Source organism: Homo sapiens, chromosome 15, assembly GCF_000001405.40.
Source record: "Homo sapiens chromosome 15, GRCh38.p14 Primary Assembly".
NCBI lineage: Eukaryota > Metazoa > Chordata > Mammalia > Primates > Hominidae > Homo > Homo sapiens.
In genome coordinates, this window is record NC_000015.10 from 59,600,550 (window position 1) to 59,744,728 (window position 144,179).

The 144,179-nt window shown below is 40.9% G+C and overlaps 3 protein-coding genes and 1 pseudogene across 12 annotated transcripts, besides 4 other annotated features; 2 read left to right on the forward strand and 2 right to left on the reverse strand.

Annotated features, from left to right (window-relative positions):
- The first annotated feature begins 11,233 nt into the window (after positions 1 to 11,233).
- Positions 11,234 to 22,174, forward strand: GCNT3 (glucosaminyl (N-acetyl) transferase 3, mucin type). Its single transcript, NM_004751.3, has 3 exons — positions 11,234 to 11,432; positions 16,143 to 16,332; positions 17,630 to 22,174. The coding sequence occupies exon 3, from the start codon at positions 17,690 to 17,692 to the stop codon at positions 19,004 to 19,006; it is 1,317 nt and encodes a 438-aa protein (NP_004742.1). The 5' UTR covers positions 11,234 to 11,432; positions 16,143 to 16,332; positions 17,630 to 17,689; the 3' UTR covers positions 19,007 to 22,174.
- Positions 16,027 to 16,262: a silencer, noted in NCBI's record as "fragment chr15:59908775-59909010 (GRCh37/hg19 assembly coordinates)". NCBI's record gives its function as "represses an EF-1alpha promoter that drives an FKBP-Casp9 reporter gene in an ReSE screen in phorbol 12-myristate 13-acetate-treated (for megakaryocytic differentiation) K562 erythroleukemia cells {active_cell/tissue: K562(+PMA)}" and the evidence as "EXISTENCE:reporter gene assay evidence [ECO:0000049][PMID:32094911]".
- Positions 22,175 to 37,512: 15,338 nt separating the features above from the next.
- GTF2A2 (general transcription factor IIA subunit 2) lies at positions 37,513 to 56,966 on the reverse strand. 3 transcript variants are annotated; one of them, NM_001320930.2, is made up of 6 exons: positions 56,857 to 56,966; positions 56,266 to 56,484; positions 51,657 to 51,777; positions 50,120 to 50,224; positions 41,587 to 41,713; positions 37,513 to 38,608 (listed from the first exon to the last, which is right to left on the reverse strand). In NM_001320930.2, exons 3-6 carry the CDS (start codon positions 51,726 to 51,728, stop codon positions 38,583 to 38,585), a joined length of 330 nt encoding a protein of 109 aa, NP_001307859.1. In that variant the 5' UTR covers positions 51,729 to 51,777; positions 56,266 to 56,484; positions 56,857 to 56,966; the 3' UTR covers positions 37,513 to 38,582. The 3 variants fall into 3 exon arrangements, with proteins under 3 accessions (NP_001307859.1, NP_004483.1, NP_001307858.1); NM_004492.3 differs by lacking the exon at positions 56,266 to 56,484; NM_001320929.2 differs by lacking the exons at positions 56,266 to 56,484; positions 56,857 to 56,966 and adding an exon at positions 56,575 to 56,756.
- Positions 56,773 to 57,002: an enhancer, noted in NCBI's record as "active region_9499". NCBI's record gives its function as "activates an Ori minimal core promoter by ATAC-STARR-seq in GM12878 lymphoblastoid cells {active_cell/tissue: GM12878}" and the evidence as "EXISTENCE:reporter gene assay evidence [ECO:0000049][PMID:35858748]".
- On the reverse strand, positions 58,597 to 88,771 carry BNIP2 (BCL2 interacting protein 2). 8 transcript variants are annotated; one of them, NM_001320674.2, is made up of 11 exons: positions 88,586 to 88,771; positions 81,859 to 81,965; positions 79,692 to 79,759; positions 79,043 to 79,219; positions 77,362 to 77,538; positions 72,088 to 72,190; positions 70,634 to 70,765; positions 68,727 to 68,813; positions 68,343 to 68,441; positions 67,554 to 67,589; positions 58,597 to 63,571 (listed from the first exon to the last, which is right to left on the reverse strand). In NM_001320674.2, exons 2-11 carry the CDS (start codon positions 81,906 to 81,908, stop codon positions 63,520 to 63,522), a joined length of 981 nt encoding a protein of 326 aa, NP_001307603.2. In that variant the 5' UTR covers positions 81,909 to 81,965; positions 88,586 to 88,771; the 3' UTR covers positions 58,597 to 63,519. The 8 variants fall into 8 exon arrangements, with proteins under 8 accessions (NP_001307603.2, NP_001354987.1, NP_001354986.1 ...); NM_001368058.1 differs by lacking the exon at positions 81,859 to 81,965; NM_001368057.1 differs by lacking the exon at positions 70,634 to 70,765.
- PIGHP1 (phosphatidylinositol glycan anchor biosynthesis class H pseudogene 1) lies at positions 76,138 to 76,969 on the forward strand (annotated as a pseudogene).
- Positions 88,477 to 89,125: an enhancer, noted in NCBI's record as "H3K27ac hESC enhancer chr15:59981225-59981873 (GRCh37/hg19 assembly coordinates)". NCBI's record gives its function as "activates a minimal SCP1, AML or CMV promoter by ChIP-STARR-seq in naive H9 embryonic stem cells {active_cell/tissue: H9 hESC(naive)}" and the evidence as "EXISTENCE:reporter gene assay evidence [ECO:0000049][PMID:30033119]".
- Positions 88,539 to 89,048: a silencer, noted in NCBI's record as "silent region_6492". NCBI's record gives its function as "represses an Ori minimal core promoter by ATAC-STARR-seq in GM12878 lymphoblastoid cells {active_cell/tissue: GM12878}" and the evidence as "EXISTENCE:reporter gene assay evidence [ECO:0000049][PMID:35858748]".

Below are 144,179 nucleotides of genomic sequence, written 5' to 3' on the forward strand. Positions count from 1 at the left end.
AAATACAAAAAATTAGCTAGGCGTGGTAACAGGGACCTGTAATCCCAGCTACTTGGGAGGCTGAGGCAGGAAAATTGCCTCAACCCAGATGGCGATTGCAGTGAGCCAAGATCACACCATTGCACTCCAGCCTGGGTAACAAGAGCAAAACTCTGTCTGAAAAAAAAACAAAAAACAACAAAAAAGTTTTTCTTGGAATTTAAATGATCCTTGGATACAGTCTTTATACTTTTTATATTTTATTTTATTTTATTTTATTTTATTTTATTTTATTTTATTTATTTTATTATTTTATTATTTTATTTATTTATTTTATTTTATTTAATTTTATTTATTTTATTATTTTATTTATTTTATTTTATTTTATTTATTTTATTTTATTTTATTTATTTTTATTTTATTTTATTTTTATTTTATTTTAATTTTTCTGAGATGGAGTCTCACTCTGTTGCCCAGGCTGGAGTGCAGTGGTGCGATCTTGGCTCACTGCAAGCTCCACCTACCGGGTTCATGCCGTTCTCCTGGCTCAGCCTCCCGAGTAGCTGGGACTACAGGCACCTGCCACCAGGCCCGGCTAATTTTTTTGTATTTTTTAGTGGAGATGGGTTTCACCATGTTAGCCAGGATGGTCTCAATCTCCTGACCTCTTGATCTGCCCACCTCAGCCTCCCAAAGTGCTAGGTTACAGGCGTGAGGCACCATGCCTGGTCTCATCATACTTTTTAAAGGGTATGCTCATTTTTGGTCACATTTAGAGAAAAAAAAAAAGTATGTACATTCTAGATAAGTTGTCGAATGGATTTATTTTTACCTGCTGCCCAGATACAGCAAATTTATCAAGACAGGGGAATTGCAATAGAGAAAAAGTAAACAGTGTGAGGCACATAGAGCCAGCTAAAAAGGAGACTGGTGTTTTATTACTCAAATTAGCCTCTCTGAAAATTCAGAGGGTGGGGTTTTTCAAGGATGGTTTGCAGGGCAGGGAGGTTAGGGGAATGGGTGCTGCTGATTGATTGAGGATGCAGTCATAGGGGTGTGGAGAATGGTACTTGTGGCTGAGTCTACTGCTGGGTATGGGCCAGAGGAGCAGTTAAATCAAAATTCTTGGGTCTTGGGTCATCAGAAATGCAAAAGCCTCAAAGGACATTATCTTACAAAAGCCATCTCATTGGGTTTTGTAAAACCAAAAGCCAGTCTTTGATTTTATAATAGTGATGTTATCTGCAGGAGTAACTGGGGCAGTTGCAAATCTTGTGACCTCTTGAATAATGGCTGGCAATCATTTACGCCTACATCTTAGCAGAATTCAGGCTCCTCTCATCCTGCTAATGTGGTGTCTTTCATTAGTTTTACAAAGCTGGTTTAGTTTTGGGGAAGGGCTGTTATAACTTAAACTATAATCCAAATTTCTTTGAAAGTTAGCTTGGTCCAAGCCCAGGAATGACCAAGGGCAGTTTGCAGAGTAAAGGAAAGATGGGGGTTGGTTAGATCAGAGCTTTTTCACTGTCGTCATTTTCTCATTGTTACAATTTTTGCAAAGGCAGTTTCAAAAATATTTTGGGGGTATTGGTTTCTGAGGTCCAACACACACACACATCTACTCACACACAATTCTTTCCTTAATAAAGACTAGATGTGTTTGCATAGGCCTGTGAAGAGGTTTAAGAAAAAAACATTGACTCCTGTAATCAAAGAGAGTACTATTTTGTATTTTCTAAAATGATTTTAAAATAATTTAAACATAATGCTAAATTATGATGTAGAGCTAGAGAACAAAAAGCATGTGTATTCTAGATAAGTTACAAAACTGATGAAACAAACCGGCAGTAATCACAGAATCCAGTGATTAATGTTTTGACGCATTACTTCCTGGACATTTTCCTGAAACGTGCTCTTAAGAAACAGAAGATGGTTGTAGTGAAACTGCCTTTGCAAAAATTATAAATAGTAAGGGAAATCAAACATAATTGACTCCATCTTGCTTCTACCAGGCTAAATTGCTTTTGCTCATTTTTTGTGGAGGCCATAATAGTCCTTTTCTTAAACTTATCCCCTCCTGGTTTAAAGATTGAAACCATGTTAGTAAAGACTAATAAAAGGCCACAAGATGAGAATTACGGTGTTACAGGAAAGAGGTCCCAATCCAGACCCCAAGAGAGGGTTCTTGGATCTCATGGAAGAAAGAATTCAGGCTGAGTCCACAGTGCAGAGCAAAAGCAAATTTATTAAGAAAGTAAAGAAATGAAAGCATGGCTACTCCATAGACAGAGCAGCCCTGAGGGCTTCTAGTTCCCCATTTTGATGGTCATTTTGTGATGATATGCTAAACAAGGGGTGGATTATTGATGCCTCCCCCTTTTAGACCATATAGAGTAACTTCCTGATGTAGCCATGGCATTTGTAAACTGTCAGCACTGGTGGGATTGTAGCAGTGAGGATGACCAGAGATCACTGTCATTGCCATCTTGGTTTTGGTGGGTTTTGGCTGGCTTCTTAACTGCAAACTATTTTATCAGCTAGGTCTTGTTGACCTGTATCTTGTGCTGACCTCCTGTCTCATCTGGTGACTTAGAATGCCTTAACCATCTGGGAATGCAGCCCAGTAGGTTTCAGACTCATTTTACTGTGCTCCTATTCAAGATGGAGTTGCTCTGGTTCACATGCCTCTGACAATGGGAGGGCTTGAACTTTGCTAAAAAATAGGCATGGTTAAACAATAGCCATTAATTGCTTGCTTAGCTTGCTTTTCTATAGCTGCCTGCTGTCCCAGAGTCATAAACCAGAGATCAAAAGATTGTGACTTCCCAAACTGCTCCTATAGATAACATTACTATTTTGAGACCTTAAAGGGCTGGTCTTTGAGATATTTTTCAGATTTAGTATTTTGGCAGACCAAGAGATACCACCTGGACCTGTGACCAAGAAACTAACTCAGCTGGTTCTGTTACCTACAGCTGGGAATTGACTCAGCTGTAGCTTTGATACCCCTATAATTTCATCCTTAGCCAATCAATTGTTTCAGTTCCCTATCCCCCTACCCACCAAAATACCTTTAAAAATGCTATGATATGGTTTGGCTGTGTCCCCACCCAAATCTCATCTTGAATACTCACGTGCTTTGGAGGGACCCAGTGGGAGGTGATTGAATTATGTGGATGGGTTTTTCCTGCACTGTTCTCATGATATTGAATGAGTCTCTCAAGATCTGATGGGTTAAAAAGGGGAGTTTCCCTGCACAAGCTCTCTTCTTTTATCTGCCACCATGTGAGACATGCCCTTCATCTTCTGCCATGATTTTGAGGCCTCCCCAGCCACGTGGAACTGTAAGTCCAGTAAACCTCTTTGTTTCATAAATTGCCTGGTCTTGGGTATGTCTTTATCAGCAGCATGAAAACAGACTAATACATCCTACCTCTGAATTCTTGGGGAGATGGGCTTGAGAAACATCTCCTGTCCCTCTTGTGTGGCTGCCCTGCAATTATTAAACTCTTTCTCTTTCTCAATACTTGCTGTTTTTGGTGTGTTGGCTTTTTCAGAGTAGTAGGCAAAAGTAACCCTTTGGGCTGTAATGGTGGGGTAGAGTACAGGAAGTAGTAGTAGAGAGAATGAGAACTAGAGTCCATATTCTACACCTCATAGGCCTCAGTCAAGCTACTCTTTACTCCTCTGCAATGGAATCACCCAGTGGCTTCTTCCTGCCTACTGTACAGACAAAACCAATTCACTGTGAGACCATGGCATTGCAGTAAGGGAAGCATTTAATTGACACAAGGCTGGCCATACCATGCAGGAGACACAGTTATTACTCAAATCAACCTCCCTGAAGGCTTGGAGGTTGGGGTTTTTCAAGGATAGTTTGGTAGGCAGGGGGCTAGGGAGTGGGGAATGTTGATAGGTTGAGGATACCATTATAGGGGTGTGGAAAGTGGTCCTCATGCGCTGAGTCATGAGTTGTGGGTCAAGGTGGAGTCAGCCAGTCATCAGAAATGCAAAAGTCTAAAAAGACATTTCAAAAGGCCAATCTTGGGTTCTGTGATAGTCAAGTTATCTATAGGCATAATTGGAGAATTCACAGATCTTGTGACCTTCAAACATTGGCTTGCTAAGTATACCTACTTTTTAGCAGAATTCAGGCCCCTTTCATAATCCTAACCTTGTGGCCTTTCATTAGTTTTACAAACGCGGTTTAGTTTTTGTAAGGGCTATTATCCTTACTTTAAGGTTAAACTATAAACCAAATTACTCCCATGATTAGCTTGGGCGACACCCAGGAATGAGTGAAGACAGCTTGTGAGGCTAGGTGCAAGATGGAGTCAGCCATATTTGATTTTTCTGCAAAAGTAGTTTCAGAAACAAGTGCTTTTTTTTTTTCCTTTTTAATGTGATTCTAAATGTCCCTGCATTAGGACATGGCATCTCTATGATTTAGGCACTTATGAATGAGTGCTCATGTCAGAGACCTGAAGATGTAATGGTTCCATCAGTTAGTGTTAAGTTTAGCCTAAAACTGCCTTCTTACATGGTTAAGTTTACCCTAAAGTTTCTTGGTACATAGTGAACTGTAACCTAACTGAATGTGTAAACAGACTGTAACGACTACAACCTACTGTTGTAGCAATCACTGAGTTTTTACCAATCAAAGGAGGACAACTGTTTAAACCGTATTCCAATAAAACAAATGCCAAGCTGTAACCAATCTGACTATTTCTGTAGCTCACTTCCATTTTCTGTAAGTCACTTTTTTTTCACTGTCCATAAGTTATCTTCAATGATAGAACAGGGCTGGAGTCTCTTGGAGCCTGCTCTGGTTCAGGAAGCTGCCTGATTCATGAATTGTTCTTTGCTTGGTTAAACTGTTAAATTTGTCTAAGGTTTTTATTTTAACAATAAGAATTATTTCTCTCTTACCCAAATACAGCCCAGGAGGAGGCAGTTCAGAACTGGTGAAGTGGCTTCATGGTATTACTATCTTTTAGCTCATGGCTTCTATTCTTTATTTTTTTGAGATGGAGTCTTACTCTGTTGCCCAGGCTGGAGTGCAGTGGCATGATCTCAGCTCACTGCAACCTCTACCTTCCAGGTTCAAGCAATTCTCCCTTTCTCAGCCTCCTGAGTAGGTGGGATTACAGGCACCCGCCACCATGCCTGGCTTTTTTTTTTTTTTTTTTGTATTTCTAGTAGACATAGGGTTTCACCATATTGGCCAGCCTGGTCTCGAACTCTTGACCTCAGGTGATCCACCCACCCAGCTCGGCCTCCCAAAGTGCTGGGATTACAGGTGGGAGCGACCATGCCCGGCCTATTCTATACATTTTCTAGAAATTTTAGAACTGTCTTTTTAGATTTAAATCTGAAACTTACTTATGTTTATAGTGTGGGGTAAGGATACAACCTTCTTTTTCCTGATGATTGCCCCAAGCGGGTATTTTCTTTAACCTCTTCTAGCTACTAGCCAGAACTTTCCCTAGAAAATGCAGGAGGCGCCAAGACACATTCTTATTCTTTCTAGACTTCACAAAGACCTACACTCATTTGTTTGCACTATTTTTTAATGATTCTCTCTGGGCTTCCAGTATATTCAATGCATCTCTCTTTGCACTTTTAAGTGGCATCATAAATATGGGTGGCAGCTGGGCGTGGTAGCTCACACTTGTAATCCCAGAACTTTGGGAGGCTGAGGTGGGTGGATCACTTGAGGTCAGGAGTCCTAGACCAGCCTGGGCAATATGGCAAAACCCCGTCTCCACTAAAAATTCAAAAACTAGCTGGGCGTGGTCGTGCTTACCTGTAATCCCAGCTACTGGGGAGGCTGAGGCAGGAGAATTGCTTGAACCTGGGAGGCAGAGGTTGCAGTGAGCTGAGATCTTGCCATTGCACTCCAGCCTGGGCAACAGAGCGCGAGACTCTGTCTCAAAAAATAAAAATAAATAAATAAATAAATAAATAAATATAGGTGGCATCATAATGATCTTTTCGCAAATATTTTTCCCACACAGTGCTGTGAACTGCTTGAGAGTAGGAACTGCCTTTATTAACTTTGTATCTCTGGTACTTACTATTTATAGTTTCCTCAGTAAACAATTGTGTGTTTTGTTTGTTTTTGAGATGGAGTGTTACTCTGTTGCCCAGGCTGGAGTGCAGTGGTGTAATTTCAGCTCACTGCAACCTCTGCCTCCCAGGTTCAAGTAGCTGGGACTACAGAATCCCGTCACCATGCCCAGCTAATTTTTGTATTTTTAGTAGAGATGGGGTTTCACCACGTTGGCCGGACTGGTCTCAAATTCCTGACCTCAGGTGATCCACCAGCCTTGGCCTCCCAAAGTGCTGGGATTACAGGCATGAGCCTACGCACCTGGCTAATAAACAATGGTTAAATGGAATTTATAAATTAATAAAACATGGCCATATCTTACATACCCTTCGTTACTGGTTCCATTTAGAAGTTGATTCCTAATGACACAATAGGAGGCATCTTTTTTTAAAAAAAGTTGTTTTATTTTAAAAGATAGGGGTCTTGCTATGTTGCCCTGGCTGGTGTGAAACTCCTGGCCTCAAGTAATCCTCCCAACTCAGCCTCCCAAAGTGCTGGGATTACAGGGGTGGGCCTCCACACCCAGTCATTATGAGGCATCTTAATCTCATTAGCCTGTCTCCAAATCCCATCTCAAACTGAGAATGTTTCCTAAACAAAGTTAATCCCTTTAAAAATGTTGTCTGGGGGCTGGGCGCCGTAGCTCACGCCTGTAATCCCAGCACTTAGGGAGTCCGAGGCGGGCAGATCACCTGAAGTCGGGAGTTTGAAAGCAGCCTGACCAGCATGGAGAAACCCCGTCTCTACTAAAAATACAAAATTAGCTGGGCATGGTGGTGCATGCCTGTAATCCCAGCTACTAGGCAGGCTGAGGCAGGACAGTCACTTGAACCCGGGAGGCTGAGGTTGCCGTGAGCCGAGATCGTGCCATTGCACTCCAGCCTGGGCGACAAGAGTGAAAGTCCATCTCAAAAAAAAAAAAAAATGTTGTTTGGGTTTCTATTAGCTTCAGCCCTGTAGCATCACATTTTTGCATATAGTTTACTTTAGGGAGCTTCTATCCATTAATTCTAGTAGCTACTATGAAGGCCAAGGGAAAGTTCCCTATCCTTTGAAGGTTCACTGAAAAGTCAACTCACAACTCACAAAAGGCAGGTTAATTGGGGCATGCAAGTTGTATTAATTCACACCTGGGGAGAATCACAGATGGGGTTAGCCGCCCTGCAAGGAGGTTCTGAAGATTATATGCCACCCTGGCAACATAGGTTATGGGAGGAGAGAGGAGAAGAGGAATTCTGTTGAGGGGTTTACTAGGGGGAATGAATGGATCAGGGAACAGAGATTAATTTGAGCATTATCTTGTGAACATGTCTGTCCAGGTGTGGTTACACTCTTGGTCTTCAGGGAGGGGAAGAAAAAACAATTGTTCTTGGTGGGTCTGGATTTTTGGCAGATAATAGAAATTAAGCTTCAGAGACAGTGGGTGGGAGGGTTAGAACTTGAGGCTTCTTCAGTAGGTCAAGGTGTCATTTTTGGAACATCAGCTACTGACCCCCAACACCACCAACAAGCTGTATTTCCACGATTCCAGCACAGTAGTCCCCCCTTATTCTATTTCACTTACCATGGTTTCAGTTATCTGCAGTCAACAATGGTCCAACAATATTTGCGTTTTGAGAGAAGAGAGAGAGAGACCACATACACACAACTTTAACTACAATATACTGTTACAATGGTTTTATTAGTTGTTGTTAATCTCTTGCTGTGCATAATTTGCAAAACTTTATGACAAGTATGTGTGTGTGTCAGGCTGTTCTTGCATTGCTATAAAGAAATACCAGAGACTGGGTCATTTGTAAAGAAAAGAGGTTTAATTGGCTCGTGGTTCTGCAGGTTGTACAAGGATGGAGCCCGCATCTGCTCAGCTTCTGAGGAGGTCTTAGGGAGCTTTTACTTATGGCATTCTAACATGGCGAGAACAGGAGCTTGCACATCACTTGGCAAAAGCAGGAGTGAGTGAGACAGAGAGGTAGAGAGGTGGGGTAGGTGCCCTGCACTTTTTAACAACCAGATCCAATGAGAACTCACTCTTTATTGAGAGGACAGCGCCAAGCCATCAAGGATTCACCCCCCTGACCCAAACATCTCCCATCAGGCCCCAACTTCAATGCTGGGGATTGCAATTCAACAAGAATTTGGCAGAAACATGTGTTCAAACTATATCAGTATGTGTAGGAAAAAATCAGTATACGTAGGGTTTGGTACTACCTGCTGTTCCAGGTATCCAACTGGGCATCTTGCAATGTACCCCCATGGATAAGGGGGACTTCTGACTTAGACGACCTTCCCAGGGACAGTGAGGTAGCTGTTCATTCGGGAAATATTCACAGCAAGTCTACTGAGGACTAAACTCTGATTTTTTATCTTGCCCAAATTCCTATCTAAGGGGACTGGGGAGTCATGCCCTACAAATCCAGTTCTCATCAGATGGGCTTTATTTAACTGTATATATCATGATTTACTTTCCAACCTGACTCTGGCATCACATTATGAGACAAGGAAGAAAAACAAAGTATTTTACCCCAAAAACATGTTTCTTTGCCATTATTTTGAAATGGCCCTGCAAAGCTGTCCTTCATGGGGGAAAATTTACATCTGTAAAGACTCTCTGTTAACATAGCTGGATCTTTTTCTTCCAGACCCTCCCAATCTTAAAGTGATTAAGAGTCTAGAACCTTTTAAAGATACGAATAGGAAATATTTTTCTATTGTCTCTAATGGCAGCCACTATAAGATTTCAAAAGAACCTTGGTCTTCACAATCTTTTATCTTAACCTGAACATTCCCTTTCTGTGGATCCCAGGTCTTTAGACAAACTCAACCAATTGTCAACCAGAAAATATTTTAATTCACCTATAGCCTGGAAATACCCCCCTACCATCCCCCACCCCCTTTGAGTTGTCCCGTCTTTCTGGACCAAACCAATTATTTCTTAAATGTATTTGATTGATGTCTCATGCCTCTCTAAAATGTATAAAATCAAGCTGTGCCCCAACCACCTTGGGTACATGTTCTCTGGACCTCCTGAGGGCTGTGTCACGGGCCATGGTTGCTCATATTTGGCTCAGAATAAATCTCTTCAAATATTTTACAGAGTTTGACTCTTTGCTTCGACACTACCGTCTGCAAGTTCTTGTGCTAGCCGCTGTGGGAAAGACACAGCTGAGTCAGACATGATCCCTGCCCTCAAGGAGCTTGTGACACCACAGTGAAGACAAGTCTATTTTGGTGAGTTTGTGGAGACAGGAGATAGAACAAGCATGGCCGTGGCTGCCCTTTGCTTCCGTGGTGCTGAGCAGCAGCAGGGGCAGCTGTGAGCAGGCAGCTGGTCTTGGCAGGAAGCAGAGCACCACCCAAAGACTGGAGTGAGGAAATAAGGCCGCCTTTACAATTTGGCAAATGACTGGCCTTGGGAATGTGAGTAGAGAGAGAGTAGCAAATTAAGATTATCTCACCTGAGAAGATTCAGAAGTTTCCTCTGCATTTTGTGAATAAGCAGTGTGGGCCTGCCTGCCTGCCTGCCTGCCTGCCTGCCTGCCTGCCTGCCTGCCTGCCTGCCTTCCTTCCTTCCTTCCTTCCTTCCTTCCTTCCTTCCTTCCTTCCTTCCTTCCTTCCTTCCCTCCCTCCCTCCCTCCTTCCTTCACTCCTTCCTTCCTTCCTGTGAATAAGCAGTGTGGGGCTTGCTTGCTTGCTTTGAGTAAGTAGTGTGGGCTTTCTTTCTTTCCTTCTTTCTCTTTCTTTTTCTCTTTCTCTCTCCCTCCTCCCTCCCTCCTCCCTCCCTCCTCCCTCCCTCCTTCATTCCCTCCATCCATCCCTCCCTCCTTCCTTCCCTCCCTCCTTCCTTCCCTCCCTCCTTCCTTCTCTCCCTCCCTCCTTCCGTCCCTCCTTCCTTCCCTCCTTCCTTCCCTCCTTCCTTCCCTCCTTCCTTCCCTCCCTCCTTCCCTCCCTCCTTCCCTCCCTCCTTCCTTCCCTCCCTCCATCCCTCCCTCCTTCCCTCTCTCCATCCCTCCCTCCTTCCTTCCTTCCCTCCCTCTTTCCTTCCCTCCTTCCCTCTTTCCCTCCTTCCTTCCTTCCCTCTCTCCCTCCTTCTTTCCTTCCCTCTCTCCCTCCTTCCCTCCTTACCTCCCTCCTTCCTTCCTTTCCTCCTTTCTTTTCTTCCTTTTCTCTTCTTCTCTTTCTCTCTCCCCCTCCCTCCTTCCCTCCCCCTCCCTCCTTCCCTCCCCCTTCCTCCTTCCCTCCCCTTCTCTCCCTCCCCCTCCCCTCTGCCTCCCCCTCCCCTCTGCCTCCCCCTCCCCTCTGCCTCCCCCTCCCCCTCCCCCTCCCCTCCCCTCCCCCTCCCCTCCCCCTCCCCTCCCCTCCCCCTCCCCTCCCCCTCCCCTCCCCCTCCCCTCCCCCTCCCCCTCCCCTCACCCTCCCCCTCCCCTCGCCCTCCCCCTCCCCTCGCCCTCCCCCTCCCCTTCTCCTCCCCCTCCCCTTCTCCTCCCCCTCCCCTTCTCCTCCCCCTCCCCTTCTCCTCCCCCTCCCCTTCTCCTCCCCTCCCCCTCCCCTCCCCTCCCCCTTTCTTCTTTCCCTCCCCTCCCCCTTTCTTCTTTCCCTCCCCTTCCCCTTTCCTCTTTCCCTCCCCTTCCCCTTTCCTCTTTCCTTCCTTTCTTTTCTCTCCTCTCTCTTTCTCTTTCTCTCTCTCTCTCTTTCTTTTCCTCTTTAATCTCTTTTCTCTTTTCTTCTTTAATCTCTTTTCTCTTCCACTCCAGGCCATGTGAAGTGCATCCAGGAGGGCTGTCTAGAGCAAGGGGGAACTTTGAGTGCAGAGAGGATGTGGAGCTCTAAGGAGGAACCTACAGGCTGTCCCTGTCTTTCAGCAAATTGCATCCAGTCTGAGCTTCACTTTGCAACCCTGATTAGAAACCAGTTTGATCACACTGGGTCTTTCAACCGTTTGTCTGTGGCTAGAGTTCATAACTTCATCTTTGTTAAGAGCCCACTACCTAGAACATTTATTTAATGTTAGAGCTCAAAACACCCTACCTCCCCTCTCCTCATCTTCTTTAGTGCCTTCAGTCTTTTTCAAACCCTAGCTCCAGCCTAATAAGTAACACATTAACTGGGTTTTCCTATTTATCTATCCTCTCGCATTACTTCTCTGAGTCAGAGCCTCTTCTCTCTAAGTCACGGGAACTGCCCTTGCTACTTGTGACCTGCCCTTTACTCAGCAGTTTTTGTTCTGGGAAGCCCTGGGATTCTGCTAATACCTATCACTGTAGGTGCTGAAGGGAAACAGATGAAGAACATGACCTCAAGGAGCTTCCTGTCAATGAGAAGACCAAGCTGACGCCTGGCAAAGGTAAATGCCACCATAACAAATTAAGTAAAAGTGTGCATTAGCTAATTTGTAAATTCAGCTTAAGATGAATCCTGCTTCTTGGGCCCTTCTCTGACGCTGGTGTTGGGACTGTAGGATTCCTCGAGCCTCCGTCAAGGTTAACATCAAATCCCACTGGCTTCTCTCAGCACCACCTTGATGACCCTAGCTTAGTTTCTCTGTTTCCCATGACTGGAACTCTTAGACCTTTCCACAAACATACAAGGATTTATAATTCAAAGCTCAAGCGATGAAGTTGAAGCTTTTGGCCCATAGGAAGCCTGAACTAGTGATTAGGAGAAAAAGATTGAGGAGTCTGAGTGGGAAGAGTTAGCTATTTGAAAGACAGCATTATAGTAGTAGTCATTGTAGGAAAACTCAGGACTGGGTTGGACTTACTTATATTATGTTGCTTTATATTTTGGTTACTGAGGGAGGTGAAGGTCATCCTTTCAGTTCTTGGGATGTCTAAATAGCTTCATGACTCCTGGGCTGTTGGATAAATTTGCTTTCAGCATCATCTGGCTGTACCTTTTGTCCTTAGCAGGGGTAAAAGGAACCCTGTGAAAAGCATCATACCCCAGGTTTCAGTTTTTGCCTTGAAATGTGCCCGGGATCCCAGGCAGTCTGGGACTGCGCCCTTTCTCCCTCTTGCCAAGTGTCCTGTATGTTCTTCAGGGCTAGCATGGAATTAAGGTGAGGAAGCTGCTGGCCATCTTTCTGAATGCTTGCCTGATCTCTGCAGGTTGCCTCACCCCCGATCTTCCTGTGCCCTTCCGCAGCCATTCTGTCCCCTCTCCTGTACCTCCCTGGGGTCAGTTGCAGCTCATCCCTGGTCTTATTCTGCCTGAGGTGCTGAGGGTGACAACTTACAATAGAGTCTCTCCACAGAACACAGAGATGGAGGGCAATTCTTAGTCCTTTCCCTCACTACATCATAAACATTAACACTTCTGCTTGGTCCAGAGTTCAGGAATGCTACTTGTAACCACCTTGAGTTATTTTGTCAGTAAAATAGGTCTTTGTGGGCTAGCACTGGATCTATTTCATGATAACCTTCACTGAGGGGCTGTAAGTACCAGGCTATATTTGCCTGGTCCTTCATATGTATCTTGTTTAATCTTCTCAATAGTAGTAGAAAACAAATATTAGCATTAGCTTCTATTATGCAAAAGAATTCACTAAAATACAGACTGATGAATGAATTTGTTGCAGATCATTCAGCTTGAATGTGGCAGAGCCAGGATTCAGACCTAGCTTTTTTGGGCTGAGTCCCACGCTGGGCTTTATTACTAGGTACTTGACGTTACTATAATGTAGACCATCTCAACAAAATAGAGCCACGATTTCTTAATGTGTTATTAACAAATACTTAACACATAACCAACTTACTTTGGTTACCTTAAAAATAAAATATTTGGCTGGGCATGGTGGCTCATACCTGTAATCCTAGCATTTTGGGAGGCTGAGGCGGGGAGATTGCTTGAGCTCCTGAGTTCAAGACCAGCCAGGGGAACAGCAAACTCCATCTCTACAATAAATAAATAAATAAATAAATAAATAAATAAATAAATAAATAAAAATAAAAATAAATCAGCTGAGTGTAATCTCAGCTACTCAGGAGGCTGAGGTAGGAGGATCGCTTGAGCCCAGGAGGCAGAGGTTGCAGTGAGCTGAGATGGCGCCACTGCACTCCAATCTGGGCTGTACAGCCAGACCTTGTCTCAAATGACAACAACAAAAATATTCAGGCCCGGCACAGTGGCTCACATTTTTAATCCCAGCACTTTGGAAGCCCAGGAGCTTGAGACCAGCCTGGGCAACACAGTGAAACCGCATCTCTACAAAAAAAATACAAATAATAAAAATTAGCTGGGCATGGTGGCTTGTGCCTGTAGTCCCAGCTACTTGGGAAGCTAAGGTGGAAGGATGGCTTGAACCCAGGAGTTCGAGGCTGCAGTGAGCTATGATCTGCCACTGCACTCCAGCCTGGGTGACAGCGAGACCCTGTCTCTGAAAAACACATACACAAACAAAAGCCCTCAACTATTCAAGGTGTTGTCTCTTACTGAGGGAATCTATAATGCAGTTTTTATGGGAATGAAGGTGAGACTTGAGGGGGGCACCAAAGAAAAGTAAGATACTAATAAAGTGGAGGAGTTTTTCTAGATTAGAATACTGAAGCAAGTGCTTATCCCATAATCATTCTTGTCCCAGAGATTTTATACTCAACAATGGAAAGTCACTGAGAATCCCAGTACCGCAGAAAACAGCCTGTGGAGCAGGGCCCACGTAGGGGTGCAGATGACCCTGTTACCAGAAAGGGGTCCCGATCCAGACCCCAACAGAGGGTTCTTGGATCTTGCGCAAGAAAGAATTCAGGGCGAGTCCGTAAAGTGAAAGCAAGTTCATTAAGAAAGTAAAGGAATAAGAGAATAGCTACTCCATAGACATAGCAGCCCTGAGGGGACTACTGGTTGCCCATTTTAATGGTTATTTCTTGATGATACGCTAAACAAGGGGTGGGTTATTCATGCCTCCCCCTTTTAGATCAAATAGGGTATCTTCCTGTTGTTGCCATGGTATTTGTAAATTGTCATGGCACTGGGGGCAGTGTAGCAGTGAGGAGGACAGGAGGTCACTCTCGTCACCATCTTGGTTTTGGTGGGTTTTAGCTGGCTTCTTTACTACAATCTGTTTTATCAGCAAGATTGTTATGACCTGTATCTTGGGCCTATCTCCTCTATCTCATCCTGTGATTTAGAATGCCTTAACCATCTGCTAATGCAGCCCAGTAGGTCTCAGCCTCATTTTACCCAGCCCTTATTCAAGATGGAGTTGCTCTGGTTCAAGCACCTCTGACAACCCTACATGACTTTCTTGTCTTTGCTGTGGCTTCATCTAAGTCAGAGGCCGGTGGGCAGAGGACCAAAAAATAAAATACCTAAATTCTCTGCGCTGAAAATCTTGGAGGTGTGTGCATGTAAACAATTTGTGCACCAAGAAGGCAACTCTGACTCATCTCCATTATTGCCTCATTATCTTCAGGAGAAATCCACCCTTCTCAACTCTACTTTGTAATGCTGGAGGTTATTCATGCCTCTTGCAAACCACGTTTCTGCTTAAACTCTGCCAATAAAGGGCACTGGAGGGAGACAGCCGGCTGGAGGAGGGACTTCCTGTTTGCTTCCTATCTGCTTCCTGGTTCTGTGAGCATCACCATGTCAACGCCTATTTATGTCTCAGTGGCTGTTCCTTTGTGTAGCTGCACTAAATTCAGTTTACAGTAGCTATCGGCAAAGATTTCATTTGCCTCCTGAGAGGTCTGGATCTCAGCCCAGAGGGCCCTCCTGTGAGCTCAGAGACCTCAGCATTTGTTGAGTGGTCACCACTCTTCAGAGCCATGAGTTTCAGCTTCTTCGGTGTCTCTCCACCCAAAATTTCAATTTAATAATTTTCAGTTCCTCCCTTAATTCCCTCAATCTAGGAGTGGTAGCTATGTCCAACAATTGCTAGTGCCTTAATAGTGACTCCTTCCCCAACACTTTATATCTTAACTTTATACCTAGTTGAGTTCTTTATATTAAATTTGCCCTGTTCAGGCTGGGCGTGGTGGCTCACTCCTGTAATCCCAGCACTTTGGGAGGCCGAGGTGGGAGGATCACTTGAGCCCAGGAATTTGAGATGAGCGTGGGCAACATAGCAAGACCTCATCTCTACTTTAAAAAAAAAAAAAAAATTATCTCCGCATGGTGGTGTGTGCCTGTGGTCCCAGCTACTCAGGATGCTGGGGCAGGAGGATGGCTTGAGCCCAGGAGGACAAGGCTGCATTGAGCCGTAATCACACCACTGCACTCCAGCCTGGGCGACAGAGCCAGATACTTTGTAAAAACAACAAAAAACTTGCTCTGTTCAGATATTTGGTTAGGAGTGTTGCTTTTTAGGAGGAGCAGTTGGGGGCCGGGTTGGGGAGAAGCTAACAATGTCAGCAGCTTTGAAGAAGGCATTTTGTAATCTATACCATGGCCAAAACCACCCCATGGGGCTCTCACTGAAGTCCAACAGCCCATAGTGTAATCCATTCCTTAGACTGCCAACAGCTCTAGACTCATAGACATTAGTGAGGGAGCTCTACAAACTGGAACCCTGTGGGTATTTCTACAACTTACAGATTATTAATAGTCGTGCAAAGACAGGCAAATGGATGTTTTCTGGTGGGGTACCGGGAGGGAGCAGTTGCATTTGAAGAATGAACTATGGATTTCATTGATGTGCTTTTTTTAAAGAAAAGTAAAATAACAAAAGAAAAATCCTTGAAGAGTATTTTTATTCCCACCTCTTGTAATGTTCAGGGAACATGAGTGACATTTGGACTCCCAAACAAAAGAAGGGAGGGGCATATCTCTCTGTTTCTATGGTTCCTCGTTGAGGGAAAAAGGCTTTCAAGTTCTTGCGTGAGCACTGACAGGCTTTTATGAATAGTTGGTGACACAGGTACAAACTGGGCTGTTCTGGCTGAAATATCTGTTTGCCTTGTCGGATATTGCCAGCATTCTTCCTGCCTCACTGACCTCCCTGAATGACTTGGGCTTGAGAATGTTTCTGCATGATTTCTCTGAGCTTGCTGTCTTACCTGAGAGCAGGAAGTCAAAAGGAGAGTGATGGAGCCACCTGCTGCCCTCTACTTTGCAGATATTAAAGAGGAGCCTGAAACTGTTCCTTGGACATCTTATGAATGTCAGAAAATACCTTTTGGAGGGTTAGAAGATCAGGGGACATGGTTGTTCACATTTGCTGCCACGGAACACCGCCAGTCTTCACTTGGAAACAGAATCACGCCTTGTGAAGAGATCATCCCTAAGCAGGAGAGAAGCTACTAAAGGTGAGAATTTTCTTCATTTTTCATTTTCCTTCCTCTTAGATTCCCATAAAAGCTATTACTAAAGAGAATACATTCTTGTGTTTAGGAAGAGCTACAACAAGGGAAAATAATCATTGCTTGAAGGATGTGGCACATTTTGTCCCTCTCCTTATAGGGATTATTTTCTATAATATCTGGTTTTCTTTACTGATATTCAGTACCCTTTATTGTATTTATTTTTTCTTTTTTTTCCATATTCATCTTAGGATTTCAATGTACAATGTTTTTTCTTTATTTTTCTTTTGTTTTCTTTCTTTCTTTTTTTTTTTTTAAAGGGGCTTCCTGGTCTTCATCGGACAGTGAAATTTGTTTGGGAGTCCAAACAAAATATAAAAGAGCTATAATACTTCCTGTATTGTATTTCAAAGGTAGCTGTGGTTTGTTGGAACAAGCATTAGGCTTGTAGACAAAAACACTGGGGGAGAAGAGAGAGTGGAGAGGAGTCCTGGATTTGCTTCTTAAAACATGTGTATTTGGCAAGTTATTTAGCTTCTGTTTTCCTATCTATAAAAGAGGCTTAATAATACATTTCAGATTGGTTGTGAAGGTTATTAAATGGGACAGTGTAAATAAATATTTCTCACCCACAAAAGGTACTCATTAAATATTGTATATACACAGCTTGTGTGCAAGTATATTTTAAACTTGGATGGATACTCTGAATGATTTCAATGCATTTTTGGATAATATCCAGTTATTTTTACTTCTTTAAGAACATTTTTTAAAAAGTGTGGCTAGATGTCACATCTGACCAATGAATTATATATGGTGAAAAGCATTCTAATGCTATATAAATTGCCAAAATAGAAGCAAGAAATGTTTTGAAAGGACCTTTAGGTTTCTAGAACCGATGCCAAGAGTCTGAATTTTATGGATTTTTCTCTCCAGATCTATCAGAAATTCCAGACCCCAGATAAGAGTTATATTCTAGGGTGGTAAGGCATGAGAAGAAGAATGAGGAATGAAGGGTGGGTGGGGACGTGCTCTTACTAATGACGCTCCATGGCAGCAGGTGCTCAGTTGTTCCTTTTCTCCTGGGGTGGAGGTGGATCCAGATCCAGACTTGAGTGTGGTCGGCTAGTTTGTAGGGTCAGATTACAGATCTCCATCAACAAACCAGATGTAAGGGGCTTCTAGGCAGGTCTTTACTAAGGATTTTTGTCCAGGTAAGAAATATTTTTTGCCATCAGTTTGGAATTGAACTTGATGTTTCTGGGAATGATTGGTTTGTAACTGGAGGCATTTTGTTCTGTCCAAGGATTGTGTCCTCCTCCACCTTCCCTGTGCTCGGTCTCCACCTGTCTCCCATTCTGTGACGATGGTTCAATGGAAGAGACTCTGCCAGCTGCATTACTTGTGGGCTCTGGGCTGCTATATGCTGCTGGCCACTGTGGCTCTGAAACTTTCTTTCAGGTTGAAGTGTGACTCTGACCACTTGGGTCTGGAGTCCAGGGAATCTCAAAGCCAGTACTGTAGGAATATCTTGTATAATTTCCTGAAACTTCCAGCAAAGAGGTCTATCAACTGTTCAGGGGTCACCCGAGGGGACCAAGAGGCAGTGCTTCAGGCTATTCTGAATAACCTGGAGGTCAAGAAGAAGCGAGAGCCTTTCACAGACACCCACTACCTCTCCCTCACCAGAGACTGTGAGCACTTCAAGGCTGAAAGGAAGTTCATACAGTTCCCACTGAGCAAAGAAGAGGTGGAGTTCCCTATTGCATACTCTATGGTGATTCATGAGAAGATTGAAAACTTTGAAAGGCTACTGCGAGCTGTGTATGCCCCTCAGAACATATACTGTGTCCATGTGGATGAGAAGTCCCCAGAAACTTTCAAAGAGGCGGTCAAAGCAATTATTTCTTGCTTCCCAAATGTCTTCATAGCCAGTAAGCTGGTTCGGGTGGTTTATGCCTCCTGGTCCAGGGTGCAAGCTGACCTCAACTGCATGGAAGACTTGCTCCAGAGCTCAGTGCCGTGGAAATACTTCCTGAATACATGTGGGACGGACTTTCCTATAAAGAGCAATGCAGAGATGGTCCAGGCTCTCAAGATGTTGAATGGGAGGAATAGCATGGAGTCAGAGGTACCTCCTAAGCACAAAGAAACCCGCTGGAAATATCACTTTGAGGTAGTGAGAGACACATTACACCTAACCAACAAGAAGAAGGATCCTCCCCCTTATAATTTAACTATGTTTACAGGGAATGCGTACATTGTGGCTTCCCGAGATTTCGTCCAACATGTTTTGAAGAACCCTAAATCCCAACAACTGATTGAATGGGTAAAAGACACTTATAGCCCAGATGAACACCTCTGGGCCACCCTTCAGCGTGCACGGTGGATGCCTGGCTCTGTTCCCAACCACCCCAAGTACGACATCTCAGACATGACTTCTATTGCCAGGCTGGTCAAGTGGCAGGGTCATGAGGGAGACATCGATAAGGGTGCTCCTTATGCTCCCTGCTCTGGAATCCACCAGCGGGCTATCTGCGTTTATGGGGCTGGGGACTTGAATTGGATGCTTCAAAACCATCACCTGTTGGCCAACAAGTTTGACCCAAAGGTAGATGATAATGCTCTTCAGTGCTTAGAAGAATACCTACGTTATAAGGCCATCTATGGGACTGAACTTTGAGACACACTATGAGAGCGTTGCTACCTGTGGGGCAAGAGCATGTACAAACATGCTCAGAACTTGCTGGGACAGTGTGGGTGGGAGACCAGGGCTTTGCAATTCGTGGCATCCTTTAGGATAAGAGGGCTGCTATTAGAGTGTGGGTAAGTAGATCTTTTGCCTTGCAAATTGCTGCCTGGGTGAATGCTGCTTGTTCTCTCACCCCTAACCCTAGTAGTTCCTCCACTAACTTTCTCACTAAGTGAGAATGAGAACTGCTGTGATAGGGAGAGTGAAGGAGGGATATGTGGTAGAGCACTTGATTTCAGTTGAATGCCTGCTGGTAGCTTTTCCATTCTGTGGAGCTGCCGTTCCTAATAATTCCAGGTTTGGTAGCGTGGAGGAGAACTTTGATGGAAAGAGAACCTTCCCTTCTGTACTGTTAACTTAAAAATAAATAGCTCCTGATTCAAAGTATTACCTCTACTTTTTGCCTAGTATGCCAGAAATAATATAAATATAAACAGATAAAGTGTGTGAGACTTTTTCTCATAACTATTCATGACATTTAAAATCCCTAGGGGCTGGCAAGAGAGTTCTCATTATTCTGAAATGGTCCTGACAAGCTGCATGAATAGCAATTTTTTTTTTGAGACAGAGTCTTGCTCTGTCACCCAGGCTGGACTGCAGTAGTGCAATCTCAGTTCACTGCAACCTCCGCCTCCCAGGTTCAAGCGATACTCCCACCTCAGCCTCCTGAGTAGCTGGGACTACAGGCATGCAGCACCATGTCTGGCTAATTTTTGTATTTTTAGTAGAGGCCGGGTTTCACCATATTCGCCAGGCTGGTCTTGAACTCCTGACCTTGTGATCTGCCCGCCTCGGCCTTCCGAAATGCTGGGATTACAGGTGGGAACTACTGCGCCTGGCCTACAAATAGCAAATTCTAACGAAGACAGGGGAACAGGGATGGTTCTTCCATTGTTAAAAGCCATCCTCATTTTGTTTATATTGCCAGGTTTGTGATTTTTCTGTAAAGGAAAAGGCAGGGTGATTTAACCAGTTTGACCACCTTTCCTGTACTCTTACAGGAAAATCGCAGCACTAATTCTAATTTTGTCCACTTTACAGCCAAAGCTTAGCTAATGTTCCATAAAGGAGATAATAGCCAATCAGGTAAGGTAATGTGTAATTCATTATTCAAAGTGGAACATGTTTTTGTAGGGGGAGAGTCTGCACTATTAATAATTGTATTGAGAAATAAAAATAAACTAGGACTATTCAGTTAAACCAGGATGTCTTATTATTCCATGTTTAGGCCTCTTGAGTCAAAACTCTTTTTTTTTTTTTTTTTTTTTTTTTTTTTGGAGACAGGTTCTCACTCTGTTGCCCAGGCTGGAGTGCAGTGGCATGATCTTGGCTCACTGAAGCCTCTGCCTCCCAGGTTCAAGTGATTCTCCCCCCAAACCTTGCAAGTAGCTGGGATTACAGATGTGAGCCACCATGCCCAGCTGATTTTTGTGTATTTTTAGTAAAGATGGGGTTTCACCATGTTGGCCAGGTTGGTCTCAAACTCCTGGCCTCAAGTGATCCACCTGCCCCAGCCTCCCAAAGTGCTGGGATTACAGGTGTGAGCCACCATGCCTGGTCCCCTCTTGAGTCAAAACTCTTATTTCAGAATGCGAATGGAAGGATCGCTATTAGTGATTCTGCAGATTACACATTTCCTTGCGGGGAGACAATAAGGTATGTGTAAATACATATATGTGTGTGTATGTATACACACATACAGCACGCTACCTCCCAAGTGTTACCTAGTGAAACAGTTTCCTTTCCGAAGCTCCAGAGATGGTTGTTGGCTAAGTTATACTCTTCTGTGATGGGCAAGGGATACTATAAAAACATAGGCAGTGCCCTTTGAATATAGTACAGCTCATCTTCTGCATACGATATGCCCTGGAAAGGTGATTTATATGCAAGTTAATTGGTGTAATCTGAAGGATGCTCCCATTAATACGTCATGATGTCATTAATATGTTTCTTCCTTTCTGATTTTTGTTTTTTTTTTTTTTTTTGAGACAGAGTCTCACTCTGTCACCCAGGTTGGAGTGCAACGAATGGCGCAATCTTGGCTCATTACAACCTCCGCCTCCTGGGTCCAAGCGATTCTCCTGCCTCAGCCTCCTGAGTAACTGGGATTACAGGTGTGTGCCACCTTGCCTGGCTAATTTTTTTGTATTTTTTTAGTAGAAACAGGGTTTCACCATGTTGGTCAGGCTGGTCTGAACTCCTGACCTCAAGTGATCCACTTGCCTTGGCTTCCCAAAGTGCTGGGATTACAGGCGTGAGCTACCGCACCCAGCCCTTTCTGAGTGTTGTCATTCAATTCATCAAGTTTTCTGTCATGATCAACTTTCTCTATGCAAACCCTGTAACTCTGACAGTTATCACTGTGTCTGACACAGTGAATTTTTTATTTATAAGGTAGTTACTTTTGGCCAGGTGTGGTGGCTGACGCCTGTAATCCCAGCACTTTGGGAGGCCAAGGTAGGCAGATCACTTGAGGTCAGGAGTTCAAGATCAGCCTGGCCAACATGGTGAATCCCCATCTCTACTAAAAATATAAAAATTAGCCAGACATGGTGGTGGGTACCTGTAATCCCAGCTACTTGGGAGGCTGAGGCAGGAGAATCGCTTGAACATGGGAGGCAGAGGTTGCAGTGAGCTGAGATCGTACCACTGCACTCCAGCCTGGGCGATAGAGCCAGACTGAGTCTCAAAAAAAAAAAAAAAGTTACCTTTTTTTGGTAAGGTTGTACTTCTTAGATAATGGTCATTGTCACTACCAACTTGCCTGCATTGTAATAGAGTCCTATTCACTTTGCTCCCAACCCCACTACGGAGATGACTGATGACTAGTTGTATACACAGTGGGTGTGCCCTGAGAGGTCTGTTGCCAGCAGTGGTGATCGATCACGGCCTCCCCCTGCTGGCTGATGTGATGGTCCTTGGTCCTCCTCTGAAGGAGGTAGAAGGGGCACACGGCCACCGTGGGAAGTAGGCAGAAAAGCCTCCCTGGGTGCAGATTCTCTGAGAAAAGAACTTTGGCCTCATAGTTAACTTACTCCAAAAGCTTTCATGTGAAATAATTTATAATTTTTTATATAAATAAAAAGATTAAAATGTGAACTTGTCATTTTTTTGGGGATAAGTTACTGAAATTTTTCAACCATTGAAATTTTCTCTAGAAATATATTCAGGTGCGTAGGAAGTGCTGTTTATTTAATAACACAGGGTCTTCATATCAGAGGGGTCGAATTTAGCCCTCATTTGTTTAGTGTATTATAGAAATCATACACCAACACATCTGCTGATTTTTCTCTTCCCTCTGAGTCATATCTGTGTCTTTAACCGTTCTCTGGTAAGGAAAAATCTCACAAATTAATTGAACAACTGTGTTTGTATTACCTCTCAGGGTTTGGATTTCCTCCTTATTTTTTATCTGTGGGCTATTGGTAAGCATTGTTTTAATAACTGCATTTTTGTTGTACACTCTGCTCATTGTAGTTTTTGTCTTTCTCTTGGTTGAGTGGAAAAAATGTTTTTTTTTTTTTTTTTGGAAACGGGGGACTCACTCTGTTGCCCGGGCTGGAGTGCAGTGCTGCAGTGATGGCTCACCACAGCCTCGACCTCCTGGGCTCAAGCAATCCTTCCACCTCGGCCACCTGAGTAGCTGGAACTGCAGGCGTGCTCAGGGAGTCTGAGGCTGCAGTGAACTATGATCATTGTGCCACTGCATTCCAGCTTCAGTGACAGAGTGAGACCCTGTCTCAAAAAGCAAAAACAAAAAACCCACAAAAGCGTTGACAGGGAATCCCTCAATAAAAAGGTGATGTTCAAGTAAAGGTCTGAAAGAAGGCCAGGCACAGTGGCTCATACCTGTAATGCCAGCACTTTGGGAGGCCGAGGCGGGAGGATTGCCTGAACCCAGGTCAACCTCCTGGGCTCTAGCGATCCTCCTGCCTCAGCCTCCTGAGTAGCTGGGACTACAGGCATATGCTACCATGCCCAGCTTGAAAATTTCTCAAGAAAGAAGGAGAAGGCCGTTGATAACCTTGCTTGGGAACATATGACATACATCAGTTGAGGAGGTCAAATACTTTGATTAAAACTGGAAAAAACATTGGGGCTAGGTGTGGTGGTTCACACCTGTAATCCCAGCACTTCAGGAGGCTGAGGTGGGAGGATTACTTGAGCTCAGAAATTTGAGGATGCAGTGAGCCATGATCGTGCTACTGCACTGCAAACTGGCATGAGAGCAAGATTCTGACTCTTAAAAAAAAAAAAAAAAAAGAATAATTAAATACCCTGCCTGCTTGTCTGCTTTAAGTACCTTACTTGAGCCAAAGATCAGTTTTTCTATTTTTTTAAGATTCTTCTTACTTTTTAAAGATGAGATCTCACTACGTTGCCTAGCCTGGTTTTGAACTCATGGGCTCAAGCAATCCTCTTTCCTCAGCCTCCTGAGTAGCTGGGATTACAGGCAGGTGCCACTGCACCTGTCCCCAAGAATCTGATCTTACTGCTTCCATTTAGTCTTTTTTTTGAGACAAGTTTTGCTCTTCTTGCCCAGGCTGGAGTGCAGTGGCATGGTCTTGGCTCACTGCAACCTCCACCTCTGGGGTTCAAGTGATTCTCCTGTCTCAGTCTCCCAAGTAGCTGGGGTTACAGGTGCCCGCCACCATGCCCAGCTAATTTTTGTATTTTTAGTATAGACAGGGTTTCTCCATCTTGGCCAGGCTGGTCTCGAACTCCTGACCTCAGGCCATCCACCCCCTTGGCTTCCTAAAGTGCTGGGATTACAGGTGTGAGCCACCACACTGGGCCCATTTAATTTTTTATTACAAAGATGAATAAGATATGGTTTCTGCCTCTATGAAGCTTGAATGTACTGGCAATCAATGAGATAACGTCTTCATCCCACAACTATTGTGCTCTTACTGTTTACCAGGAATTGTTCTTGGCACTGGGGATACATCAGTCAAAACACAGACAAAAATTCCAACACTTGTGTTGTTTGCATACTAGTGGGAAACAGACTGTAAATTATTATAAGGAAACAAATGATAGAGATCAAAGGAAGTGATGGAGAACTTGGGAGGATGGAGTAGAAAGGGAAGATATTTAAAATTTTAAATAGGGTGGCCTGGGCTGGGTGTGGAGGCTCACATCTGTAATCCCAGCACTTTGGAAGGCTGAGGCAGGAGGAAAGCTTGAGCCTGTGGAGTTAGAGGCTGTAGTGAACTATAATCATTGTGCCACTGCATTCCAGCTTCAGCGACAGGGTGAGACCTTGTCTCAAAACAAAAAAACAAAACAAAAACACACAAAACCAAAACCAAAACACACACACACACACACACCCACACACCCACCCATGGGTGGACAGGAAATCCCTCGATGAAAAGGTGATGTTCAAGTAATGATCTGAAGGAAGGTCAGGCATGGTGGCTGACGCCTGTAATCCCAGCACTTCAGGAAGCCAAGGAGGAAAGATTGCTTGAGCCCAGGTGTTCGAGACCAGCCTAGGCAACATGGCAAAACGCTGTCTCTACAAAAAATAGAAATATTAGCCAGGTGTGGTGCACACCTGTAATTCCAGCTACTTGGTAGACTGAGGCAGGAGGATTACTTGGGCTCAGGAGTCGAGGATGCAGTGAGCAATGATTGTACCACTCAGTATACTTCAGCCTGGGTGACACAGCAAGACCCCATCTCAAGGAAAAATAAAAACATCTGAGGAGACGAGGAAATGATCCATGAGGATTAAGGGGGAAGATCACATTCTAGAGGAAAGACTTGCAAGGCCCTGAAGCAGGAACCCACCTGTCATGTTTCAGGAACAGCGAGGAAGCTATTGTAAGTGGATTAAAGGAGGAGAAGAAGAGGAGTTAAGAGGGGCATACAGAGGAGGCCAGTAGAGGCTTTTTTAAGCTATTGTATGGAGTTTGTCTTCTCCTTTGAGTGAAATAGGCCATTGTAGGGGTTTCTGAGCAGAGAACTCACATTTTAATAGGATGACTCTAGCCTGCTGCATTGAGAACAGACTGGCTTGGGGGCGAGGGTAGAGCAGGGAGGCCAGTTAGGAGACTATAGCAATAATCCAGGCACTATGCAATAGTGGCTTGAACCAAAGCCGTAGTAGTAGAAGTGGTGAAAGTGGCCAGATTCTGGAATTTTTTTTTTTTTTTGTACAGGCTAGAGTGCAGTGGCATGATCTCAGCTCACCACAGCCTCGACCTCCTGGGCTCAAGTGATCCTCCTGCCTCAGCCCCCCAAGTGGCTCGGACTACAGGTGCATGCCACCATGTCCAGCTAACTTTGGTATGTTTTGTAAAGATGGGGTTTCACCATGTTGCCCAGGCTGGCCTTGAACTCCTGAGATAGGAGGCGATCCCCCCATCTCAGCCTCCTAAAGTGCCGGGATTACAGACGTGAGCCATCGCATCCAGCCTGGAAGTATTTTGAAGGTTCAGTGTGAGGATTTGCTGACAGATTGAGTTGGAGAGAAATAGAGGAGTAAATAACTCCAAGGGTTTTATCTTGTTAGAAGGATGGTGTTGCCACTAACTAAGATGGGAAGCCTGTGGAAGACTGGTTTTTCAGGGAAGGTCAGGACTTTGTGAACATATAAAACTGCAGATGGCTATTAGATATCCAAGTAGAGATGCTGAAGAGATGAATGTATATAGAAGTCTGAATTTGGGAGAGAGATCTGGATTGGAGATACTTACCTGGTGTTTAACAGCTTACAGATTGTGTAAAGTCATGAAACGGATAAGAACCTTAAAAGAGAGAAAAGGGAATAGAGGTTACCAAATGAATTGCAGTTTCCAAATTGCAGAGGGCAGAGAGACAAGGAGAAACCAGCAAAAGAGAGTAGGAAAGAAGCAACTAGAGTGGTAGAAGGAAAACAGGGTGAGTGTGATGTTCTGGAAGCAAACAGGAAAAAGTGTTTCAGGAAAGAGAGAGCTGATGATTGCATCAAAAGCTGCTGAGACTTGCATATGATGAGGATGAAGAAGTGACTATTGGATTTAACAACATGTAGGTAAGTAAGCTTGATAAGATCGGTTTTTGTGAAGTGCGGAGGTGAGCACTTGATTGGAGGTGGTTCAGGGAGAACAAAAGTGGATTCAGCAAGTATAGAAAATCTTTTGAGGAGTTTTACTTTAAGCCAAAAGAAGCAGAAAAAAAGTAAAGTAACTGGTTAAGAGAAGGTTATCTTGAAAATGTATAAAGTGGTAACCTGTTGGTATATTGATGGGAAAGATCTAGTCAAGAGGAAAAGATGTAGGAATGAGTTGGGAGGCTTGCCAGAATGATGACATCTTTGGAAAGAAAAGAGAGATGATTATTTAAGGGCCCAAGAAGAAAGGCTTGTCTTTCATGGAAGTATGAACAGTTCACCTACAGTAACAGGAGTGAAGGCAGCGTGGATGGACTCAGCTGTAGTAGATGGGTGGATGTTGTGGGATCTGTGGGGTTCTCTCATTGTGTCGCCTAGACTGGAGTACAGTGGCACGATCATGGCTCACTGCAGCCTCAATCTCCTGGGCTGAAGCGATCCTCCCATCTCAGCCTCTCAAGTAGCTGGGATTACAGACATGCACTATGACGCCTTGCTAATTTAAAAAATTGTAGAGACGGGGTTTTGCCATGTTGCCCAGGCTAGTCTTGAACTGTTGGCCTCAAGCAATCCTCCTGCCTCAGCCTCCTAAAGTGCTGGTATTACAGGTGTGAACCGCTGTATCCAGCCTCTTTTTCAACTAACATCTTATCTGAGGTATAATATCCGTATGCAAAAATACAAAAATTCCAAATATCTAACTCAAGAATTTTTACAAAGTGAGCACACCTGTGTAACTAGAACACTGGTCAAGAAAGAGAACATTCCCAGCAACCCAGAGTATCTCTTGTGTTCCTTTCCGATGGCTTTCCAAAAATAACCATTGTTCTCACTTCTAACATCACAGATTATTTTGCCTGTTTTTGAATTTTATGTAAGTACTATGTTCTCCTTTGTTTATGGCTCCTTAAACTCTACATTATGTTTACAAGATTCATCTATGTTGTATGTAGCAGTTCAGTGATTCAGGAAACTCAACAATATGTTTACAAGATTCATCTGTTTTTTGTAGCAGTTCAGTGATTCTCACTGCTGTGTAATAATCCATTGTATGAATATACCATAGTCGATCCATTCTGTTGACGGACATTTGGGTTGTTTCCAAGTTTTGTCCATTATAAATTGTGTTCCTAAGGACGTTCTTGAACATGTTTTGTAGTAAACATATATATACAGGCATATCTCAGAGTTATTGTGAATTTGGTTCCAGGACACTGAGTAAAGCAAATTTTGCAATACAGCAAGTCAGACAAAGTTTTAGATTTCCCAGTGTATATAAAAGTTATGTTTACACCGTATCTGTGTAATGGCATTATGTCTAAAAACACAATGTATATGCATTATTTTAAAAACACTATTGGGTAACCAGTGCAAAAAAATACTTTATTGCTAAAAAAATATTAATAATCTGAGCCTTCAGTGAGTCATGATCTTTTTGCTGATGTAGGTCTTGTCTCAATGTTGATGGCTGCTGACTGGTCAAGGGTGGTGGTTGCTGAAGGTGGGGGCACTGTGGCAATTTAAAAAAATAAGACAGCATTGAAGTTTGTCACATTGTTTGACTGTTCCTTTCATGAAAGATTTCTCTGTAGCATGCCATGCTGTTTGATAACATTTTACTCACAGGAGAACTTCCAAAATTAGAGTCAATTCTCTCATACCCTAGTGCTGCTTTATCAACTAAGTTTATGTAATATTCTAAATGCTTTGTTGTCATTTCAACAATGTTCATAGCATCTTCGCCGTTAGTGGATTTCATCTCAAGAAACCACTTTACTTTTTTTTTTTTTCTTGTGAGACAAAGTCTTGATCTGTCACCCAAGCTGGAGGGCAGTGGCGTGATCTTGGCTCACTGCAACCTCGGCCTCCCATGTTCAACTGATTCTTCCAACTCAGCATCCTGAGTAGCTGGAATTACACGCGTGCGCCACCACACGTGGCTAATTTTTATATTTTTAGTAGAGATGGGGTTTCACCATGTTGGCCAGTCTGGTCTCCAACTCCTAACCTCAAGTGCTCCAGCTGCCTTGGCCTCCCAAAGTGCTGGGATTACAGGTGTGAGTCACCATGCCTGGCCAAGAAACCACTTTCTTTGTTCATCTATAAGAAGCAACTCCTCATTTGTTCCAATTTATCATGAGATAAGATTCTAGTTCTCTTGCTCTTTCTACAACATCTGCAGTTACTTCCTCCATTGAAGTTTTTTTTTTTTTGTTTTGTTTTTTTGAGATTGAGTCTCACTCTAACAGCCAGGCTGGAGTGCAGTGGCATGATCTTGGCCCACTGTAACCTCCACCTCCAGGGTTCAAGCAATTCTGTCTCAGCCTCCCGAGTAGATGGGACTACAGGTGCAAGCCAGCATGCCCAGCTAACTTTTGTATTTTCAGTAGAGATGGGGTTTCACCATATTGGTCAGGCTGGTCTTGAACTCCTGACCTCAGGCAATCCACCTGCCTCGGCCTCCCAAAGTGCTGGGATTATAGGTGTGAGTCATGTGCCTGGCCTCCACTGGAGTCTTGAACCCCAAAAAGTCATCTATGAGAGTTGGAATCAACTTTCTCCAAACTCCTGTTAATGTTGATATTTTGGCCTCCACACCATGAATCACGAATGTTCTCAAAGGCATTTAAAATAGTGAATCCTTTCCAGAAGGTTTTTCTTTTTTTTCTTTTCTTTTCTTTTCTTTTTCTTTTTTTTTTTTTTTGAGACAGAGTCTCTGTCACCTAGGCTGGAGTGCAGTGGCACGATCTCGGGTCACTGCAACCTCTGCCTCCCGGGCTCAAGCAATTCTCCTGTTTCAGCCTCCCAAGTAGCTGAGACTACAGACACATGCTACTATGCCTGGCTAATTTTTGTGTTTTCAGTAGAGACAGGGTTTCACCATATTGGTCAGGCTGGTCTGGAACTCCACACCTCAGGTGATCCACCTGCCTCGGCCTCCCAAAGTGCTGGGATTACAGGCGTGAGCCCCCATGGCTGGCCTCCAGAAGGTTTTTCTTTTTCCTTTGAGACAGAGTCTCGCTCTGTCACCCAGGCTGGAGTGCACTGGCACAATCTTGGCTCACTGCAACATCTGCCTCTTGGGTTCAAGCATTTCTCCTGCCTCAGCCTCCTGAGTAGCTGGGATTACAGGCATGCGCTATCATGCACAGCTAATTTTTGTATTTTTAGTAGAGACAGGGTTTCACCATGTTGGCCAGGCTGGTCTTGAACTCTTCAGCTCAGGAGATCCACCTGCCTTGGCCTCCCAAAGTGCTGGAGTTACATGTGTGAGCCACCATGCCTGACCCAGAAGATTTTTCAATGGACTTTGCTCAGATTCATCAGAGGAATCACTATCTGTGATAGTTATAGCCTTACGAAATGTTTTTCCTAAATAAGACTTGAAAGTTCAACTTACTACTTGATACATGGGCTGCAGAATGGATGTTGTCTTAGCAACCGTGAAAACAACATGAATTTCCTTGTATGTCTCTATCAGAGCTTGAGTGACTAGGTATGTTTTCAACAAGCATTAATTTTTTTTTTTTTCCTGAGCAGTTGTTCTCAACAGTGGGTTTAAAATGTTTAGTTATCCATGCTATGAGCAGATGTGCTGTCATCCAGGCTTAATTCTTAAGGGTCCTAGGATTTTCAGCATGGTAAATGAACACTGGCTTCAACTTAAAGTCACTCGCTGCATTAGCCCCTAACAAGAGAGTCAGCCTGTGCTTTGAAGCCAGGCATTGACTTGTCCTCTGTAGTTACAAAAGTCCTAGAAGGCATCTTCCAATGGAAGAATGTTTGGTCTACAAGGAAAATCTGTTGAGTGTAGGCTTCTCCACCAATGATCTTAGCTAGATCTTCTGGATAACTTGCTGGAGCTTCTACATTAGCACTTACTGCTCCATCTTGCATTTTTATGTTCTGAAGACGGCATCTTTCCTTAAACCTCACAAATAAACCTCTCCTAACTCCAGACTTTTCTTCTGCAGCTTCCTCACCTCTCTCAGCCTTCACAGAATTGAAGAACATTAGGACCTTGCCTGGATTAGGCTTTGATTTAAGGGAATGTTGTGGCTGGTTGGATTAGGCTTTGGTTTAAGGGAATGTTGTGGCTGGTTTGCTCTTCTGTCTAGAGCATTCAAACTTTCTCCATATCGGCAAAAAGACTGTTTCACTTTCTTACTCATGCGTTCACTGAAGTAGCACTTTTTTAATTTTTTTTTAGGGGTTCTGCAAATGGAGTAAGAACTAGCACTTTTACTTTTCTTCAGGAATTTTTCCATTGTGTTTATGACTTGGCTGACTTTGACACAAGAGGCTCAGCTTTTGACATGTCTTCCTTTGTAAGCTTGATCATTTCTAGCTTTTTTTTTTTTTTTTTTTTAAGACGTTAGTTTTAATCTGTCACCCAGGCTGGAGTGCACTGGCGCCGTCACGGCTTACTGCAGCCTTGACCTCCAGAGCTCGGATTATCTTCCCACCTTAGCTTCCCAAGTAGCTAGGACTACAGGTGCCTGCCACCATGCCCACCTAATTTCTTGTACTATTATTTTTTAATAGAGATAGGGTTTTGCCATGTTGCCCAGGCTGGTCTTGAACTCTTGGGCTCAAGGGATCCTCCTGCCTCGGCCTTCCAAAGTGTTGGAATTACAGGTATGAGCCATTGCACCTGGCCAATGCTTTCAATTCTTTTGGGTATATACCCATAACTGGAATTGCTGGATTATTTGGTAAATTTATATATATACACACACACACACACACACACACACACACACACACACACATATATACATATATATACACATATATACACACACATATATATACATATATATATATTTTTTGAGATGGAGTCTTGCTCCATTGCCCAGGCTAGAGTGCAGTGGCGCAGGTATAGCTCACTATAGCCTCGAACTCCTGAGCTCAAGCAATTCTCCTGCCTTGGCCACCCAAGTAGATGGGACTACAGGTGCATGCCACCACACCTGGCTAATTTTTTTTTTTTTTTTGGTGGAGATGGGAGTCTCTATGTTGCCCAGGCTGGTCTCTAACTAGTGGCCTCAAGCAATCCCTCCCGCCTCAGCCTCCCAAAGTGCTGGGATTACAAGTGTGACCCGACATGCCTGGTTGGTAATTCTATTTTTAATTTTTTGAGGAACCATCATACTGTTTTCCTTAGTTGTGCCAGTTTTATATTCTCACCAATACTGTAAAAGAATTCCACTATGTCTATATTCTCACCAACACTTATTAATTTTTTTTTCTCTGCTAGTAGCCATCCTTATGGGTGTGAGGTGGTCTTCAGTATTTTTAAGATTTTATTTCATTGTCTTCTAGCTGCATAGCTGTTAACAAGTAGTCTTTGGAAATCATTATCTTTGTTTTTGTGGGTATAAAGTGTCTCTTACCTCTGCTTTTAAATTTTCTCTTTATCACTATTTTTCAGCAATTAGATTTTGATGTACTGTGGTTATCCTGCTTGGAGTTAAGCTTCTTCGTTGTTGGTTTATAGTTTTCGTCAAATTTGGAAAAATTTGGCCACTGTCTCCTTAATTTCATCTTTCTGTTCTCCCTTCCATATATAGCCACTCGATATTATTCCAAAAATCTCTGAGGTTTGATTCCTTTTTTCCCTAGTTATATTCTCTTTGTGCTGTATTTTAGATAAAATTTGTTTTTCAATTTCACTGATCTTCTTTAGTATCTAGTCTGCTATTCAGTTAATTGTTTTCATATATTGTATCTTTCATCTCTAGAAGTTCTGCTTTTTAAAAAAATCTTTGATTTTTCTCATTAAGTATTTGTATTAATACAAAAATGGCAGTTTTAACATCCTTGTCTGCTAGCTGTATCACCCCTGTCATTTCTGTGTCTGTTCCTGTTCATTATGTTTTGTCCTCATTATGGTCACATTTTCCTGCTGCTTAGCATGTCTAGTCATTTTTCTGTTAGATGGAGTACATTGTAACTCTTAAGTTATTGAGGATCTGGACTTCGTTTACTTGTGTTGGGCTTCATTTTGGCAATATTTGTGGAACAGTGTGATCTCCCTTGAGTCTGCTTTTCCGCTTTGCTAGGGTGAGTTTAAGTCAAGCAGCCTTCATTCAAGGGATATTTGATGCCTGCTACCAAGGCATGACCTTGGGGTTTCTAATGTCTTGGGTGATTACAGAGGACTCTTCCCTCTGGCATCCCCCAGTGTGAGCTTTGGGAATTGCTGTTTCCAACTCCCCACTCTTAGCTTGGCCTAGCGGAGTGTCACTGCTTCTATGCAGCCAGGCACTCAGTAAGGACTCGAGGGGACCACGGTATAGATTCCTGGAGGTTTTTTTTTCCCTCCATAGTGTTCTCCTTTCTGGAAATCTGCTTGCAGCTTCAACTATCTCACCTTTCCTCAACTCCGCAAGACTGCCAGGTTCTGTTTCTATTTCCTTTCCCTGTGCCTGCAGCTTGGATATTGCCTCCATGAAGAGAGCTGGGATGATTACAGGGTTCATCCTATTTTTTTCCTTTCTTAGGGATTACAGTCCTGTCACAGCTGCCTGTGGTCCAATATGTGGAAAACGTTTGTTTCATATACTTAATTTACTTTTCTAGTTGTTTATAGAAGGAAGTTAAGTCCCATCCTTCTTACTCTGGCATGACTAAATGTGGAAGTCTGCAGATAGAGTATTCCTATCAGGGAATAGAGGGAGTAGAAGCAGGAAAGAGAAATGCACAAAGCTTCTGTGTCCATCCCTTAACTTGGCCAAAGAATCAGTGCTGCCCATGTGTCTCCAGAAGTGGAAAGTATACCTTCACATCTCTGCCTACAGGCAAAAGAACCAGTTTTGAAGCCTATTTCTCTTGAATAGAATTTCAGGAAGTTCACAGAATCAGATAATAAGAGTTGGGATATTCAAGAGAAAGTTCCGTTGAGCATATTTCTACACAATGCTCTTTTGAGCTAATTCCCACTAAATACTTTGCTGTGTGTTGCCAAGTTCCTGTACCTCTTATTAGGTAAAATGCTTTGCCCTAAACTCCTTGCAGATTGTGCCTCCCTATGTACTAGAAAAATAAGATTACATTCTTACTACAGCATGCAAAAAATAGATGAATATTCATCAAATTAGAGAAGATTTTAGGATGGACTGACAAAAGCTACAAATTAATTCTGGAGGCTCCCTAAGGAGATGGCAAATAATCATCCAGAGCAGCTGAAACTGTTATGAGACCTTACTATCCATGTTGTGTTACTATCATGGCTTGTACAGGACCAACATGCCATGATAGTAAGACAACATGGACAAAGAAAACAAGCCTCAAATATAATATTTTAGGCTAAGTGCTGCACATTGCAGGCATTGATTTAAAAAAATCTTAGAATTGGCCGGGGATGGTGGCTCATGCCTGTAATTCCAGCACTTTGGGAGGCCGAGGCGGGCGGATCATCTAAGGTCAGGAGTTCAAGACCAGCCTGACCAACATGGTGAAACCTTGTCTCTACTAAAAACAACAAAATTAGCCAGGCGTGGTGGCACATGCCTGTAATCCCAGCTACTTGGGAGGCTGAGGCAGGCGAATTGCTTGAACTCGGGAGGCAGAGGTTGCAGTGAGTTGAGATCACACCATTGCATTCCAGCCTGGGTGACAGAGAGAAACCCCTGTCTGAAAAAAAAAAAAAAAAATCTTATAATTTTATTTTTTTGAGATGGGATTCTCGCTCTGTCACCCAGGCTGAAGTGCAGTGGTGCCATCTTGGCTCACTGGAACCTCTTGGGTTGAAGCGATTTTTGTGCCTCAGCCTCCCAAGTAGCTGGGATTACAGGTGCCCACCCAGCTAATTTTTCGTATTTTTAGTAGAGACAGGGTTTCACCATGTTGGCCAGGCTGGTCTTGAACTCCTGACCTCAAGTGATCCACCCGCGTTGGCCTCCCAAAGTGCTGAGATTACAGACGTGAGCCACCGTGCCCGGCTGAAAATTTTAAACATATATTCAAATAACAAGATGGGTATAATGAATTTCATTTACCTATTAACTGAGCTTCAACAACTATCAATGCATGGTCCATTCTGTGTTACTGAAATCCATCGCCCTGCCCAATTATTTTTGAAGTGCTAAATGCCATTTCATTAAAAATTTTAGTAGTAAGCATTGATTTTTAATCCATTGAGTTCTCATTTAACTGCATATAGTGTGCATGTAGGTGAGTAGTAGTAGCGACTTATTTATTTTATTATTTTTTGAGACGGAGTCTTGCTCTGTCACCCAGACTGGAGTACAGTGGCGCGATCTCAGCTCACTGCAAACTCCGCCTCTTGGGTTCAAGCGATTTGCTTGCCTCAGCCTCCTGAATAGCTGGGATTACAGGTGCATGCCACCACGCCTAGTTAATTTTTGTATTTTTAGTAGAGACGGGGTTTCACCATGTTGGTCAGGCTGGTCTCGATCTCCTGACCTCGTGATCCACCCACCTCAGCCTCCCAAAGTGCTGGGATTACAGGAGTGAGCCACTGTGCTGGGCTAGCAGGGACTTATTTAAAGGTGCTTAAATAACTAACAATGCTATAAATGGCAGCTTTTATTTTCATGTAGTCTAGTTTTATAATTTGGGGGGTTTTACACTCAGCTTTCCTCCTGATTGGATTTTTGGTCCTGGAAAGGTGAATCCGTGTCTGGGTGTTAATTTTCCTGTGCACTGAAAGAGGAGGTTGAAGTCATTAGATCATCGTTGAGGTTCCATTCAGCTTTGAAAGGTTCTGATCTGTGAACCTCATCATGTGACCATGGGTTGGCATCTTGGCCAGTAAGTTCTGACAAATATTCATATGTATGTTAACCTGAACTCCAGGCTCTGAGTTTTCATTGGAATTTGAATTTCCCTGATCTGGGATTTGTCATTCCCATAATTACATCCCTAAACCAGTCTGATTTTAACTTCTGCCTGGATACTCTTATTTTCCTGCATATTGCAGCTTTGTTTCATGTATCTCCCATCCTCAAAGACCACTAAAGGCCTTTTGAGAATTTCCCTGCCCAGCTTTCAAGGCCTCCTGTAATCTGCTCTCATGCTACAAAATCAACTGTATTTTCCACTTGAATCCAAATTTCATAACTAATGCTACAAATTGCTACCCCAGTTGATCCATATATATCATTTTAAATATAAGTAACTTAAAAATTTTCAGAATTTTACAATTAGTGTAAATTTGTGACCCATTCAAAACTGAAGGCAACAAATCAGTGTGTTGCGAGTGACTGATAACCTACTGAAACACTTTTTTTCTCCCCAGTTGGCTGAATGTAAATCATAATAAGCCAATCAGTCACCAGTCTGGCATTAAGCCCAAGGAAGAGGCTATTCTTTGTCCACTCCTTGGGTGTTAAAATAGCAAATAGCTGTGAATCTAGAGGACTGACTCTACACTATCACAAAAAGCCCAGCTTTCTTTTCACTCAATCTTGACAGTAGGTGAATTAATGGATTTCTTCTTCTTCCACGTTAATAGGCAACTAAGATTCTTTAAGTTCCAGGGTACGTGTGCAGGATGTACAGATTTGTTACATAGGTAAACATAAGTCATGGTGGTTTGCTGCACCTATCAACCTATCACCTAGGAATTCAGCCCAGCATGCATTAGCTGTTTTTCCTAATGTGCTCCCTCCTGCTACCCCACCCCGTGACATGCCCCAGTGTGTTGTTCCCCTTTCTTTGTCCATGTGTTCATTGTTAAGTTCCCACTTATGAGAACATGTGATGTTTGGTTTTCTGTACCTGTTTGCTGAGGATAATGGCTTCCAGGTCCATCCATGTCCCTTCAAAGGATATAATCTTGTTCCTTTTTATGGTTGCATGATATTCCATGGTGGGTATGTGCCACATTTTCTTTATCCAGTCTATCATTGATGGGCATTTGGGTTGATTCCATGTCTTTGCTATTGTGAATTATGCTGCAGTGAACATACGTGCATGTGTCTGTGTAATAAAATGATTTATATTCCTTTGGGTATATACGCAGTAATGGGATTGCTGGGTCAAATGGTATTTCTGGTTCTAGATCTTTGAGGAATCAGCAGGGAACTAAGACTCTTATCACTGAAACCTGTGGCCAGCTGGGAGGGCACAAAGTGATACATGCACTTGCTGTGACCCTTTTAATTCCAGTGGTTTGAGTAACACTATGGTAATATTGGAAGACACGCCACAGTGCAAGTGTCAGTCATGTGATGTGTATGCGATCATTAGAAGTGACAGGAGGAAATGCCAGGCTTTGACTTCTGCACCTCCGCCCAGGCAAATGCAGAGGTATGTATGGTGTATTTACGGTGGCTAAGCTAAATATGAAAACTGGTTTTAATGGATGAAATGTAAAAACTCTAGGTGTATTCCATACTGGTTACCTAAATGAGTACTCTAGCATCTATTATAACTGACTCAACTTCAGTCAGCCTGAAATACCTGTCCCATCACAGAAATGGTCTCCCACTAAATAATGCTGAGCAAAGCTCTAGGTACAGAGCACTTCACAGTACAGAGCTATGTTTGAAGTTTGGGCTGGGCGCGGTGGCTCATGCCTGTAATCCCAGCACTTTGGGAGGCCGAGGCGGGTGGATTACCTGAGCTCAGGAGTTCTAGACCAGCCTGGGCAACACGGTGAAAACCCGTCTCTACTAAAATACAATAAACCAGTCAGTCATGGTGGCATGTGCCTGTAATCCCAGCTACTCGGGAGGCTGAGACAGGAGAATCTCTTGAACCTGGGAGGCGGAGGTTGCAGTGAGCCAAGATCGTGCCACTGCACTCCAGCCTGGGTGACAGAACAAGACTCCATCTCAAAAAGGGAAAAGTCCGGGTTGAAGTGCATATTCTACTCCAATAGCAGTTTTCTAGTCTGTGCGCCTGGCATACTTGAGTTTAGTAAGCATTTGTGAAAATACTATTCAAATGTTAGCTGTAATACAAAATAAACATACCTGAATGATTATCCTGCCCTCTTTTGGGAGGAAACATGTATTACTGCCTCTGTTCTCAAAAAGGTTTATATTCTGTCCTTGATTGTTTTTTCATGTACCTAGAGCTTTGCTCAGCATTATTTAGTGGGAGACCATTTCTGTGATGGGACAGGTATTTCAGGCTGACTGAAGTTGAGTCAGTTATAATAGATGCTAGAGTACTCATTTAGGTAACCAGTATGGAATACACCTAGAGTTTTTACATTTCATCCATTAAAACCAGTTTTCATATTTAGCTTAGCCACCATAAATACACCATACATACCTCTGCATTTGCCTGGTATGCATTTGACTATGTAATAGGTAGTAGTGGAGGTTAGGAAGGGAACATGGAAATACATGCATAGAATGAATTGGAAGATGAAACAATTTTATTTTCTTTGTAGGGACAGTCTATATTGGCCAGGCTGGTCTCCAACTCCTGGACTCAAGTAATCCTCCAGTCTCAGCCTCCTAAAGTACTGGGATTACTTACAGGTGTGAGCCACCAGTACCTAGCCAAAGTTAGTTTTAATGTGAGAGTCAAGGACTACAGTGGCATGCTGAGGTAACAACTGCAGGAGCATCGAGGTAACAGCAAAAATCTTTTACTCCAATTGGGTCAATCCAGTTAACCATGTAAGAAACTCCTCACCTAGGGTCAGTATGTTACTTCTGTATTTCTGCAAGCACAATCCACTGACATAAAAGTCTAATAATTAGACTTTATTGTAAGTCTAATGTATCTTGTACATGATAAAATGTATGAACTTTGGATCAATATGGCAAGCTGAAGACACCTGTCATGTGGGGGGACTATTTTGTTTGGGTTTTTTTCCCCCTTCCTCATGTTACCTGGTCTAAGAAGGAAAGTTTTTTGGTTTTGTTTTTGCTATGATTGTCTAACTTTTCCTAATCAAGTTGTACTTGGGTTTTTTTATACCAATGATTAACTTTGGTTTTGTATTTTAAAAAGCAAGGGATTTTCTTAAAAAATTCCATCCAGAGTTTGGTTTTGCCCCTGCTGATGCTTTCATCAGGTAAAGTTACAACTGACAAAACATGACTTTATTGAAATAAGCATTCTGAAAGGGCATCATGTTCCTTGCAAAGGAAATGGGAAAATGCATTATCTAATATCTTCATATTGCTACCTTAATAGCTTCACCAGTTATTACTCAGAGTTTTAAAATGAGTTTATTAAAGAAGGTTCTTAGGAAGGCAACAACTTTTGTCCTTAAAAAAAAGTTATGGTTTTTCATGCTGTATAATAAAGGTGATGTAAGAGGCTACAGAGTTACAAGTTTCTTTCTACTGGAATTCTCTGGTATAGCACAGTGTAGTCATTTCTGCAATTCTAGAATAAATAAAAAGTCTCTTCTATGCTTCTCTTCAAAAGCAATGAATAACAGAAGATGGTGTAAAAAAGTCATATTTTTTCTATTCATTCTGTAGTATTGGAGCCAGTATCTAGGAAACAAAAGAGAAAGTAAAGTAAAGTAAATTCAAGGAGCAATTTAATTTTACAATTAACTATTTTAAGACTATCAAAAATGAGAACACAGGACTAATAGTGGTGGTGGCTTGCAGGGTGGGGAAGAACAGGAGGAAAGGTGACACTGTAAATATGTTGAACTTCAGTAAGTTTCCTTTTAAGCAGAGATACAAAGATGCTTAGCTCCTCATATTCATACTAGAGTAAAACTAAGTTGAACTACATTTGGTTCACATAATTGTTACATAACCTTTCTTCCCCCAGGTCCTTTACTGTCCCAAATTTTTTTTTTTTTTTTGAGATGGAGTCTAGCTGTTGCCCAGGCTGGAGTGCAGTGGCGTGATCTTGGCTCACTGCAGGCTCTGCCCCCCGGGGGTTCACGCCATTCTCCTGCCTCAGCCTCCCGAGTAGCTGGGACTACAGGTGCCCGCCACCTCGCCCAGCTAATTTTTTGTACTTTAGAGACGGGGTTTCACCATGTTAGCCAGGATGGTCTCGATCTCCTGACCTCGTGATCTGCCCGCCTCGGCATCCCAAAGTGCTGGCATTAGAGGTGTGAGCCACCGTGCCTGGCAATTTTTTTTTAAAGACAGAGTCACACTGTGTTGCCCAGGCTGGAGTGCAGTAGCGCAATCTCAGCTCACTGCAATCTCCACCTCTCGGGTTTAAGCAATTGTCCTGCCTCAGCCTCCGCAGCAGCTGGGATTACAGGCGGGTACCACCATGCCTGGCTAATTTTTGTATTTTTAGTAGAGATGGAGTTTCACCATGTTGGCCAGGCTGCTCTCAAACTCCTGGCCTCAAGTGATCTACCCAACTTGGCCTCCCAAAGTGCTGGGATTACAGGCGTGAGCCACTGCACCTGGCCTACTGTCCCAAACTTCTAACACTGCATTCTTTTCTGCAGATATAAAGTAAATGGAATACAATTTAAGCTTTCCTTGAGTCAACAATCTTCTCACTAAAGATCAATTACTACACCGTGCTGAAGTGTGAGGGAAAATCCTCAAAAACTACTGCAATAAACAAGGCCAATCTGCTACTTCTCATCCACTGAAGTTTGGAAAACAATCTTGTATAGTAAAGAGAAACACACTCTAAGGACTACCAGACAGGAGCTCCTATCAGTAAAATACGTATCTTTACATGGATTCTTTGATATTATACACCAGTATTTATTCTGTTCAGAGGCTTTATTTACTGATTTTCTGGTTCTCAGCTATGGTTCAAATGTATGGTTCAAATGACTGAAACTGACACTCTACTAGTCTACATCTGTTCTGTCCAATATGGTAACCACTGGCTAGCCATATGTGGCTAAATTCAAATTAATAAAATTAAAACATTGAGTTAAGTTCCTCAGCTGCCCATACCCACATTTCAAGTACAACAGCCATGAGTGGCTATTGGAAAATGCAACAGAACATGTCCGTGCTAAAAAAAAGTTCTAAGCAGTACTGGTGTATGTCATTAATTCATTTTGATAGAGATCTAGGTATTATAAATTAATCCCTGAATTCTACAGACTAATAAAAATAAATATAACAAGGGTTACGAGGATGCTGTTACCTTAAATATGAAAAAAATTGTACACAATTTCAAATATAGAAATGTTATCTTGTGATTCAGGAAACAGCACCACCTTCACAGGAATTTAAAAAAGACCCAAATATTGTTCCTTGCTGTAATGACAAAGATGTATCTAATGACTATAATAAAAAGTTAACTATGCCCAAAGTTCTTAGAATGATTATTCCTAGGTAACCTTCTGAACTATAACAAGTCCCCAACAATAACGCTGCTAGGTTCAGAGACTTTCTGATATCTGGAAGAGACTATTTCTTTAAAAAGGGCTTAAGGTGTAATTTTATATAGCTACTAAAAATCAGGCTTAAGTGCAGGGGCTCACGCCTGTAATCCCAGCACTCTGGGAGAAGGAGGTGGGAAGGTCACCTGAGCCCAGGAGTTTAAGACCAGCCTGGGCAATACAGCAAGACTCTTTTTTTTTTTTTTTTTTTAAGGCTTAAGAGTAGTAAACTCAAAAATACATTTACTAATGTCTACATATACATACATTTTTGCAAAAAAAAGTTATAACACCATCAGGTAGTGTTACAGAGAACGTTTTTCTTCCATGTGCTTTTTTGTATTCTCTACATTTTTTCAGTGATTGATTGATTAGCTATTTCTTTGGAAATGCAAAATATATAAAACAAATCCGACTCAAACAGGGAAATGGAGGGGGTTACTTTCTACATATCTTTCTCTTGCTTTTCAAAACTCCCTGTGTCAAAGAGCAGCAGTCTTTTCTATTTACTTTCTGGAATAGCTGCTCTTAACACAAATGGTTCAGATTATGAAGTATATTTAAAATAATATAATTAGCAAAAAGGAAATAAACTAATCATGAAACAGAAATTAGGTGTATAGTTTTTGAAACATTTAAGGACCTGAAGAAGTTCCTAGGTCTGGTGTGAAAAGTTCACTTGCACATGTCATATTTAACAGATTAGATGAATATTTACCATCATGACTCCAAAGTTCTTATGGCTAATTAAAATCCTGTTTAAAATAACTCTTTAAATATATGGGTCTCCAGCAACATAGAAACCATAGGATTGTAAAAATTATTCCTTAAAGTAAAAGGTGTCTGAAAAGCCTGATAAACACTTAAAATTTGTAATGGAAATAGGGAACAAATGCTTATTAATTTGCTTATTTTACCCACACAAATCCAACCTGTGTAAGCAGTCTATATGTTATTAAGTCACAAAGTAAGAGCACTGTTTGAGATATGTAATCAGAATTTAGTGGAGATAAAAGCCTGGGCTTATCTGGGAATTGATCATAGGGCCATTTTACCCGTTAGGCTTTTCATATGGATGCAGATCTTCTAAAGGCTCATAAAAACAAGGTTTCAAGTAGCTTTCACAGAAATAAGGCAAGCACTTACTTTTACCATCACAGGCTACAATTTTCACTTTATCCACTTTAATAAGTTCTGTCACCTCTCTGAATTCAACATCATTCAGTACAAAAGTCCACACATTATCGCAGAATCTGTACGTATTTAGAGAGCCCTTTAAAACAAAACATTTAGAAATACCGTGAAACGTTTTTTCCCCTCACATTTTTCTCCAAAGCAATTTAAGAGATCTTAGCTACCAAGAACATAATAAGTTTAATGCTTAGCTTAAGATTTTCCTTAACTTTAATCCTAGCTATTAAAAAAACAACCACCAGACAAATTTGCTAAGGGAAGATTTCAAAAATATTTTAGTTGGCAGACTGTATTTTTAGTCTGCATTGCAAATTACTTACCTGAAATATGAAGAAAAAATAAAAACTTGCGTTTGTATTTCTATTGCCCTCATGTGGCTAAGTTATGAAAGTTCATTCAAATTATGGAAATATTTGTTAAAAGTTACATATTTTATTGTGTATGTTAATTCTCCAAATGTACAAAAGCAGGGATTTCTTAGAAACACTAAATTTTAATCCTGTGACTTGGCTCAGATGCATTACTGCATCGGTCACTAAGACTACAACATTCATTGTCTTGTGCAACTTATAATTTTTTATACGTTTTCATTTTATTTTTTTGAGATGGAGTCTTGCTCTGTTGCCACGCTGGAGTGCAGTGGTGCGATCTTGGCTCACTGCAACCTCCACCTCCCAGGTTCAAGAGATTCTCCTACCTCAGCCTCCCAAGTAGCTGGGACTACAGGTGCCTGCCACCACGCCCAGCTAGTTTTTTTATTTTTAGCAGAGATGGTGTTTCACCATGTTGGCCAGGATGGTCTCGAACTCTGACCTCAGGTGATCCACCCACCTCAGCCTCCCAAAGTGCTGGGATTACCAGTGTGAACCACCGCGCCTGGCCTATATAATTTTTTTTTTTTTTTTTTTTTTTTTGAGACAGAGTCTCACTCTGTTGCCCAGGCTGCAGTGCAGTGGTGAGATCTTGGATCACTGCAACCTCCGCCACCCAAGTTCAAGCTATTCTCCTGCCTCAGCCTCCTGAGTAGCTGGGATTGCAGGTGTATGCCACCACGCCTAGCTAACTTTTGTATTTTTAGTAGAGACAGGGTTTCACCACGTTAGCCAGGCTGGTCTCAAACTCCTGACCTCAGATGATCTGCCCGCCGTGGCCTCCCAAAGTGCTGGGATTACAGGCATGAATCACTGCACCAGCCTATTTTAATATTTAAAAAGAAATAGAGACAGGGTCTTGTTATGTTGGCCGGGCTAGTCAAACTTTTGGCCTCAAGCAATCCTCCCGCCTCAGCCTCCCAAAGTGCTGAGATTACAGGCGTGAGCCACCATGCCCAGGACACATTCTTATAATTAAGAAAAAAAAATTGTTTAAAGTAGGAATATATATATACTTGAGCATCAAAAGGAAATTTTTACTTTTTTTTTTTTTTTTTTTGGAGATGGAGTCTCACTCTGTGGCCCAGGCTGGAGGGCAGGGGTGTAATCTCAGCTCACTGCAACCTCCACTTCCTGGGTTCTAGCTATTCTCCTGTCTCAGCCTCCAGAGTAGCTGGGACTACAGGGCGTAGGCCACCATGCCTGTCTAATTTTTATATTTTTAGTAGAGATGGGTTTCACCATGTTGTCCAGGCTGGTCTCAAACTCCTGACCTCAGGTGATCTGCCCACCTTGGCCTCCCAAAGTTTTGGAATTACAGGCGTGAGCCATAGCACCCAGCCTATTTTTATTTTTTTGAGATAGAGTCTCACTCTGTTGCCCAGGCTGGAGTGCAGTGCTGTGATCTTGACCAACTGCAACCTCTGTCTCCCAGGTTCAAGTGATTCTCCTGCCTCAGCCTCCCAAGTAGCTGGGATTACAGGCGTCTGCCACCATGTCAGACTTATTTTTGTATTTTTAGTAGAGGCGGGGTTTTGCCATGTTGGCCAGGCTCGTCTTAAACTTCTGACCTCAGGTGATCTGCCCACCTCGGCCTCCCAAAGTGCTGGGATTACATGTGTGAGCCACCGTGCCCGGCCGGAAATTTTTAAAAAGAATGTGATGAAAGTCGTGCATAGACACCAACAGAATACAATTAAAACCTGAGATATACACATGCACACATATAGTCACATAGGAAATTTAGTAGGCAACACTTAAATGCCTAAAATCTTCAACTCAGAAACCACCAAGCATGAAAATGCTGCTTGCAATATTATTGTAATAGCAAAAATGGGATTCATTCTAAATAGTCTATCAAGTGAGAATGACTAAGGAAAGTGATAGCTATGAATGAATGAATATAATAAATGAGTAATTACTGTGTGCTAGACTATGCTGGCCTCTGAGGATACAATGGTAAGCACAGCTCCCTGCCACTGGTGAGCTGAGTTTAGCAGGGAGATCATTAAAACAGGTAAATACGTAGTATAACAGTGCTATGAAAGAGTAAGTTACTGGGTACAATGAGAGTACAGCAAAGGCACTCAAGAGTATGGAGGACACAAGGCAGAGAGCTTCTCTCAAAAAGTGAAGTTTAAGTTGAGTCCTAAAGAATAAGTAAGAGTCAATGGAGAGGAGGGATAATGGAAAGGAAGACAAACACTTGGAATGGGGTGGTTGATTCCAGAAAACAGAACGTGTCAGGAGGTCCTAAGATAAAGGAGAACCTTGGAAAACCTTTGCCCCATCCTAACGGTACTGGGAAGTCAGTGAAGGATCTTAAGCATAAGAGTCTGATCAGATTTGCATTTTTGGTGATGACATAATGGGTTAGACAGGAGTATGACTAAAGGAAGTAAGACCAACTATGAAGCTGATGTCTGTTAGCTGGGTGAATCAGAGAGGTGAAAGTGGCTTTACTACAGTAATAGTATAGTAAAGGGATCAATAGAAATGGAGAGACTTTTAAAGTAGGACCGGTAGGAATGGACAACTATAAATATGGTGGGGTTGGGGGACAGAGAAATCCACGGTAACTCCCAAGTTTCTGACTTGAATGTCAATGCATTCACAGAAAAAGCTGGTTGGGGAGTAAAGTTAAATTTGGAACTTGTTGAATTTCAGGTATATCTAAGTCATGATGTCCAATAAGTAATTGGAGTATAGGAGAAAGCATGTGATTATGATATTCAGTTTAACCAAAGCCAGAGGGTTGGATGAGACCAAGGACAGCGGACGCACGCTGTAACCCTAAGAAATACCAACAATTAAATGATAAGCAGAGACAGAACTACAGAGGAGTCTGAGAGCAACAGGCCAGGGAATACGAGAAAAGCTCACACAGTATGGTTTCAAGGGAAATAGGGGTTCAAAAAAACAATCATCAATAGCACTACAAATGATGCATTAGATTTAGCAAAAGTAACTCGGCAACAGCAATTTCAGTGGAGTGATAAATATACTGAAAGTCACCCATGACGTTAAGGGAAAAAGACACAAAATTGTAAGCCTATAAAATATATTTAAAAATTAGATCTCCTCGTTTGCTACAGTCTGAACCTCTGGAAAGCTAAACAGCTAGATGCCAAACTCAACGTTCATTTCCAGCATCCTGAAGTTGTGTGTAATCCACGATCTTAAGAGTGTGTATATTACTGGCCGGGTGTGGTGGCTCACACCTGTAATCCCAGCACTTCGGGATGCTGAGGTGGGAGGGTCACTGAGGTGAGGAGTTCAAGACCAGCCTGGCCAACATAGTGAAACCCCGTCTCTACGTAAATATAAAAATTAGACGGGCATGATGGTGGGTGCCTGTAATCCCAGCTACTCGGGAGGCTGAGGCTGGAGAATCGCTTGAACCCAGGAGGCGGGGGTCACAGTGAGGCGAGATCACACCATTGCACTCCAGCTTGAGTGACAGAGTAAGGCTCCGCCTTAAAAAAAAAAAAAAAAGTGTGTATATTACTTTTTTTGTTTTGAGACAGAGTCTTGCTGTGTTGCCCAGGATGGAGCACAGTGGTGTGATCTTGGCTCACTGCAACCTCCACCACCTGGGTTCAAGTGATTCTCCTGCCTTGGCTTCCCAAATAGCTGGGACTACAGGAATGCGCCACCACACCCAGCTAATTTTTGTATTTTTAGTAGACACGGGTTTTACCATATTGGTCAGGCTGGTCTTGAACTCCTGACCTCAAGTGGTCTGCCTGCCTTGGCCTCCCAAAGTGCTGGGATTACAGGCATGAACCACTGTACCTTGCCTTACTTTCTCTTTTAAAAAATGTGTAGTCTTTTATCCCTCGCCACCCTCCCACCCTTTCCCCAAAGTTCCCAAAGTCATATCATTCTTATGCCTTTGTGTCCTCATAGCTTAGCTTGCAGTAAATTACTTTCATTGGATAATGTTATGTAAATAATTTAAACAAAGCAAGTCCTTGGGATTTATGAGCCAGTATGTGAGTATTCACTTTCAAATATAAAGCATTTTAGATGTAGATTGGAGTGAAAAATCTTACATATCATATGCTGAAATTCCATTAGTTGCAGTATAAATGTATATGCTTCATTTATTTTACCACAAAAATAAAATGCTACAAAACTTGACTGAAAGATATTAAAGTATATTAAATGCCTTCCAACTGTAAATGAAAATTGACAATTAACATCATCAAAGTGCACATTAGCTACGTAACTTCTGAGCCAACAAATGTTTTTAAAAAGGTAAACGTAAGAAATAATATAATCTTTTTAGAATAATTTGAATTAGAATCTCTAACATGAAATAAGCTTTTCTGTATATAATTTTTACTTATTTAAATATCTTGCTTTTTCACTGATTTGAAAGTCAGAATCCATTTAGTATCTTAAGTATAGTATAAAAACGATGTTTATATATATGTATATACTATATATACATATACTCTATAATTATATAATTACAAACATAATATATACATGTCTTTCATATTATATAATTTATATGCGTTTATACATATTTACATACATATAGTTTTTTTGAAGCAGGGTCTAGCTGTGTCACCCAGGCTGAAATGCAATGGCATGATCATGGCTCACTGCAGCCACAACCTCCTGGGCTCAAGCTGCCCTCTCACCTCAGCCTCCCCAGCAGCTGGGACTATGGGCACACACCATCACACCCAGCTACTTTGTTTGTTTTGTTTGTTTGTAGGGACAGGGTTTCACTATATTTCGCAGACTGCTCTTGAACTCCTGCCCTCAAGTGATCCTCCCACCTTGGCCTCCCAAGGTGCTGGGATTACAGGCTTGAGCTGCAGTGCCAGATAATTATACTTTTCAAAGTGTAATTTTAGATTTATTCTTTAAATTCAAAAAGTTTCTTCTATAAGATATTTAGCTTTGGTCAAATATTACTTTTAACACTTAATCATTTGGCCAAATTGTATCTTCAATGCACTTTTAATAAATACATTTTTGGTTTTACATGTATCCACAATGGGGCAACATGTTTTTGTATTTTTTTTAAGATACAGTCTCACTCTGTGGCCCAAGCTAGAGTGCAGTGGCGCGATCTTGGCTCACTGCAACCTCCGCCTCCTGGATTCAAGCGATTCTCCCGCCTCAGCCTTCCAAGTAGCTGGGACTACAGGCATGCACCACCATGCCCAGCTCATTTTAGTAAAGATGAGGTTTCACTGTGTTGGCCAGTCTGGTCTCAAATTCCTGACCTCAAGTGATCTGCCCACCTTGACCTCCCAAAGTGCTGGGGTTACAGGCATGAGCCACTGTACCCAGCCTAAAAGAACATCTTAAAAGTTATATAATAAATGTTTGTTACAGAAACATCAAAAAACAGGGAAAAGGAAACTTTCAGTTTTGTTAGAAGGGCTATTTTTCTTGATCACTAAATCTTATTTTTGGGGGGTGTGGCATTAAATCTTTTAACGCTTGTTAATTACTGTTCGAGGCTCAACACTATAAAGTAACCATTACTTTTATCTATGGGCATATGTTCTCCCAAAACCATACAATGGCTCTTTAAAAGCCTAGTTATGGCCGGGTGCGGTACCTCACGCCTGTAATTCCAGCACTTTGGGAGGCCGAGGCGGGCGGATCATGAGGTCAGGAGTTCGAGACCAGCCTGGCCAACATAGTGAAATCCCATCTCTTACTAAAAATACAAAAATTAGCTGGGCGTTGTGGCGTGTGCCTGTAATCCCAGCTATTCAGGAGGCTGAGACAGAAGAATCGCTTGAACCCAGGAGGCAGAGGTTGCAGTGAGCCGAGATTGCGCCACTGCATTCCAGCCTGGGTAACAGACTTCGTCTCAAAAAAAAAAAAAAAAAAGAATAAATAAATAAATAAAAGCCTAGCCTAGTTACAAATACTACTTCAATCTGAATTTTCTCCCTAAAAATTAAGTTCAAGCTCCATGGTACATATGAGTTTTTTACTAATAAATTAAAACATATAAATGATTAAAACCTTAGCTCTCATACTTAAGAGGATTTTCTCCTATAACACTCTACTAAATAATTTCACTTATATTGAACCCATAAAAGGATTTAAAACAAAAAACAGGCCGGGCGCAGTGGCTCAAGCCTGTAATCCCAGCACTTTGGGAGGTCGAGGTGGGCAGATCACGAGGTCAGGAGATAGAGACCATCCTGGCAAATACGGTGAAACCCCCTCTCTACTAAAAATACAAAAAATTAGCCAGGCGTGGTGGCGGGCACCTGTAGTCCCAGCTACTCGGGGGGCTGAGGCAGGAGAATGGCGTGAACCCGGGAGGCGGAGCTTGCAGTGAGCCAAGATCTCGCCACTGCACTCCAGCCTGGGCGACAGAGCAAGACTCTGTCTCAAAAAACAAAAACAAAAACAAACAAAAAAAACTATAAAACAATTTAACATGCTATATAGGATTATTCTATTCTTGTAAAGGATGCTTACTCATTGCTAGGTCAGCAAATTATACATAAAAAATATATACCTAAATTTGATCTAGCAAAATGGCTCTGAAAATTAGGTATTTCTAACACATTATCTTTTGTCTTGGCCATATGCTACACTAAGCTAAACAGAATGTTATTTGCAAACATTCTGGATTTAAAATTGATCAAGTTGGCTGTAACCCAGGAGTAGGGTGATAAAAAGCGTGAGTTAGAATAGTAGCAGCAGGAAAATAAAAAGCAAGAATGGAAAAGTTCTGATCAAGGCTGAGAGCAATTATTTATAGCTTTTCGAAAATAGACAAACTCACAAAACACTATGCAAGATAAATGTAAATGTCAAATTACTTTAACTCTAGCTAAAGAAATCCAAACTAGAAACCTACAATAATGCACCTAGAGGATGACTAGTTAGGCCTTGTGAACTATCTTGCCTCTGATAAGTAGTCCACCAAATTTCTTATTAGAGCAAAATTTATGTATTAACATGGATCATCTGGGCAGACTTCTGCATATGGGTATATAAAAAAACACAAACTAATTTTGGCAGAATCATTACTGTTAAAAATTCATGGATCCACTGGTCAAATTATACAGTCTTGAAGGCATATTTTACTCCAGATAATTTTTTGGCACATGAAACTGATATATGAGACTTATTTATATTAATATAAAATACATGGAGATTTTATCCTTCACTAAAATTTAAGTCAAATGGGGCTTTGTCTATCTTGTTCATCTCTGAGTATCTAGAACATGCCTGGTATGTTATCTTTTCATCTCTGTGTATCTAGAGCATGCCTGGTATGTTAACAGACACTCAAATTGTTTACTGAATGTTTAAGTACCAAATGAAGTAGGCAGATGTTAACTAATGATCAAATTTTGGTTGTAACCATATTTTAACCTTCTTTTGACTATATTTCTACAGGTTATGCCTTATAATACAATATAAACATAAAGTTAGATAAATAATAAGCAAACATCATCATATATTATATGACTCCATCAATACCATAATGTGGTAAAATTATTTCTGTTGCACCATGACTCTTTCAATGGGCACTTAATCTGAAGTTATCAGGAAATTGAGAGAGATAATTTTATTCAGCTTTGGATGACTACTGTTCAAAGTATAAGTGACTGAAGTGAGACCAAGCTACCAGAATAGACTGTTATCTACCATTAGAGATCAGGTTTTTATCAGCCAAGTTACCTAAGAGTCGGAGGGAGGCAACATGAAGTTTCTAGAAATAACTCTACTTCCCTGGAACGGGGAAAGGCCAGACTTTGAAAACCATAACAGAACCTTGGGGATTACTCCGCCACTTACCTTTAATCCTGCAGATAATATTTCAGGTGTTTGGAATCTCAGTAACTCTTCAGGGAAGGTAGCCAAACATACAAAGGCTGATTTGTGAAACAATGAAATAAAAATCTAAAAACATCTCTGTATCTCACATTAAGTGGATCAACTTAGTTTATAGTTGATTGAAAAGTATAATTTAGTTACTATAAAACAAGTTCCAAAAATTGACTAAGCCACCTCTTCCTCTTATGATTAATAAATATGTAGGGGTCCTAAAAAAAAATCAGTGTTTTAACAACCATTGGTACAGGCTTCTAGATTCAGGAAAATATCCTTACCCTGAAATTGACTCTGTTCCTGACCCTCTGAGCCAGTGCTGCATTTATAGCCTTATCAAACTGAAGTAGAACTTGAAGGGCAAGTTGGGGGGTGATCTGTTGAGACTGAGAAAAGGTAAAGGTCATAAATCCCGTTAAGGAAGAACATTAAAGACAAAGTAAATAAAAATATACAAATTATCATCTAAAATTTAACTGAGGTTAACCAAAGCCTCTAAACTAGAATTCCTTTATCTCCTTTGCCATAACTGATGATGAAGCACCAAGCTTGAAGACATCTTTTGTACTATCTTGACACAAACAATCTTGAAGAGAAAACATGCAGTGATGTTACAAAGCCAGAACAAAACTTTGTCAATTTTCCCTTACAGTGGCTGGAAAGGAGAAGATAGACAAAGAGGTGTTTCTTTTAAATACACAGGGCCTATATTAACAAACAAAAAACCTATTAAATTTTATTGAATCTCATAAAATATACCAACAAATGGAAATACTTAATATGTTTTTTTTTTTTTTCCTTTTTTGTGAGACGGAGTTTCGCTCTTGTTCCCCAGGCTGGAGTGCAATGGCGCAATCTTAGCTCACCACAACCTCTGCCTCCCGCATTCAAGCGATTCTCCTGCCTCAGCCTCCCAAGTAGCTGGGATTACAGATGTGTGCCACCACACCCAGCTAATTTTATATTTTTAGTAGAGACAGGGTTTCTCCATGTTGGTCAGGCTGGTCTCTAACTCTTGACCTTGGGTGATCCGCCTGCCTCGGCCTCCCAAAGTGCTGGGATTACAGTCATGAGCCATGGTGCCCAGCTGGAAATACTTAATATGTTTTTATTTGGGAGAATTATACAGAAGGGTTAATTCTCTTAAAATTGAAATATAAATTCAGACTTGTAAATCTCAGAAGACTTAAATTGGACAAAACTATCTTAAAGCTAAAAAGTATATGACTTTCTTCCCTAAATTTGAGAAGGGGGAAACCAACAATCTCAATTTTTATGTTGAACAAAAATTTTTGAAGATTTAACTTTATTTATTTAGAGGCAGGATGTTGCTCTGTCACCAAGGCTGGAGTACAGTGGTACCATCATAGTGCACTTAAGCCTCAAACTCCTGGGTTCAAGCCATCCTCTCACCTCAGCCTCCCGAGTAACTGGGACTATAGGCATGCGCCCACACCGAACTAATTTTTTTATTTTTTGTGGAGATGGGTGGTGCTATGTTGCTTAAGCTGGTCTCAAACTTCTGGCCTCAAGCGATCCTTCCACCTTGTCCTCCTAAAGTGCTGGGATTAGAGGCATGAAACACTGCATGTACCCAGATTTAGCTATATTTAATGATATCATTCAATCATGTTTTGTGTCCTGTTGTCAGGACAGTGTAATAAACAAGAATTTGAGGTAATTTAATCAGTGTTACTGACTTGCTGGGTCAAATAGTCCAAGATATTTTACCTCATATCTCTTTGCCTAAGTGATATGACAAGAATTACTGTAAACCCATCAAGATAAAAATGTTTGATTTTTAATTCAGTCTCCCACCTGTATGAGCTCATCTAGGCTCTCCTGAAGACTGTTTCCCAAAGTAGTATTTCTGTATAACTGATATGCCATGGCTTAGGAGGAAGAATTTGTTTTTCTTATTCAAGCTTGCATTGATGTCCTAAAAATTTAATATAAAATTGTTAAAAAAGATCATACTGTAACATCATAAATTATGTATATAATATCATCTACCTCAAATATTCTAATATAGAACTAGGAGAACGCTTAGTGGTTGCACATTACTAGATAATCATTTTAGAATTACAAGGAATTGCTACAAATGATTTTCCAGTTTTTTTCCCCATGATTTTGACATGGGCATTTATACTCCTTTATGCAGTATAGCTGTTATATTTATTAAAATGTCTTTACCATTTCCTTCAAATGTCTGCCTTCTGACTTAGTCTAGAATTTTCCATGTACTGTCCTTTCTACCTGCTGTCAAGTCACTGGTAAAATCTTCAGCTCATGTTTGCATGTCTGCCCCTTTATTTTCCTGTTCTCTCTAAATTCAGTATTTACAGAGTGCCTACCAAGAGAATGGCACTGTGACAGGTTCCAGAGAGAAGATGATGATTAAAGGCATGCTCCCAATCCTAAAAATTTATACTCTAGAGAATGTAACAAACATACAAAAAGATAAGAACTGGGATAAAGATACAAAGCATACCATGGAGGCTGCCTGTAGAAGTGAGCTGGCTCAGAAAAGCTTCCAGGTTCTTTAAGCTAGACTTTAGCCAAGCAGAGGAGGGAAGTCATTCCAGAGGCTGACAGAATAGAATAAGTAAAGCCATGGAAGGATGAAATGTTTGTGGGGAAAAACATAAACTGTTCTACATTATCAGGGCATAAGTACGAATAGGGAGTGGCAGGAGATGAAGCTGAAAGAGACAGCATAGATGGAGTTGTTTGGCAGGATAGGTGCAAGCAGTGGGGAGTCACTGAAGAATTTTAGGCAGGAAAGGTCAGACAGCTGGGCTTCAGTGCGTGATTTAGAAACAGATGAGGGATGGGGGCTCGAAAAGGGTGGCAGCAGTACACAGTCAATAAATATTTACTGAGCTTCCACTACACGTCAGGTGTAAGATCTTGACCTCATGGCCCTTTCAGTCTGGAGATGGATGGGGGAAAATACATTTGAGGAGCAATCATCAGATAAAACTCAGCAAAAATAATGGCCAGCCATCAGTCCTTACATTTCACACCTTGCTAGCACTGGATTCAACAGATCATTTCTGCCTTCTTGAAACATTTCTTTGGCTTTGAGACAGCATTCTCAGTTCTCATGTCACTGGATACCATTGTATTTTTTATTTTCTTTTGCTGGTTCCTCCTCAGCTCCCTGACTTGTAACTGTTGAACTGCCCTAAGTTTTCTTGGGTCCTCTATTTTCCACATACTTTACTCTCTTAGTTACCTCATCCAGACTTACGGCTTTAAATACCATCTACTATCTGGTGATGACTCTCAAATTTGTATCTCCAGCCCTCAATTCTCCCTTTGTACCCATATATAAAACTGCCTGCTTGACACTGGATAAAAATATCAAGTAGGTAGCTCAAATTCAATTTGTCAAAAACCATGTTTCTGATGCTACTCTTGCAAATATGCTCTGTCCTCAGTCTTACCCACCTCGGTAACAGTAAACATAGTCTTCCTGTAACAGCTCAAAAACCTGAGTCAAGAGTAACTTCTCTTTTTCTTACCTGGCATCCAATCCATCAGCCAACCTTTCAGCTCGTCCTTCTAACTATAGCCAGAATCTGACAGCTTCTACCATCTTCAATGCTATTACCCTAAGTCACCATCATCTGTCACTAAAGTTAATGTGATAACTCATGGTCTCCTTATTTCCAGTCTTGCCTATCCCAACCCCACCCTCATAGTAGCCACACTAAGACTTTAAAACATAAGGCAAATCACATCACTGGTCTATTCAAAACCACCAATGGCAGCATCCCATCTCAGTGAAAACCACAGAGTCCATGGCTTGGAAGGCCTATGTGATTTGGGCCCCCCAGTGCCTACTTCCCTATCTTCGCCCACTCACCCTCTCACTCTGCTCTGGTCATACTGGTCCCCTGCTGTTCTTTGACAGGGGAAGCATGATCCTGCTTGAGGGCCTTTGTGGTGGCTCTTCTTTTTGCTGACAGTATTCTTTCCAAATACCTGCATAGTTCACTCTCTCATTTGATTCAGATCTCTGGGTCAAGCATTACTCCATCAGAAAGGCCTTCTATAATCAACCTATAAGAAAGAATTACCTTCCTTCTTCCTCACACTGCTTTATTTTCATTCATACCAATAACTGAAGCTAACATATATATGCTTATTCTGTCTCCATCTACTAAAATAGATGACACACTGAAGACAGGGACTTCTGTTCATTTACATATTTACCAACTAGAACAACGTATGTAGTATCTATTAAGTATCTGTTGAGTGAAATACTTGGTAGTATGTTAAAGTGCTAATATATTAGAAATGTATCTGAGTATGACACAAAGTATTACACTTCACTGAGGAAACTGCAGCAATAACTTCCAGACTCACAGCCACATCCAGCTACCTACCAATAGCTATACAGGTTGAACATTCCTTATCTGAAATGCTTGGGACCTGAAGTCTTTTGGATTTTAGAATATCTGCATCGTATATACTTAGTGATTGAGTACCCCAAATTCAAGCTCTGAAATGCTCCAAAGAGCATTTCCTTTCAGTGTCATGTTGGTGCTCAAAGTTTTGGATTTTGGAGCATTTTGAATTTGGGATGCCCAACCTGTACCCATATACTCTCCCTCCCTGTCACTATAGTTGAACTCTATACCTATTTTTATCTAAATCCAATCCTTCTACCTTTGTATCAGGCATTGTCTTCTAATTCACTCAAGGATATTGTTCTGACAATTCAGTTGTTACTTCTCTCCCTCACCATCAAATTTTCCCTCTCTGCGGATCATTTCCATTAGCAAACACATAGGTGGCTACTTCTCCCACCTTAAAAAGTAAAACAAAACAAAAACCCCTCAACCCAAATCCCCTGCCAGCTACATCCTATTTCTCAGTTCCCCTTTGCAGCAAAATCCCTTAGTTTTGTCTGTATTCACTGTCTCCCAATTCCTTTTTTCCTATTTTCTCTTAAGCTAATTTTTGCCTCTAGCACTCTAAGGAAACAGGTTGGTGAAGGTCATCAATGGCAATGCTAAAGCTAATTCTCTAGCCTCACTCAGAATATTGGACACAGCTGATTACTCCCTCCTCTTTCGTACAGGATCTTACCTTGGCTTCTGGGACACTGCCCTTTTCGGATTGTCCTAACTCACAAGTTCATCCTTCTTAATACTGTTTGCTGGTTGATCCCGTTTTCGCTAAACTCTTAATATCACAGGACACAGTCCTTAGGCCTCTGCTGCTTTCCGTCTACACCCATTCCTTACGGATAACATTTATTCTCATGGTTTAAGTACCACTGCTGATGATCCCCAAATTCATATAGCATAGAACTTCTCACTCCTGAATCTAGCTGCCTACTCAACATCTCTATTTGTTATCTTTTGCATCGTGGCTTAAAGAACTCCATACTTCTACGAGCTTGGGCAAAACCTTTGATTTCATCCTCCACTCCCTCTATCTCACTCTCCATATCCAATTCCTAGCAAATACTGTAAGGCCTACCTTCAAAATGCATTCAGAATCCAACCACTTCTCACCATCCCTACGGTTATCACCCTGACCTGGGCCACTCTCGTCATCTGGATTACTGCAAAAATCTCCTAAATGATTTCCCTGCTTCTACACTCACCCCTACACTCTAATCACAACTCACAGCCAGGGTGATCTTCTAAAACTTCAGTTACAACATACCTCTCCTCTATTCAAAATCTCCCATGGCTTCTATCAGCCTTTACAATGATCCGGCTACCATGATCTCTTTGACTTTATCTTCTTGTCCCTCCACCCCCAAAACTCTTGCTCATCCCTCTCCAGATACACTGGCTTCCTTGCTATTCCTCAAACATGACAGGCCTAAAAGCATTTGTATTGGCTTTCCTATCTGCCTGAATGCTCTTCCTGATATTTACTTAGCAAATTTTCTTAATTCCTTCAAGTCTTTGCTCAAATAACACCTACTAAATGAGGCTCAAACTGACCACCGTCATCTTTAAAATACCAGTTCCCACCTCCACTCTGGAACTTTCCCGTACTCCTTTATATTTCTCTTTTTTTTTTTGATGGCACCATCACTTTCTAACACCATTATATATTTTATTTTCTGCATCCTCTAATAGAATGTAAGCTCCATGAGGGCAAAGCTTTTTATTTTGTTCACTTAAGTAAAATAGGCGTCTAGAACAGTACCTGGCACACAATAGGAGCCAAAAAAAAATCTGTTCAGTAAACGAAGGCAAATATCAGTAAGTATAATATGCGTGTGGGAGGGGAGAGGGGGTTAAAAAGGGCAAGAAGTCCCAATAGGTAGATAAAAACTCCACAGAGTAGGAATACAGAATCGTGCATCGTGTCCCATTTGACAAATTTTTGAGTTTATCTAGAAAATAGCCCTGCGTTAAACGTTTGTTAAAAGTGCTGATTTCAATGTTCTTACATTCTTTAAAAATTCCTTGTTAAGTGTTCTAATCTTTTAGATGTGGTATCAGCCACAGAAATTTATTGTTCCCTTCTTGTTTTGCAGTTCAGAAAATTAGAAGTCAAATTCGGAAGTAACTCGTCCTAGCATTTTTTGATTAAACCACCAAGTTTAAAATTCGTTCCTTTTGTCGGAGTTCGCACGAAGAAAGTTGGAAGGCAGACTTCAAACAACAAGCTACAAAGCACAGGAATGAGACATTTAAAAAATGCTCTCCGAAATTCGGCAAAACTCACAGGGCGCTAGTGGATGCTTTAAGACATTCACCTGGCTGAAAATACGGTGGTGGGCTGAAGACCTCCCCTAGGTGGGTTCTGTGGGCGCCCCGTGAACGACGAGCCTCCCGCCACGGGACGCGACCATCACCGCCGCCTCGCCGCCCTTCTCCGGTGCCGGCCGCGGGGCCTTGCCGGCAACGGTCGGTAACGGGCAGATCCCAGGAGCGAAGGGCCCTCAGAGACTACCCCACCAACGCACTCCGACTCCGGGGGGGCGGCAGGGAGCGCGGCCCTGCTTCCCTCCCTAACCCTGCCCTCCCTAACCCACTACCTGTGGGGAAGGCGCTTCCCTCCGCGGAGCGGACAGAAGCCGCCACGAGCCCGGCAGGAGGTTCCTACTTCTCCGACCACCTCTCCAGCCGCCGCAGAAACCGCAGAACTGAGCTGACGACCCGGAAGTGCTCGCGGAACCTGGAAGTGACACCCCGCCCGAGGGACGGGAGGCCCCGCCCAGCCCTGCTCTCGCCCGCCACTCAAGCCTTGTCAGGGAAGGGCGTGGAGAGGGAAGGAGGGGCGTCGGGCTGGAGCTTGAAGCCTTAAAGTGGTGGACAGGCGCTCTGCTCGAGTAATTCACCAGGTTTACTAAATCGTTCCTAAGGGAATTATAATTTTTAGAGACTAATCTTCTCCATTGTTAGATGCACAATTTAAGAAATGTAGGGCATTCATATTTCATGCCGGAAGTGTGTTCAGGGTAACAGTGTTGAAGACCTTGCAGACGAATTCTGAAAAGATTATAGCAGGGGCCGGGCGCGGTGGCGCACGCCTTAATCCCAGCACTTTGGGAGGCTGAGGCGGGTCGATCACCGGAGGTCAGGAGTTCGCGACCAGCATAATATGGTGAAATCCTGTCTCTACTAAATACAAAAAATTAGGCAGGCGTGGTGGCGCATGCCTGTAATTCGAGCTACTTGGGAGGCTGAGACAGGAGAATGGCTTGTACCTGGGAGGCGGAGGTTGCAGTCAGCTGAGATCGCGCCATTGCACTCCAGCCTGGGAAACAAGAGCGAAACTCCGTCTCAAAAAAAAAAAAAAAAAAAAAAATTATAGCAGGGTAAGCAGGGTATCTTCTTTACCCCTCGAAACAGGGCTGCAGGCAAAGTTTTTAGTTTGTGACCAGTTCATGAAGAACTTTAATTTGGGAGAAGTTATATTTAAAATTTGCATCTAATATGCAAGATAAATACTTCACTATAAATTTCAAGTTTGCAAAATCACAAATTGTTTTAGGTGTCAGGGTGCATGGTACACTAACTGGCTTAAACCCAGCAGTCATGTGTAGAGCAGTTTATCCTACAAAATAGCTGAATAGTGATTAAAGAGTATGTGCAAAACAACAACAACAAAACCACAAAAAACACCAAGTGGTATCAGCTGGAACCTCTGAGCAGGTCTATGAACTAAACAAGTTCTTCTTATTTAAGCCATGTTTTCGGCCAGGGGCGGTGGCTCATGCCTGTAATCCCAGCACTTTGGGAGGCCGAGGTGAGCGAATCACCTGAGGTCAGGAATTCGAGACCAGCCTCAACGTGGAGAAACCCCGTCTCTACTAAAATACAAAAAAAATTTCGCTGGGCGTGTTGGTGCATGCCTGTAATCCCAGCTACTCGGGAGGCGGAGGCAGGAGAATTGCTTGAACCTGGGAGGCGGAGGTTGCGGTGAGCCAAGATGGCGCCATTGCACTCCAGCCTGGGCAACAAGAGCGAAACTGTCTCAAAAAAAAAAAAAAAAAAAAAAAGCCATGTTTTCATTTTAAGCCACTCATGGTTTCATCCTTGGATTCCCCATTAATTAAAAAAAAATCTCAACTATGAAACACAAAGTTTCATTATTGTTTTGATGTTAAAATAAAGCAGGCTGAACTCTCTAATCCCCAAAGAATAGAAGCACTTAGACTATAGAAAGGGAAACAAGTGTAAAGGTCTGAAATTATTTAAGAGGTTTATAGGATAATTCAAAGCAAAAATTTAGTAGCATAATGAAAGAAAAATGTGATAAAAAGACAAAGACGAACGTTCCAATTAATTTATTTAAATTCATTAATGTTGCAAAAAATATGATGTGCAACAAATCAAGACACAAGTTATATTCCTAACAGGTCAAAGAAAATATTACATCTCCTTAGTAAATCATGACCAACTCTGGTATTTCTTACAGGGACCACATTAATATCTTGCACACACAGACATCAGAACTGAATTTCTGACAGTACTCGGCTGGGCAACATCATCTTAAGAGTAGGAAAATATCACAGTACATTAATTTTGTCTAAATGACAGCAATGAACCTGTGGTAACAAAAGTATTTTTGGAATAGATATCAAAGTGTGTTAATGTCTTAACAAACTCTGAATTGTGTTCTGTGTGAATAGTGCTCCAAGGGCTGTGCAAGTCAGTGGCCCTGAACATCATCAATATTTACTAGCTAGGTTTACACAAATAAACAAGCAACTGTTAAACGGACATTAAACTTTACAAAGTCCACATACAAAAAGTGCAGTGTAGAAGCTGATGAATGTTATTTTCCAAGTTCCTCCTTAGCCAAACTGCATAAAAATTTCAAAATGCAAATATTTTAACTTCTTGTTAAACATGATTCTAAGACATCCTACAAGCCTAGTATCATTAATTTGAAAGCACGAAATGATTTTCATTTGGTGCTTACGTGCTTTATGTGAATTTTTCATAGCATTTTACTTAGTTCTCAAAACATAAATAGGTCTATTATAAATAGTTGCAACATACTGTTATATTCAAATTTTAGTGTCACTCCTTACTGTTAAACATGCCAGACTACTTTATTTTCAATTATCCTTTAGAACTTCAAAGGAAAGTTACATAACTGGGTCTCACCATTGATCTGATTCTAAGTTCATTCAGAATTTCAAGAAGGGCAGAGGGGGATGCTTGCCAGGTAATTCTTTTGTATTAGCTTAGAACATTTGAGTAGATAATACCCCACTTCCCTCACCAGTTGGCCTTCCCATTCAAGTCTAAGTTCTTGACTCTTTCTCGCAGCAACTCAAACTACACAATTCCTATGACCTATAACAAGACCAGACCTATTTTAACAGCAAAATAGGTCTAACTTGTGAGTACATACATTAATGCCTCTTTTTACTCTATCCCTCTCAGATTTGTGGTCCATTTCTCAAATGTCCATATAGGATTGGAGAAAAAACAGGCATGAAAACAAAATAGAATGGTGTAGCAATCTCTATTTTCAGCCTATCTCCTACTCCCATTTGCTTGAGCAAGTTTAACACTTCTCCACATATAACATGGAAAAAGGAAGGATGAACCTACCGTAACATCTCTACCAATCTCATCAGGAAACTGGCCTGTTCTATCTGATATGTCCTAATGCTAATTTATCACTTGAAGAAATATAAAAAGCCACTTCTGTATAAAACACATGTCCAAATTCCCTGAGCATTCACATAAACAGCCAAATAGAAATGTTATATAGTCTTTTTAAAAGGCCTCTATCAAAAAGCAGATCTCTTACCTTTTTAAATTCTGGAATTACGGTTAAAAAAATTCTAGCTACAGATATATGCTTGCCAATCAGCATATTTCAGTATTCAGTGCACTTACTAGTGATGTCCATTTTGGAAGACTAAATCAATGTTCAGCAACAGTGAAATATGAAAAAACAAAAAAACCAACCAAAAACCCTCAATCCTAAACTTTTAAGTGCTGTAACTGCTAACCTTCTCTGCTCGAACTTGCTTCTGTATGAAGAGACAAAGAAAGAGAAAATATGAATTCTTATCATGGGTATGTATTATCAACTTTTCCCCCTTCAATCCACAGTCTTTATTCACATACCTTGCGTATAGCCTGCAGGTTTTCCTGCTGCATACAAGAAATGTTACCATCAGCAGTCACATATGGTACTTCCCTTAAAAGGACACACATGGCCGGGCGTGGTGGCTCAAGCCTGTAATCCAAGCATTTGGGAGGCTGAGACAGGCAGATCATGAGGTCAGGAGTTCGAGACCAGCCTAGCATGGCGAAACCCCGTCTCTACTAAAAATACAAAAATTAGCCGGGCATTGTGGCGTGTGCCTGTAATCCCAGCTACTCAGGAGGCTGAGGCAGGAGAAATGCTTGAACCCGGGAGGCAGAGGTTGCAGTGAGCCAGGATTGCGCCACTGCACTCCAGAATGGGTGACAGAGTGAGTCTCTGTCTCCAAAAAAAAAAAAAAAAAAAGAGAGGGCACACATACAGTGGCATCTTAGGTAACAACTATGTCTTTATCTCTTTATAAAGGTTTGCTTTCTCTTACTTCCTACTTTTATCACTTTCCAATGCCTCTGCTAGACCCTACTTAGAATCATATTTCTTCATATCTCCCTCTGAGTTAAAGATTGTTAAGCTTAAATTGTGGGGTGAATAGAACGTCTTCCCTTGGTGCTTGCTTAGGAGTATGATCAAGCAGAACACAGAATCAAATTATTTCACATGAAAAACTTCTGACTAAAAAAGGGGCACTTAGAGCCTAGTGACAGAAGCATCAAATTAAGCCAGTTAAATTAGATCCATGATCCCAACAGAAAGATAAAAGTACAATCACATATACTTTCACCTTGGTCAGTAATGGGAAATTAAAATGGAATAATATGGGAAATGTTAACTTAGCTATAGATTAGAAACAACAGACTTAATAAATGCTCTTCCTCTAACCTACTATTATGATCTTAAATCTTATAAAACATTTATTGTGGGTACATCTCTATACCAGATTCCATTAAGGTGCAGGTTAAAGCAGGTATCCCTTTAGTTTACTGATTCACAGCACCTCATTTTCATTATATCCCAGGTGTTATCACTGTTGTCTCTGAATTTTAATGTTTAACAGAATAGTCTTCTACTTTTAAAAAAAATTCAGAAAAACATCACTTTTGCAACATGTATCTACAGTTAGGAGCAATGACTGCAAAATCAAAAATCAAAATAATGCAAAAAAGAGTTGAAGTTATTCTTCATATTTTTTAAACTGAAGAACCAAGTACTTAATGTGGTAGAAAACCACCTATTAAAAACCTCAGCCCATTTTGAGCAAGATAAAGATGTACAGATGAAAGACTACGTTAAATCGTCTACAAATATAGAATCTAATGACAAATTCAATATAATTGTTTATACATAATCCTTATATGGTAAATTCAGAAGGAATGCCTAACTTGTTATTGTTAGTTTGCTTCTTCAACAACAAGTGTTCCTAAAATGTGAGCAAGCAATAATCGTTTTGGCTCAATTCACTGTAATGACATTAGTTCAGGATCTGCCAAGAGCTGCTGGATCTGAGTTAAGTCAGGAGGCTGCTGAGGAATGTTTCATCCTGGGAATCCTCCAGCATCTCTCTCCTATAACTGGTTTTAAGTTAGCATGCCAAGTTTAGGACTGAGGAGGACAAAAAATATAGGAAAGTTCCCTTTTGTAACAGAAGGTTTGTAAGTACATGAGAATGGTCACAGCCACATGTGTGTTCAATCTAGGATAGACTAAATCTTGAAAGGTTAGCTCACATCCACTTCAATTTTGCTACTCTAGGCCACTGTTTTGTAAAATACCTTACAGGAAGGGTTGAAGAGTAGCCATGACCTTCAAATTTGGAAGGTATTATGCTTACCAGCTGTGTATGAGCCTTTCAAGTATATGACACAATATCAGATCAATCTGTTGTTTTAGAAATAATTTTGTCGGTAATTAAACTTTTTGTTTGGAGGCACAAACACAATTTATTTCAATGTAAAGGTACTACCAAATGAAACAGTTTAAATGCTTGTAACAAACGTGTTATCCAAAACAGCACAATATGATGATGCTAAGACTTACAAAATTAACCTAATTTACAGTATTGTCAAACATGATTTCATACAAACTTGAATAAACACCACATCTAACTAGGTCAAACAACTACCGAGTTCAAATAATTGATATGGAAGTATTTTGGTAAAGTGCCCATAGTGAGAGTTTAAAAAGCAGCCCCTGTTTTCTATAGAAAAAGTTGTGACAGTGAATAACTCATCACATTCTCTGCAATACTACTCAGCACTCATATACACTCAGGGGAGCAATACCCTGGACACATAGCTTATTTCACATTAGTGAACAAACTCAAGATTTTTATAAAGTTCTGACTTTGGGCCAGAAGATAAAATGTCCCATATATACATATATACAAACCCTAATTCCTACCCTCTTAAATCCTCTAGTTCTAAGAATGGCTTTTTGACTTGTCTTTAAGTTTAGAAAGGAAAAAGTGTGCAATGCGCTTGCATCTGTACTTGCTGAATTATGAAACAAATATGTTAAATGAGAAAAAAACCTTGGGATGGTACTAATACACTTCGATTATATACATGATCTTTGGGTATTCATGACAATCAGTTTAACCATCTGTTGCCTTATGAAAAACTTAATTTCCTAAGTTACCCAGGAAATGTATTTAACCATTTACAAAAACAAAAATTCTAATATGCACTTTAGAAAATCGTGGTCTTATATACCTGCATATTTCTTCCATAAGACAGGTACACATTAAAAAATATTGCTCAATGACATAAAAATATATATTATTTCTTTCCTTTGCCATTTATGCATATAAATATTTCACCGAAGAAGATGCATCATTCAATAAACAAATGCAAAAACTACTTTATATAAAGTGTGGTTCTCTATTTAGCAATATAAAATATAAAACGATAATAATACAGTTAGCTATTAAAGAGCTAAATTCAAGAAATTTGCAAACCAGTACAGCAGTGAACAGTCCCTTGTATAATACAAAAGTCCATTATGAAAAAGTCAAGTCTATTTTGTAACAGGTTACATAAAAATATGGGCCAATAAATGCATTATGAATGCAGAAACAGCACTGCTCCATCAGCACATTCTTCAGTCTTGTTTGGACTAGATGCCAAACTTACTGTTCATTTTTCGGTTCATCTTGTTTTCCATTAAGTTCTTGATCAACTCTGTTTAATGAAGAATATATAAAATAAGAAACCAGCAACTGAACAATTTTCTTTCTAAAAATAATGACTATTTTAGCATAGAATATTACTCTGTTAAAGACAAAGCTTTGCAAAGAAGCAGACATAGTAAAAACAGTTACCAAACATCATTTCCCCAACCAGAAAAGAGAATTTTTAAAGGCAGGAGGACACTGGCAAGAAATGTGACCGTTGTTTCTTTAAAGATTATAAAATACTTTACATACAAATGCATATAAACTTTTTTTTTTTCTTATTTTTGAGACGGAGTCTTGCTCTGTCACCCAGGCTGGAGTGCAGTGGCACAATCTCAGCTCGCTGCAATCTCCGCCTCCTGGGTTCACACCATTGTCCTGCCTCAGCCTCCCGAGTTGCTGGGACTACAGGCGCCCGCCACCATGCCCGGCTAATTTTTCGTATTTTTAGTAGAGGTGGGGTTTCACCATGTTAGCCAGGATGGTCTCGATCTCCTGACCTCGTGATCTGCCTGCCTCAGCCTCCCAAAGTGCTGGGATTACAGGCGTGAGCCACCGTGCCCAGCCATAAACTTTCTTAAAAGTTCAAATTACATGGCATATTAAAATCTTGACCTGTAACTTGGCTGTGGTAGGGATCCAGGTGGTACGAAAATGGCAGGAAAAACAACTCCCTCAAAAATGATTCTGTTAACTAAAATATGAAAATGCCATGAAGGCCACCAATTATCAATCAATATTTTAAAATTCAGTGATAAAAAATGCATCCTTATAGAACCCATAATTATTCTCCAAAACTTATTGGTACACAGTTTGTGAATGCCTTAAATTTGTTTTGACAGTAAGAAGCCTTAAGAATTTAACATTCAAGGCCGGATGCCGTGGCTCACGCCTGTAATCCCAGCACTTTGGGAGGCCTAGGCGGGTGGATCACGAGGTCAGGAGTTCGAGACCAGCCTGGCCAACACAGTGAAACCCCATCTCTACTAAAAATACAAAAATTAGCCAGGTGTGGTGGTACGCGTCTGTAGTCCCAGCTACTTGGGAGGCTGAGGTAGGAGAACCGCTTGAACCCAGGAGGCAGAGCTTGCAGTGAGCTGAGACCATGCCATTGCACTCCAGACTGGGTGACAGAGTGAGACTCCGTCTTAAAAAAATAAATAAAATAAAAAAAAAGAATTTAACATTCAAAAATATCTAATATAAATTAATTATTGGCTAGACACAGTGGCTTACACCTATGATCCCAGCACTTTGGAAGGCCGAGGCGGGCGGACTGCTTGACCAGGAGTTTGAGACCAGCCTGGGCAACATGGCAAAACTCCGTCTCTACAAAAAATACAAAAATTAGCCAGGTGTGGTAGTGTGCACTTGTAGTCCCAGCTACTCAGAAGGCTGAGGTGGAAGGATTGCTTGAGCCCTGGAGACGGAGGCGACAGTGAACCGAGACTGCACCACTGCACTCCAGCCTGGGTGACAGAGCAAGACCCTGTCTCAAAAAAACAAAACAAAAACCCATCAAAAAGCTTATTTATTTAGTGGTGGGTTGGACATCAGTCATATCAAAATTTACGCATGTGGGCATTAGAAGGATTACATAATTACCACATAATAATTACAGACAACCCTTCAAAGCTAACAGTCTATTACTATTACATTTGTAGTGGTCTGAATAACTGATGAAGGGACCTTTAAAACAATCCGGTATTAGATAAAGAAAAATATTTTTCATATGTTTTTATTCTCATCACCCATTACTATGCCCACCTGAATATTAGTGAAACAGACCTAAAAGCCCTGGTCTGTGGTAAAGCCAAAGTAACATTTTAAAATATTTAAAATATTGTTATAAAAAATTTGGAATGTATTTCTGATAAGGCATGCAAAATATATCAAATCCTCTTAACATCTGAAATATCCTTACCAACTAATTTCATAATTATTTTTAAACTCCCCTGAAACATTTTAACAATCTGTATCTGCATGGCCACACTTGCATCCAGTTGTTTGAAAGAAACATTTTAAACATTTAAACTGCTATCCTTTTTCTGTCACTGGGGACACTGGATCTCCCTGTTGTCAACATTTCTTCAACCCTCTTCCCCACAAGCCCCTCAAGAAAATGGTTTTGCCCCTTCTTCCCCTGCTCCCCAAAAACCTGCCATAGGGACTCATAGCTTCATACTCTTCTTAGCACCACTACTTATCATATCATGCAGTTGTCACCTTAAATAAGCTCCCTTGCACCTAGCTTCTGTAAAGTTTGGTTTAGGCTGGGCGTGGTAGCTGACGCCTGTAATCCCAGCACTTTGGGAGGCCGAGGTGGGTGGATCACTTGAGATCAGGAGTTCGAGACCATCCTGGCCAACATGGTGAAACCCAGTCTCTACTAAAAATGCAAAAATTAGCCAGGCATGGTGGTGGGTGCCTGTAATCCCAGCTACTTGGGGGGCTGAGGCAGCAGAATCGCTTGAACCCGGGAGGCAGAGATTGCAGTTAGCTGAGACTGGGCCATTGCACTCCTGCCTGGGTGACAAGAGTGAAACTCTGTCTCAAAACAAAACATGCCTCTCTACCTAAATTTAATTTAAAAATTAAATTTTATCATTTTCAGATTGACAAAAATTTATTATTTTTTAAGACTAAAGAAACTACAAAAAACAGAACGTTTTTGAAAGATACATGTAATCATTCTATTTATGGTTAAACACAAGTAAAAAAAAAATCAAGATAAAATAGTGACAGGTTTCAAACAATATATTTAAATAAAAAGTACAAATTCCATATTTTTTCTGATGTCTAAATTACTTAACAGTATTAAAAACTTTTTTTAAAAAGGCTTAATACAGCATATTTTATCAACAAAGGCAATTCACTGTGAAATCTATGAAGCAGCTGGCTTCAAAATATTCTACAATTACAAATCATATTTTTAATTTCAGCCACTTGTCTGTCGAATGCACAGCAATGCCTAGAAAGGAATGTGAAATCAGCATGATCTAAAATCACTGTCTACATTTCTATGTTAAAGTGTTGGTTAAACTGTGAAGTGTCATATAGAAGTGTAAAACTGATTCTATCACAAAGTCTACTAAATTCTCACTCATCAACAGAAACAAAATGTGTTCAAAGTTAAGAATGTTCCAGTTAGTTACAGTTGGCTCCTTAGAATGGTCAAGATAATTACATATAAATCTCTCACCGTAACTCTTAAGATTGTATTAAACTATGTTTTGCTAATTTAATTGCCAATATTTTAAAGATCTAACAAACTAGATCTAAATTCTACGTTTTTCTAAATTATTATACAAAATTCTAAGTATTTTATACCCTTGCCTTTCATCATCTATGTCAAGGTATCAATAGATAATAGTTTGTTATGCTCAAAGCAGAAGTGTTCAAAATTAAATTTAAAATAGAAAGTGAAGTGTTTAACTGTTAAATGGGACACTGAGATTTTAGGTATTTTATCACATGTAGAATTTGACTGGTTAGCAAGCCATTTAATTTAAGCATAAAAGGAAACCAATGTTGGTTAGCCAAAGTATATATGCATTGCAAATATAATAATCAACCCCAGGGAAATAAATTGAGAACTTTTAAAAAGTCTGCAAAAATATTTCAAAAGCACAAGTTAGCGATTTAAAGAAAATGGTGAAACAGATAAAGTCTTAAAATTATTTGGTGTTCCAAATACCATTTTTAGTAATTTCTCTGGTTTCACCATTAGTACTTAGACTAAGAAGGAGAGAGAAGGGTCTGTGGTTTTTAATTGCTAATTGGCATCATATATGGCAATAAAACATGGTGAATCCAAGTCATATTCAGCCTTAGGAACTCTGGGTTCACCCTGTATTTGGAAGTTGGGGTACATTTATATTTGCAAATGCTATTATCTTTGTCTACAAGCTAACCAACCAATAAGGAAGAGTTAGTCTGCAATGCAAATGGACTAGTCTAGATGCAACCCAGTCAAGGTGTGCATATACCTTTTTTGTTTCTTTTTAAACTTTTCTTCTTCATACCTTTGTAGGGAAGAGTTATTTCAGTAAATATACATGTTATGAAAATGAATAAAAACTTGAAAAAAGCTACTAAAAATAAACTCATTTAAATTTTCCAGCAAAACCAAAAATATTTACTACATGATGTAGAAAGTAAAAATTTACTTAATAAATCTGACTTTCATACATTAAATAGACTAAAACCTCAGGTGAGCAGAACAAAGAAACTTTTCCACATGCATTGTAATACTCAGTTATTTATGTTAACAGCCTTCTACCAAGTCCAAGAAGTTACATGGAAGAATGTGAATCTGATAATCAGAACAGAATTTCAGTCACTGGAAAACATTAAGGTTATGATGATTTAAATATTTTTATTTATTTAGCAATATGATTATTCAATAATAATATTGATGATCAGTTTACTCAAATTTGTTGAGCACTATGTTCAAGTTTGGAGAATGCTCTTTAGTACTGATCAATTAGAGAAATCATCTCTTAGATTATAAGTAGTCTATAAAAGTATAACATGAATCACAACCGGAAATAATTTATCCTAGTTCTTCAACTGACAGCCTGAAGAAAATGCTAACTTAGGGGGATGGTGTGGGAAAATGGCTTCTTCCTCTTTTTCTTTGTTACACACACACACACACGCGCGCGCGCGCACAGTTATAAAATATAATACATAAAGAATGAGTATTGAAAAGTATTATCCATTGCACATCAAAATGTTAAGATCCAATACAATTAAGGAAATAAAACAAAACATACTGTTTTATGCATTCTGGTATGCCAACGTATTCCATGGGGACAAGTTCTGCTAGTTCTGCCAAATTAAACACGTATCTAATTTTTTGGCTGAATTTCGAGCTATGGAAGAAAATAAAAATAATTACTTCCATATTTCTGACAAATACAATGGATACAATGTTTACAAGATACAAAAATCATGTCATTTTGAATGTTCAAAACACAAAAAGATGATAAATGTCTGAGGTGATGGATGTACTAATCACCCAGGTTTGATCATTATACAATGTATACACATATCAAAATATAGCTCTGTATCCCATAAGTATGTATAGTTATTATGTGTTAACTAAAAATAAATAAATAAAAAAAATAAAATTAAAGTCAATGGCTCTCAAAAATTACCTAATAAATGGTCTTGTAACAGCCAGAAGTGTTCTGATAAACCAAGAAGGATGTACAATGATTAGGGATTTTAGATTTTTCCGTAACCTGGAGTTTAAAAAAAAAACACACACACACAAAGAAAATTAAAAATTTCTATAAATTCTAATGCTGCAAGTTTATACAAAATAATAGTTGAAAAATCTCACCCAAAAGTTCTCAATTAGGTGTGATACCCCTGTAGACAAGAAAATGCACTCTTAAATTCTTATGGTCCCTCCTACTGCTATGAAATGAACTTTACTTCATTTGGCCAGATTTACGTCCACAGTATAGCCTGTTACTAAATGTCTCCTAGCATACACATTCACTTGTCTTCAGGACTCTGTAAACAGGGAAAGAGGCCAATACTGAATGTAAAAGTAAACTATTCTCATTTTCCAAGACTAGGGAGAAATTGGTGCTAAGTTCTTCAAAACCATGAAAAGCACTGTGCAGGCAGAGAAGTGTGAGTGGAGAAGATGACCACAGGAACAAAAACAAATCAGATCTAACTCCTATTCTTAAGGAATTTAAAGTTTTGATTAAAAATTAAAGGTTTTATCCTAGACTTCTCCTTTTTAAATGACTAAATACTCTTTGTATTATGCATATTTCACACATAAAGTGAGATACATATATAATCATAAGAGCTAGCCAATGTCAAATTTAGATGTGAAGAGAAACCTATTAATGGGTCTGACTTGATTTAAATTAGCCACAGCAAGATCAAACCAATCGGAAGATCACATTCCTTCCATTAAGTACTGATGACTAACTCCCAAGACAAAACACTTCTAAAGCTTGTTCCAAAGAAAGATTACAACTAAATAAGCACCATTAAAAAACATAAATACTGAGCGCTGTGGCTCATGCCTGTAATCCTAGCACTTTGGGAGGCTGAGGCAGGTGGATCGCTTTAGTCCAGGAGTTCAAGAACCAGCCTGGGCAACATGTCAAAACGCTGTCTCTACAAAAAATACAAAAATTAGCTGGGTGTGGTGGCACATGCCTGTAGTCCCAGCTACCTGGGAGGCTGAGGTGGCAGAATAACCTGAGCTTGGGAGGTTGCCGCTACAGTGAGCAGAGATTGCACCACTGCACTCCAGCCTAGATGACAGAGTGAGACCCTGTCTCAAAACAAAACAAAAACAAAAACATAAAACATGCTAAGCACTATAAATTAGGCAAAACTCAATGTAATGAAATAGGAAACATACTACATTCTCCATCCTTTGCCAAGACGTAAATAATAGGAAAAAAAGTGTTCAATGTGGAGAAAATTGCATCTTATAAATAAGGAGAAAGTCTTCAATTAAATAAGGAGAAATATAAAGCTACTTTGTAAGTTTGAAGAATTAAGGTTATTCTTTATAGAAAAATCAAAATTGATTTCCCTCACAATATTCTAAAATGCTATCTTTAGAAAACAGAAACCTGCCATGAAATAAATAAATAAAATTTAAAAAATAAATGGTGTTTTAAAATAGCAACAGAAGGCTGGGCGCGGTGGCTCACGCCTGTAATCCCAGCACTTCAGGAGGCCGAGGCGGGTGGATCACCTAAGGTCAGGAGTTCGAGACCAGCCTGACCAACATGGAGAAACCCCGTCTCTACAAAAAATACAACATTAGCTGGGCGTGGTGGCGCATGCCTGTAATCCCAGCTACTTGGGAGGCTGAGGCAGGAGAATCGCTTGAACCTGGGAGGTGGAGGTTGCGGTGAACCGAGATTGTGCCATTGCACTCCAGCCTGGGCAACAAGAGTGAAACTCCGTCTCAAAAAAAAAAAAAGTTAAAAAAAAAAAATAGCAACGAAAAACAAAGTTTGATTTCCTAAAGCCATTATAAAATTTTTTCAGACTAGCTTTCAACTTGTATTTGTATTACCTTCTATCAATTTGCTGATAACATTTCCTGAGCCATCCCAGACTGGGCATTTTTCTTCGAGTTGTTGCACCATTTAAATAAACTATCATGTAGTTTTCTGCTACTAATAGCTCCAAAGTGCCAATAACATATCTGTAAAAAACAAATTAAGTTTAAGCCTTAAAAATCACTGTGCATAACTGAACTAGGTTCTCTAAATTGTACCATTATACAATTCCTTCCTCTCTCCTACAATGAGAGCAACAATGAAAATGCTCAAACCGCATTAGCTAGTATTACGATTATCTTATTTTTTAGAGATATATTTTGAAATGTTTCTAGGTGAAATGATTTGCTCCTGGGATTTGCTTCAAACTTGTAAACTGGGGGTTAGAAGTGGGAACAAAGTATAAATTGGTAATTGTTGAAGTGACTGATACATGAAGATTTGATATACTTCTCTTTACCCCTGTGTATGTCTGAAACTTTCCACAATACGGTTTTTAAAAACTGCACTAACCTGAGAAATAGAATGACCTTGTGGAAAAAGAACTGATTTGGCTCAATTATATTGGCCTTCTAGGGGTAAATGTAATTTAGCCACATGATTTTGAGACAAAAATCACTTCTTTACACTTAATGTGCCTGCAAATGTTAACATAAAACAGTTGGGACAGGTAAGGCATGGTGGCTTACTTGAGCCCAGGAGTTTGAGACCAACCCTGGCAACATAGTGAGACTCTGTCTCTACCAAAAATTAAGAAGTCAGCAGGATGTGGTGACATGTGCCTGCAGTCCCAGCCACTAGGGAGGCTGAGGTAGGAGGATGGCTTGAGCCCGTGAGGTCAAGGCTGCAGGGAGCCGTAGTTGTACCACTGCACTCCAGCCTGGGTGACAGAGTGAAACTCCATCTCAAAACAAAACGAAACAAAGTTGGAACAAATAATCTGAGATATATTTCCCAGTTTTAAAATGACAATTTTTCTCTTGAATTGGAAAACTATCGTTCCATAATATCAAAGAATAAGGACTCATCTAGTCCTGTATCTAGTAACAAATACTTTTACTTTAACCTTCATTCTGTTGTTCACAAACTTGCACGTGAAAAGATCTGGGATATTTATTTTTCTGAGACAGGGTCTTACTCTGTCACCCAGGGTAGAGTGCAGTGGCAAAATCACAGTTCACTGCAGCTTTGACCTCATGGGCTCAGGTGATACTTCCACCTCAGCCTCCTGAGTAGGTGGGGCTACAGGCCCATACTACCATGCCTGGCTAATTTTTTGATTTTGTAGAGAAAGAGCTTTGTCATATCGCCTAGGCTGGTCTCCAACTCCTGGACTCAAGTGATCTGCCCACTTCAGTCTCCCAAAGAACTGGAATATTTATAATTTTTGAAAAGGTTAAGTTTCTTAAGGTGTAGATCTAATTAGCTCACAATTCTGTCCAAATGTTTTTGTTTAATATATACTTACTTAAAAAGATTGTCCATCAGGTATCTATAGTTAGGCTGACTACTTTCAGGCATGAAACAGACAGCAAACACAACAATGGCATTTAATCCATCCCCATAATATCCTAAAAAAGAAACCAAAGACAGTATCACCAGCACGATTTTACTCTTAGGCATTTTTAGAAGACATCTGTATGATTAGTAAATTATAAATAAGAGTTTACTTTTCACAGATTTCTGTATTAAATGTATGTTTTGTAAATCTTATATGGTCTTATATAGAATTTTAATGTCTTCTTCCCAAAAAGAGAACAGTAAAATTTAAAGAGGACGGTGGACAGAAAAAACAAAAAAACCCAAGACCACTTAAATTCGCATATTTAAAAAGCCAGCCCTATTTTAGCAGGTAGACAAATATAGTGATATAACCCAATACAATACAGACACAATACAATAACTGCAATGTATTTTTATTTATTTCTATGATGCTTATGGTTAAAGTGGGTGCTTTTTTTTTTTTTTTAGATGGAGTCTCGTTCTGTCGTCCAGGCTGGAGGGCAGTGGCACAATCTCGGCTCACTGCAACCTCCGCCTCCTGGCTTCACGCGATTCTCCTGCCTCCCGAGTAGCTGGGATTATAAGCGCACACCACCGTGCCCGGCTAATTTTTTGTGTATTTTTAGTAGAGATGGGGTTTCACTAAGTTGGCCAGACTGGTCTCGAACTCCTGACCTCGTGATCTGCCTGCCTCAGCCTCCCACAGTGCTGGGATTACAGGCGTGAGCCACCGTGCCCGGCAAAGTGGGTGCTTTTTTAAATTTTTTTTTAGAGGATAGCATCTTGCTCCATTGCCCAGGATGGAGTGCAGTGGCGCAATCACAGCTCATGCAGCCTTGAACTTCTGGGCTCAAGGGATCTTCCCACCTCATAGCCTCCAGAGGAGCTGGGGATACAGCGCACACAAACATGCCTGGTTAACCTTTATAAAATTTTTTTTGTAGAGATAGGGTTTCACTGTGTTGCTCAGACTGGTCGTGAACTCCTGGCCTTAAGCAATCCTCCTCCTTTGGCCTCCCAAAGCACTGGGCATGAGCCACATCGCCAGAGCCATAAGTGGGTGATTTTTAAAAGGTAAGTTTATATTTAAAAATGCTAGCATTTTGTAGAAATTAGGACATTAAAACTAAATTAGGCCGGGCGAGGTGGCTCATGCTTGTAATTCCAGCACTTCGGGAGGCTGAGGTGGGCAGATCACTTAAGGCCAGGAATTTTGAGACCAGCCTGGCCAACATGGCGAAACCCCATCTCTACTAAAGATATAAACAATTAGCTGGGTGTGGTGGTGTGCACCTGTAGTCCCAGCTACTCAGGAGGCTGAGGCAGGACAATCATTCAAACCTGGGAGGCGGAGGTTGCAGTGAGTCGAGACTGCACCACTGCACTCCAGCCTGGGCAACAGAGCAAGACTTGGGTCTCAAAAAAAAAACAAAAACAAAAACAAAAAAACAAACTAAATTACATCTCTGACATAATTTTCAGTAATGGAAAACAGCGCTAAAATATGTATGTTTCAACAGCAGTCTTTAGATATTAAGCCAATATTTAGTAGCAAATACTTCTGCTTTAACCTTCATTTCTATTGCTTACAAATTTGCACATGAAAAGATTTGAACATTTCAAGAACATCAGAATCTTCACTACCTTTCTTAATCACTCAGTCACAAAATATATTAAGTGTGGTAATGCAATAAAATAAGGTGGTCTTATTTTCCCCTATAAAAAAAGTGCTATTTCTGAAAGATAAGAGATTTAAGCCATAAATCAGGTCTTATAATTTGATTCCTGTGAACTAGCTGAATAATGTATGTCTGTGGACTTCCTGATGCAGATTACGCCATTTTCTTCATCTGAGTACGATTAAATTAGGCAGAAGAATGCAACTACAAATATTCATGTGATTTGCTTTCAGATGAATGAAGACTGTAGAAATAAGCAGGGGAATGCATCTGGCAGAGAGTAAATCAAGTGGAAATGACCCTGAAAAAAAATCAATCTGCTTGACCCATATGCCCTCCGTCCTGTGTTAGGAGGATTTAAGGTAGTATGACATGCTCTACAGTGAGTTGTGTTCTGACTTACCACTAACATTCTAGCACTATTTACAATGTGCCTAGGTTAACTTCTATATATGGTACTGTTAGATTGAAAGGATTTATAACTTAAACTTTTATGGCTTTTCCTATTTCTTAAGGGCAGGGACTTAAGCCTTGTATTTTTGTATATCCCATAAGTATGGAAAGTGGGTGCTGTATAGAAGTGTGGAGTGAACTAGTTCTCTATTAAAAAATAATTTGGCCTGGGCACTGTGGCTCATGCCTGTAATCCCAGCACTTTGGGAGGCTGAGGCGGGCAGATCACAAGGTCAGGAGTTCGAGACCAGCCTGGCCAATATGGTGAAACCCCGTCTCTACTAAAAATACAAAAATTAGCCAGGCGTGGTGGCGTGCACCTGTAGTCCCACCTACTTGGGAGGCTGAGGCTGGCGTATCGCTTGAGCCTGGGAGGCAGAGGTTGCAGTGAGCCGAGATTGCGCCACTGCACTCCAGCCTGGGTGACAGAATGAGACTCCATCTCAAAAAAAAAAAAAAGAAAAAAAAATTTGTTCACGGTTTTAAGGCAAATTAAGAGTTAAGGTTAAAAAGTCCAAGTTTTAGGGCCGGGCACGGTGGCTCATGCCTGTAATCCCAGCACTTCAGGAGGCTGGGGTGAGCAAATCACGAGGTCAGGTGATCGAGACCATCCTGGCTAACATGGTGAAACCCTTTCTCTACTAAAAATACAAAAAATTAGCTGGGCATGGTGGCGTGCACCTGTAATCCCAGCTACTCGGGAGACTGAGGCAGGAGAATCCCTTGAACCGAGGAGGCAGAGGTTGCAGTGAGCTGTCACGCCACTGCACTCCAGCCTGGGTGACAGAGCAAGACTCTGTCTCAAAACAAAACAAAACAAAAAGAGTCCAAGTTTTACTTATATCCATAAATGACTTCTACAAGAATGTTCAAAGCAGTTTTGTTTATAACAGCCCAAGCTGGAAACAACTCACATGCACATAAAAAAAAACGGATAAGCAAATTATGGTTTATCCAAGCAATGGAAAACTACTCAGCAATAAGAAGGAATGTACTGTGGATACGTGCAACAACATGGATGAATCTCAAAAACTTCATGCTGAAAAGTAAACAAAAGAGTGCATAGGATGATTTTAGTTACTATATATGAAATTCTAGAAGAGGCAAAACTAATCAGGGGGTAGATATGACAGTGGCTACCGAAGCTGAGTATTCATTGCACAGGGGTACTAAATAATTCTTCTGGGACAATGAAAATGTTCTACATTTTTAGGGGTATGGGTTTTATATATATGGGTATATATGGTTATATAGGCATTTGTCAAAACTCATTGAACTGCACACTTAAGATCAGAGCATTTCACTGTTTATAAATTAGGGAGACTGTTCAGTCCCAGTTTTGGGTAGCCTAGAGACAGTTTAAAAAATTTTTTAATTTTGAGACAGGGTCAAAAACCAAAACAAAACAAAAAACTAGAGTGCAGTGGGATGATCACGGCCACTGAAGCCTCATCTTCCCAAGCTCAAGCTCTCTCTCCTCCCACCCCAGCCTCCTAAGTAGCTGGGACTACAGGCATATGCCACCACTCCTGGCTAATTTTATTTATTTTTTTATTTTTTTTATTTTTTTGTGGAGACGAGGTCTATGTTGCCCAAGCTGGTCCTGAACTCCTGGGCTCAAGTAATCCTCCTGCCTCAGCCTCCCAAATTGCTGGGATTACAAACCTGAGCCACCGTGCCCAACCTGACAGTTTTCACTACAAATTCTTTTGTACTTTTTCAACTTACTGTATGCATATAATCATTTTTAAATGGTACTTTTATTCTTTTACTTTAAACCTGTCATGTTTCTAAAATGAATGAGAAATGCTTATTATTCTTTCAAAATTACATAATATCTCTAGGCAGAGTTTCTAAAAGTATTTAGAATTCTGATATTGCATGAAACGGCTAGGGCAGGCGAGCGCAGTGGAGTGCCGCGCGGTGCGGTGCGGGCGGCAGAGTTGGGGTGTCATGGAGGATGAGCGGAGCTTTTCGGATATCTGCGGTGGCCGCCTGGCCCTGCAGCGCCGCTACTACTTCCCTTCCTGCCGGGAATTCTGCCTCAGCTGCCCTGGGCTCTCGCTGCGTTCGCTCACCGCTGTCACCTGCACGGTGTGGCTGGCAGCCTACGGACTCTTCACCCTCTGCGAGAACAGCATGATCCTCTCTGCTGCCATCTTCATCACCCTCTTAGGTCTGCTTGGTTATCTCCATTTTGTGAAGATTGATCAGGAGACTGTTAATCATTGATTCCCTTGGCATTCAGATGACTTCATCTTATGCTTCAGGCTAAGAAAGCACTACCTTCATAGAAATGGGCAAGGTCAAGGATATTGTCATCAATGAGGCTATTTACATGCAGAAGGTGATTTACTACCTCTGCATCTTATTGAAGGATCCAGTGGAACCACATGGGATATCCCAAGTAGTACCCGTCTTCCAGAGTGCCAAGCCCCGGCTGGACTGCTTGACTGAAGTATACAGGAGCTGCCAGGGGATCCTGGCACACCAGAAAGCCACATCAACAAGCCCATGAGCCCCAGCGTTCAGAAGGCCAGCATCGTCTTCCATGGGAGATGACTCTTAAGCCATAAGGGTTGGTTTTCCGTACTCCAAACCATCAGGTGGACACAGTCCTAGGAACCATTATGGATATAGTGCATCTCAGAGCCATAGAGCAGGTGACTGGAAATCTAACTCAGTATATTTCCACGTATTATAGTGTTTTCCTTGTAAGGTTTTGCCTACTTTACCAAAGGAGGGGAGACCTTAAGAATTTTGACACAGTATGTCAAAAGTAATGTCAGCAAAGAACATTGGGAAATTGCTAAGCATGTTCAGGTTTACTTTGTTGATGTTTGTGAAGCAAAACAATGGGAAACTGACATCAGATGTCTTGAGAAAGCTATATTTTCCATTAGTGCCCCTTGTGTAAAGTTACAAAAAAAACAAGCCCTCCAGGAACTGGTTAGCAGGAAGAAATGTCCTACAAAAGACGAGTCTCTCAACCTAGCGCCTGTGTTCTGTACAGGGCTTATTTACTCTTAATAAACAGATATCCTTCCAAAAAAAAAAGAATTCTGATATTGCATTAAACAATCTGAAAAATCCTCAGTAACTCTTACCCCCATGGCTGATAACTTTTTTATAGGGTTCAATTGCCTTCATATCAACCCTGTGGTCCTGTTCTCCAATCCTGAACATACGCCAGCGTCGTCCATCTTCTTTTTCCTCTGCTGCTGTGTATTCAGTAATTGAGCCTTTCCTAATTACTTCAGTAGTCTTGGGTTTTGGAAGATCATCTGTCAAAATACAAAGTTTTTGAATCACAAATTGTTACACAACAAAAATCAAATTATACGTTAACCACTTTACTACCTAGATTTTACAGAGAATTTTCATTATACCATCTGCACAATTTTCAATCTCTCTTCCATAAAGGAGGAAAAGGCTTATTCTTAACATGAGGCTGTTTTATGTCTTTGGAAATCATGGTTCTTTAACTTTTATTGCCCAATTTAGCAAAAACCACCTAATCATAGTGAAACGTGTATCCACAAGTTCAGAAAATATAATTTGTAGAGTCATCAAAATCTTAGTACACTGGCCTTACAATGCCTTTCCAGATTCAACTTGTGACAATATTCTCCCTGGCAGTTATGACTATAGGTTACTTCAAGTAGCTATCTGGGAGCCAATTTTGTTGTTGTTGAGCACATAAATTAACTGTAATACCAGATAGGAAGTGGTTAACTACTCAATGATCACTTCTCATTTGATCAGTTTTATAAAGCAGAAATGTATTTATAATACTTTGAAGTATACATGCAGAAGTCTATTTAAATTAGCATTAGCCAAAGCATAAGCACCAATGATTAAGTGTAATTTATGTTTTGAGATTGCAGTTTAGCTGATTTTCAATGTAGTAATAATTTTCAAAATTTCAGTATTATAGTCCTTACCAAAAGATGGGGGGAGGGGGAAACCTACTGCATGTTAGTTGTTTCCAAGACAAAGCTGTTAACGGAAAATATCCTTCCAGGAAATGACTACAGCAGCATTAAAGAAAGAAGAGACAAAACACATAGGCACAAAACTATTTCAGTATCTTTACAAAGTATTGCTTACTACTGGACTGTTTATTGAACCAGTAAAACAGGGAAGAAAAAAGAAACCAAAAATATAGCATATCACACTTTATTACAGTAAAATACTGAATGCTAAACACTACTATGAAAACAAAATCATTTTCAAGATGGAAAAAAATATGTAAAAATTATAACAACTATATATAAGATACTGTAGACAATTTTGTAATTAAAGAAAGCATGCAAAGTAAAACAGCACAATTCCTTTGAATTACAAGTAATAAGGAATACTAGGTTCGGGGGCTAAAAGTATACATTAATTTAAGTTGGTCATTTCACAAAGTAGAGCAATGTCAGGCAAACCTACTTAAAAAGTCACCCCAAATGCCTCCTTTCAGAACTCCCTTCCCACAAACTGTTAACTATATGTCTCTTCAAAAGTTTCTTACTTGATTGACTAAAAAAGAGCATGCCATAATTATCAAGAAATATTTTTGAAACAGCTATGAAAAAAACATGAGAGCAGTGGGCAAATAAGAGGGGAAAAAAGCCACTGGTGTACTCTATACACACTTTTTAAGTCCTTGAGAATATTCAAGGGTTAGCACAATTTCCTATCTTAGTAACAAATATATGAACTTTAGAAAGAATGATGTATTTCAAACAAAATCCCTTAGTACATTAATAAAGATCAGATTAAAAACAGTGAAACATTTACCTTCCCACTCAAACTCATTACTATTCTCTGACGGTGTGTCTAAGCCATCTAAGTCAATCTCCCCACTTTCATCCAAATCATCTGACAATACAGAGCCATCACTAGGATCCAGTGTCAGGCTAATGTCTGGAGCCATTAGTTTCTTTCTCACTTTATTTCCATTAACTTCTAGTGAGCCTGGAATTGGAAAATAAAGAAAAAGATACGTAACAAGGAATGCTTAGATGCTAAAGTTGAATAAGAAAAATTTTAACTACCCCATTCTTGGGAAAAAATAATATTAATTGAACATAATTTCAAAGCACCTATTCACAAAATTTTTATTCTGATCATTATTGCTTCTACATCGTTGGCAAGAGATCAATAAAGTATCAATGTCTTTTAAATAGAGGCAGACCTTATAGATACCTCTTACCACTAAAAATGATCTCCTCCACCCCTTTACTGTAAAACTTTCCAAAAACCAAGTGTATGTTTTTGGAATTTTTTTTAAAGCATTCTAAAAATGCTTTCCTCAATGTTCAACTTATACTTTGACTTCTATGATGGAATAAAAACTCAAGTTTTTTTTTTTTTTGGACAAAGAAACGTGTTTTAAAAAATAACACAAAGTCCATAATTTCAATGAAAGTAAGTGTCAAGCTCTTACCAGGCTGGTCCTCTGGTCCAGTTATAGCTAGTATATCTGCTTCAATACTATCATCTTCTGGTAAAGGTCTAGAAGACACAGGCATACTTTTTAATCCAGAAATTAAGAAAGAATTTTTTTTTGAAGTTCAATCTATTAAACATACAGCTTATAGAAATAATTATTTGGAAAATGGAATAAAGCAGTGTTGTTGTTTTTGAGACAGGGTCTTGCTGTCTGTCACCTAGGCTGGAATACAATGGCACAATCATGGCTCACTGCAGCCTTAACTCCTGGGCTCAAGAGATCCTCCCGAGTATCTAAGACTACAGGTGCGTGCCACGACGCTTGGCTAATTTTTAGTAGAGACAGGGTCTTGCTATGTTACCCAGGCTGGCCTTGAACTTTTGGGCTCAAACGATTCTCGTGCATTGACCTCCCTAAGTGTTGGGATTACAGGCATGAGCCACTGTGCCCAGCCTAGCAGTGTTTAAGATAAAGTCTCAGCCTTCTGAGTAGCTAGGACTACAGTGGCACACCAACATGCCCAGCTAATTTTAAAAGTTTTTTTGGTAGAGACCGGATATTGCTATGTTGCCCAGGCTGGTCTCAAGCAATCCTTCTGCCTCGGCCTCCCAAAGCACTAGGATTATAGGCGTGACGTGCTATGCCTGGCTACACTTTCAAAGTAAAAATTCTGACTGTCAGAGCTGACTTATACACTTATTATATATAAGTAACACATAAAAGTAGATATAAATTCCTTATGCAACAGCTCTTATACAATTATAAAACATGTAACAATTTTAAACAAATATGACTGAAATGCACAAATATAATGTGATGTATGATGCAATGTATGAAGCTCAATTTTTACTCACGAGACTACAGTAACAATGGTTCAATTCTTCTGAGATCAGCATTCCTATATTTACTATCACCACCATATGCAACAGTGACTCAGGTCTCCGATCAGCTGTCCAACTGCTAAGCTATCCAACTGCTAAGGCACCTGATTATGCACTAGGATGTCTTCTGACAAGTACGGCACGGAAGCACTATTTAAACTTAAGGTCTGCCTTTGCTCTCTTTTTCATTAGCCTACCTGGTGCCAATATAATTGTAAATACAAATGCAAACATGTCAAGGTGGCTGGCCAGATAAGCTAGAAAATCCTTATTAATTTACTTAGTAAGGTTTTTTTTTTTTTGGTGGGGGGGAACCCACAAATTTTTTTTTTTTTTTTTGAGATAGAGCCTTGCTCGGTCGCCCAAGCTGGAGTGCAGCAGCGCGACCTTGGCTCACGGCAACCCCTGCCTCCTGGGTTCAGGTGATTCTTGTGCCTCTGCCTCCTAAGCAGCTGGGACTACAGGCGAGCGCCAAGCCTGGCTAATTTTTTGTATTTTTAGTAGAGACGGGGTTTCACCATGTTGGCCACGTTGGTCTCAAACTCCTGGCCTCAAGTGATCTGCCTATCTCGGCCTCCCAAAGTGCTGGGGTTACAGGCGTGAGCCACCGCACCTGGCCACAAAATTAAAGAAACATTTTAAAGACAACTAAAGACCTCCTTCTCTGAGGAATCCCTCAGATCTTGTTTAAATGAAAACAAAAACAAAACAAAACAAACAAACCACACTAAAACACTTTATTATAAAAGCAAAAATTTGCAAACTTAAGTGACCAAAACAAAAATGAAAGATTATAGAAGATTATATATATACTTGGTTGGAAAGTAAGATACAAGAGAATCAATCTAACTGTTCCGAAGAAACTTTACTTCCTAGTATCAAATGATCGCCTTGTATTACTGAGTTTCTCAGTGACATCTCAGCTGTGCAGTGGCTCACACCTGTAATCCCAGCACTTTGGGAGGCCAAGGCAGGCAGATCACGAGGTCAGGAGTTTGAGACCAGCCTGGCCAATATGGTGAAACACCGTCTCTATTAAAAATACAAAAATTAGCCAGGCGTGGTGGCGCACACCTATAGTCCCAGCTACCTGGGAGGTGGAGGCAGAAGAATTGCTTGAATCCAGGAGGCGGAGGTTGCAGTGAGCTGAGATCGCGCCACTGCACTCCAGCCTGGGCAACAGAGCAAGACTCCGTCTCAAAAAAAAAAAAAGTAACATCTCGATAAAGAAATTTTGAACTTTTGCTCTAAAATTGTTTTCTTTTAAAAGCATTGCTCACATCGGAAAATCTTCATCTTGCCATTCTTCTTTAAGTTCCACACCTTCCATCCTCAGCCTGGATTCAATGTCAACTACAAACTCTTGATAATCCAGGGAGCCAATGTCCTATGAAGAGAGAAAAATGTATAACTTAATTTCCACTTTACTTTTTATCCACTGAAAAGGCGTAATAATCTTATATATTAGTTCATACTTGATGTTTAGTACAATGGTCTGGTCATGAAATTCATTTACAGGGTTGCAATTTTTTTTTTTTTTTAAAGAAAAGAGAATACTCAGACTACATATATTCTGGGAAAGTTAAATACTGTTTATAGTAAGGATACTGTTCAGTGAAAATACTTGTTTTCAGTTGCATGTATAGTATCTCAGGTTATGATTGAAAATATATTTCATACTATGGATTATATTAAAAAATTTGAAGTGGGGTAAGAAATAAAAATGTTCTTTATTACAGACTCATAATTAAATTTTCTGTCCCTTGGATAGAGGTTGATTCTAGACCGTAAATAATAGTAAATCAATAATATTTAAACTCATGATTCAGCAGAGTCAGGTGGTGTGCTGTCTTTCATATTTCCTTCTCAATAGTTTGATGCCACAATTCCTGAGCCACTTAAAGAAGTCTATTCAATAACTTGTCCCGTAAATGAATTATGCAATCTTTTGATTTGTTTCATATCTATACTATGCCCTTCTCATATAGCTCGGCATATGTTTTCAAACACTGAACTTGGTGAATGCCCTTTTATGCAACTACGTATTTTAACATATGCCATGAACTTTAGTTTTAGTTTTTCCAAGGAATCACGTGAGTCCAATATCCTCATTTTAAAAGTAAGAAATCTAGAGATACTCCCTCTGGTGATGGAGTAAGAAATAGAAGTTGAGGTAAGGTAAAGATCAACTGGTTAACAATGCAACAAAACAGTGAAAACTATAGAAGGAAAGAGGTATACACGAGTATTTAGTTCATTTACATTCAAGTCAATAGATGTCTAAAGTTATTCAACAAACAGCAGTAACATATTTCTGTTCTTTTCTTTTCTTTTTGCAGTAACATATTTAAGAGATACGGAGCATCACTAGCAGTACTAAAAATAAAGTTAAAAGTCGTTGACACTAGGCCGGGCGCGGTGGCTCACGCCTGTAATCCTAGCACTTTGGGAGGCCGAGGTGGGCGGATCACTTGAGGTCAGGAGTTCAAAACCAGCCTGGCCAACACGGTGAAACCCAGTCTCTACTAAAAATACAAAAACATTAGCCGGATGTGGTGGCAGGCGCCTGTAATCCCAGCTACTTGGGAGGCTGAGGCAGGAGAATCGCTTGAACCTGGGAGGTGGAGGTTGCAGCGAGCCGAGGTCACACCATTGCACTCCAGTCTGGGTGACAGAGCAAAACCAGTAGCAGAGGAAAGAGGGTGAAATGCAGAAAATGACTAATGCTTTTCATAGTAAGTCCGTCTATACCATTTGATTTTTAAAACAATACTATCTGTGACTTTAAAAGATATTTATTAAATAAAATCAATTATGTCAGCCATTCACATCAACCAGTCTTCTAAAAGAAAAATGTGGTCATGTCCTATAGCTATCTTATCTGCTACGTCAACATTCAAAAGATGCACAAAGTTACAAAGAAAAAAGCCTTATGTTCCGTAATGACAAAATTACAATGGAAATATCCTGAAGTGTTAGATTTCACAAGGTAAACTAAATTTGTATCTCTGCCAAGGCTGGAAGACTCTCTTCCCAGTTTGAATTTTTACTTACCCTCAAGAGAAGGTTTTAAACATTCCCAAAAGGTTTCAATGTTTGATGATACACTTGTTACCACAGAAAAAAAATGGTAGATGCTGACTTTTCCACACCAACTTATTTGCTTGAAAAAGTCATTTACATATAGGAGTAAGGTTTTTAATTCTCTGGGAAAACAATGATCTAGGCAGTTTTTATAAGTTAATGAAAAACATTTAAAATAATCTTTACTTATTTAGCACTTTCTCTGTTGGGAGGGAAAAATAAACAAAAAGAGGGACACCTACCTTACCAAACAATCCCCTCTGTTTAGAACAGAAATAGTAGAAAGGAGCCCACAATTACAATCAACAAGCCCAAATGGTGAAAATACTTACTACTCTAGAATTACAATGCTCAAGTGAGACCAAAGCATGCTATGACTAAAGGCTGAAAACTGGTAAGTCTTTTCTAGATGTTTAATTTACTGTATTTCCCAATGTTTAACTTTTCTTAAGTCTTTGGTACTCACTCTAAAGCGAATGATGTATTTTCCTAAATTCAATAATCAGAAAAGCTTTCTATTATCTTGTCGTACCTTTTTATTGTGTGTTGAAAAACACACCAGGATGTTGTCTGGGTGTCTTTTTCAAATATCTCAAATACTCAGAAAAATATTTAGCATTTCAAAAATAAAAGCAGAAACTGAAAGTTGTACCCAATATATTCCCAACACCTACCATGGTGCCTAGCACATAACAGGCCTATAAAAATTAAGTAAATAATACTTACCTGTAGGGTATGGACACTGGTCAGCAAACCTTTGCTCAATCTCTTAGGCTTATTTTGCTTATTAAACTACATGAATAGGATTTGTCATGTGTTACCCCATAAAAATGTAACAAAAATATTCTGTGGGAAACTACACACCAGCAATATTAATTTCTATTTGTAAAATTGTTCCTCACTGGTAAGAGGAAAGGTTTATCTTGGGAAATTCTAGAAGACAATCCATTCCTTTCAGCTGCTTAACCAATGGAACAAGTTTGTCTCTGTGAAAACAGCTCCTTGAGGCCGGACGTGGTGGCTCACACCTGTAATCCCAGCACTTTGGGAGGCTGAGGTGGGCGGATCACCTGAGGTCAGGAGTTTGAGACCAGCCTGACCAAGATGGTGATACCCCGTTTCCACAAAAAATACAAAAAATCAGCCAGGCGTGGTGGCGCCTGCCTGTAATCCCAGCTACTATGGAGGCTAAGGCAGGAGAATCGCTGGAACCCCAGAGGTGAAGGTTGCAGTGAGCTGAGATTGCACCACTGCACTACAGCCTGGGTGACAAAGGGAGACTCTGTCTCAAAAAACAAAACAAAACAAACAACAACAAAAACTAAATAGCTCCTCGAAACACAGGCAGCCCAAGTCTTTCAGCTATCTCAGCCTATTTATTCCATTTTTACCTTAATATCATATTGAATCATGTGTTAATACCTCAGCACATAGACATGGATATTTAGTTTGAGGATAATCAATTATCTAGTTAAACAGAACTTGGGGAGAGAGATATAGATAGATTTACTCTACCATTTCATCATGAATTTTAGGGGAAAAGTACACTAGGTAGATCAAAACAATTTAAACAATTGAGGGAGTACTGTTTCTTGGAAGCACTTTATCATCAAACAGCTGTTAAGAACAGGAAACAAACAAGAAAGGAGTTAATATAACCACAACCTCTTCGAAGAAAATCAGGATACTGCTGACTCACAAGTTAACTGTTGTTGCTTCCCATTTCTTGTTCATGTATTTTTTTTTGGAAATTAGAATGGGAAATAACACTTTAAGATGATATTTGTTAAAATAACCTGTTGGCACAGGAATAACTTGATTTCTCAATAGATTGACTCTTGGTAGTGGTGGCACATCCTTATGCCACTTACTTGTTGCAGTCATAAAGATAAATTCAAAACAGTTGTTGACCTTAGGTTAAAAATCAAAGAGATAATTGATTCCTTCTGACATAGCTTCAAGGGGGAGGAGTACTGGTAAATCCAACCAGGATGAAGCAGCTTTCCCCAGGCAGTTTAGCAACATAAGCAAAAATTAAATGTTAAGATCACATTTAGGCCAGGCTCAGTGGCTCACTCCTGTAATCCTAACACCTTTGGAGGACAAGGTGGGAAGATGGTTTAAGCCCAGAAGTTCAAGCCTAGCTTGGGCAACACAGTGAGATCTGTCTCTACAATTTTTTTTAAGATCGCATTAGAACTGTTTAGATTATAACACAATTTTACACAGTGATTTTACTATATGCAGTTTAATACTGGTGCTGCAATAGGTGCCAGTAATGACCGTTTATGCGGAAATCAATTACAGTAGGCAGATGGAAACGCCCGGGCAAGCCTTTCACTTCCCCATTTAAACAAAAAGGTTTCATTCTAAACATTTATGTTCACTTTTTAACCAACAGCCTGTATGTTTAGGAGATCACCAAACATGCTTGAAAAAATCCTAGACATGTGCTTGTCATTGCTCCCATGAGGGTAGTTTTCAAACAATGAAATGAACTGCTCTATCAGAAATGTTAACACAAGCCGGGCATGGTGGCTCACACCTGTAATCCCAACACTTTGGGAGGCTGAGGCGGACGGATCACCTGACGTCAGGAGTTCAAGACCAGCCTGGCCAACATGGTGAAACCCCATCTCTACCAAAAATACAAAAATTAGCCAGGAGTGGTGGCACTGGCCTGTAATCCAAGCGATCAGGGAGGCTGAGGCAGGAGAATCGCTTGAACCTGGGAGGCAGAGGTTGCAGTGAGCCGAGATTGCGCCATTGCATTCCAGCCTGGGTGACAGAGCGAGACTGCATCTCAAAAAAGCTAAATAAAATAAAATAAATGTTAACACAAAATTTAGAGGAAAAACTAGAATGGTGCTGAGTTCTCTCGAAATTGTGAAAATAAATCAAAAGATGACTGTGCCACCTACAAAAGTTACATTTATTGTCACTATGCGGAACACACTTGAAAATGCTGAGATCTTTAAAAAGATAATCTACTAACTGATGTCTCAGTTTGTTGTAGTTAGAAATATTAGTTGCAATATAAAACTATAATCGTGGAATATTACTATCACCACATTATACTAGTATTCTGCTTTATAGGATGTAAACTTACTTCATAGGATGTAACATGACATCTTTTCATCCTTTTTTTTTTTTTTTTTGAGACGGAGTCTCACTCTGTCGCCCAGGCTGGAGTGCAGTGCTGCAATCTCGGCTCGCTACAACCTCCACCTCCCAGGTTCAAGTGATTCTTGTGCCTCAGTCTCCCGAGTAGCTGGGATTGCAGGCACGAGCGACCATGCCTGGCTAATTTTTGTATTTTTAGTAGAGATGGGGTTTCATAACGTTGGCCAGGTTTGTCTCATCTCATTGCTTTATCATTTTTTGCTCCTGACCTCAGGTGATCCGCCCACCTTGGCCACCCAAAGTAACAAGACATCTTTCAATCTATCAGCCCGGTAACTTACTAGATCTGGTTACATATACTTTCTCTGACACCTTCCTCCCTATTGTTCCTTCTACCAGCATTACTCCAGATAGAATGAACAGAACTTTTCCAGAGTGCTTTTCACATTTACTAACCACTTTTACATCCATCATCTCATGTTCCAACCAGCAACTTTGGGATGCATGACACTTGTGTTATCATCATTTTATCTTATATATGAGGCAATGACACTACATCCTGGTCCCCATATCTAGTCCGGAACTGTTTCTAATACAGCACACCGTCTCCAGTGCACTGGCAATTTTATACAGAAGAAGCCTGTAATGCCTGATTTGGCCGCACTTAGCTTCAAAGGGCTTGTAATGCCTGAAGACCATAATAGCACTGACTTATGATAATCTAGTTCAAGTTCCGTTTGCAGAAGTGGATCTGTCATACTTCCGGTCTAAGCCCAGCAGTATTAGGCTGCACTAGAGAATATGAAGACTAGGAATAGAGTTTAGAGAAAATGTAAACCAAAAAGAACTAAGAATATGTGCAAAATGATCAAGAAACTAGTCTGCAGGGGTAACTTAATTGGGTAAGGTCAGTTGTAACTTTGAGGAAACATCCATTTACAAATTACAGAATTTGTTTCTACAATTGCAGAGATTCCTATAAAATGTTAGAAAAACTACATTTAATTGAAAATACGAAATCAGGTATTAGGTGAAATAGAGATCCTAATCAAGAGAAGGTGAGAATGAAAAAAGCAACACTAAAATGCAATCACATAGTTTATTCAATTAAATAAATAGGAGGCACCGTAACTATCTTGATGCAACACCGGAAAAGCTGTTTCGTCAAAGAGCTCACAAGACACAGACAAGTAACTCTCCAGCGGCATGAAATGCATCCAGAAATCCAAACCATTTTGCCAGGTATTTAAACAGAAAGGGTTGTGTCTAGATTCACGCGGGGACTCGGCTTTTGACGTACACACTCTGTATTTGGTTTAGCGTACTAGGGAAGATCTATTAAAGCCCTGATTACTTATGCTGCTTCCGTGTCTATTCCCCGCGGTTACGAGGCATACCAGAAGTCCAAGTTTCTTTGTTCTGTACCAGGACGGACGCTGGTCATAAATACTGAACCATCGTAGCCCAGCCACTTCACCCACACCAGGGTAAAAGGGTGGGGGAGCGGAGGAGGGGCAAGGTTCCATCCCGAGCACAACTACCAGAAACGGAAAAGCGACGGGGTGGGGGGCCAAACTGCCAAATACAAACAGGACCCAAGCCAAGGGCGGGGACCTAAGCAGGGCGGGGATCCAGGAAGCACCTCCCGAGCAGGTTCTATGGCTCCCCCTACCAAGGGTAACTCTCTGGGTTTCCTCTCCCCGGACGTCGTGGGCACGCGCCCGACAGACTTTCGCCCCTAGGCCGGTTCCCAGTCCAGCTCCGGAGCCACCGTGCCGAGTTCTCCCAGGCCGCACTCACCCCGGAGGAAGCCTTGGCCCCCTCGTCCTCTTCGCCCCTCCAGGCCGGCGACGTGGGGCTGACGGCCAGGTCGCAAAAAGCAGGGCCGAGCGGAGCCCGCTCCCCTCGGTCGGCGGTGGAGACCCCGGCCCAATCCCCCGGCCGCAGCGGTACGGCGTCGGCGGCAGCAGCTGACCCGGACACAGTGAGAAGCCCCGGCGGAAGTGATAACATCCCGACCTCCTCCGGGCGCGGCAGCCGGCGGTGGAGGCGGCGGGGGCGTGGCGGCGGCGGAGGCGTGGCGTCTTCTTGAAACCCACACAGCATCCCCCCAACCCCCTCAGACGTCACGGGCTAGCGCTCGCGCCTGCACTCGCGGGGTCGGCCTTCCTTGCCTGTGGGCGGACCCGTCGCGTCGACTCCTTATTGGTGGCGTTACTACGCCTCAAGGCGTTTCTTCCCTCTTTGCTGTTCGCAGGGACGCTGCCTGGTAGTTTCAGTTACTTTTGTTTTCTTTCTGCCTGCCTTTATTGATCATTACAGTAGGTGAAATTATCGATATCAATAATAATATTGTAATACAATAGGTGCAATTATCAATATCAATATTATTACAACAGGTGCAATTATCAGTATCATTACAATAGGTGCAATTATCAGCGATCAATAATGTGAATTATAAAATGGATGAAATAAGGGGAGGAGGTCGGGCGCGGTGGTTTACGCTTGTAATCCCAGCACTTTGGGAGGGCGAGGCGGGTGGATTACCGGAGGTCAAGAGCTCGAGACCAGCCTGGCCAACATGGTGACACCTCGTCTCTACTAAACAAACAAAAATTAGCTGGGCGTGGTGGCGCGCGTCTGTAATCCCAACTACTCAGGAGGCGAGGGCGGAGGCGGAGGCGGAGTTGGAGTTTGCAGTGAGCCGAGATCGTGCCATTGCACTCCAGCTTGGGCAACAGAGCAAAAACTCCGTCTCAAATAAAAGGAAAAAGGAAAAAAAAAAAAAAAGAAAAAGAAAAAAAAGAAATAAGGCGAGGAAAAATATCCGAGGCATCATTTTGGGGAGTTAGGCCTCAGAAGCGACCTTAGAGTTTGGTAATATTTGAGTGTGAAAAGCTTTACAGCAGTGCTTCTCTTCACTGGGGGAACGGTCGGTTTATTTTTTTCAATTTTCAATTAGTTTTTGACAAGTTAATAAAACAGAAAAATGAAAAGACATACAAAGTCCAAGTCAAAACTTTTTATCGTTAGAGTTAACAGCCATAAAATTACCTGCAAAATTGACATAGAGTTTTCTACTCTCTCTCTGTGAACCATTTGCAAACAGTTCTCAGAAGAGCCCAGGTCTATAGACCATGGTTAGAGTACTCAAGGTAAACTACTCAAATTAGACCATACTCAGCTGTAGAGTTTCAACCAAATGAGATTTGTTTGGAGAACATCATAGTCTCTCTCAGTTGGGCGTGCTGGCTCATGACTGTAATCCCAGCACTTTGAGAGGCCGAGTCGGTAGATCGCCAGACCTCAGGGCAACATGGCGAGACCCCATCTCTTAAAAAAAAAAAAAAAAAAAGAGACAGAGAAAGAAAGAAAGAAAAAGAAGCAAAGAGAAAGAAAGGAAGAAAGAAAGAAAAGAAGAAAATTAGGTGGGCTTGGTGGCATGCACCTGTGGTCCCAGCCACTTGGGAGGCTGAGGTGGGAGACTCTCTGGAGCCTGGCAGGCGGCGGTTGTAGTGAGCCAAGATCGCGCCACTCCACTCCAGCCTGGGTGACAGCGAAACCCTGTCTTAAAAAAAAAAAAAAGTCCCTTTCCAAAGTTTCATCTGATAAATCCATAGAAAGGCTCAGCATCAAGTATTTGGGTGATTCCATTGGGGTACGATCAGGCCTGAGGGGAACAGAAAAGCTCAAAATTTTAAATCATTGACTAAAAATGCAGCATTCTGCCTGGATTTCACATTGCTTTGGCAACATTTACCCACCATTGGTAGATTAAAGTCCGTCTCTTTGATAAAATGGGAAGAAAATAGTACCTACCTTATAGGGTTTTTGTGAGATGAATTCATATATATGTATTAGGACCTTGGTTGTCATATTGTAATCACATTTAAGTATTAGGTATTCTTTTTATCCTAGTCTAGCAATTTCACTAAATAGCTAGTAGAGAAAACAAAACTGATCAACAGAGCTTTAGCTAAACAACTACTTGGGCCAAGAAATTTCATCTTGATTTACAGAAGTTTTTGTAGTTTCATACTTTGCTTCTTCAGTTCTGCAATGTGCAGAATTCCCCACAGGGTGGCAGAAAATCACTGGAAATCATATATAGTTATGTGATTTCTTTTTTTTAAGATCTTCAGTTCCTTCTTCATTTTAGTAACTTTATTATTTAATAAGCTTGATCAGTGTTTGCTTTGGTTTCGAGTAAGCCATCCTATTACTTATCTTTTTATCCCTATCTTGTTAATTATCCATACTTATTGTTGAAACATTACAAACTACAAGTAAGCCAAAAAGATAATTATTATTAACATATTTATGTATAGCCTTTCAGATTATATATATATATATATTCACACACATATATATTTTATGTATAAATTGCACATATAAGTCTTTATAAAAATCAGATAATGTACTTAGTGGTTTATAATCTCCATTTTCTTCTTTTCATTTAAAATATGAGCTGGGTGCAGTGGCTCACACCTGTAATCCCAGCACTTTGGGAGGCTGAGGTGGGTGGATCACCCGAGGTCAGGAGTTCGAGACCAGCCTGGCCAACGTGGAGAAACCACGTCTCTACTAAAATTACAAATATCAGCTGGGTATGGTGGTGGGCACCTGTAATCCCAGCTGCTTGGGGGTGCTGAGGTAGGAGAATCACGTGAACTCAGGAGGTGGAGGTTGCAGTGAGCCAAAATCACACCATGCACTCTAGCTTGGGCAACAGAGTGAGACTGTGTCTCAAAAATAAATAAATAAATAAAAATACAGATTCTGAGGCTTCACCCTCTACAGTCTATGGAAAGATATGGGAATCTATATTATAAAAATAAATAATTAAAATATATTATGAACTCTTTTTCAAGTCAATAAATACATTCCAATGCTATTATTTTCATTATGGATAATGTATATATTAAACAATCCTTTATTGAACTTTTAGATTGTTCCTTTTTTTTTTTTCTTTTGAGACAGGGTCTCACTTTGTTGCCAGGCTGGAGTGCAGTGGCATGGTCTCAGCTCACTGCAGCCTCCACTTTTTGATTTAAGTGATTCTCGTGCCTCAGCCTCTGGAGTAGCTGGGATTATAGGCATGTGCCACCATGTCTAAGTTGTGTACTTTTGGAGAGACAGGTTTTTGCCATGTTGCCCGGGGTTGTCCTGAACTCCTGGCCTCAAGTGAACTCCTGCCCACCTTGGCCTCCCAAAATGCTGGGAATACAGGTGTGAGCCACCACGCCCGGCCTTGTTCAATTTTTTTTTTTTTTTTTTTTTTTGAGATGGAGTCTCACTCTGTCGCCCTGGCTGGAGTGCAGTGGTGCGATCTCGGCTCACTGCAATCTCTGCCTCCCGGGTTGAAGTGATTCTCCTGCCTCAGCCTCTCAAGTAGCTGGGATTACAGGCATGCACCACCACGCCTGGCTAATTTTTGTGTAGTAGCGACAGGGTTTCACCATGTTGGTCAAGCTAGTCTTGAACTCCTGACCTCAGGCAATCCTCCCGCCTTGGCCTCCCAAAGCGCTGGACAACACTTCATAGGTGTTCAAAAAGTCAGAAACATAGGACTAATTTATTTTCAAACAATGTATTAGTAACATTTCGAAATAATATTGCTCAATATATTTTCCTTTGACTTCCACATACTGTCTTAGGTAAGTGTCTCTAAAGAAATAAATGGAATTGTTAATCCAAAATACGATGTTAAATATACACTGTAGGCCAGGCGTGGTGCTCACGCCTGTAATCCCAGCACTTTGGGAGGCTGAGGTGGACGGATCACCTGAGGTCTGGAGTTGGAGACCAGGCTGGCCAACATGGTGAAACCCCACCTCTACTAAAAATACAAAATTTAGCTGGGTGTGGTGGCACACATCTGTAATCCCAGCTACTTGGAAGGCTGAAGCAGGGAAATCGGTTGAACCTGGGAGGTGGACGTTTCAGTGAGCCGAGGTCGCGCAACTGAACTCCAGCCTGGATGACAGAGCGAGACTCTGTCTCAAAAAACAAACAAACAAAAAAACCCACTGTATTCCCTGTGTTTCCAGACTTTTTGGACAAGATTTAGGGTATTTTTACAATTACTTATTGTTTCCTTGAATAGGCAGATATTTAAGCTCTTAAAAATTGGGGAAAAATTCCGTGGAAAAAAAAGCATGGCTTCCAGCCCTTATGCCCTACATAGCAGGTAACACTTGGAGAGTGATACATTAGCTCAGAGCCATGGTCAGCCTTTTCTTGTGTAGTTTTTGGTGTTATGTTTAAATAGGCATTCCTCACACTAAAATTGTATAGTCACTGTTGTTTTCTTTTTCTTTTTTTTTTGAGACGGAGTCTCGCTCTGTCGCCCAGGCTGGAGTGCAGTGGCGTGATCTCGGCTCACTGCAACCTCCATCTCCTGGGTTCAAGCAATTATCTGCCTCAGCCTCCCAAGTAGCTGGGATTATAGGTGCCTGCCACCACGCCCAGCTAATTTTTATATTTTTAGTGGAGACAGGGTTTCACCATTTTGGCCAGGTTGATCTTGAACTCCTGACCTCGTGATCCGCCCGCCTCAGCCTCCCAAAGTGCTGGGATTACAGTGAGCCACTGCGCCCGGCCCATCACTGTTGTTTTCTTCTGGTGGTCTTATAGTTTCTTTTTCTTTTTTCTTTTCTTTTTTTTTTTACATATGAATATTAAATCCAATTGGCATTTTGTGTATGTGCTTATGATATGAATAGGGAGTCTGACTTTACTAAACTGACTAAAGAGTTTGTGTAAAAGCATTTATTGAATAATCCAGTAATTCTTGAACTCACCTAGGACTCAGTCAAATGAATGTTTACTTTCAAAGTTGTCATTTTAGATTACCCACTTCTTTCAAGTATCCATTCATTTGATACATCTTTATTTACTTATTTAAATATTTATTTAGAAATGGGGTCTTGCTATTTTACCTAGGCTGGTCTCGAACTCCTGGCCTCAAGCAATCCTCCTGCCTCAGCCTCTCGAAGTGCTCTGCCATGCCCGCTTGAGATATATATATATATATGTTCTGAGACAGGGTTTCACTCTGCCATCTAGGCTGGAGTGCAGTGGCACGATCTTGGCTCACTGCAACCTTCGCCTTCTGGGTTTGTGCCTCAGCCATCAGAGTAGCAGGACTATAGGCGTGTGCCACCACACCCGGCTAATCTTTTTACTTTCATTTTTTAGTAGAGACAGGGTTTCGCCATGTTGACCAGGCTGGTCTCCAACTCCTGACCTTAAGTGATCTGCCTGCTTCAGCCTCTCAAATTGCTGGGATTACAGGTGGGAGCCACCACACCTGGCCAGTAAATCTTTATTGAACAATATCATAAATCAATGCTGTTGGGCCCCGAGGATGCAGGAAAAAAAAAGACATAGTATCTGCATTCAAAGAGCTTATCAACTGGTTAGGGAGAGGAGCAATGAAGACAATAAACAATTTGGTGGATTGAGGTGACCTTGGTACTTTTAAGGTGCAGCTAAATTGAAGGGAGCTAAACAGATTAGAGAGTGGGAGATAAAGGCAGTAGAGGTTTTCTGAATGAGGAGATCTTGAGCTTAGTAACAAGAGGATGATCTTTCTGGCAGAGGGAATTGGAATATGCAGATTCACAGAGGCTTCTAGGAACTGCAGTGTTCAGCATGACCAGAGCACAAGCAATGGGAGAAGGGGTGGCTGTAAATAGCCCTTAACAAAAAGGAAGTAGTCAAAGGCCAGATTAAAAAGGGATTTTTTTTAATGGTAAGGATTTATTTGTAGCCAATATAATGAGCAATGTGGAAAAGGAATCATCTATTAATTTATAATCGAATTCCAAAAGAAGAGATTGAAAGGTATCCTGCACAGTGGCAGCAGCGTTAGGATGAGTCCTCCTAAGACAACGAACTTTGAGAAAGGCAGCACTCATTTGAATATATGCTTCAGTATGTGTTAAAAGCATTTATGATACTTTGTCACACTTTGTACATTAAAATAAAAGTGCTCAGCCAACATAGACTTGGAAGAGGTGTTGAGCCTGTGCCGAGAGTGGTGGATAGTGATGAAAGGCTGAAGGCATGGACATGATGGCTAGACGGGGAGGCAGAAGACACCATCTGACCTATGCTAACAGGGAGTGATGTATCAGACTGATGAGAACAGGCCCTCTGACAACTTCTTGAAAGAATGATAATAGGCCAGGTGTGGTGGCTCGCACCTGTAATCTCAGCACTTTGGGAGGCCGAGGTGGGCGGATCATGAGGTCAAGAAATTGAGATCATCCTGGCCAAAATGGTGAGACCCTGTCTCTAAAAATACAAAAATTAGCTGGGCGTGGTGGTGCGTGCCTGTAATCCCAACTACTTGGGAGGCTGAGGCAGGAGAATTGCTTGAACCTGGGAGGCGGAGGTTGCAGTGAGCTGAGATCATGCCACTGTACTCCAGCCTGGGTGACAGAGTGAGACTCTGTGTCAAAAAAGAAAAAGAAAAAAAAAAAAGAATGATAACAGTGTTCAGGGTGAGTGGTGGAGCGGCTTTTCTCTGGGAAGCTCTCTCTATTATTAGGCACATGGTTTCCACAGAGAAGGATCATGTGTAGCCTGGGAATTAGTAATTACTCCTCCGGTCCCCCACTCCCCAGATTTCCTTTTTTTGTTTGTAATTATTCTGTATTGGGATACATTTTGTATCCTGTTTCCCTACTCCATCTGGCCCACTCTGCCATGAAGTGTGAGAGTCTTGTGCTAAGTTCTGTTCAGCACACAGATTCTTGGGTAGCTTTTTTTCTGCTTCTTTGTGCTTTGCTATTCCCACTGCTCATCATTCCTCCTTTCATCAAACCAGCCTCATAGCATCTCCCAACAGATGGAGAATTTGGGTATGCTATTACCCTGTACTAACAGGGCATGTTGTATTCCTTCAAATAATTTTTGTAAATAATTAAAAGCATTTCCTCACACAGTCTTCCTCTGAATGTTTCTCATAATTCCTACCTTACAGATGGCACAATGAAGGTATCTATTAGAATGGGAAAGTTCCTCACACAGCTGTTGCCATCCCATGTGACACTTTTCTGTAGATTAGCCAAGGAATCTCTTCTGGCTAATGGAGAAGCCTTTAGAATGGGCTGAGCCCTTCCGGTTCAGCTCAACAACCTTGCCCCAAGGAGCTGATAAAGCTCCTTGGTGTCTTGAGCTGATAAAGCTCAATAGACGTCTTTGTTCAAATTTTCAAAAGCTAGGCCTCCCGCCTGGGCAGGTGGAGCCTTGCTCCAGAGCATGTGGCTTGATAAATAGAATGTTCCCTCAGCTGAGTCCTGTGTGTAGGCCACAACCTGCTCAGCTGGACAGACTGGCCCTGGTTCCCCACCAAGGTCTTGGAATCGCATGTAATTATTTTCCCTATAATAAGACTTCCTTGGGCCGGGGTTTACGTTTGTAATCCCAGCACTTTGGGAGGCCGAGGCTGGCGGATCACTTGAGATTAGGAGTCCCAGATGAACCTGTTCCAGACGGCGAAACTCCATCTCCACTAAAAACACACACACAAAATTAGCCCTGTTTGGTGGCTCATGCCTGTAATCCCAGCTACTGGTGAGGCTGAGGCAGGAGAATCGCTTGAATCCAGGAGACGGAGGTTGCAGTGAGCCGAGATCGCTCAATGCACTCCAGCCTGGACGTCAGACCGAGACCCTGTCTCAAAAAAAAAAAAAAAAAAAAAAAAGACTCCTTTATTGTTCTGTCGATAAAGCATCTTTGGAGGATTGGATCTCTACATGAAGATTCTGTTTCTAGATACATTTACATATGCTACTTAATGATGTTCACTAGAACTGCTTCCCAGCACCCAAGCCAACCTTGGACTAGAAGATGAGAGAGGATGAAGAAGATATTTGAGACGATGCTTAGGAAATGCTTGTGTAATTTCAAATTTTAGAAGATAAAAGATACATTGCACAAAACTCGCATGCTGCTTTACTTTTCACTGTAGGATTTTATAGACAGATTGTTATTCTCACTTACAAGCATATAAATTCAGTGATGTTTGGCAGCTTGCTCATAATTTTCAAAAAAAACATGAAGTAACCTTTTTACATGGGCTGAAGATGTCTTTGCTGGTTAAGCTTGAGGGTAAAACTGGATAAAATTATATATTCATTTAATAATTCATAACTTGAGTTGAAATGAATGTGTATATATTTTTCACTTGTTCACTTTATAAAATTCAAAACTAAACCCAGCAGCAGTTTTGTCTTTGGCATGGTGACAAGTTTCCTTTCTACAGTGAACCAGTCAAAGAAATTGTTCCAGAGAGAATTTGTGCTTCCCAATTTCAGAAAATCAAATTGGACTGTACACAATTACACATCACCGTTGTGTGATGCTTCCACATCCCAGAGTGTGCAAGAGAGAAGTAGCAATATACATTTCTAGGAAATACTTCCATCCGGCTGGGCGCAGTGGCTCACGCTTGTAATCCCGGCACTTTGGGAGGCCTGAGGTTGAGAGTTTGAGACCAGTCTGACCAACATGGAAAAACCCTGTCTCTACTAAAAATACAAAAAAATTAGCCGGGCATGCTGGTGCATGCCTGTATTCCCAGCTACTCGGGATGCTGAGGCAGGAGAATCGCTTGAACCTGGGAGACAGAGGTTGCGGTGAGCTAAGATTGTGCCATTGCACTTCAGCCTGGGCAACAAGAGTGGAACTCCATTTCAAAAAAATAAAAAAGAAATACTTCCATATACAATTAGATTATAGCCATTCAAGGGAAAAACTAGGCTTAGTTGTCAGAGGATTTTATTGCACAGAACTTTAGAGATTCAACTCATTCAAAGAAATAGCTAGGTTATAATTTGCAGTGAAGTGAGACTGAGCGTTCAGATATGGACATAGTCGTGTTTGCTGAGGAGGAGGGGGTGTGCATTTCATCCAACAGAAGTTGAGAAAGGCTGACACTAGCTTAAATGACTCATCAAAACCAATAGTGTGAAGAAATTGTTTTTTTTTTTTTTTTTTTTTGAGACAGGGTCTCACTCTGTCACCCAGGCTGGAGTGCAATGGCACAATCTCAGCTCACTGCAACCTCCGCCTCCCAGGTTCAAGCAATTCTCCTGCATCAGCCTCCCGAGTAGCTGGGACTACAGGCACGCCACTGCGTCAGGCTAATTTTTGTATTTTTAGTGGAGATGGGGTTTCACCAAGTTGGCCAGGCTGGCCTGGAACTCCTGTTCTCAGGTAATCAGCCCACCTCGGCCTCCCAAAGTGCTGGGATTACAGGTGTGAGCCACCGCGCCTGGCCAGTGTGAAGAAATCTTAAGAGTTCATATTCAAGTCCTTTGTGAGGATATTTCTGCAGTCATAAAAACTTACAAATATGAGTTTAAAATTATCTGAGGATATACATTTTATATTATAAAATCATAAACTTTGGCAAAATCATAGCAACCACTTGGTTACTATCATGGTCGCCATTTGGAAAGTAGCTGATGGACAGTGATGCATGTACACTGAATCCTCTACACTGAATAGTATACAAGATCTTCTACACTCAACAGGGGTCATTACAAAAATGATTCTTCACTGAAATAATTAATGCTCTTGCAAAAGTATTAATACATAGTATCTGCATGCTTGGTTTATAATTAAAGTAAAGATTAATCTTGATGAGGGAAGTAGATTTCGCTCTTTCTTCTGTTCTTCAGGATATGAAATGTTAGTAACACTGTGATCAACTATATTTAGAAAAACATGAATAAGCAATAGCCTCCAATTAGAAAAAAGCAGTTTGTTTGATTGATTGATAATTTTAGTAGTGATAATGTTTTTTAAATTATTTTTGGGGTGGGTAAGTGGAAGTAAGAATTGATCAACTAAAGCTAACTGTTTTGCGGTCAGTTTCAGTCTCCTTATCCAGATTAACACAAAATTAGATATAACACTGTCCTTCATCAAAGCATTAATCATTCATTCTGCATCTTTAGAGTCAAAGTGCAATCTTATTTGTTTAGAGAAAACAAATGCATTTCAAAATACACAAGTAATTGTTGGGTCAATTGGAAATTTTATTACATTTAACAAAACAAAGCACTGATATGGCTCTATGTAAGGCACATGCATTTTTATTTAATACAAATATAAAAATTAAAAGGTGGCATCTAATTCACTGTTGCAATGGGTAAATGTTCTACAAGTATATTTCCAAAAATAGTTTACATCCTAAAAGTAACTTACTCAGCTGAGAGAATCTAGGTTATTGTTTGTATTTTGAAACATGGGAACTCTGTAAATTGATAAAAATGTACTGAGTTTTAAAAATGAATTTCAGTATAACTGAGAAGAAAATATTAAAATTGTAACATTATTTCTCATTTATGTGGTTCCTTTATGATAAAGAAGGAGAAACACCTTCTCCTAATACAATTGCTAAAACACCAAATTGTACTTACTAGGAAAAAGAAGAAAGCTTTCCAATTTCAGGTATATACATAATAGGGAGAAATGAAATGCGAAGTTTAGTATGAATTATCTTCTTTAAAAGATCCTTAATATCTAACATCTAGATTCTTTTTTTTTAGTGGAATACTAATTCCTTAGCAGATTACTCATTTAATATGAATGATTTTAATGTAAGACATAAACACACACATACATGAATGAGATGCCATTCCATCTATATGCCTTGTGTGTAGTTTGAGGTATGGGGGCAGGATTTGAATCAGTAAGATGACTGATGCCTGAAATTACATTATTCATCTTTCCTTAATTAGCTTATGACACTGATCCATGTTAAAATGCAATTCTTTTTCATAGAAGGGCTCAACACATAAACCTTATGCTAAAATGGAAGGCGTGCGAACTTGGTTGGAGTTAGGAGAAGCATTTTAATTATTATTTTTCTATAGTCTCTGTGACCTTAGGCAAGTTACCTAACTTCCCCTGACATTGTTTCCTTATCATTAATTTCTGACGTACCTATGACTCATCTAAGTTAGCATTGTGCCTGAAGCTGAGATGATTATTTCCTTGATTTTTAGAAATTCACTAAAATGTTATGTGAATGTTTAAGTACAAGCATCTGAAAATTATATTTTACATGTCTATATTCTGTCTTTTCAAAAAATGGCATAACACAAGAAGACCATCCAAATATGTACATAATTCCACACCAGGTAATAGGAAAGATTTTAAAAATCTGAATATTTACAAAGTATTTTGGCATTTACAGTTTTCAGGTTTGCACAGTATAGGTGAAAGAGCCCTGAACTCAGAATCAGCAAATTTTCTTTAAAATTTCAATCCGACCATTGAATTTGTAGATCCTCCTCCCCCTACTCCCTCCCACTTCATTCCTATCTGCGTTACCTAAGACTAGAAACCAGGCAACAACATATGAAGAAACAGATGACAGTTTCAGGCATTCCCTTGAACTGATTGTTTTTTGTTTAAGTCCCATTCTGAAAATGCAGAATTCCTTCAAAGTTTTGTCTATAAGACTGCCTCTTCTTTTTTGTTCTTTTTTTTTTTTTTTTTTGAGACGGAGTCTCGCTGTGTTGCCCCAGCTGGAGTGCAATGGCGTGGTCTCTGCTCACTGCAACCTCTGCCTCCCAGGTTCAAGCAATTCTCCTACCCCAGCCTCCCGAGTAGCTGGGATTACAGGCCTGTGCCACCATGCCCGGTTAATTTTTGTATTTTTAGTAGAGACAGAGTTTCACCATGTTGGCCAGGATGGTCTTGGACTCCTGGCCTCAAGCGATCTGCCCGCCTCGGCCTCCCAAAGTCCTGGGATTACAGATGTGAGCCACCACGCCTGGCCAAGACTGCCTCTTCTTGTAATAGTTTTTGCTTCAGTTCCTTATCCAACCTGGTGGTATAGAGAACACATGCTGAAATGTAATCACTTGAAACTTGCTCTTTTTTTCATTTTAATAATTGTTTTTTGTGTTTTGACTATTAAAAAAACCACTCCCTAGCAAATGAATTTCTTGGCTCAGCTATATATATTTGTAAAGTATTAATAAAAACGTGTGTATTTTTAGGTTCTTCTAGCTAGGGTACAATATATTTCCGAAGGTGTCCTAGGGACCTCTTAAATAAGGAATCTTTTTGTTAAATTAACAAATCTATTCAAAATTAAGCTTCTTATTTCTGTTTATTTATTTTTTTTAAGTCACAGGTTGTGGTCTTCACTGCCCATCTTCTCCTACACCCTTATAAAATGGTTTGGTATTTCATTTTTGATCTAGGAAAGAATAATTCATTTTTATCTTCATTTAATTTTAATAGTCAAGGAGTAGTCTATAAAGATTGAATAAATTTAATCCTTCTGCAATTAGTGTCAAGTTAATTCATTCTGGATGTGAATAACTGAAGAAATACAGACCCTCCCACACACTGACAGACACCTTTATCAGGTGTAATGTTTTATGTAAATGATTCTACTTGAAAGGAAGTTGTCTTGTTTCTCCCTCCTCCCTTTCTGTCCTTGTTAATTGTTTTTAAACCTAAACTTTCTCTCCGCATTTTCTCAGGACTATAGTACCATTCACTGGATCAACTGTGTTGATCCTACAAAGGTAACACATTTTGCCGCTGATTTGACTCCTTTGCACAGAGAAATTCTTCAGTTTTTCCCCTCTCATAAAAGTTCACAACCATGTAACTTCTGTGGGTTGCTCCAGCAAGGATATGATCAGACCTCATGAGGATTAAAAGGATCTGGGTATGTCTCGTGTGCAGCAAGCAGATAGGATTATTGTAAGCAGCCTTTTGTCTCGCCCAACACGATCCATCTGAATCATCCCAGATTTGATCAACCCAGAGATGACTTCTCTGAGCCAGAATATTTTCCCTCCTATGGAGAAGCCAAGATACAAAAATCTATCAGGCAGGTTAACATCTAAAACACTTAAAATAACCTTTCTGCTTTTTTTCCATTAAAATCAACACTTGAGGTTATATAGCTGGTGTTCATATAGATTTTAAAATGAACCACCTTAATACATAAGGAATATAACAATCTAATATACTTTTAATTTCAGTGCAGCTATAAAGGCATACTGGCTATTACTAACATGACTCATCAAGTTTTTTTAAAAGATAATTTAGTTATCTCTTGTCAAGTCACTATTTAATGTTACTTTCTACATTTGCTGTGATAAGCATTAAAATCTATATATTGGTTGATAAATCATTGTTTAGGAGTGTCTAAAGGGTACAGTAAATGGTATGAAATTGCCATAGTGTAGTAAATGGTTATTTGATAATGAATGAAATTGTTTGAAAATACTGTTAAAATGTCAAGTTTAAACATATAGATCATTACTCAGAAGGAAGGCAAACATGGAAACCACAGTGACATCATAAATATACTGCAATAAACACATTTATTTATACCAGGCAAGTTGTAGGTACTTTGTATAAATGTGTACAAATTGATATATGAAGTTAATTTCAATCTGTAAAAGTAATTGCATTGGTTTAACTTATTTAACTCTCCTTACAATAATATTTATTGCAGAAAAAGAAGGTAAAGAAATAAATGATGATAAATAGATAAAATACATAGGAAATGGGAATTGTTTTACAATTTAATTATACTGTCACATGAAATTATCACACAAATACACCAGTCCGACAGCAGAAATACATTAAAACCCTATTATCCAATGTAGGGAACAGTTTTTTTTGTTGGCCTTTATTTCATTTACACATTTAAGATAATTTTCTTTTTTTCTACCAGCATGAAATGTCTAAACAATGTCAAAAGCAAAAAGAGTAAGTCAGGAACAAAAATTACTTTCTGAAAACATGTTCTGCTTTGTGCAATGTTGTGAAGTCTGACATGCAATCTAAGAAAAGAGCAGCAACCCCCAGTCCCCCATGACGGGTGTATCGAAGAAATGTAAACTCAGGAACTCACAATAGACAGTGAAGTTAATTGGTTTGTTAGACTTCTGCAGAGCTCATAACATGTGCAAATAACTTTACAGCTGTACATCTGAAATGATAGAACATTTCATTTTGGGATAAATAAATATATACTGCAAAGATTCAATGGTTTTACAAAGCCAACTAACATTTATTTCCTAATATTTATGAGGCATATGCTAGGTGCTGTGGCTGTTACTCAGGCTCTGTCCTGAAGAGGCTGATTATCTAACAGGAGATGAGATATGTTTGTAAGAAATAAGGCATTTATATCAGGTGTAGCTGTTTATTTGTTGATATGTATATTGGGTTATTTTGCTCCAAGTTTTAAAATTATAGGTTGAGACCAGAGCACAGTGTCACAAACCTTCCAGTAAAATGTTTAAAACCTGGAATCAGTTTCTGCCTTTGTTATTTAATTATCCTAAAAGTGCTGTAACACACTGAAAAATATGTATACTAGTAACATATTTAGGTTATTAGAGCAAGGATAATTTCATTCATTCTATAATGGAAAATATAAAATTTAGTTTGAGAAAAATGAACATGATAATGAAAATAAACTAGTCAAAGGAAAAATTAATTGAAGGGATGTGTGAGAATTGAAAATAATCATAGGAGTGAAAAAAGGTTTAACACAATTAGTAATATGAAGTGATTAAAAATATATGCAATTTCTTTATGTGTCAAATATTTAACCATGGACAATAAACTAACTTTTTAGATGATTTTTAGTTTTTATGAAATAAAGCCATATTTCTTTCTCATTTTTCTCAATGTCTATTCAAAGTGAAGGCAAATGTCTGGATCTTTCACAGTGTGAAGGTTAAATAAGACGTTGTAAACACTCACAATGCCTGGAACATAACAAATTGGGTTTATTTTTCTGATTTGTCATAGAATGCCCAGTGGAGAAACATAAATGATGAATGAAAACCCAGAAGAAAGTTTTCATGGACTTAATTGACCAGACAAGGGCTCATCTGAAATTAATTATGTTGTTCTCTAAACTAAAAAAACTTTGATAATTTTCTTACCTCTGGTATTTGAAGCATCTTTTATAGTATCGGTTTTACAGAGTCATTTTATAGTATAGTCTGTATTCATTTTATGTGTTTATTTATGTATAGGTTCTGTTACTTGCATCTTTTTTTTTTTTTGAGACAGAGTCTCATTCTGTTGCCCAGGCTGGAGTGCAGTGGTGTGATCTCAGCTCACTGCAATCTCCACCTCCCAAGTTCAAGCAATTCTCTTGCCTCAACCTCCTGGGTAGCTGGGATTAGACGTGCATGCCACCACGCCCGGCTAGTTTATTTGTATTTTTAGTAGAGATGGGGTTTCACCATGTTGGCCAGGCTGTTCTTGAACTCCTGACCTCACCCGCCTTGGCTTCCCAAAGTGCTGGGATTACAGGCATGAGCCACTGCCCCTGGCTACTTGTATATCTTTCAATGGATAATTTTTTCTTTTACAGGCATGAGCCACTGCCCCTGGCTACTTGTATATCTTTCAGTGGGTAACTTTTTCTTAAGTAAAACAAGCAGTGAGAATGATGGAAATACAGTTACAATAACATTCACATTGTTTAAAAATTTAAAAATAATAAGAATAAAGTCAATTTTAGTATGTACTTCCATTTTATTGCTATTAAAAGATAATTTTTAAGAAGTCCAATTTAATGATAAAATAAATGTAAACATAATTCGTATCAGAGAGGGAGCTATATCTGATTTTTCTTAATAGCATGATATATGGTAACTAAAGTGTGTCTTAAATCTTAAGGGTTTTTTGGCTCATTTTGACTTCAGCTAGTGAATTCATTTATAGAAGAAAAAAGGAGACACTGAAATAGGTAAAATACAATAATGAAGGTAATTCAGACATGACAATGGAAAATGGAGATGCTTAAAAAGAAAATTTAGAGTATCAGATATTGATGAGAGTAGAATCATAAAATATTATTCCTAGAATGGTTTTCATATACCTATAAATTAAATAAATTGACTCACTTCTGAACGTTAGGGTCTTCAAAATGATATGTATATACTAAAAATATGATCCTTTTTATTGGCTATTGCTACAGAAAGGGTCATAAGTAATTCCAACCATTATTAGAATTTAGAAGACATCATTTATTATACTTCAGAATGGCCTGTTATATACAATCATTTTTAAAGAAAATATTGAATATGGGAGGTAGTTAACTTTCAACATATTGAAAATATTGTTAATTTAAAACTCAAATTTCTTTATTCTCAGAGGAGCAGTGCTTACCCATTAAAAAAATGTGTACCCCTACCTTGAATTTAAAAGTAAAACTCAAGAAAGGCAAGCAATATAGTAAATCAGAGGGTACAAGTTGCCATCATTCTAAAATAGAGCTCTTTTGCCTTTAATTTCTAATGTGCTCTCAGTATGAATGCTTTCACAAACACTTCTACTATTCTTACTGTTCCTTCCTGTTCCCCCATGTCACCTACTTCTCATTTGACATTCTTTCCTAAACTGTGCCATTTGGGTGTCTGGGGAAGTTTGTGTGCTTCTGTATGAAATTGCAAGAAAACAATGGGGGTAAATCCTCCTGTTTCCCTTAAGGTGAGTGATAGGTCTTACAACAGTTTACTCCCTCTGTTTATGCAGAGATAACATTCAAGTCAGGTCAAACATAAATAGGAAATCACCAGTTGTATCTGCATTTTGTATCAGAAGAAGGATGACCGTGGGAATGCTGCCACAGACCTTCTTAAGGCTTGACCTGTCACAGATACCCATGTTAACCTGTAGGCAAGAACCTCCCTAGGATGTGAAAAATAGGGATAAAATTGCCCAGAGTTCTGTGCTTGGAGTTCTAAACTTTTCAGGATTTAAGCAGCGGTTGCTACATGGCATCAAAGAGAGTGGAGGAGAAAAGGATGCTGTCAGTTGGTGCCAAAACCAAACTGGAAATCCTGGTGCATATTTGCATAAATATGCTGTCTGGGCTTGGAAGCCCTTCTTACCGCAGACCTCTTCATCACCCTGAACATCGCCTTTTGAAATATTTCTGGCCAGGTGCTGTGGCTCACACCTGTAATCCCAGCACTTTGGGAGGCTGAGGCAGGTGGATCACCTGAGGTCAGGAGTTTGAGACCAACCTGGCCAACCTGGTGAAACCCTGTCTCTACAAAAAATACAAAAATTAGCCAGGTATGGTGGTGGGCGCCTATAGTCCCAGCAACCCTGGAGGCTGAGGCAGGAGAATTACTTGAACCTGGGAGGTGGAGGTTGCAGTGAGCCGAGATCATGCCACTGCACTCCAACGTGGGTAACAGAGTGAGACTGTGGCGCAAAAAAAAAAAAAAAAAGAAATATTTCCTCCTCTTCTTTTCCTGTTTAAAACAACAATTGTTGTTGTTTTGTTAGATTTCTCTGTGTAAAAATAAATTATTTTATTTAATTCAATACATATATATTTCTTGCAGAGGTTGGTGTTTGGGAGGTAGAAGAAGGGAGGATATTACATAGTATGTTGTGACTCCAGCCTTGAAAAGCCCTAAAGATCTAGACAGAGGCCTGTTTCACTAGACAGATACTAAAACTACTATACAGTGCTTAATTTTTTTTATCTTTTTTTTTTTTTTGAGACGGAGTTTCGCTCTTGTTGCCCAGGCTGGAGTGCAATGGCACGACCTCGGCTCACTGCAACCTCCGCCTCCCGGGTTCAAGGGATTCTCTCCTGCCTCAACCTCCCGAGTAGCTGGGACTACAGCACCCGCCACCACACCTGGCTAATATTTGTTTTTTTAGTAGAGACGGTGTTTCACCTTGTTGGCCAGGCTAGTCTTAAACTCCTGACCTCAGGTGATCCACCTGCCTCAGCCTCCCAAAGTGCTGGGATTACAGGTGTGAGCCACCGTGCCCAGCCAGTTCTCTCTCTTTTTTTTTTTTTGTCTTAAGTCAGGTATAATTTCTGTCTATTAAATTCACCCTGTTTGGATATACAGTTCCATGAATGACAAATGTGTACAGTCTTGTAATCACCATTACAATGAAGATAGAGACTATTTCCATTATCCTGAGAATCCTTTTACCCGCCACCTACCCTCAGCCCCTGGCAACCATTGATCTACTCTTTGTTCTTACAGTTTTGCCATTTTGACAATATCATATAAATGGAACCACACAGCATGTAGTCTTTTTAGTTTGGCCTTTTTCACTTAGCATAATGCTTTTTGAGATTTATCCATGTTGTTGCATGTATCAGTAGTTGATTCTGTTTTATTGCTAGTATTCCATTGTATGGATGTATCATAATTTATCCATTAATTGAGGTATATTTGGGTTAAGTTTTTGATGATTATGAATAAAGCTGCTATAAACATTTAAGTACAAGGTTTTGTGTGTATCTATGTCTTTGTTTTTCTTGGGTAAATACCTAGGAGTGAAATTTCTGGATTGTATGGTAGATGTATATTTAACTCCATAAGAGACTGTCAAAGTCTTTTCCAAAGTGGCTATCCCATTTTTTATTCCCTCTGGAACGAGCGACATTTCCAGTTGCTCTGTTTCCTTGTCAGCACTTAATATTGTCAGCTTGTTTTACTTGAAGCAGTCTAACAGATATGCAATAAAGTAGGTTGTATTTTAATTATTTCACATCTATGACACTTGATTCCATGGGGAATTTAGTGAAATGTAAGTAATTCTGTCCACTAGGAGCTTGTTTTCTAGTTGAGAAGCGAATACAAATACACACAAAAGTCAAATGGAATATTTCGATAGTAGTCCAAGATGGTAGCAAGAAAGATAGCAGAAGAAAGTACACTGATTTTCATGGAATTATGTTAATCATTGTTCTGGCAATGATTAAACTAGTCATAGTTAATCATTGTCCCTGCATTTTTTCTTGTGAACATCAAGTCTAATGGACTCTTTCTTTATAATTTATTACTAGTTTTTTCTTCTTATATTCTGCTGTCAGTACCTCAGTTCAGGACTTTTTCTTCTCATCTTAAATTACTATAGCAATTTTTAACTGATTTTGTGTCTTTTAAATTCTTTCTACTGCAAGTAGTCCTAATTATAGCTGTTAAACAAATCTACTTAAAACAGTTTTCTGTTGCCACATAACAAATTAGCACAAGCTTAGTGGCCTAAAACAACACTCATTTATTTGTTCCCAGTTCTATAGGTCAGAAGTCTGGGCATAGTGTGGCTGCATTCTCGGCTAAGGGTCTCACAAAGCTAAAATCAAGATGTTCACTGGGCTGGGGTCCCATATGGGGCTTGGGACTCTTTTCCAAGTTTATGTGGTTGTGGCAGAATTTAATTCATTGGGGTTATAGGACCAAGGTTCCTGTTTCTTACTGGCCATCAACAAAGACACGCTCTTAGTTTCTTGAGGTCACCTTCATTCCTTGACACATGGTCTCTTTCATCTTCAAAGGCAGCAATGGGAAATCTCTCACAAAAAATTTTTCTAATGCTTCAAATCTCTCTCTTAATCTATTGAGGAGAGCCAAATCCCATTTAAGGGCTCACTGGACTAGGTCATGTCCACCCAGGATAATCTCTCTTTCTTAGAGTCAACTATTCCATAAACCATAACCTAATCATGGTTGTGATATACCATCATATTCACAGATTTCATCCACACTCAAGGATGAAGGAAATAATGTATACAGTAGTCCATTTCCAAGACAAAGTGCCTTAGATTGGCTTAGGTCAGCAAACTACAGAAGAAAAAGGATATTCTAGGCCCCTGCTTGGATAGCCAACACCTGCTTATCTGCCCCACCCCTCTTAGTTGCCCTCACCTGAACCAAATAAGTTTTTTTTCTTTCTTTTTTTGAGATGGAGTTTTGCTCTTGTTGCCCAGGCTGGAGTGCAATTGTGCAATCTCTGCTCACTGCAATCTCTGCCTCTCTGGTTCAAGCGATTCTCCTGCCTCAGCCTCCCAAGTAGCTGGTATTACAGGTGTGTGCCACCACACCTGGCTGATTTTTTGTATTTAGTAGAGACGGGGTTTCACCATGTTGGTCAGGCTGATCTCGAACTCCTGACCTCCAGTAATCCTCCTGCCTTAGCCTCCCAAAGTGCTGGGATTACAGGAAAGAGCCACTGTGTCCAGCCAAATTTCTCTTTCCATCATAGTTTTGTTTGGCTCTCTTTCTTATAATTTGTTTTCTTTTTTCTTTTTCTTTTTTTTTTTTGAGACAGAGTCTCACTCTGTTACCCAGGCTGGAGTGCAGTGGCACAATCTTAGCTCACTACCCTATCCATCTCTCAGATTCAAGCGATTCTTATGCCTCAGCCTCCCGAGTAGCTGGGACTACAGGCACATGCCACCATGCCCAGCTAATTTTTGTATTTTTAGCAACAGTGTCTCACTATGTTGGCCAGGCTGCTCTCGAACTTCTGACCTCAAGTGATCTTCCCGCCTTGGCCTCCCAAAGTACTGGGATTATAGGCATGGGCCACTATGCCCCGCCAGAATTCATTTTCTTCTTGTAGTTTAGAATTTAGGTTTTCAGACTCATTTAGAGTGGGAGGTTTTTATTTTCCTTTGCACTTTCCTCTTACTGTCTAGTGATTTTAAAATTGCCTGTACATGATCTCCTCCAGAGGCCTCAGGCTAGAACCCAGTCTGGTGTCAGTTGTTCCTAGATCCAGTCTTAGAGGATATTCATGATATTCAAGGTGATATTGGATCAAGTCCAGGTCAAGAGGAGATATACACATCCTCTTATCTCCCTTGATATTCATTTACTTGTAAATCATACCCCTGGACCAAAGCATCCTTGAGCTTGAACAGAGGAGTTCCATCCCTAGTCATGGTTTCAAACAGCTAGAAGGACTCTAGTCCCCTGCCTCTTCTTGGGCACTTTAGTCCCTGGTATCTCAGAGAAGCTGAACTCCTGACCTTCTCTATATGCTTCCAGATCTAGGGTGTATTCCACAGCTGCAGCCCCATCCATTGCAAGGTTCTGAGCAGATTGGCTTGATATGATGCACATTTAAAAATAATTATTCTGGTTACTGCACTGGAAATAATCTTTGGGGGATCAGCAGTGGAGTTGGGTGGGGTACAGGCAAGGGTGGAGGCAAAGAAGAGACTAGTGAGGAGGCTGTTGTAATGATCCCAGTCAGAGACGATGGTGGCCCAGATCAACACGAGGGAAAACAAAGAACTAAGGATGCTTTCTAGAGTCCCACTGTGAGCAGCTGGGTGGATGATAGTGCCATTCACTGAAATAGGAAAATAAGCTGAATATTTTCCCAAATGAGTGAAGTGGTTGCCCAAACCCAGGTGATTATGGGTTATTGCAGGCACCCTGAATCTGGTCTCTAATGTTAAGGTTAAAGGTCAGTTGGACCAAAGGATCAGAGCTCCCTAAAAGGATAGGTTCCTCTAAAACTGGAATGGAGGCCAGTGCAGTGGTGGCACTTGTAGTTCTAGCTACTCAGGAGGCTGAGGCAGGAGGATTGTTTGAGCCCAGGAGTCTAAGACCAGCCTGGGCAACATAGCGACACCCCTATCTTAAAACCAACCAACCAAACAACACCACCCAACCCTTTCCTCCAAAAAACAAGTGAACAAACAAAAACAAAAGAATAAAATCCTAAATTAAAAAAAAATAAATAAAATTGGAATGGGTCTTCCCGGGCTGGGGGTGTGATAAGGAAGCCCTTTGGTATTGACAGTCCATGACTTACTTAGACCCAGCTTAAGCCTCTGTTTCTGTATATTCATTGTCATCTACTTGCCTGAGTCAGCCTGTGTCCAGTCCTTCTGAGATGGGGCTATCTCCCTAGTGTGTGATACCTCTGTTACCTTGGCAGTTAGCCTTGGCATCCATACTGTCTATGAGAAATCAAAGGATAATTCAGATTCACAACCAAAGTGTCATTTAGGACATCTCTCTTCATAGAAAGTGAAATCAAATGTTGAGGCAATTATGAAAATTATTCAGGCAAAGACATTTCTTTCTCCCTTATATGGATGTTTCATGACAAATTTTTGGGCCTGTCATTAACTAGCTCATTACTTTAATTAACCACTTCATTATGAAAGTGTAGACACAGCTTTAAAATTATTTATACTGTTTCTTCCTGTGTGTAAATAATTGTGAAGTAAAAATATTAATTTATGAATGTAATTGTGTAGGTGATCAACCCAAATTTACTCAGAACTAGCAATTAGTGCATGCAAATCAGCTAAGACAAAAGCCTCTATGATCCTGTTCAGAATACAGGAAGAGTTAATTTGCAAAAATGCCTGCTCCCAGCCCATCTGATTCTCAAAAGTCACGTTCTTTCCTCTGAGAATCAGAAACTGACCATATTTGTTGTCAGCTGTTTGATCACTCTTAATGCCCTTGCAAACACAGGAAATAAAATGCTAACAAATCATCATCTATTACCTAATTATATTTATCTAGACAGATAAAGTTGGGGGGGAAAGAGTGGATTGTACTTTTTTAAGAAAGGCATTTCTCTTTTGGCAAACAAAGACGAAATGTATAGCTTAATTATTCCTCATAGGCCAGACAGAGCCTTTTCTGTTAATCATACCCAGGTCCTGAGATTTTTTTCTTTCCCAAAGAGGTGTAAATGTGTGTTGACTCCCAATTAAATCAGTACCCTCTCCAGTGGGAGTAGTGCTAATGGGATTTAAGTGTTTGTGAGGTTTCATGGGAGCCCACAGTAGAAAAAAATTCTGACGTAGATGGAATGTCACTCCTTCAGCAATACAAATATCAACTAATACTGAATAGTTCAGCTGCCTTGGACATCTTGAACTGTGGAAGCAACTAGAATTATTCATCTTCATTAAAAAATCATGCTGTCTGTGAATAGCAGCTGTTGAGTTGTCTGATCATTGGACAATACGTGGGCATTTATGTCTGTACTATCTATTTCAAAACATACTGTTCTGAAGTTTTATCAGATGCATTCACAGGTCTCTCTAAACAGAGTTACATCCCCTGGCTACTGTGATGATATATATTCTTAACTCTATGTGCCTTGGGGAAGGCACTCATGTGCAGGCTCCTGAAGGTGAGGGTTACCTTGAAAAGGCACAGCCTGGAGTGGTTATAGAGGATAAAGATAGGTGTGGAATCCACTTCTCATTTACTCACGAGTTCAGTGTTTTAATTTTTATTTCTCCACTTGGTGTAACACCTAAATATCTCTACCAAAGACAGAGATGCTAGTGTTTGGAGAAAAAGCAACAAGTAGACTTATATCACTACTCACAGTAGTGGCAGACTATTTATCAGAGGCTGATAAATAGTGCCATCCATATGCTAGGTATTTTACAACATTACTTCTTTTCTTTTCTTTTTTTTTTTGAGGCAGAATCTCCCTCTGTCACCCAGGCTGGAGTGCAGTCGTGTGATCTCAGCTTACGGCAGCCTCCACCTTCTGAGTTCAAGTGATTCTCCTGCCTCAGCCTCCCAAGTAGCTGGGACTACCGGCACACACCACCACGCCTGGCTGATTGTTGTATTTTCAGTACAGACAGGGTTTCACCATGTTGGTCAGGCTGGTCTCAAATGCCTGACCTTAAATGATCCGCCTGCCTCGGCCTCCCAAAGTGCTGGGATTACAGGCGTGAACCACTGAACCTGGCCAGTTCTTTATTGATTTTTAAATAAAAATATCAGTTAAATCTTGCTTTCTATACACACACACACATATATTTGAGACAGAGTTGCCAAGGCTGGACAGTGGTGTGATCATGGCTCTCTGCAGCCTGGATCACCTGGGCTTAAGCCATCCTCCTGTCTCAGCCTCCTGAGTAGCTGGGACTATAGGCACTGCCATACCAGGATAATTTTTTTATTTTTTTTCAGAGATGGGGTCTTGCTATGTTGCCCAGGGTGTTCTCAAACTCCTGAGCTCAAGCTATCCTCCTGCCTTGTGTTTGCTTTTGTTTTTACTTAAAGCAAACACATTACAACACATAAACAATTCCAGCCTGGGCCAGGAAATCTGCCTTTATATTTCACCTAGATCTTTCTTTCTTCCCCTTCCTTTCCCTTTCTTTCCTTCTTTTCTTTCTTTCCTTCTTTTCCTTCCTTCCTTCTTTCTTTCCTTCCTTCCCTTCCTTCCTTCCTTCCCTTCCTTCCTTCCTTCCTCCCTTCCCTTCCCCTTTCTTCCTTCCTTCTTTCCTCCCTTCCCTCCTTCCTTTTTCTTTTTCTTTTTTTGATGGAGTTTGGCTCTTGTTGTTCAGGCTGGAGTGCAATGGCGCAGTCTTGGCTTACCACAACCTCTGCCTCCCGGGTTCAAGTGATTCTCCTGCCTCAGCCTCCTGAGTAGCTGGGATTACGGGCATACGTCACTATGCCCAGTTAATTTTTTGTATTTTTAGTAGAGACGGGGTTTCTCCATGTTGGTCAGGCTGGTCTCGAACTCCCAGCCTCAGGCGATCTGCCCGCCTCAGCCTCCCAAAGCGTTGGGATTACAGGCGTGAGTCACCGCACCTGGCTCACCTAAATCTTTCATATTGTAACTATAGGGTGTTTGCTTTGTTAAAGGGTTAACCCTTCAACATACAGTTTCTCTGTAAAATAGCTCTTGAATCGATTTCCTTCCATTCTTACTGTCTGTGCCATAGGTTGGATTCTTGTCATGTCTTCCTGTGTCCCAAGCCTAGTCTCCTAACTGCCTTTCCTCTTCCATCTCTTCTCCCTTCCAATTCAGCTTCCATGGCTGCCATAGATAAGGAATAGAATGTCAGTATTTTTAAAGTACAGCAAAGTATTTGTTTATTGACGATCTCCCCTTGCCTTAGAATACAAGAAGGGACTTAGTTTTGTGCCCTGCTGTATCCCTAATGCCTAGAACAGTGCTTGGCACATAGTAGGTGCTCAGTAATGAATGGATACGTTTGTGTGGAGTGACTGCTCCCTTTCCATCATTGATCGAAATCTTACTTGTTTTTCAAGTCACAGCTAAACCTCCCTTAGTCATTTCACTCTGAGTTTTTTTTTTGAGACAGAGTTTCGCTCCTGTTGCCCAGGCTGGAGTACAATGGCGCGATCTCGGCTCACCGCAACCTCCCGCCTCTCGGGTTCAAGCGATTCTTGCACCTCAGCCTCCCAAGTAGCTGGGATACAGGCACACACCACCACACCCGGCTAATTTTGTATTTTTAATAGAGACGGGGTTTCTCCATGTTGGTCAGGCTGGTCTTGAACTCCTGACTTCAGGTGATTTGCCTGCCTTGGCCTCCCAAAGTGTTAGGATTACAGGCGTAAGCCACCACGCCTGGCTCTCTGAGCATTTTTATTCATCTCATAGCACTCATCAAATTCTGCTTTGTATTAAATTATTTCCCTACAAATTTATTACCCCACTAGATTGTAATTACCTCAATGCAGGCTCTATTCTGCCCACCTGTTTCCACTACAATGTATAACACCTTAATAGTCAATTAGCATCAAGGTTGCGAATAGTCTTCATTCTTCAGCAGGTGACTATGATTATCCTAAATGGTCAATTCCAGTAACCTCACTGATTTAAAATAGGGGCTTTTTCAATCAACATGCACACTGAGCATTCACGTCACAGTTAGAATCTATGGGGGACACATATAGGGTATGCTGTTGGTCCTTAAGTGGCTTACTGTTTAATTAGGAATGTAAGATGATTCTGGTTACCACAGCATCAGGACCACCTGGGTGCTTGTCAAAAATTTCTGTACTCTACCCAAGACCTCCTGAATCAGAGTTTCTAGGGAAGATTGCTGAGAATTTGCATAATTAGGAATCTCCCCAAATAACTTATTCTCAGTAAACTTTCAATTAAAGAAAGCCCCGGCCGGGCGTGGTGGCTCATGCCTGTAATCCCAGCACTTGGTGGGGCTGAGGTGGGTGGATCACTTGAGGTCAGGAGTTTGAGACCAGCCTGGCCAACATGGTGAAACCCTGTCTCTACTAAAAATACAAAAATTAACCGGGTGTGGTGGTGCACGCTTGTAATTCCAGCTACTCAGGAGGCTGAGGCAGGAGAATCGTTTGAACTCAGGAGGTGGAGGTTGCAGTGAGCCGCAACTGCACCACTGCACTCCAGCCTGGGCAAGAGAGCAAGACTCCATCTCAAAATAAAAATAAAAATAAGTATAAAAACAAATAAAGCCCCAGTCAGCTGCAGTCCTCCTTTCAACTCCAAGATGGCATATTTGATCTCTAACTATAGACCCAGCCAGCTCCCAGTTCCTAGAAATGATACTGAGTTCTTTTAGACCAACATGCAGTGGCTTAGTATCAAATCACTGGCACAATAATTCTGGTATCATTCATTCATTCATTCATCAAAATTAATGGAGAACTTGCTGGAATTTTTTTTTTTTTTGTATACCCTTGAGTCCTGGGTTTTATTTGTAGATTTCGACCTTGGTCCTGATTCTCAAATCCTCATCTGCCAATCTTCTTATTAGGGAAGTTTTCTTTTAGAGTAAAGTCTCATTTTACTCTTGGTTTTCCTCTCTGCAGAGACCAGAGCTCTTTCCTGAGCTTTAGGCTAGCTTCTGCAGCCTAGCTGTTTGTGGACGATGCTCCCAGAGGCTGAATGCTTACCCCTCTGGCTTCTGGCTTTCACCTGGCCCACTGAATGCCAGGTCTCATGCCTGCCCATCTGTCCTGGCTCATTTTAAGTAAATGGATACAACTTTTATATGGCTAGTAAGGTTCAAAAGATAAAATATATGAATAGGTAGCTTTTCCAATTATAAAGGGTTATACAAATGCTAATTACCATCATGAAACGATAGGGTCCTAGGCATAAATGTGGGATATCAGCCCAGAGGTGCTGGGATCCAGCTGTGTGTTCAGCGCATTGAAAACATAGGAGACCACTAACATCCTCCTTATAGTTTCAAAGTTAAATGGAAACAAGGCCTCATAAATGCACCATATTCAGAAGCACATGAATTGCAACAAACAGCCCTACTTAATGTTTACTTAAAGCTATGCAAAAAGCCTATTTCTCTCTCTCTCTAACTCTCTGTATAAAAGGAAAACTAAGGCTGGGCGCAGTGGCTCATGCCTGTAATGCCAGCACTTTGGGAGGCCAAGGTGGGCGGATCATGAGTTCAGGAGTTCAAGACCATCCTGGCCAACATGGTGAAACCCAGTATCTACTGAAAATACAAAAATTAGCTGGGCATTTTTTTTTTTTGGTGGTCCATGCCTGTAATACCAGCTACCCGGGAGGCTGAGGCAGGAGAATTGCTTGAACCGGGACCCAGGAGGCAGACGCTGCAGTGAACCAAGATAGTGCCACTGCACTCCAGCCTGGGCTACAGAGCAAGACTCTTTCTCAGAAAAAGAAAGAAAGAAAAAAAAAAACAAGACAAAGAAAAAGCAAGACTCTGATTAGAAAGCACAAACTAGAGTAGACACTGTTGGCTGCCTACCCCACAGCCAATCTATTGTCTCCTATTTCTTTCTTGCTGGAAGAGCTGATTTTCATGTGAGAGGCTGAAATGTCAGAAAGACACCTGCCAGCACTTGTCCTGGCAGCTAAGGCATTGGCCTGTGACCCAGTAAGTCTTTGCCAATGGACCTTAGGGGTAAGTCTGCTGCTGAGGTACTCTGAAAAGCTTTCCTCCTTAGTGAAAAGAGAAACATATAAGGAAACATTGTCCTTTCTGCCTTTGGGCGTGATTGTGTGATAACTTGATGTCTGGAGCTGTGGCAGCCACCTTGCTACAATGAGGGGACATGTCTGAGGATGATAGGCGACACACAGAAGATCACTGAACACTAAGACAGAAAGAGTCTTGGTAATTAAGGTCATTGTTGAGCTGCTGAATTAACCTTCCCTGTACTCTCCCTGTAGCTGCTACCTCTAAACCTTTTTTTTTTTTTTTTCAGATGGAGTTTCACTCTGTCACCCAGGCTGGAGTGCAGTGATGCGATCTCAGCTCACTGCAACCTCCACCTTCTGTGTTCAAGCGATTCTCCTGCCTCATCCTCTCAAGTAGCTGGGACTACAGGCATGCACCACCATTCCCGGCTAATTTTTTGTATTTTTAGTAGAGACGGGTTTTCACCGTGTTAGCCAGGATGGATGGTCTTGATCTCCTAACCTCGTGATCTGCCCGCCTCGGCCTCCCGAAGTGCTAGGATTACAGGCGTGAGCTGCCCACCCCCCCCAACCCCCTCGGCCCAACTCTAAACCTCTTTTTATGTGAGATAGTAAATATTCTTTTGTTTAAGTCATTTTCAGTTAGGCTTCTATATTTGAAGCTAAAATAACTCTACGTTTAAACAATTTTGCAATTCAACTGTCTTGATTTGTTATGGCCCTGGGTATTTGTAAGACCAGTGTTATTCACCTAGCATCTTTTTTCTGATTGAGACTTTGGCTTGAGGAGTAGCTATAGCGTCGCTGAGGTGTTACTGAGTTATGAACCTATATATATTGTAAAACGTGTTGTTATTTTTTTTGAGACAGAGTCTGTTGCCCAGGCTGGAGTACAGTGGGGTGAACTTGGTTCACTGCAACCTCTATCTCCCGGTTTCAAGCAATTCTTCTACCTCAGCCTCCCAAGTTGCTGGGATTACAGGTGGGTCCCACCATGCCTGGCTAATTTTTTATATTTTCAGTGGAGACGGAGTTTCACTATCTTGGCCAGGATTGTCTGGAACTCCTGACCTCAGGTGATCCTCCTGCCTCATCCTTCCAAAGTGCTGGGATTCAGGCGTGAGCCCCTGCGCCCAGCCATGAAACTTAATTTTTATAAGCCAAGCTCAATCAATATACCATACAAGATGGAATATTGATTCTCTTTTATATATCTGATAAGTAAGGTAGAGTGTGCTGTGGAAGTGAGTATTAGAATTCTATATCTCTGACTCAATTCTGATCCCATGATGTAACATTCTGACTTATATACTCAAAAATCCCTACCACGGCCTACCTATGAGGTGGCTCATGTCTGTAATCCCAGCGCTTTGTGGGGCTGAGGTAGGTGGATCACTTGAGGTCAGGAGTTTGAGACCAGCCTGGCCAACATGGTGAAACCCCGTCTCTACTAAGAATACAAAAATTAGCCAGGCATGGTGGCGGGTGCCTGTAGTCCCAGCTACTTGGCAGGCTGAGGCACCAGAATTGCTTGAACTTGGGAGGCGGAGGTTGCAGTGAGCCGAGATCATGCCACTGCACTCCAGCCTGGGTGACAGAGCGAGACTCCGTCTCAAAAACAAAACAAAACAAAACAAAACAAAACAAAACAAAACAAAACAAAAACATATTAAAAGAACCCAAAAATACCTACCAAAATACAGTGACATGATTAAAGAATATCCTCTTCACTCAAATAATGCTGGGAATATCTGTTTCAGTTAATTGGAGATGTGTATGTATCTAAGCTTGAATAATTGCAAAGGCCCACTATTCATTTTTTTTCATTTTTTTTTTTTTTTAGCTAAACTGACCCAGGAAATGTTTTTTAAAGTTTGCATGCAAAAAGTTGCACTTACTGTATATTTTCAACACTGTTTTCTATACATTAGGTGTACAATGACCATAACTACAAATTTACTTGTCCAAATCTGATGGAGAATCTCATTTTTTAGGTACAACTTGCAAACATCATTTTCAAGGTCCTTATTGGGAGACCCCAGGCCATACATAAATGCTTTGTCTTTGCAGATGATAAGAATGTTGAAAACATTTCATTTCAAGAATATAATTTAACTTGAATCTCAAATTCTTTTAGCAAGAGATTTCTAGACAAGAGATATTGTGTACACTGAGACCATTGCTATTTCAGTCTTGTTAGTACTTGTAATTATTCTTTGAAACGAAGTTTATAATTATAACATGATCCGAAATGAATTAAGAAAAGCAATAAAAAGATGCTGAAACCCACAGTAGCAAAAGGCAATTATTTTATAATTTGTATATTTAGATAAATAGTAATTAGAAGAGCTAAACTATTTTAAAGGTTCTATTATAAAATTAGAAAGGAAAGCCAGGCGCGGTGGCTCACGCCTATAATCCCAGCACTTTGGGAAGCCGAGGCGGGCAGATCATGAGGTCAGGAGATCGAGACCATCCTGGCTAACACGGTGAAATCCCGTCTCAACTAAAAAAGTACAAAAAATTAGCCAGGCGTGGTGGCACATTCCTGTAGTCCCAGCTACTTGGGAGGCTGAGGCAAGAGAATCACTTGAACCAGGGAGGCAGAGGTTGCAGTGAGCCGAGACTGTGCCACTGCACTCCACCCTGGGCAAGACAGTGAGACTCAGTCTCAAAAAAAAAAAAAAAAAAAAAAAAATTAGAAAGGAAGCGATTCAATTATAGTAGATTTTTTAAAAAAAGGAATATGATCAATGAGCAGCAGGTAATCTAATAAGCAGAAAAGATAAACAGAATTTCCCACACATGATCATTTCCCACATTTTAGAAATGGAAGGCATTCTTATAGTGACTTAGAAGTACATTATATATTGTAGATGTTAATTGAATTATAGATGAAACAATTATGTTTTATAATCTTATTTTGAGCCTGGAAATTAGTGCATGAACATACATCAAAAGGCAAAAATTTTGGCTGGGTACAGTGGCCTACACCTGTAATCTCAGCACTTTGGGGGACCGAAGTGGATGGATCACCTGAGGTCAGGAGTTCAAGACCAGCCTGGCCAACATGGTAAAACCCCGTCTCTACTGAAAATACAAAATTAGTTGGGCGTGATGGCGTGCACCTGTAATCCCTGCTACTCTGGAGGCTGAGGCAGGAGAATTGCCTAGAACCTGAGAGGCGGAGGTTGCAGTGAAAAAAAAAAAAAAGAAAAAAATTTGGCATTGCAAAGAGAATACATACCCAATTTTTAACAACTAGGAAGTACAGATAAATAAAAATATAGATAAAAACATAGATGTAAATGAACATAGACTCAGTCTCACTTGGAGCTAACCATATTTTGATGCATATTCTCTGACTTTTCTCTACATATTATGTATATTGTGATGCACTAATTCTACAAAGTGGGATTATAGTTTATATAAAACAATATTGTTTTAGATCCTGATGTTTTACTTTGCAATAATTTAAATTTACAGAAACTTTGTTACTACTAAAAAGTACCTAACCACATCATCCAAAGTCCCGTCCCCAAATGCTCAATCTGCTTCTATGTAGCCAATCTCCCAATCCTTTAAAAATGTAAAAAGCATTTTAAAAAAGTCTATAGTTGAGACTTTCACTAATTCAGAACATCCTCTCCATTACATCCTGTAGTACATTTTTCTTGTCAAAACACATTATAGTACATTTTTATTATTAGAAAAGATTTGTGTTTATACAACAATTGTAAATCAAGATATTATAATATGATTTTTCCAAATTCTAGGACAGTCTAGTAACTTTTTATTTTTAAGAGACTGTAGGCTTAGTATAAATACGTACTTTGGCCTGGATGCAGTAATTGGCCTCCTTAAGGTACATTATGCTTAAAAATGCAGACAGCAGACTGCTTTAGGGCTTCTTAGTGAAGCGGGGTGCTGAATGATGTATTCACTGATTTTACTGCACTGGGTATCCACTACCCCTGAGACACCATTCCAGGCTATGAAGATAACAAGATATGAGAGCGTGGCTCTGCCTTCAAAGAAGTGGAAAGCAGGAAGGTGAGCAAGGTAATAAAACAAAGATCTCCTTTTGCTAAATTAAGAAAATGATAATTCAGTTTATTTGTTTCATCCTCAAGCAAGCTGTAAGTTGTAATTCCTTAGAAATCTAATTCCGTGTTTCGGTGCTCTTGAGTCTGATAAAAGAAACAACAGGCCAGGGAGATGACATAAGTTCCATATGCTACAGCAAGTCTTTTTTTTTTTTTTTTGGAGACAGGGTCTCACTCTGTTGTCACTCAGGCTGGAGTGCAGTGGCGCAAACACAGCTCACTGCAACCTTGACCTCTTGGGCTCAACTGATCCTCCCATCTCAGCCTCCCAAGTAGAGCTAGGACCAAGAGTGTCCTAGCCACCACACTTGACTATTTAAAAATTGTTTTTTATAGGGACGGGGTCTTGCTATGTTGTCCAGGCTGGTCTCAAACTCCTAGACTCAAGCAATCTTCCTGCCTTGACCTCCCAAAGTGCTAGGATTACAGGCGTGAGCCATTGTGCCTATCCCTACAGCAGGTCTTAAGAGGACTATAGTCATTGGCAAATGGGTTGATTTCTTTGGGTATATCTGCCATAAAGTAGGCATGAAGTCACATTTTTCTAATACGACTTCTTTTTCCTTATTCCCCTTCAACCTTTCTAAGGCTTTCTAATAAAGATTGGCTCTGAAGGGCTCTTGCAGGCACCCTGATTCAGATTCATGAGGCGTGCTGACTCTTGGCCTGGGGATAAGAGCATCCAATCCTTTGAAAAAGTCTTCTCATTTCTCCAATGAATAGCACAGTGTCCTGTTTCTGCTGGGCCTCATTTATCATTCCTAAGAAAAATCTCTTGCAGCCAGACAGATTGTCTTTGAGGGACCATATCATATTCTCTGTTTTTCACAGGCTCTAATACTTAAGGTGCCTTCTAATTGCCTTTCTAGAAACTTTTAGAGGACTCAATAAATTCCTTAGAAGGCAGATTTCTAGATTTTAAGGACTTAGTGAGATGGGGGCAAATTCTTTTTAATCTGAGTGCCTGAAACACTGGTTGAGATTCTGAGCTTCACCTGAATTCCCTGGGAAAGGGAACTGTGGCTGAGTGCTGGTGTTTGACAGTAGCTTGGGAGAGGGTGGCAGCCCTGTGCCACGCATTTCCCTTCTCTGACTTATTGACCTCTTAATGCTGCTTCCAATCCTTTTTCGGACTCAGGATAGCGCAGAAATGATTCCACATAACCGCCACTAGTTTTTCATTTCTGTGTCTGATTCCTGTGTCACTCTGACTGCATCAGGGTAGTGCTGTGGTGTGTTCATTTCCCTGAAGAGCGCTGTCAATCACCCTCGGTCTTTAAAGTTCAATCCCAGTGAATCGCTAAGACTGTATCTGGTGTCTCTTTCCTGCACGTGGGCCTCATACAGTGGGGGCTGGGGCATGGGGAGAAGAGGATATCTACTTTCATATGATCTGCACAGGACATTAACAGAGGAAAAATGTCCCATCACTGTCAATGGAATGAATATTCTATCAAAATGGCTCTCTCATTCTCCAGTATTGAGATTAAGTTTACCTGCTGAACATGGTAAAATTTATTTCGGTGGCCTATGACCACCATTTATCAGCTCCCGACCCCTATCTATATAAAACAATAAGCATGATCTTAAGGCACTCTTAGGGGCTGTCTAAGAGATGTATATTTGCTGACATACAACCTGACTGAAGCCAAACACCATTACCCCTGTGACTGATTGGAGGGCGGCCTTAACTGAACAGTTTTATTTCCTTCCAGCAGCTGAGCTCCCTGACCATGCGAGCTGAGCTGACACGGCATTTCAAGTCCTGTTACCAGCTCAACGGTTCTCTTGTAAAAAAAAGCACCTCTTCATTTAGCCTCTCCATCTTGATCATTGCTGATGGGCTATCAATAATTTCAAGTTGGGTGAGCAGTTGGCTGAAGGTTAAATAAATTCTCTCGGCTGTTTGCATGATTATATCCAAGCGGAAGGATTCCAGTTTGAAGCGGGCTTCTTGCAAGTACTCCTTGGAAATGTTTCCAGAGTCAGAAAAGTTAAGAAATTCAGTTTTGGAGGCCCAAGTGCACTTGAAATGGAAATAAAGTCAGACATCGTAAGAACCTTGACATTTTAAAAAATGGGTTTTTCTGTATTTCAGATTTTCCTCAGAGTAATTTAGAACCCCAAAAGCCCACAGTATTAATTATTAGCAGGAGAAATTCTCAATACACTAAAGTGCTATTTTGGATATTGTTTTTTTTCTTTATTTGAGATGGAGTTTCACTCTTGTTGCCCAGGCTAGAGTGTATTGGCGCGATCTCGGCTCACTGCAACCTTCTCCTCCCAGGTTCAAGCAATTCTCTTGCCACCTCAGCCTCCAGAGTAGCTGAGATTACAGGCATGCGCCACCATGCCCAGCTAATTTTTTGTATTTTTAGTAGACAGGGTTTCACCATGTTGGTCAGGCTGTTTTCAAACTCCTGACCTCAGGTGATACACCTGCTTCGGCCTCCCAAAGTGCTGGGATTACAGGGGTATTTGTTTTTTAAAAATGAGCAAAATTATATTTTCAGGAATTTCAGCCAATAGCAATAAGGGTAGGAAGGTCTGTCATGAATTGCAGTCTTACCGAATATGGTTTTCAGTTGCTAAATAGTGAGCTTTTAAGTACTTTATTCACATTCAGGAGATAATTCTCTTTTTTTAGAATAAAATTTGTCTTTGGTTTTTCTCCCCCCATTCCAAAAGTGATATATATTGGTTACGGAATTTGGAGAAAATAGAGTTAAGCAAAAAGGAAATAAAAGTCATCCATGAGAGCTAACTGTTCCCAATGTGTTATAGTATACCTTCCTATTTTCTTCTATGCAAATGTACTTGTAATTTTTTCTCTAAGATGTGATTTAATTAATACAAAATGTTGTGGTTTCATATACACAGTGCCATAGTCTGAATGTGTCCCCTCAAATTCATGTGTTGGAAACTTAATCCCTGATGCAACAGTGTTGGGAGGTGCCTTCTGGGAGGTGCTGAGGTCATGAGGTTTCTGCCTTTGTGTTAGGCTGTTCTTGCATTGCTAAATGTCTGAGCCTAGCTAATTTATAAAGAGAAGAGGTTTAATTGACTCAAAGTTCTGCATGCTGTACAGAAAGCATGGCACCAGCGTCTGCTTAGCTTCTGGGGAGGCCTCAGGGAGATTTAACTCATGGCAGAAGGCAAAGCGGGAGAAGGCACTTCACATGGCCAGAGCAGAAGCAAGGGAGAGGGGAGGTGCCAGATACTTCTCTCTCTCTCTCTTTATTTATATTTTGAGACGGAGTTTCACTCTTGTCACCCAGGCTGGAGTGCAGTGGTGCCATCTCTGCTCACCGCAACCTCCACCTCCCGCGTTCAAGTGATTCTCCTGCCTCAGCCTCCGAAGTAGCTGGAATTACAGGTATCTGTTACCACACCCAGCTAATTTTTGTATTTTTAGTAGAGACAGGGTTTTGCCATGTTGGCCATGCTGGTCTCAAACTCCTGACCTCAGGTGATCCCCCCGCCTCGGATAAGAAAACTGAGACTTGGAAGGGTTGGGTACTTTGCTCAATATTATACACAGAGTATTTGCTCAATATTATACACAGAGTAAGTAGCAGAGCTGGAATTTGAATTTATGCTAACTGGCTCCAAAGTGCATTCTCTTAAGCACTATGTATACTGCTATACAAAAACACAACCCATTCATATTTTATGTGAACTTGAATATGGTAATTTGAAATCACATAATAAACATGTATAAATTGAATCACTCTTTTTTTGAGACAGAGTCTAGCTGTGTCACCCAGGCTGGAGTGCAGTGGCGCAATCTTGGCTCACTGCGACGTCCGCCTCCCGGGTTCAAGCAATTCTCCTGTTTCAGCCTCCCACGTAGCTGGGATTACAGGCACGTGGCACCATGCCCAGCTAAATATTATATTTTTAGTAGAGATGGGGTTTCACCATGTTCGCCAGGCTGGTCTCAAACTCCTGACCTCAGGTGATCCACTTGCTTCGGCTTCCCAAAGTGCTGGGATTACAGGCATGAGCCACCATGCCCAGCCTTGAATCACTCTTTATGCACAAAATTTAAAATGATACAAATGTTTCCAAATGAAAAAAAGTAAAAAATCTCCTAATTTTGAAGTCACCTGGTTGAGTGAATTGTAAACTGTGTGACGCTAATGCCACATGGTGGCGCCACTTCAACGAGGAAATAAATACCAACTACCCTTTATCAGCTCTATGGGAAAACCACAGTCTTTAACTACGCTTGAGAATAACCTTTAAATACAATGTAAGCCCTAAGAAGTTGGCTTCTTACTTACTGTAGCCTGGATCAGACTGTCTGGGTTCACTTCAGATGAAAGATGTTAGCTTCTTATGTTATCCTCACGGTGACTTTGAGTGACATATTAATTTCAAAGTTTACTTTCAAAAAGGCAAGGATTTGGGAGACAAAATGGCTAGGACATTTGGTAATTGAGCAGTAACTGAATACTTTTTACTTCTACCACCACATCTCAACCAGACCTTGCCTGTGAAATACACAGATAAAAATCGTACCACACCTGGTGCCCCCTTTTTGGGGAATGATGCAAATTGTTTCAAATTGGACAGTGGACTCTCCAGGTACTTTTTGTTGCTGTAAGACCCACATTGTTTATTTTATTAATATCTTATCTCAATGTAAATGTACTATATGCATTTTATTACCAGTTAAAGAAGATTGTAATCAATTTTCACGTGATGTATGTGTGTGTATACGTACATTTAATACATCCTTTAAAATATTAGGAATATTGTGGAATGTTATTAAACCAGGGTGGGATATTACTAAAAAAATAAAACTAGCAGACCCTTAGTGAATGTTTTTCCACTTGGAAAGTTTATGGCTATAAAGCTAAGAGTACTACTTGCTAGAGCATGAGAATAACTAAAAAGACTTACCCAAAGCATCGTTTCATCAAGAAATGAAATCTGGACAGTCTTTCTATTGCAAAGGGATCAAAACATATTGAAGTCATAATTTACTGAACTAATAATCATTTTACTATAAGTTCAAGGCAAAAGTGAATTCCTCATAAGAAAATAAGTTTATCTCATATCATTTAAGAACTGTCAGTTTATTCACAGGCCAGTGTTAATATACATGCCAATATACTAGAAATATACACCTAATAAAACTGGAGGTTACAGTAAGTCATTAATTAAGACTGGTGGCTTTGGCAAACCATCTGAATTAACTTTACAGACTCATATCAAAAGTGTTCTCTAATAGTTGGAGCTGAGGCTGGATTCCAGCTTCATCCCTCCTGGACCCCCTGAACTTTTTTTATTTGAAGAGGGCTATCTGCCTATTCCAGACTTTATTTCCCTGGAAACAAAAAAGAATATGCACAAATCACTGTATTTTGGATTTGAATATTATATTTAAAAAATGTATTTAAGGCCGGGCACGGTGGCTCATGCCTGTAATCCCAGCACTTTGGGAGGCCGAGGAGGGTGGATCACCTGAGGTCGGGAGTTCGAGAGCAGCCTGGCCAACATGGAGAAACCCTGTCTCTACTAAAAATGCAAAAATTAGCCAGGCGTGGCGGCTCATTCCTGTAATCCCAGCTACTTGGGTTTCTTTGAAAGGGTAGCTCACAGAATAAAGTAACATTCACTGACCAAAAACTATCTATAAATATCAAAGCATGTATATTAAAATGTCTTCCCTAAAGCCCTAGGCTCTGTTTTGTTGGCACCATTTCATGCACTGTAAATGGAAGGTGAATGCCCATTAAGGAGAATAAAGGAAAAGTGAGTGCTCCTTGTTCTCTTATTTGACCTCCAGCAGGTCAAGGAAGACAGATGATGGGATGGCGCTAAAAAGGCAGCCCCATTATTGAGAGATGAGAGAGCAGCAGCATTTACAGAGGAATTACCGTGAGCACATATGGGGACCAGTGCCCAGGAGAAGAAACTTGGCAGAATGATTCTGAACACAAACACTGAAGCCAAACTGCTTGGGGTTCTATCCTGCCCCTACCACTGTATGATCTCAGACACATTACTTAACCTCTCTGTGTCTCAGTTCCCTTGCCTGTAAAATGGGGAGAACCTACCTCAGAGGGCTGTTGTGAGGATTCAATGCATCAATGTGTGGAAAGCACTTAGAACAGTATTTGGCACAATTTACTCATTGAAAAAAAAATAGGTTTTACCATAGTGTTCTTCAGTTCCCTTAATGGCTACAGTGAAGTCTACATCCTGACTCTACATCTGTAAAGTTACCTTTGAAAACTGCAAGTGAATGCTTGTCAACCTCCTGCATGCAGGATCATGTTGAAACTCTTTGGCCAAGTACAGAGAACTTTTACAACTTCTTCCTTCTGCCTTCCCAGTTCTTGAACCCTAACTCCACAGCCCCCACATTCCAGACACACAAAACGATTTACTCTTCCCCAAATCCGGCAGGTTCCATGCCTCCAAACTTTGCTTATGCCGGTCCTTCTTCCTGAAATATCCTTTCCTCCTTGTCTAGCTAGTGAAACCCATCTAGGCCTAGTTCAAATGCTGCATCCTCTAAAAGGCCTCCTGAACCACTCCTCTGCCTGTCTGCCTGTCCCTCCTCCCATAGCATCACCCCATACTGAGGAATAAATCATTGTCACTTCTGTACTCTCATAGAAACTTAAATGTCATTATACTACATATAGCTCTAGATTACAAATGTCTAGAGGTCATCTGTTTCCCCAAACATCTGGTAAATAACTATTTGTGGCATGCAAGTTGTTTATAATGTTTTAGTACACAGGATCACTTTCAGTGCAGCCTCATCTTCTGCCTTTAACTATTCCCACCCCAGGTTCTGATCTCCTGAAGAGACCTAGGTTTTCTAATTAAGTCTTTATCTGGGATCACATTAATTTGCCCAGACACCATGGCCAGAGCAGCCCAAGCCACTCCTTCCTGATAATTAGGAGCGGGTGGTACTGGAGCTGAGACTGGATTCCAGCTTCAACCCTCCTGGACCCACTGGACTTTTTTTATTTGAAGAGGGCTATCTGCCTATTACAGACTTTATTTCCCTGGAAACAAAAAGGAGTGAGCAGAAATCACTGTATTTTGGATTTGAATATTATATTTAAGAAATGTATTTAAGGCCAGGCATGGTGGCTCACGCCTGTAATCCCAGCACTTTGGGAGGCCAAGGCGGGTGGATCACCTGAGGTCGGGAGTTCGAGAGCAGCCTGACCAACATGGAGAAACCCCGTCTCTGCTAAAAATACAAAAATTAGCCAGGCGTGGTGGCACATGCCTGTAATCCCAGCTACTTGGGAGGCTGAGGCAGGAGAATAGCTTGAACCTGGGAGGTGGAGGTTGTGATAAGCCAATATCATGCCATTGCACTCCAGCCTGGGCAGTAAGAGCAAAACTCCATCTCTGCAAAAAAAAGAAAAAATACAAAAAATAAAAAATAAAAAAGAAATGTTTAAATACAGAACATGAGAGCTGTGCCTGCCATCTCTATTATCACCGCCTATAATTCCTTCTCTTTGTCTTAGGGCAGGGGAAAGATCTTGGGCAAGTGCTGTAGAAGGTCTTTCTTCCCTGCAGCTCTCTGTTGAGGCTGACGATGAAGCAAGCACTGGAATTGCAGCCGTTGTTACACTGTATGGCGATATGTGTTTGGGTACCAACATCAACATTTTTTCATGCTTTAAAGGTTTTTCTAAAGGGAAATCGCCAGTCATGATGACCTCACTACGACTAGAATACAGGTTTTTAAGGGAAATTTTTAAATTCTGTATTTTTACTACTGTGGCTTTCAATAAACATGCTTCTGGCATAGGTGGCATCATGAAAATGTAAAGTGTCACTCAGGATGGGTAGTTTTGTTTTTTTCTTTTGAATCTCCGTAACATTTTGAATCTATAATACTTCAACATTTCCGATCAGCAGAGACCCTGAGTAGCAAAATAAAAAAAAATTATTAGAAGATGTGTTTGTTAGTCATGAATATGGAAACTAATGAAGTACCCTGGGCGGTCAATGTGTTCTGAACTCTTAAGTAAGAACTACTTTGGAGGGTGAACAAATGAGGGGCTGATATATCTCAGTTATTTGTAAAATGCCTCTCCTACTCCCTACTGTTAGGAATAGGGTGTGGGACATTATTATGGACAGAAGGACAGAAAAGAGCCATCTAAGGTGTGTAAGTGATAGCATGAAAACACAATGGTGCCTCTTACATAATTTTAGGAGGGAGGATGTGTGAATTGACCCTCGTGCCCACTTCCAGCAAATGGGCCAATGTGCTATCCTATGCAAAAGTGCTGGAAGCCAGTGTTTAAGACTTTAGTTCTGAATGACTTTTTGTCATTGGGTACATCTGACATGATCTTTATTAAACACATACAGTGTTTTAAGGTAAAGGGAGAGTGTGGGCATTCAAAGCATTCTCTAGCCGTTGTCCTCCCTGGAGCAGTGAAATGGAAATGAATGGCCTCCCGGAAGGTTTCTGTGCCTGTCTTCACCCTACTTCATACCCCACCCTACCAACTCTACTTTTAGCTATAAAATGGTTTTGTTGAAGACAAATTTTGGCATTAGAATTTAGTTTGCGTTTAAATCTTATTTTACTTAACACACCTAACTTTTTCCCTGAGTTGTGCTATAAAAAGAAGGCAGGACACAATACTTATATGCACTGTTTTGTGAGATGGACTGTCTCACACAAGCCTTCAAGGTGGGAGGTGTTCTTCCCATCACACATACAAGGAAACCATGTTTCCCAGTCATTGTGCAGCTACATGCTGTGGAGCAAGGATTAAGACCCTTGTCTGTCTGTGGCCAAGTCTCCTTCTACTATTCTAGGGGCTGGAAAACTATGATTCGTGGACTGCCTCCTGTTTTTGTAGAGTTTTACCAGGACACAGTCACGCACATTCATTTACCTATTGTCTATGGCTGCCTTTATGCTATAATGGCAAAACTGAATGGTTACTTTATTAGTCTGTTTTCACACTGCTATAAAGAACTACCTGAGACTGGGTAATTTATAAAGAAAAGAGGTTTCATTGACTCACATTTATGCATGGCTGTGGAGGCTTCAGGAAACAGTTACGGTGTAACGTGAAGGGGAAGCAAGGTGCCTTCTTCACAAGGTGGCTGGAGGGAGAATGAACACGGAGGAACTACCAAACACTTATAAAATCATCAGACCTCATGAAAGCTCACTGACTATCACGAGAACAGATTGGGGGAATCTGCCACCATGATTCAATTACCTCCACCTGGTCTCTCCCTTGACAGGTGGAGATTATGAGGGTTATAATTCAAGATGAGATTTGGGTGGGGGCATAAAGCCTAACCATATCATTTGCAGAAGGATGTAAAGCCCAGAAGTCTAAAATATTTACCATCTAGCCCTTTATAGGGAAAGCTGGCTGATTCTTGACAGAACACCATTTCTAAGAAGCCGTCATTTGTATATTTTAAAAACAATATATGAGAACAAGAAACTAGTGAGGTTTTCTCTTTCCAAAATTGCCTTTCCCATCCCAATTTCAATAAACTCTGGCTAAAAATTTCAGAACACTAGAAGGTAACAAAGAAGGAAATCTTAATCACTGAGTATCCTGCTATCCAGAGATAGCCATGGCTTTCTTTCAAATTGTTTTCTTTTCTCTTTTTCTTTTATTTTGAGACTGTGTCTTGCTCTGGCTCTGTTGCCCAGGCTGGAATGCAGTGGCATGATCATGGGCTCACTTCAGCCTCAAACTTTTGGGTTCAGAAGATCCTCCCATGTTGGTCTGGCAAGTAGCTAGGACTGTGGGCTTGTACCACCATGCCTAGCTAATTTTTTATCATTTTATTTTTTGTAGAGATGGGGTCTTGCTATGTTGCCCAGGCTGGTTTCAAACTCCTGGCCTCAAGTGATCTTCCTGCCTCAGCCTCTCCAAGTGCTGGGATTATAGGTGTAAGCCACCCTGTCTGGCCCAAAGCTTTTTTCTATGTGCTTATATGTACATGGAATTTTTTTCCCCAAAATGAAATAATATTGTATGTGCTGCTTTGTTAATGGATTTTTCACTTAGTATATTTTGTACATTTTCCCATGTGAACAACTATATATTTATATCATTTTAATGACTCTTTATTTGATTTTTAAATTTTCCCATAATTTATTTAGCTGGTGAGTTTTTATTTATTTGCAGAAAGGAGGAACTCGACAAACTGCTTACTGCTAGAATAAGTTATAAGTAGAACACAATCTGAAATTATTCTGAAATGCTTCTTAATTATGGTAAAATCGTAGGTTTATTTGTAACTTAATATAGTGTTGGGCTAATTTGAATGCAGATGTATCTTGAGAAATGAATGGTATTTCACCCTGTACTCTAGAAATTATGAGGACTATTTGAATATTTTCCAGCGATCCATGTTAAAGTGAGCATTTTATATCTGAAGCCAGTGCCATTGATATATTGCTGGTTCCATGCGTGGATATTTTACATCTTTTGTTACATTAAAAGGGAGGCAAGCATGCAGTTTGATAACATGGCATAATTAGGTTGTTATGCCAAATAACAGCCATATCTACACTAGCATTTGGCCTGGAATAAGGCAGTATGAATTGTGGAACAGGTGAATGCTAGAGACTGTCAGATACAAACTCTTCATTTTACAAATGGGGAAATGGAGCTCAGAGGGCTGAGTTCTAGAACAGTGCTCTTTTCACCATTAAGTGGTTTTGCAAAGTTTTTAAAATAGCCTTTTCTCCTTTTTAAATGAATTCTTACTGGGAACACTAATATAAAAATGCCTAAAGGAAAGCTGCTCTGGCTGAAGCAGGGTGAAGGGCTGCAGGTACCTTCTTGGCCCCTATCTCTGTGCAAATGTGGTTTCTTAGGTTCAAAACCATGGGTACTATATCCTACTACCTGGCTTCTTTGTGCTCTTCTTTCCTATCCCCCAGCTTGCTATTTTAAGAATAGTTTTCTATCTGGAAAGCTCTTTTTTTTTTTTTTTTTGGAGACAGAGTCTCGCTCTGTTACACAGGCTGGAGTGCAGTGGCACAATCTCGGCTCATTGCAACCACCGCCTCCTGGGTTCCAGCGATTCTCCTGTCTCAGCCCCCCGAGTAGCTGGGATTACAGGCGCCCACTACCACACCTGGCTAATTTTTGTATTTTTTGTAGAGACAGGGTTTTGCCATGTTGGCCAGGCTGGTCTTGAACTGCTGACCCCAAGAGATCTGCCTGTCTCAGCCTCCCAAAGTGTTGGGATTACAAGCATGAGCCACTGTGCCCAGCCTGGAAAGCTCTTCACTGGGAGTTATTTTATCTCTTATGCATCAACCATCTCTAGCCAGAAATTGAAGAATGACATTTGGGGTTAAATGCATAAAAGCCTTTGTTTCAGGTAGACCTAGTCTTAAAGGTCAGAAAAAAGACATATTCCAGTGATATTGTTCCAGCTTCAGAGCAGCACTCTGGCAATGACTATTATGTTAATGGTGAAATATATTCAATAAAACATTGATTTTTGCTATTCAATGGCACTTTGCCACAAGGGTGATCATAGAGCCAGTAGATCACAAAAAATTTACTATAATTTTAGGGACATTTTTATTCCAACATTTTATGAAAGGTGAACCACTCTATTACCTAATTCAGTGGCATATATAAAAATTATTAAAACCCATCTAGATTATTACTTTATTGATATTTCTCACCTGCACATTCTATAATATACAATGTTTATCTTGGAATGACAATACCTTGCTGCACAAAAAGAAAATTGAAAACGAGATCTTCTCTAAGAGAAAAGCAAGATCATTATGTAAACAGCAGCCGGGTCTCATTCAGAATATGTCACATAAATACCACACCATCAAACAAGAAATGTAAATTATTATACATATGCTGTAATTGAAAATTGTATTATACATTAGTGAAGTCACCCATTTATCTAATCACAATCAGTTCCCATAAAATCTCATTTTGAAAAGTTGAGTGCAATTCAGGGGAGGTGGCTATGAGAATTTCAATCATGGAAATCTAAGTTTGGATTGAGATCTCAGCAAGGTCTGCAAGTCAGTTTTCATTGCTCCTCAGACATGCCTTTCAAATCTTTGAACTTATCTGTATGTGAACTGATCAGCCCAGCCTCTCATCTGGGGAGAGGAGATGAGATCAGCCAGCATTCGTGGCCCTGGTTCAAAAACAATGTGCAACACATGGTGCCATCTGAATGTTTTCTGGGCTTTCTCACCCCTTTCTGACTAGAACATAGTCACTTACGTTCATTCATTTGTTCACATTTTTTTAATTCAGCAAGTATTTACTTAGCACCTTATATGTCTAGGCTTTGTGCTATGAACTGACGACACAAAGGGAGCCAAAACACAGTTTCTGCCTTCAAGGTGTTGCCAGTCTAGTGGGGATAATAGAAGAACAATTGCACTATTTTATATGCAATTCTAAACTGTGATAGATGCAAAAAAGAAAGACAGAGGGTGCTATGAGAGCAAAGAACACATCTGGTGCTATGATTTAAACGTCTCCCACAGTTTACGTGTTGGCAACTTAATCCCTAATGCATCAGTGTTGAGAGGTGAGAACTTTAAGAACTGCTTAGGTCTCATGACTTTTAAGAGGGTTAGGGCTTGTTATTGTGAGAGTGGGTTTGTTATAAAAATGAGTTTGACCCTGTCTTGCTCGCTTGCACTCTCTTGCCTTTCTGCCTTCCACCATGGAATGATGCAGCAGGAAGGCCCTCACCAAATGAAAGCCCCTCAACCTTGGACTTCCCAGCCCCTAGAACTGTAAGAAATAAATATCGGTTCTTCATTAATTACCCAGTCTCAGGTATTTTGTTATGGCTGCATAAAATAAGTTAAGTTATCTAGTTTGTGGGGAGCATTACTCAAGAGTGAATATGGGTGGGAAAGAGACAAATACCAACTAAAGGTATAAAGACTTAGAGGGGAGAAGAAGCTTGGAGCATAGCAAATGCTTAGACAAAGTTGATATGGCTGGATCCCTGAACAAGAGGCACTGGACAAGGCTGGAAAGCAGATGAGGTGGGGTAGTTATAGTCTACAAAAGCCATATAGGCCATGCTAAAGATTTTGGATTGTATTGTAAGTATAATTTTTAGGTTGGGGGCTAGTGGTAGGGAGAGTAGAGCAACGAAATACCTAGTCTGAGTTGCACTTTAAAGAGATCTCTCAAGCTGCAGATGAAGAACAGATGGAATTGGGGCACCATTGTCATAAGGAGGCCAGTTGAAGGCTGCTGCAGTGCAGGGGAAATATGATGGTAGCTTGCGTGAGGATTGGCAATGAAGGAAATCAAGAGAAGTGAGTGGATTTAAGAGATGTTTAAGAGTTAAGAACTAGAGATGGATTCGGTGTTGGGGGTGGTAGTGAGGGAGAGAAAAATATCAGAGATGCCTCCTGGGCTTGTGGCTTGAATATCTGGATCTATGGAGTTGCAAACTCCTAAGACGGGAAACATGAAGGAGGGCCAGCAGCCTTACTATGTCACCCCACATGTTTTCTTTGCTGTATTTACTGCCATAAACAAATGATAAGTTGTGGGCTGTAGCTCTTCCCTATAATGATGACAAATAAAGGGGGCAAAGCTACCTCCAACACTCTCTGAGATAGCACCATGAATTCCCTTTCTGAATTTATCAATAGAAAATGTGCTAATGGATATTAATATTCAGTCATGGCAAATATGAATTCAGTTGTGTTTGAATCTCTCTCCAGCTGCCAGGAGAGCTTCACTATCAACCTCAGACATTCAGTGGATAAAACATAAAGTGTTTTTTAAAATTGCCCCTATGCGATGTCTTGATTATGCATTCTGATGAAAGAGTTTATTTTTGAAACATTGTGAACAATAATAATCATGACGTGTTTGTTTTTCTTTCTGTCTTTTTTTTTTGAGATGGAGTCTCACTCTGTTGCCCAGGCTGGAGCGCAGTGGCACGATCTCAGCTCACTGCAACCTCCACCTCCCAGGTTCAAGCGATTCCCCTGCCTCAGCTTCCCTAGTAGCTGGGACTATAGGCGTGCACCGCCACGCCTGGCTAATTTTTGTATTTTTAGTAGAGACAAGGTTTCACCGTCTTGGCCAGGGTGGTCTTGAACTCCTGACCTCAAGTGATCCTCCAGCTTTGGCCTCCCAAAGTGCTGGGATTACAGGTATGAGCTACTATGCCTGACCTTATAATGTATTTCAATTTATGGACATCTATGCCTGAAGGCCTCCCAGCATTTTAAAAGAAAACAACCAAGAGAGTAACATAATCAAACAAGGCAATATGCCCAAATAAATAAATCCCATAGTTGGCTCATAAATAAACTTCCATACCTGGTACTCAACATTAAAGATATGCAACATATGAAACTGAAAATATATATATATATATATTTTTTTTTGAGACAGGGTCTGGCTCTGTTGCCCAGGCTGGAGTGCAGTGGCATGATCTCAGTCCACTACAACCTCCGCCTCCTGGGTTCAAGCCATCCTCCTATCTCAGCCTCCTGAGTAGCTGGGACTACAGGCACGCATCACCATGCCTGGCTAATTTTTTTTGTATTTTCTGTAGAGATGGGGTTTGGCCACGTTGCCAGGCTGGTCTCCAACTCCTGGGCTCAAGCGATCTGCCTGTCTTGGCCTCCCAAAGTGCTGGGATTACAGGCATGAAAGTAAAAATTCTTTTTTTAAATTTTCCTTTTATTTTTCTTTTTTTCCTTTTCCTTTTTCTTTTTTTTTGAGATGGAGTTTCAACCTTGTTGCCCAGGCTGGAGTGCAATGGCGCTATCTTGGCTCACTGCAATCTCTGCCTTCTGGGTTCAAGCAATTCTCCTGCCTCAGCCTCCCGAGTAGCTGGGATTACAGGCATGCGCCACCATGCGTGGCTAATTTTGTATTTTTTAGTAGAGACGGGGGTTTCTCCATCTTGGTCAGGCTGGTTTCGAGCTCCCGACCTCAGGCGATCCGCCCGCCTCAGCCTCCCAAATTGCTGGGATTACAGGTGTGAACCACTGCGCCCAGCGGAAAGTAAAATTTCTTGTATTAAAGTATGCTGCAGTCATATGAGATAGGTGCTTGAATAGAGTCTGGACCCTGGACTATTTCACATACATTATTTTCCTCCACAGCTGACACCTATCATGTTGAAGGCTACTGATCATCTTTTCCTAGCCTCACCAACAGAAGCATCAATATGCCAATTTCCAACCTACCGTGCAGCAAAGATGCCGGCCTGAGAACTAGGCACCACTAATCAGATGTACCAGTAGGAGGATTTCCTTCATCTTAGCCGCTGGAGAAAAAGGCTTTGTGCAGGGTTTCCATAATTCCTGGTGGAAGGGATGATACAGCTGTCTAGCGTTTGGTGCAGCAGAGGCGACGGAGGTATTTACCCCTGTGGTTTCATGGCAGAAGTGGCACTGGGGACAGAGGAGAGGCAGCACTCTCTGGTGGTCAGGGTAGCAATGCCGCTCTTTCACCTGGCCATTTGTGCAATGTGATTTAGGCCTTGCTCCTGAAGGCTGAGCCTCAGAACTGGTCCTGCAATCCTTTGCCCAGCTATCTAAGTTACTCAGTATTTTTCCCCATACCTCTGACGAACACGTGTATTATCTCCACCTAGCTTCAACAATTGGAACCTTTTACTATATTTATTTTATCCCTGGCTGCTTGTGTGTGTATATTTCTAATTTTATTCTTATTTTTGCTATAGCACTTGAAAGTTGTTGACCTCCTGACACTTAGCTAGCTCCTAAATACTTCAGAATACATCTCCTAAAAGTAAGTGTAATCTCTCACAAAATCACAATACTGTTATCAAACCTAAGAAAATTATCAATATCATAATACTCTCTGGAGTACAACCCATATATAACTTCCTCCAATTGGAGAATAACTCTTATAACTATTCTTTTCAAAGCAGGATCTGATCCAGGTTCACTATTGCAGTTTATTTTCTTTTAGTCTGCAGTCTTTCTTTTAACAATTCATTCATGACTTTGACTTTTTGAAGGATGAAACAGTTGTCTCATAGGCTGTACTACATTCCTGATTAGCCTAATAGTTTCCTTGTGATGCTGTTTAATTTATTCATCACTCTCCTTGTATTTCCTGTAAATCTTAAATGAGGGCTAGACGCCTGATTAAATTCAAGTTAACATTTTTTTGGAAAGCATATTTCATAAGTGGGCTTGTATGAATACACATCACATTACTGACAGGGGTTTCACTGTTGGTGGTATTATGTTTGGCCACTTGGTTAGGATGATCGCTGCCAGATTTCTCCACTGTAAATGTATATATTTCATTACAGGTAACCTTGTAGTACGTAATCTGTGCTTTGCCATCTGTGAATATCTTTTTCTTTAAATACTTTTCGGCCAGGCGCAGTGGCTCACGCCTGTAATCCTAACACTTTGGGAGGCTGAGGTGGGGGGGGATCACCTGAGGTCGGGAGTTTGAAACCATCCTGACCAACATGGAGAAACCTCATCTCTACTAAAAATACAAAATTAGCCGGGCGTGATGGCGCATGCCTATAATCCCAGCTACTTGGGAGGCTGAGGCTGGAGAATCGCTTGAATCTGGGAGGCAGAGGTTGCAGTGAGCCAAGATCGTGCCATTGCACTCCAGCCTGGGCGACAAGGTTGAAACTCCATCTCAAAAAAAAAAAATAAATAAAAATTAAATAAATTAATTAATACTTTTCACCATATAATTTTTGTGTCTACTGGTGATTTTTGCCTGGCAATATCTTTTTAACAAACTCTTTTCCTCCTATATCAGCCCAAATTAGTACCTGTTGCTTGCAGCTAAGAACTCTGATTTAGTGAGCTGTCTCCTGGGAATAAGAAACAGCCTGCAACTAGAAGACCTGAGCGCTAGTATGGGTTCATTAACTGGCTGTGAGACCCTGAGCAGGTGCTTGACCCTCAGTGTGCTGCTGGCAGAACCAGTCACAATACACTTTCCTGGATTTAGTAAACTTTTCACTTCTGCTCACTTTGTTCCTTGCCTCTTCTTTTTCTCTGCTCCATTCTTTTGTCCATGGAATAGTAGGACAATGGGTAAAGGGGAAAAGGAACAAGATGGGCAAAGGGCTGAAGAGTTCTACCACACTTCACACAACGTTGCCCCAGATCAGTCTAAGAAATCCAATCATTTCAGTTCTCAGGTGCCGACTCCTTCATGGAATTCAGAGACTAATGCAACGGGAGCCTATTCTTTGGGGAACTCGTGGCTTGGTGGAGTATAATGTATGCAGGTTTTGTTGGATGCTTGCATGTGGACTTCTCATTTCCAATTCCAGCCTGTCTTCTTTTCTGCATTGTGAGCTCCTTTAGGGAAATGAAGCCCTTCCACATAGTGGAAACATTTAATGGCTGTCAAATGGATGACAAATAAATACCAACTCATATATAAATATAATTACCCCTAAATTTATATCTCTCTTGACCTATATGTGTGTGTATATGTATACGTGTATATATCTATGTATGATGATGCTTCAATGAAGTAGTAACGCATGTATTATAATCTCTGTGTAGCAGATAAAGAAACTGTGACACCAAGTGGTCAACTCGGTTGGCCAAGTTTCTAGTTAATCAATGGCAGAGGTAGAAGCAATTTTCCAATTTCTGGATCATTTCTCTGCATTTTAACTAAGTTCTGCAAAAAACCAGCATTGGCTTAAAGAAGAATACACCAGGCGTGGCCCACACAGACCTTAGTTAGCATCTTCACTCAGACCACTGCGGGCATGAAGCATTTCTTACTCTACAGCCAGCCGCTTACCTCTGAGCCATCACCTCACAGCTGGGCCAATAAACAGCAGAGCGTCCAGGCCTCAGGCCTCACCCAGCTAGGTGTGGGTGACCCTGCAGGTCTTGCGCCTGATTGCCAATTCCCGTAGATGCCCTTGGTTTTTAGTGTAATTGATGTGTCATAGGCTTCATCCTGTGATTTGTTACAGCCTCATTGATTAACGGGGGTTTGGCAGAGCCCAGTGTTTTTCTGCTGCTTTCTCTGGCAGGAGTGTTTGTTCAGCAAACAAGAAGGAAGCAGGTAGGGATGAAAGTACAGAGACTGTCTTCCCTTGTATCTCTTCCCCTCCGGGCATCACTGAATCAGCCAGGGTTGGATTAACCTAATGAGGTTTGGTGATGTGGGTTCCATCACGACCGGTTCCTTTAGTGCCCCAGGGGAGCTGTCGTGCCCCTTTTAGCTTTATAAGGAACTAGAGGCTTAAAAGAATTTATGAAAAGTTGTGGGTATAGAAGACCTACCTGGGTTTCCTAGAAAAAACAAAACACAATAAAATATAATGCAGCCTGTTGACAAAATGAATCAATGGCAACCGAAGTCAGAATAGTTTATCTCTGGGGGTGGGTACTGACAGGGAAGAAGGCATAGAAATGGGCCTTCCATGATGGAAACATTGCATATCATGAGCTGGGTGGTAGTTATCTCTGTATGTGCATATTTATATAGATGTAAGATTAAGATTTAGACACTTTACTCCGCGTATATTATGATCTTATTAAGTTTCTTATTCTTAAAATACAGCCTGTTGTAATGGCAGGAACACCATGTTCAGGGCCACCTTCTTATTGTTCACATTTTAGTTCTCGTCACTTCTTCAGTGAGGCCTTTACTGACCGTGGCTAGAGTAGCCCACCCTCCCCTCTGCACTCTATCCAATTATCTGAGTTGTTTTCTTCATTGCACTTATCATCATCTGAAAACGGCGTATTTACTGACGTATTTATTGGCTATCTCTCACCACTAGCATGTAGATTCTGTGACGGCAGAGTTTCTGATGGCCTTATTTCCTGTGGGATCCCCAGCAGGAGACACGTGCTGATTTTCTGACTGACTGCGGCGGAGACACGTGAGCTGGTGTGAGGACTCAGTTATGGGACAAGTGTTACCAAAATGAGATCACGAGATCATAGGACGCTCATGGTCAGGACTTAGGACTGTGGTCAAAGACAAGAGTGAGAGTGAAGCAGGCCAAAGTCCAACATACTGGCCAGCAAACCAAGTGGAGGTCACAGTTAGGCACGAGTGGTCACCAGGCCAGCTGTGAGGGCAGCTCAGACCTGCCAGGCCAACGCTGCCCTCTCCAGCCAAGGCACGGCCCTGCTGGCAGGTCAGCTTAGAGGTCTGAGCCTGCCTCCTGAGGTAAGAACAGACCAGTGGTTCTCAACCAGGAGCAATTTTACTTTCCAGAGGATAGCTGACAATATCTGAAGACATTTTTAGTTATCACAACTGGGGGAGGAGGCTACTGGCATTTACTGATGAGAGGCCAGGGATGCTGCTAGACATCCTACAATGCACTGTACAGTCCCCAACCCTCCATAGACAAGAATCAGCAAGGCCAAAATATCAGTAGTGCCCAGGGTAAGAAACCTTGGACTCGAGGGTAGGGCAGACCCCACTTGAAGAAGGGAGAAATCGCGATCTGTGCTTTCAAAGTGTATAAACACTGTGCTCTTATGCTTTTGGAGGCAAAGGACACTATTTTCTTTCTTTCTTTCTTTCTTTTTCTTTCTTTCTTTCTTTCTTTCTTTCTTTCTTTCTTTCTTTCTTTCTTTCTTCTTTCTTTCTTTCTTTCTTTCTTTCTTTCTTTCTTTCTTTCTCTTTCTTTCTTTCTTCTCTCTCTCTCTCTCCTTCCTTCCTTCCTTCCTCTCTCTTTCTTTCTTTCTTTCTTTCTTGGCCAAGTCTCACTCTGTTGCCCAGGTTGGAGTGCAGTGGTGCTATCTCAGCTCACTGCAACCTCCACCTTCTGGGTTCAAGTGATTCTCCTGCCTCAGCCTCCCTAGTAGCTGGTATTACAGGCATCCACCACCATGCCCAGCTAATTTTTGTATTTTTAATAGAGATGGAGTTTTGCCATGTTGGCCATGGCTGGTCTCAAACTCCTGACCTGAAGTGATTCACCTGCCTTGGTCTCCCAAAGTGCTGGGATTACAGGTGTGAGCCACCATGCCCGGCCAGGACATGGATTTTCTGAGAAAAAGAATTTCTACCCACAAGCCAGTTTTTATGGCTATCCCTTTCTTCACAAAGGCTGATCAATATTTAAATCTATTTTATAGTGGCATTCTGGAATTTAAAACCTAAACCTGGTTTGAGTTTCCCTCACTGGATGAACTCCTAACTCCTGGCAGCTCTGTCTGACAACCAGTCATTCTTGGGCTCCAGGCCAATTTCTTTAACGAATCTCTCTAATTTAATCCATATTTTCCCGCCTCTCTATTAAGTGCCACCCAGGCTCATTGAACCTAATATTTGAACCAAACATATTTAATGACTGTCCTTTCGTTAAACATTACAAGCTCTTTAAGACCTTGGCAGACGGGTGCCCCCTTGGATAACCTAGAGCCCCAGCAAAGTCAATAGTCAGGGCCAAGTTAATCCCTCTGCTCCCTTCCTCCCCGCTGGGCCTGGAGCCTTGTGGGTGAGACAGCCTTTATCACTGGGGAAGCATACGTTTTCCAGGCCAATGGATTCAGTGCTTCGGCTGTATCTCATGCCTTGACACTAGATGTCAGCGAAGGGTAATTGTTGTCTCAATTTAGAGGCCAGCTTAGGTAGCTGCTGGCACCCTTGGTTCATGTTTTATAGCAAAGGTGAAGTATGGCTCCGTTCCCGTTGCACACATATATTACAATAAAAGGGGGTATCGGCGCCTAGTGTTTTTAAAGGCTAGTCATAAAAGATGAATAACGAGGCAGTTTAAAGCTAAAAGACAGCTGCCAAGTTCAATGGCCATGATGGATGCCAAATACCCAGTGTAGAGAAAACCCGTTCCTCTGACACCACCATCCAAAAAATTAATTACCACAATTCAGCATCTTTAAATGTGCCACTTAATATACTGCTACCATAATTAAATTTCCAGCCCTGTGACCTTGAAACCATTTCCTGAGATAATAAATGAGATCAAGGTTTAATCGATGCAGATGCAAGTAGAAACTGTCCAAGGATGCAAAGAGCCATTGCGCTCTGAGTCGAGGTTGGTGGGGGGTGGGCTGGGGAGGCTGAGGTGGGACAGAGCTCTGCCACAGGGTTGAGCTTGTCCTTCTTTCAGAGGGATGTCTCTTAAAGTTGCTGTATCTGCCAACTGGGATGGCACAGTGAGGTAGAAATGGAGCTGAATCCAGAGCCAAGAGGCTAATGTTCTTGTCAGAGCTGTGCTACTAAAATTCTGTTTGACCTCAGAGGAGACACACCTCCCTGGGCATTGGAGGCTGTTCTCATCTGTAGAAAGAAGGGCTAGAGAACATAGCCTCCAGAGTTCTTTCTAGCCCTAATGTCCCATGATATACATATTTTTTATTTTTGGTCAAGCTTTATGAGAGCAATGTGCCTCTTTCCCTCCCAGAAACAGCTCCCAGCCCCAGCTATCTTTTGGAAACTGTGTGGTACACAATTTTTCTGTCAGCTACTCAGGAGTTATGGATGACGGTGGTGGATGCATGGGGTTTGCTTGTATCTCCTCCTGTAGAATACCATCGTCTTACTATCTAGGTTCCTCAGGGGACTATTAACACTCCCTTGTCCAGCTAACCTCAGGGTGTACTTGGGGCACATTTAGATCCTCACCAAGTGAAGAGTTAATTCTCAAATAGAAGAGCACAGAACATAAAAGGCCTTCATAAAGAATCTGGCTAAAACAAAAGCCAGAGGCAGGTTTAAAAAGTGGAACCACATGCAGTCAGGGAGCTGTGTGTGAAGAAAGAGTGGGTGACCCTATCCCCATGCCTTGGACATGGGGTAGGGCAGTGCCCACATTTGGTGTCAATTAAAAACTGCTGAACACCAATGAGGCTCTAGGAACTGTGCCAGAGGGTGGTCCTTGCCCTTGATTTGCTCATAGCATTTTAGGGAAATGGGAAGAAATCATTTCACAACAGTGTCGTGGTATGATAATACAGGTAGGTATGTATATGGTACTTGCTGATCTGGGTGGAGCCTTGTTAGCTTTGCCTTTTATTAGCCCCTTATTTCCAGATGCCTTCTTGAATCCCTGCCAGTGGATTGGTTTTTGTAGCAGGGACATCCACCCTTAACATAAGCACAGAAACTAAAAGCTGTAATTCACTAGCCTAAGAAGGGTTTGTTTAATGTTAGCCTTTTCCTCTCTATATCAATATTGAATAAATCTCTCAACCTATCTGCTTGCCTACACACACACACACACACACACACACGTCTAAGGCAGTGGGTCTCAACTGGGAGTGATTTTTGGCAATGTCTAGAGACATTTTGATGATCACAACTGGGGTGTTGGTAACTGCTGGCATCTCACGGGGAGAAGCCAGGGATGCTGCTGAACATCCCATGATTCACAGGATAGCCACAGAAATTCTGGCTGAAGGCAGTTGCTATGGACTGAATGTTTCTGGCCCTCTAAAATTCATATGTTGAAATTCCAATTCTCAATGTGATGGTATTAGGAGGAGGGGCCTTTGGGAGGTAATTAGGACATGAGGGTGGAGCTCTCATGAATGGGATTAATACCCTTGTAAAAAGACACAAGAGAGCTTGCTTTGTCTCTCTCTGCAACCATCAGAAGGTTTGTCTGAGAGCTAAGGATCTGCCTCCAAGTTGGCACAATCACACCACTGGCAAGCTCATTGAGAATACAATGAGAAGATGACCATCTGCAAACCATCTGCAAACCAGGAAGTGAACCCTCACAAGACACCGCTGGTCCCTTGATCTTGGACTTCCCAGTCTTCGGAACTGTGAGGAATAGATTTCTGTTGCTTAAACCACCCAATCTATGGTATTTCTGTTATAGTTGCCAGAATTAAGACAGTAGTCTACCTAACATCAACTCAACCAGTTGAAAAATAATAAAAACAATCATACATCTGTTGTGACTTTGGTCTTAATGTATCAAAATAATTGGTTCCATTGATTTTTTTAAGTAGTGAATTACTTTGATGTGGATTGGTGAAGGCACAGACTAAGTGCGCTGCCAGTTGATTAATGCAGGCATTGAGTGCTCAGAATCCTGAGCTTGAGCAGGGGTGATGACCAATGTGGATTCAAGCAGTCATCACAGAAGGTGGTCATAATAATGGCAGGTATCTTGAGAAAGAAAATTGACTCAAGGACTGAGCCCGGGAACACTCTGACAATTAGGGTCAGGAAGATAGGAGGAAACCAGCAGAAAACCTGGAAAGGAATGCTCAGAAAACTAGAAGGAGAGCAAAAAAGAGGAATGTCCCAGAAAGAAAGTGAAGCAAGCATTTCATGGAGGAGGGAGTGATCAATTTTGTCAAATGCGGCTGAGAGGTTAAACAAAACGAGAACACTGGATTTTAGTGTTGAGATCTTTTGAGAGTCCAGTAGAGAATCAAAGAAGACAAAGCAGAGACAGAAAATACAGACTTTCATTTGAGGGATTTTGCTGTGAAGGGGAATAGAGAAATACTGCTGTAGCTAGAAGGCAGTTGTGAGGCCAAGAGGTATGTGTTGCTTGCTTTTTTGATAGGAGATATTATAGCATGTTGGCATGCTGATGGTACTGATCCACTAAAGAGGAAAATATTGGTGATGCAGGAGTGAAAGGGGACAATTGCTTGAACAATGTTTTTGAGTTGGTGAGAGGGGACTGGACCTCCGGTACAAGGGAAGTGTTTGCCTATGGTGGAATCGCAGATAATTCTTTTATATTGTGTTATTGTGTTAGTAATCTATTGCCATATAACAAATGACCCCCAAATTTAGTGGCTTGAAAAACCCACATTTATTATTTCACACAATATA

Bases quoted from the DNA above. Each gene is read 5' to 3' on its own strand.
- GCNT3 (NM_004751.3), top strand. From the start codon at position 17,690: ATGGTTCAATGGAAGAGACTCTGCCAGCTGCATTACTTGTGGGCTCTG.
- GTF2A2 (NM_004492.3), bottom strand. From the start codon at position 51,728: ATGGCATATCAGTTATACAGAAATACTACTTTGGGAAACAGTCTTCAG. The intron at 50,225-51,656 runs GTGGGAGACTGA...ACCTTTTCTCAG, and splicing joins GCCTAGATGAGCTCATACAG to TCTCAACAGATCACCCCCCA. The intron at 41,714-50,119 runs GTAAGGATATTT...TTTGTTTTAAAG, and splicing joins GGAACAGAGTCAATTTCAGG to GGCTCTCTAAATACGTACAG.
- BNIP2 (NM_001320674.2), bottom strand. From the start codon at position 81,908: ATGGAAGGTGTGGAACTTAAAGAAGAATGGCAAGATGAAGATTTTCCG. The intron at 68,442-68,726 runs GTAATTTTTGAG...TTTCTTCCATAG, and splicing joins GTTACAAGACCATTTATTAG to CTCGAAATTCAGCCAAAAAA. The intron at 63,572-67,553 runs GTATATGCACAC...TTCATTAAACAG, and splicing joins TTTAAAAAGAAACAAAAAAG to AGTTGATCAAGAACTTAATG.